Genomic DNA, 144,179 nt, shown 5'->3' on the forward strand with positions numbered 1-144,179 from the left:
AAGGTTAATTATATTGATTTCCATTTTATGTATATTGATGTCAATAACCACATTATTTTCATACGTATTTAGTGTCAAAATATTATTTATAAAGATTTGTTTCTAACACAGTTTACAGACAAGTAAAGGGTCCCAAATGAATTTAATAATATAAAAAGTAAACAATATTTTATGAGATTTTCATTCTATTTATTTTATCCCATAATTACGTGGAGCCTTGGGATTCGTTAAACATTCATTAAAACTGTGAGTAATCGCAAACATTTTTATTTTCAATATTTACTTCGACAAACACGGATAAAAAAGTAAATAACTCTCATCGTTTTCAAAAACCAACTCTATGTGTTTGGGAATAAGGGTTATTAAGGAATGTTCTGATGTATGTGGAAATGAAAGCTCTTTTCAGGGTTGAAAGAGGATAGCTGGTCAAGGATAATATGCTCTATATGCTTATCCTTCACGGTTCTGTAAATTTTATGGAGCAAGTAGGAATCTTCTTTTAATTTATGACGACTTATTACGTCATTATATGCAAGTCGTGCGTCTAGGTGAAGGAAGCATAGTAATAAAATATGAAAATTATTGAAAATATTCCCGAGGTTGATTTTAATTTGGAACAATATTCAGAAACAATTATTTTTAAAGCTTAATACATTATTGTAACAAGAATCACATAGTGTTATAGTATACTATATAATTGTGAAAGTTTGTTTGTTTGCCCGTCAATCACGCTGCAACCACTGAACCTATTTTGATGAAATTTAGTATACAGACAGAGTATGAGCTGATTGGGGTGATAGGATACTTTTAGGAAAGCTGGTAAAACCGCTGGCAGAAGCAATTTAAAAATAATGATGTAATTGCCCTTATTGTTTACAAGCCAAAGTCAAAGTATGTATTTCTAAGTAAAAAGGCTATTTCAAAAATACATAAAAATCAAAATATGTCAGTCCCTAGTGCAAATATCTGCTATAACTCTTTAGGGGAATATTATTATGAAGTACGTTTTGAGATAGGAGGAGATTAAAAAAGTAGGTATATATGCCTTTACGTACAACCTCGATAACAGAACAGTAGATGTAGATAAGTCCCAAAATAATGCCTTTGGGAACCCCCAGTGTTACATTATACATTGTAATCTATAGGATGAAATAATCAAACAAATATGTAAATTTTCATTATCTAATCGGGAGAGTATGTTATGTAGCATTTTTATATACATTCCAACTTCTATACTTATATATTATAGTATAAAATTACTAGGAAGTGTGATTAGTTCTTGTATTCATTCTTATTAAAACTGATTATCATAGTACATCTGACACAATTTTGTGTAGGTAATATGACGAATTCAGAATGCAAGTTAAAAACTTGAATTCTTTACAAATTTCACAATAAATCTCATCCCAGGATATTTTCTTATTTTATTAATTTTTAGGGACTTTTACACGCACGTGTATGCCAGTCCCATCATACCTTATACTAATACATAATCTTACTAAAACGTAACCTAGCAAACACAAATACTTTGGAGGCAGCCTCTCAGCCTCAGCCTCAGAATTAGGTGTAGATAAAAGATGGAAAAATGCACATACTAGCCAAAGTGAAACATCCCAGAAAACTAAATCATATATTAAAATGAACAGTATTAATATAAAAGTAATCTATGTCCCTAGACACATATTATATCAAAATAATGTCCAAAAGCTTAATTAAAATCAAAACCCACTACATCAACATACAGGATGTGTCGAACTTTGTATCCAAGTTATACAGGGTGTGGATAGTTGATTGATTTCTCGTAAACAGAGATTGGTATACATAAATGTTTCGTGTGTAAAACTGCTTATAGTTGATGAAGCTCAAACTCAAGTCGTAGCAACGGCTTGCAGTACAACACACTGCTACGCTTTAGGCGACAACTAAGCAGCTACGAAAGAATATTGTGGACCAACTCCGAATTAGAAATGTAGATGAAGGCTTAAGAAAAGGGCTACTTGATAAGAATGAAGTTGTATATTTATTTAATGAAATAGAGTTTCTAATCAATTAGTAATGCTTCCCAAGTGCAATGCAGCCGGAAATCTATAAATGGAAAACAAACAATAAAATAACAATTATGTATTCTATGATGATTCACAGTATGACTATAAATTCTAATTAAATAGAAGAACAAATTGATAATAAATAAAATGCAACTCGAAATGAAACATCAATAACAAGTGCAGTAATCAAAGTAGTTAATAAAAATAGACTAAAATGGAGCACATTCGTGTCCAGTATCCAACTGTGACTAAATAGGACAGATAAACTACAGAGTGCTTATCAACACAATTCTTTCCATCGTACTGCGAACGTGTCCGAACCGGTTAGTTCGTGTCAGAGAGGGACAGACACACTTCAACGAACGAAGGAAAGAGATGGCCAATCGATGCCCGAGTAAGACCACAACACAAACACGAGAAAGATAAACGAATATAGTATAGCTGGCTGCACGTTGCGTTTTCTGCGAAGGTCAGCGTTAATTTAATACGGACCCTGTTAGACCAGTATAAGGTTGGTTTTAGGGTGTTACAGGGAAATATATGATCCTCAGCTGGATAAAGTCTCGATTTTAAGGCCGTGCCCTCGAAAACAGCGGAGTTAAGTTCCTTGAAGTTGGGAGTTGGTTGCTTTTAATTTTACTTATTTTGTGGATTATTGAGTCATTTTAAACAGCAGGAACCAATTAAATACTAGTTTCGAAATATTTAGAACACTCAAAATTGACTAGACTACAACAAGAACACAGCAAATCAACCAAACCTTCCTTCTGCACATCGCTCAACACAAAATCAGTCAAATTTTCTCATCTTAATCCTGTACAAAATCTCTAACATTTTTAACCGATATACTTTTAAACCAGCTAATTTTCAAGCCAAATCCTAATATTGGTACTGGAGGCCAATTCTAAGGCCTCGCCTCTCTCGAGGCCGCCTGCTGACGTGAAGTGCTCGATTCGATTCTATCAGATGTTCGAGCAACGTTCGCTTGACTGCTAGTACCACTTTTTGTACAGCTTTTTTCCCCAGTAACAATGTAAACAAGAAAGGCTTCCTCGTTAATCTGAGGGTGAAAGAGGGTGTTAGAAGATTTAACTTGCAACTTTAGATTACAAGTCGTTCAAAGACAGGTAATATTGTAGTTATGATTGTTGGTGTACAACAAAAAAAGGGTCCGAAATGAAAAAAGATATTGCACTTGCCCGACTAGGCGGCTGTTGAATAGACCGTCCCAAACGTTTTGTGAACAGGTTTGAGCATGTTCGGGTTTGGTTAAAAAAAGTTGCAAGACTTTTCTATTTTTGTTTTCTTTGGGAATGTTCTCAATGTTTAGGTTTGCTATATAGATCAGTTTTTTTTTCTCTGCTGCAGTTTGGAATTATAATTGGTGTAAGCTACTATTTCCAATTCATAATACCCGTCACTAGGCGATATCATTTCTGTCAAAAGTGCATATAAATGACCATCTAATTTTTAGATTAAACGGTTAGCCATTCGGGAAGTAAAGCCAATTTTGTTTATTTTCTAGACTTACTTTTCTGAATGTTCCTAGCTTCGAGTCTAAACAGTTTCTACTGATGAGGTTATTTTCTCTGGTGCATACAGATCGAATTGCATTTCAGTTTCTGTATAGAGAATTGACAGTTTGGGTCTCGGTACCTGAGATTTGGTCTGTCTGTAAACTTTTGTTGAAGCAGCTTTATGCAAAGGGGCATTCTATTTAGCTTTACAAAAAAAAGACTACAAAAAATGTTCACAATTACTTACACGCCGGTTACATCATTAACTTAAGGTTTCAAACTGATAAGAAGATATTTAATGATTTTGATAATCATAACTATGCATGTAGTCAAACCGAAAAAAAATGTTATCAAAAAGTTTTTTTTTTTAATATTTATTGTGTCGACCTTCGGTCACTATCTCATCTCGTGGTAAGCGTTGATATGGCCTATGATGGAGCACGTCTACCTAAGAGTAACCTATTTACTCAGCCCTTCATATAGACTTCATAGACTTTGGTGAAGAATTCCATTCTTTAGCAGTTCACACAAGAAAGCTTGGATGGAAGCGCTTCGTGCAACTGGCCGATTGTTCTTATGGTATGATGATGGAAAAGACTAGAAGGAATCAAGTTGAGCAATTCACTGAAAAGTATCCTAGTAAAACCGAAAGGATTTTTCTTGCGTAGGGAGTAAAAAAAGAGATGAATAAAAAAGCCAAATTAACCTATTCTTGGTAAAGGAATCATTTCGACCGAGTTCTTGCAGCCCCTTATCATTAGAATGAGTTGTGCTTATGCCCAAGTCATTTAGAGGGATGATGTTAGATATAACGAATGTGTAACTCTTTCGGGGTAGCCGACGAATAGTGTCACGTCTGAATGAGGCCATAGAACGTAGCTTGCTCGACCAACTTAAACTTAAGTTTAACTTTCGAGATTAACTTAGAAACGTGGCTGCTTTTTTAATGGGTTCATTGTTTTGGTAGTTGTACTATGTTTAAACATTTAGAACATACTTTTCTTATTTAATATTTTCAAAATTTGTTGTGCTTTAGCATTTGCATTTTGTGTGTATTAACATAAATGCATGTTTTGTTACAGTGGCTCCTTGAGCCTAGTTTGTTAGTTGTGTTGTTAGTTCAACCTACAAATATTTATTTTTCTTTCTCTTGTTTTAATTTCTATGGAAATTAGTCAGTCTTCATCCATGTATATAAGGTTACCTATGCATATTCTTTAAACACTCCTTAAACGTTATTCTATATTTTTTCCTCGTTCTCTATTATGATTAGGTATATTCAGAGGTTAAAGTGACAACACTTTACCAACAGCCAGAAATACAGTCAGCATTTAGATATAGAGCATTATCACGTATTTACACACTAACAAAAGCTTACTCTAAAACGTACCTAATTAGGCATACAACTATTCGTCATTCAGGCATCATTTGACTGCCAAAGTTCAATCAAAGTGCATTGATAAACAAACGGGCAGTATGATTCATCATCAGATTTCGCTGACTTGGTAACACATTGACCAATCGCTTGGCCGACAATTATTAATGATTTCCGATGACATATGACATCATGTTGTCATAGGTTATTACTTATTACCTAGCCTGTGAAGTGTTGTGTTTCATTTCCTTTTCATTAAACCTACCTACTGCTTTATTCATCGTGTTTTTATTTAATTAGCACGTCTTGAGTAAATATTATGATAGGTAGATTTCATGATCATTTTGATTGATCACGCTAATATGTATAATAAATGTGAAAGTTTGTTTGTTTGGATGTTTGGCCGTTAATCACTCTAAAACTACTGAACGGATTTTGATGACATGTAGGGTATGAGTGACTTGGGTGATAGAATTTGCCTTTTTATACCACTGAAACGCGGGCGAAACCTTTGGCAAAAGCTAGTAAAGTAGCATATTAAGGTTTTAAGACATTGAAGCTGGATTAATTGAAGTTCCTACAGAAATTATTCATTTAAACGCATTTTATTATTAAAATTTAATTCTCAAATTGGGGCCAACAGTTAAGCTTCTACAAAACATTATCCATGTAATTTCTTGAACCAGTAACCAGATCCTATTTAAAGGAGAACTTGCATGTTATACTGCTTATGCTATTGAAAAGAAAACATTGCCATACACTACGATAGCTTTAAAAGCTAGTCTTAACCCCAATCATCCTTTGCTTAACTCAGGAATCATAAGACTACATAGACAGAACAATAATTTAAAAAAATCCTCCATCAACCTCCGTCCATAATAACTTGAACACATACAAAATCCGGCACACAAACACATCACCATAAGCTACAAATGACTCAAGTCCAATCAAAACGTAATGTACAAACAAATTGATTCATAATAATCACATTTCGATTACTTAGTGCGCACGCGATGCTTACTGGACGATCTGATGGCTTCCGATGTGACGTCACTGGCCTTGACACGTTGACTCACAGGTTAGGTCGTGTCGCATGTGGACGAAAGTAGTATGTTAGTGTTAGTATGTGTGTCGTTTTATTTATAATTATTGTATTGGAGTAATCTAGTGGTAATGGGGTAGCTATTATAATATGGGGTGTTACATTCTTGGCTCTTGTTAGGGTCTTTGTGATTGGGGCATTCATTTTTGGTCATTAAGGAAGTCTATAACCTCAGTGTCAAACACCGAGTTTAGTTTTTATTTCTCTAACCTGAAACTGAACTGGGAACAGTTAAACTAAACCTTCATTTACCTTTTTTTGAGTGGGCAAAATCATCCAATGCCTTCCCCCGTCTTGAATGAGGCGAGAGGGAGTGTCAGACTCTTACTGACTTAAAACCACCCTGTTCCTTCTCCTGCTTTAAGCCTGAGCCCCGATAATCTGTTAAGTATATTGTCCGCAGCCCCAAGACCTTCTTTCACCTGGGTTTGCAATCTGACACCCCTTGCTGCTAAGCAATAGCTATAGCTGCTAAGCTATACTGCAAAATCCAATAATCAAAAATCCAAAATATTATTTCACCACTCGATAATCGAATCTGCAGCTACAGCAGTGCAAGTATCAAGGTGACTATCAGCCATCAATAACTTCGAATCCCAAGATAAGCAAGCATCAGTAAAGACTGACAGACAACATTATTACGGTCCATAAATAAAAAAAGTTGGCAGGACAAACATACATATGTAGTTACGTTTATATAGTTATTGTATAAGTTAATTTGAAGGAGGAAGGGACAAGATTTAGTGCTGTCATCCAAACTTATATCTGTATCAATCATACGAATGGCTATGGATTTCATTGCTTCTTCATATAAACACGGAATTATTCATGTTTCTGTGACTGAGGTTATTGGCAGCGAAATTGAACCTTATAGCATTGAAATAAGAGACTAAAATATCGAGCTATGATTTTATAAATTAGGATCTTTACAAAGTGATACCTAACTTTTTATAAAGATTTTGAGAAGATGGTTCAGTGGTAATGCTCAGAAATTCAATGATATAAAATAGGCAAGTAAATTTTTTACTTGGACCTGTAATTGAACTTTCACAGGCAGTTAATAAAACCAAAATGTTTATTAAATATGCTTAAAACAAATTAAAATCAGTCATCAAACAGAATTTAATTTTGGATTATACCTTCAAAACGATTGAATTAAAAAAGAATGAATGCCTTAAAAATAACGTCACAATATTTCTCACTTACACCATGGATAGCAACCAGAAAACCACATAAAGTTACATTCTAACTCCGGAGTTGTTAGTATAACAACAATAATAAGGAAAATACAATTGAATACCTCTGTATTTATAATGTTACACGTGGAAGAGCTGCTTCAGTACGAACAGGCCCGTTCGACAGGAGTGATACTACGGCTTTGTAGGAAAATGGCGTGAGAAAACGCTTGTGTTGTGTTTCGCCAAGTGCGTGAGGTTACTTCAAGCTTAAACACCTTCTGTCTCCCTCTCAAAAGGTTAACGATCCCATTGTAACTTCTCTGGTGTGGTGGGTTGGCATATGTGGCACTGATGGCTTGTTTATTCAAATTAAAAAAAAACTAAATAAATAAACATAATCGGTAAATAAAGTAGTAATTTGACAGGTAATGAAACTAGTCTACGTGTTAATATCTATGTAATGGAATGTGTTACTTCAAAATAATAACAAAAAAAAAATCAACTAATTAATGTATTATATTTAAAATTCCAATAAGTTCACACCTATACCGTGGCTCCCGTAACCGATATGATGCGTGGAAACGCGAGGAAACCGCAACAAGAGCATCCAATATTCATACAGAGTTACGAATTAACGTATTCTATCAGGTACCTCATGGTTTTGTCGAAAATAATTCAAGCCATGGGTTTCAACCCCATTCTCTCACGTGGTCACACCATGATAATACGGGGTGCATCGGTGTCAAATGTGGGTGGCTATTTTTGTACTTGTAAATTTTTGATATTTTTCGAAAAAAAATAATTTTAGCACGATGTCTGAAATCATCTTTGGTGTATAGCAAACAATTTTACTCATGATAGGACTCATTAAATGTGTATACTATGTACATAATAATAAGTAAACTTATCGTCATCAAAAAGAAACTTATTGCTTTTACTAAGAAAAAGCTACAACCAATTTCATATTTTATTCCACATTTTTTTAATTTATGCTCTTTAAGCTAAAAGCTTTACCGAGCTTAGGTAGTGAAAAAAATAAATGGAACTACTAGAATATTTTTAAATCAATTTCAAAATCAATAAGTATTCACAAAAGAGTTCGTTGGGACCTCAAAATGGTAACTTATTTAGTCAAATTTGTTATAGAAAGTTGAAAAATGTTGTAATTCTAATAAAAGTTGCATCATTCGCGGTCATTTCTTAGAATTAAGTTACCAGTGTAAACTGAACTATATTTAATACGTCAACCTTTTGCAAAAAGGTATCAATTGTAAATGGTAGTTTAATTTAAGTGATCATGTGGTCAGTTATATTTAGTTGTGTTATTAGTAGTCTAGTTATAAATAGGTTATTACTTGTCATTTTTATATACAAATTAGTTTAAAGAATTAGTTAGTGTTAAAAATATTAACTGATATTTTAAATATCAATTTTATTGTTTATGTGAGTACTATCACCAAAGCATCATTATAATGTGCTTTGCCCACGTTTCCGTGGGATAAATAGCCTATGTATTATTCCAGATCATAGCCTATCCTATTTCCAAATTTCAACCCGATTCCTTTAGCCGTTTTGAAGTGACTGAGTAACAAACATACACATAACCTCATAAACTTTTGCATTTATAATATCAGTTAGATAGTCTTATTACATAACATTATATACTTAATTTCAAAAATAATTTTCACTTTAAAGTAATAATATTTTACGTCCTTTTAATGCTTTGAATAATGGTCACCGCACCCAGTAGGATGCGGGCAAGTAACCACACAGCAGATGGTAGTCGGGACAGAACCAAAGAAAATGTTCTAAAAGGACTTGAAGAGCACCATAAGGCGGACTTCTCTGCTTATACCACAACGCTAATAAGTATAATTATTGCTCTGATGTCCAGAAATGCAAATGGATTTATGATTGCAGGATGTTCGTTAAAGGAAGATGCAATTTATTTCCATTAGCTTAAAGTATAGTTTTCTTGACACCTTAAGTTTTAATACGAATCTATCCAATGGTTATTGATGATTTTATGCATAGAACGTATTTGACGGGAAAATCATACGTGGATTAAAAGGAAGGAAAGAAAGAAAATACATATACGTATTTCATTCGCAAAAACAAAATATATGACTAATGACTAATGACACACCCACTTTTAGACCAAACCATACGTGGAGTAATGACACACCCACTTTTTGAACAAAATTTCTAAAAAATGCAATGAATTTCAAAACACTGGTGTACATTTTGATCTATAAATCAAGTTTGTAAGCCGTGTAATGATTCCTAAGAAGATTAAAATCACCACCTCGACTCTTCCCGCGGGTATCACAGACCCAACTAAGGAATGACACATTGAACAGGGACTAGTGAACTGCGTTTTCTGTTAAATCAAAACATTTTAACTACTGTCCAATCCATCTGTATTGCCCGACCTGGGAATCAAACCTAATACCCTTGTCCATTAGTCACACTTGCGACCACTCGACCAACGAGGCAGCAATGGCAATAGGCTCACCCCGTATTACACGGGACTTATAACACAAATGGTGAAAAGTGGGTGTACATTGTGTAGCGGCATTACGTGCGGTTATGTGCACCTCTGCCTACCCCTTCGGTGATAAAAATGCGTGACGTTGTTATTACTATCCATGTACTATATACACACACACACTATGTATATAATATCTACTATGTAAAACAAATACAAATGAAATACTCCACAATACCCAGTGTATCTAGCAAAATAATAACGTTTCACGTGTAATATGATTACACAGTTTAATACGAAGGTACAATAGATTAAATGATTATTATAATTAGTGGCTTGCTTACCTAAGGTTAGGTCGCCCTTAGTCGAGCTAAATGAGATCTAGCCCTGAGAATACCTAGGTTGTCTAGGTATTTATATTAGGTAGGAATTATATCTGCTTCGTAGGTCTATTGGTAGCAACGTCAGACAGTGGAGCAAGGAGTTTGAATCCTGTGTTGAGCAATTTTTTTATTATGTCATGTAAACTGTTTGATAATTTTCAGAAATAGTCTGGATTTTTTTAATTTGGAAAGTGTTGTTATACATATTGTAAAAATGTGTGCACCTCTGCCTACCCATTTATGATCTAAAATGCGTGAAGTTATGTCCTATATGTAGTTATTATATGTAGTTGGCATGTCGTACATAAATTACACAAATTATATACCTACGCATAATATAATACAGTTTACTATTGCATAACATGTACATATTTACAGATGTCACACATTCAATAAAATATAATATTAATGTACTTGACCTATGTACTATATTTTTACGACTTTTTAATGTCTGCCTACCCCATTTAAATACTTAGCAACTTCTGTTTTATTTAATAGTAATAACAGCAATTATACAGATATCTAAAGAGTAGTTTATAAATAAATGCCCATATACTACAGCTAAGTAAATAATAGTAATGTTATTCCTGTAAGGCTACACGAATGTATTTTAAACTCAAAAGACATTTATGTGAATAAATAATAAGTAGTATAAATTAATTTACCGTGTAGCGTAAAATCTAAGTTAGTTTAATTTTGTATTCCCGTAGTAATAAATGTAAACATTGCCCCATTAGTTTGTGTTCGCGTATAAAAGTTTAATAAACATAAAGTTTAGTTGGAACAGTTGCCAACACAACTTCATACTTACGTAAAACTCCGAAATAAGTGTTCATACATCTAAAATTTGCATTTAAAACGGCCACCGTGGGCTGAGGGTTACGGTTAGCCGGGCACGGCTCGTAGCGACGACCGGTCGGACCGGTACAGCGGGAAGCGCGGAGGAAGCGTGCGCTTCCGCCGGCCGCCGGCGCGAGAGTGCGCCGCGGGGGGAGTGCGGGGCGCTTGCGCGGCGCGGGGCAGGGGCGAACAGCTGAGCGCGGGTATATTGACAGCACGTTGCCGCTCAGTCAGTAGGTTCTCTGTCACCGCGGAGTGCGAACGTAGCCGCATAAAGCCCACACCACTCGTCGCTCCCGATTGATTATGACACGATCGCCCCGCAGTGCTAACTGAACTGCGGTCGGGACACCGCTAAAATTATGACTTTTGGACTGTTCGCCGGCGACGAAGATAGTAGCAGATATCTCGTTCTAGAAGAGAAAGCTTTTAGGATAGTGTCCAGGTACTGGGAGGTCTCCGGAGTTTCGTCCGCCGAGAGGCTGCGGTTCGGGAACAAACAGAGGCTCCTTGTTGCCCCATTTGGACTGTTATAAATATTTTTTAAGAAACTTATGAATTTTTTTTGGACTCAAACAAATTAGTCTTTTAGTGTTTTTAAGTGCAATAGGTGAACTGTGTTTTTTTGTGTTAAGTTTTATTTGGGGTTTATTTTTTTGGATAAACAAAAATGGTGCCCCAACAAGTGTCGGATGTGAGGTCCCTGTCACCAACGTCGAGTGGAGTACCCGTGTTCGGGTCCCAGCTCGTCGACAAAAATTCATCAACCCCATACACGGATGCCACACAGGTAAGTCCACGACTTGAAACTTTTTACAAGTGCCTAAAGTGAAAAATAAAAGTTTTCAAAAGTTCAAACAAACTTAAAAACTGGAGCAAAATAATATTCAACGCGCGGAAAAACAATACTGATAGAATATACGTTAAATGAAATATAATAATTACCTACCAAAAAAATTAAAACGGAAAAATCGTTAAATCTAAAATAAAAATATTCGGAGGTACTAGGAAAAAAATATTAAAATCGAAATAAAATCAAAAACTAATCCACTGCGTCTTAAAAAAATACATAAAGTTAAAAAATAAAACCAACAAAATAAAAGCAAGTCATGAAAATCCGAATCAACAGAATCTTATCTAAAATTGTATCAATCAATAACAAAAATATTTACGCACGCACTAGGAAAAAATATTTACGAATCTACGACATTGCGCGAAAACATATCTAAATAAAACGCCACTAGAAAAACAAAAAATAACGCGTAATATAATTTTATCACTCAGAAAGTAGTCAACACATGGCAAAAGGATTGAACTCAAGTAAACAATAATAACATTACAAATCCTATACAAATAAATATTAAGGAAAAAATATAACTCAACCCACACGGAAAACAGAATAAGGCTAATTTTATAATTACATAAAACCTACCTACATTTTCATGAACCATTACCTCAACAGTTACTAATATACAATAAAATTAAACTTAATAAATCACATTTTACTATTCAAAACAGTGAAACCACACACGAGTAGGCATTCAGTTAAATTAATTAAATTTCTCGTAGGTCGCTGTGTGAAAATGCTAGTCCTTCAAACGGGCCATTTAACTCAAACAATTTGTAATTTCGGTGTGTGCTGCTTGAAAAGGGTTAGCCCCCTATTATCTGGGAGATAATCGTAATAAACATTCATTGGCTGACGCAGCCATTACCGAGACTCTGAAATTGAATTCGCTCACTAAACTGGTAACTAACGAGAAGTAATGATACACAGACATGCGATCCACCAGGCCACTGCAATAAAAAATCCCACGTGGACTTAAACACGGGTTTAGTAGGTATATCAAATTTTATAAATCTCGTCTTTAGTTTTTTTTTCGTGTCAAATTATACCCTCATATATTTTAGTGCAGTTTTAAAATGAGACGAAAAAAGCACTGGCCAGGTAAAATAAAACAGAAGAAGTAATAAATATTATAATTTAAAATATAAAATCATCATAAAAATAAAAGCGATCATAAAATGGGACTGGAAGTCCTAAGAATCTTCAGACTCTCACTCCTCATAACCAATTCGTAAATTATTGAGGTGATTACGATAAAAATTATTTTAAAATTAAAATCAAGTCGAATTTGAAAAATATGTGCAATATAGGTATAACTGAATAAAACATATATGAACAAGAAAATATAAACTGGGTTGTAAAACAAAACCTTGGAAATTAGTGTTGAAATTCTTAACGGCTAAATATTACAAAATCACATTTGAATCTATTATGAAAACCTTGGGAAGGCAAAATAAACCGTCCATCATATTTATGTGGATGCAATTGAGGTTTTAATATCGATCACCCGTAGAACTGAAACAGGAACGAATCGTCTAGTTGACAACATTAATTAGACAAGCGATGAACAACCAAAAAAATGTTATGAAATAATACGTTAGGTCACGTACAAGGATTTGCACAAAACCAAGACTGACGATAGAACGCTGCAATAAATTATGCGACCGTGAAACAAATGAGATGGACACTTAAACGTAAACGTTTCATAAAACTCAGTAGCCGGTAATGAATAAAATAAAGTATCGGACGCTCATGACGGTGATAAATCCGCTGCACACGCGGGTGACGCCGGCGATACGAAAAACACGGTCGGGAGCAACGACACCGAAACACTTTTATGAATTTTTCGCATTATCGCATTATAAACACCGGCTCACGCGATATCGTATGAAATGAAGCTATAGCAGTCAAAACAATCAATAAAATAAAAAGACATATGATATTAAGGCCATGCTGTATCCATGAAATGCGTCGAGCGGAGAGTGCATTAACATTTCAATGTCAACACGTAACAATGTATTTTTAGTCATCCGCTGGCCGAGCGAGTCTTTCTCGAGAGTTCATACACTCCGAGCCGACACTTTAACTCCCCGACCATGATAACCTCAGTTTGCGCAGCTCTCGTTACCAATCAGCTACAAGGAAATACAACGTATATACCTATGTATCGCTTGTAATATAAGGAAACGATTACCACTATCATTGCAATATTTAATTGTACTGATTGTCCGTAATTAGCAACATTTCTGTCATCACGACTTATTGAATGATGGAAAAAATTACGATTGTTTAGATTCTGTAATAGCGGCTGATATCATACGAGCTCGTCTGATCTATGACTAATTGCTCTTGGCAAAAAAGGGGTAGCCCATGAAGAATTAAGTTGTCTTTAAATCCGCAACCGAATGAAGCAAAAACCATATTCTTCATTTTTTTCGTTAGACAATAATTATGAAATCGATATGCTTTTATTGGCCAAAAAAGTGGACGTTAAAATTTAGCTTTTGGTTGTGTGCAAAAAAATGCAAAATTAACTAAGGGCGGAGCTTTGGATCATTATGTAGCGAGCGACCGACCGGACTGGCTGTTTTATTTTTTGTTAACGTTTTTTGTTGGACGTGAAGCTAAGAGTACGGCAACAGTTTTGTTCCACAAGGTTATCTATCGTACTTTTATTTAGTTGTTGCTATTCTCTAGAAACATTTAGAAAAAGTATTTCACCCAACTTGACTGCGTTTACACAGAATTTTATTTTCACACTACGAATAACGTGTCTATGAATCAGACAAATATCTTATCTACATACGTAGTTGTGTTAATGTCGCATACATTCAACGCATTTTATAGTAGCAGAGTTAAATTACACAGAAATATCTCTAAGGCACAAACTCCTATTCCAAAACACGTATCATGACTATTCTCAATATAATTCCCCGAGTCGGACTGCATCCCATTACCCCTTCATTACTGAAAGCATAAAACTCGCACAACTTTACTCCGCCAAGCACTAAAAAGCGATTAACGTAGTCATTTGCATTAACGCGAAATCTTTGAAACAATTTACATTGAGTTCGTAGAAAAAGTGTCGTACAAGTAGCAGGGCAACTTCGTGTCTCCTCACTATAATGTCGGCCTTACAACTGTAGCTCACGATATGCAGGCATTTCAAGAATTCTCCATGTTCGGTATGCCAAGTTCTACCCTAGAATAAGGGCTGATAACGTGATTTGTGGAGCCGAGAAATTTTTCAATTGAATTCGTTGTTTTGAAAAATGAGTTACTGTTTGAGTTCTTCCGGTATATTGTCTTTTCTTAGTATTAAGTGTCACGCTATTTCTCTAACTGAGCGTGTCGTTCTCCTTTCCGGGTGTACAACTTCAAATAGTTTTATAACAAGAAGCTATTAATTCTATATTGGGTTTATCCAACACATTGACGTTGCATACGATACTAAATGTTTTCAACGCACAATAAATCACTGCATGATATTATGGAAATATGTTCCTTCCTGTAATTCACAACGGACATTTATACCTTTCTGCAAATCAGAGCGTACCTCCCAAAATTTTAATTACCATAGTTTATACCGCATACAAAGCAGTGTTGGCAGCTGAAGCAAATCAACATTTGATTGTACTCCAGCCACTTGCAATTTGCAACTCGTGGGTGTTTTTAATAGCACCATTATTGTCGAGAGTTGCTCAAGAAAATTCTTAGTGTACTTGCCTTTTTGCAACAATAATTTGTATTTGTGTACTTATTTGGGGCGATTTAGAGTATCGCTTCCTTATGGAGCAGGATTAACGTGCTATCGTAAGGAGTAATACGAGTGAAATCATGGAACTTAATGGGTGCAGTGTGTAAGAGGGTAATACTGCTTATACCTCTATCGTTCAATTATACCTTAGTAGTCGAATGGTAGTATTTACTTTCATTTCAGTATTCATCGCTTTGGGTTTCAATTATAGTCTATTTTCGTTAGAATAACTTAGGAGGTGCTTTTCATTTATTCTCTTGGCAATTTTTCCTTTTTTAGGGTTAGAACTAAGTCTTTAAATAGATTCAGGTCATAACTAGAGTACTAGTCAGATTAATTTCCTAAAAATGTCTAGAGTCTATTAATTCGAAATGTAATGGCTAACAGGAATCAGAAATATCTGTAGAAAAATCTTGCCTGCCTGGAAATTGGAGAATACGGTGCTTAATTAACTTTTTTTCGAGTCATTCAGATTTTAACTAATTTAAAAATTAATTTGTTTTCTGTCCCTTTACTTCAGAATAGTACCTTTAGTTATTTACGGCCTTAAGAGAATTGTTAATGGTTTCATTTGAAATTTTCTTTTTTCTATTTTGCTGCGTACATAAGCGGATTGTGTGGTATTAAAATTTCTTTTATGTAGAATAACAAATAGTGTTTGAAGAGATGAAAAGAAATTAATTTTCTAAAAATAAGTCTCTTTTTGTTTTCCAATTTATGAAAGGAATGTAAACTAAAATAAATTAGTTTTGAGACCCGTGCGTTTAACTTTGCAATATTGTATTGAAATTAATATTTCATATAGGTATGTATTTGACGTAGTAATTGGTTTGTATTCATTAAAAACGTAACTAAAATAAATTTAAACATTTCATAAACTCAAAAACAACTAATCGATATCCCAATCAAATAGTTATACATTGAAAAAATATGTATAACAATAAAAGTGTACGGGCCATTTACGATACTGAGTCGCGTTATAAATTGTATTAAAAACCTCAAAACTAGATTCCTGGCGAAACTCCCACATGAAAGTCTGAAGACCAAATAGCCATAAATTCTTTGGGGCTGGGCTCGCGATGACGGCTACTGAATTCGGTGCAGAAACAAAACTGCTACACATATATCTTCGGTTCATTCCTCGCTGCTATTGTTTCTTTCCTACCAGCTTTTTGTAATTTTTCCACCCTATATAGCTTGGTCGGTTTTCAAAATTAACCAGTATGTTGTATGCCAAAAACGAAACAAATATACGCTTTCTCTTCGTATGTAGGTATTTGTAGTAATAAATCAGTTTTTAGACATTATGTGCTAGATTTAAACAATATAACAGAAAAAATACATGTGCTATCATCAAAAGAACACAACGTGCTTATTTAAAAACAGTATTATCTCTTGCAATTAATTTCGTCATAGATAAAAGTGCCGAAATTATCAGCGTTACGTCTACAATTATTTGAATGCGTCAGTCTCACATGTCTTACTTAAAAATGTTACAATATTCCATAACTTCTCCATTAATTTTATTCTTTCAAACATTCTTGGCGAGAATTCCAAACTCGGGCACGCCTATTCGGAACCCATAAATTACAACTGAAACATAACTCTAACCGAAATTTCATCACATTTACAACCCTGGTTAATCCAAACCGTTAAACCGAAAACATCGTACCCGGAACTTAAGCCTTAAATATTCAGCAGCCTTCAAAACGTTAAAACGGCGTCATTAAGCCGACGGAACTCTAAAAACGATAAACTTTACGACGAACCAAAGGACGACCCTCGAACCCAGACACTTTCGAAAAAAAGAAACTTGTACTGCGAACTTCATTTCCCCTTTATGATTCTTTTAATGTGTATGTGTGTGTATTATATGTGTAGCTTAGTCCTTCACTATAACCTTGGATTAAAATTATTTCAAATTCAAAATCAATCTAAAGTCAGATCCCAATCTAGAAAAACTCAGAATTCAATTACCCACCTAACTTCTTCATTCGAAACGTAATTAGCCTCGATGCGGTAGTTTTCCTAATCCAATCCAACTTCCTAGTTTCCCCAAATCATCTTGAAATTAGTTCCTAATCTTTATATAATCCCGAAAATGCTCGTGATATAACAATAACAGAACTATTGATCCCTACTCAGGTCGTAAGTAGTCGTTGGCTCCAAACTTTTTGTTCGTCTTTCTATTCACTTGCGAGCTCTAATCGCGTTACTCTATTAACCCGTGGACAGCCCCTTTATACAATTAGCTACTTATTGACTTGGAAAAATCCTACCCTCTTTTAATCTAGTTTTTTGAAAGTTTGCGACTTTTCCAGCACGTTGACACTGGGTACTTCCCTCTTTTTGGAAAGTTAGCATTGGCATCACTTGAGTGTTTTACTTTTAGAAAAGTATCTAACTCTAATTTCCTGTGCGTTAAACTTTTCGACTTAAAGCCTTTGGGTATTTCCGGAATGGAATTATACTTGTTACCTACTTTAGTTACTTTAAAAATAAGTATAAAACGTTAAACGAAAGGATTACCATTACCGAGAAACTCCTCTCAACGTAATTGCAATTCTAAAACGCAACGTTATTTCTATTAAAAGGCTTCTAAGTACAGCTTGAAGCACTCGTGAGCGAGCGGAATGAGCTTAGAGATCCATGCATACATTAAGATGGATTTAAGTCTAGTCTAAGTGAGGAAGACCCCTGAACTTATAGGTGCGATTGTCCAACCGTTGACCCTGACTCGTCTAGACAGACTCACTGCTCTGCTCTTGTATTACTTACGGTTTCCTGCTTCTAGAAAAGGAATGAATTTTGTATTGTATCGAATTCAGCTCGTACAAGTACAAGATGTATTCATTCGAAAGCAATAACTTTGATCTTACATCGTACTACATTTTCTGCAATAAAAATAGAATATATCAATACCAACCAGTAAAAAGTTGTAAAGCATTTGAAACCACAATAGTTACCTACAATTGCAATAGTAATGCTAGTTCAAACGTTCCGATTTGTACCGTCCGCGTCCCCTGTAAAAGTATTCAATGCCTCCATTTTCGTTTTTTACACGATGTGGGTACAAAATTTAAAACGACACAAGCAGTAAACGTCAGCAATAAAGTCTGCCTTAAGCAATCGCATTTCAGGCCCAAAAGTCGGGGAAAAAGGCAAAAAATTTCGTTCAAACATTTCAACTGCTGTCGTGGAACAAATCGCTCTTTGCAAGCTCAACGTTTGGCTTGAAATTTAAATAGCTTAAAAATAGCTTGAAAAAACAGCATCGGCTGGCGAGGCATTCGCATGATTTATGCCTTCTGTAGCGTGACTATGAGGAACGGCCGGCTAGTTCGGAGAATGCTGGCTAAATTAATCGCTTCGTATTTGGCCGTGTGAATTATCAAAATTCCTTCGGGTCTAACTGAAATAACGGGCGACTAGACTTTCATGAACGCCATTATTTATTGAGGGAAAATGCAAATGTATTTATCCAGCACGAGACTTTGGAAAAATATGTGTAAGCTTGGTTAGGCTCGTTGTAAATTTATTACCCAGTCTTCCAAGTTGGATAGGTATTAAATATAAATTCAAGTAGGCTTTGCTTTTGAGCTTGGTCCTATCAAGCGGTAAATAATAAATCAAAATATCCAATTTCATGGTAGATGCTAGCTCGAGTTTCAGGGTGTTTCTCTGGCTAGTAAAAGCAGTCGTCATCTTTCTGATTGCAGTCTGCAGTTCACCTCGTTTTACTTTAGCTACTAATGTACAATATTTGAAACGAAAACATCAGAGTGTTCGTGTTAACTACAACTAATGGTGATTAAATTACTTGTCCTAATTATGTGTTAGTTGATAACAAAAGAGCTGTTGCGTTAATGGTACTGATAATAATGATACTACACAGTTGGGATTACGTTCTAGATTTTAGGAGTGTCTGTTTTAGACCTCTGCTCAATAAGAAATTTTATAGAGTATATCATCCACTTTTTATGGTATAAGCCGGTAAACGAGCAGACAGATCACCTGATAAGCAGTCGCCATGGACACTCGAAACACCAGAGGCGTTACAAGTGCGTTGCCGACCTTTTGGAGGTTAGGAATTTAAGGGTTGTTGGGGAATCGGGATTAGGAAAATTGGGAACACATTTTTAGCAAAGAATTTAGCTGAAAATGTTTGGAATTCATGGGACGTCCCAAAAATGTATTTTATATGTAAGACATTTTATGTCAAATTGAATGGACGCACTCGTGAATTTCACTAACCATTTCACTCCTCAGCAAATTGTTACATGAATTCATAGTGGTTTAGAAGTTCCAAATTGCAGTAACTAGCGAAACTTAAAGATCAAGTACTACCTTCCCCTACTGAATAAATAGCGCAAAGTTTTCTTATAAAAACGGTACCTAACGATATTTAACGTCTTGCACTTTGCCGAACTAATCAGGAAGTGAGAGATATAATAATATCTTCTTGGAAACTTGGACGGTTCTTAAAAACAAGTTATAACATGATTACGGCTGATCGACAGTTTTGCGATGTTCCGGCAAATATTCGTTTGTAGGTTATTATGGCTCGTGTAATTATTTTGCTGATGCAGGAGCTTAGGAAGATACGAACTGGCTAATAGATAGTTGCCTTCCGCGAACTTAATTCGCTTACTCAGACTTCTAGAGAAATCTTTATCGGTTATTTGATTATCTACTAATAGGTACTTAAATGTAGCTGTTGGTTGTTTGTTAACCATCTAGTCAACCGTCACGTCGTGTTGACTTTTTTGATAATTCTCGACGGATTCATGCTGAGACGAGAGCAGATTGGTCTCCTGGCAACAAAGACGATTCTATCGACAGACACGTACAAACAGAACGTTGTACAATTAACTTGATGCTTATCACTAGTTACTCAACATGGCCGTGAACTTTGAACAATTTTTGGCTAGCTACTGATCCAAACGATAAGAAGTATGCTGTAATAATATTGAATTGGAATTTTAATGCAAAGTGATAAATACATTTGAATATATTAGTGTCTTCTATGTATGGATGCATAGATTTATATCGGCAGTTTTTTTAATTTTGATAAATTTGGACGCTAAGACATTAAGAGATGTACAGGATGATAAATATTTATGGTGATACAAAACGAGACGTTATTGTTATTATAGGTATAATTGCTTTGAAAATAGGGTATATAGGTACGAGTGGTGTAATAAACCCTGTATGATACTTAACCTAGTTGCACAAAGAATGTAGCAGAGCAGACAATTTAATATGGCTTACAGCAATTTTCACCTTAGTGTAATCAAGTGACATGTTAATAAAATATATTAGGTTCCTATGTTGACATGGTTTTCACAAGTTCTTGCTCTAATATTGAGTCGTTAAACTAATAACTGAGATGAACTCATAACTTTAGTTTTTGTACATGTTTTATTGGCAGTTTTTGTATAAGTTTCTATGAACTAATTAGCTGGTATTAAATAAACATTAGAGGTTATGCACACTGCTTGCGAAACACATGCAACTAACGACTTGTCACGTTGGTGTTACTTGCCACTATTAGTTATAGTCACTTTAGTAAATAAACTATCAATACTGTAATAATGTTGATTCGGATTAAAAGTATCTGTAAATAAATAAATGTTCTATTAATACTTCTATTTACTTAAATAAGGTGATTGCCTTATTGGTCGAGTGATCGCGGCTTATTTCGGTTTATCGAAAATTTCTCAGAAGTGACACAGAGTCTGGAATTGTGCCCAGTATAGGGCAATAGGCTCACACCCTATTTCATGGAACTTAAAACACAACGTGTACATTGTACAGAGGCATTACGAATCGCAATGTGCACCTCTGCTTATCCCTTCAGGGATAAAAGGTCATTTTACGATACGACGATGACTTAAATAACAGGCAGGCAACACTTGCAGCTATCACTCATATCACTACACTTAGTAACATATTTTGATAAATTCGCAATCTTTCTAGATCGTCGATAATTCACTCATGTTTATTTCGTATAATTCGACCCGGACAACATGAGATGACATCACAAAATTGAGATAAGCGAGAATCGAATCTGTATCTAAAAACATCCGCCGGGTGACGCGTCAGGAAGAGTTATGATCGCTCGCGTGTTATCTTAAGTGGTTTGTTTCACTAAATCTCAGGCTTAACCGTGCGGATGTGAGATTTAAGTTGTGTGGTAACTTAAACAAGTTAAGTGATAAATATAGTTTAATATGATCCTTATATCAGGTTCACGACGCAAACTCAAGTTTCAAAGTATATGCAGTTAGATAGTTTATCACTAATAAGATGGTAACTGAATCGGTAAATAACTATAAGTCTTTAAACTTCATATTATAATAGGTTAGTAACGGATCGCTAACAACCCTCACGACCCAAACGGAAAGAACCATAAACTAAGATGTTTATTAGACCCAAAACTGGTCTACCAGTTGTCACCCTACTCGGTTCCACCATCAAAACTACACGATCTACTGAACTAAATCAAGAACAACAAAAAAACTTGCACAAAAAACTGCAACCAAATCTCAAGGAAAAACCAACCTAACGAACATGTAACAGAGTTGAATGTACCTCGTGGTGGAAGCCGGCACAAGGAAGCTGAAGCAAAACTTGTATACAATTCTGTGGCCTTGAACTTAAAAATATTCGAGGCGAGCTGTTCAAATGTGACCGGTGTGCCTCGAGGCACTCCCGATATGGCTAGGGTGAGGTTCTCAGCGAACACAGTAATAATATTCCGTCGAGAATTACTGAGACGCTTTAATTCACTGCGTAAAGTGATTAAACGAAAGATGAAGCATTAACTTGAAGAAGTTCAGCAAAAAATGTGAAATGGAATGCTAAGTAGCCAGATATACTTAGCGTTATAATTAAATTAAGTATTCAAAATCTCATCTCCTTGCTAGCTGAGGATGACTTCATAGGATTTTACATCACACTTAAGTGTAGAAAATTTTACAAACTATAAACATTTTGTTTGTAATAACAATACCAAAAGCATTTTTAACTAGATTCCCAATAACGACGCGCTGGTACTTAATTACACATTCAAGTGCTAACACTGTTCTCTAATTGATGCCTCAGACATATATTTTACGATCGCTGTAACGAGCGGAGCAATTAAATATTTAACGTTAAATCCATTGTTAAAAACATGTAATCCTTGTGAATTAATTGAAATACCTACAGAGAACATTAATGTCAAAGGTAAGGGTGTGATGAAAAATGAGAGAGAAAATGAAATCGGATCGGACAGCTGTGTGAAAATTTACCCAATTTTCAAACCAGTTTTGATTACAGGGCACAGTAACAGGATAAAGGTTAATGAACTTAAAGCAAATTACATTAGCTTTGAATCTAATCATGTTCTTGGTACTATAGCGACAAAATGTTAAAAGATGTAAATCAACTTTCAATCTTATTCAAAAGCCACTCCATGTCTAGACTCGTCTAAGGCAGCCTTCTTCAAAGAACTGAAATATTTTATATCTCAAGATACAGGTGCAATTTTCCCAACTACATCCAAAAGTGTTTCGAATTAACTCCGGCTTCAGACAGATAGATTAGTCGGAAGTCAGACTCACCTTTCATCCTAAGGAACCCAAAAGGTCGCGACAAACCGAATCTACATTCAGACAATCTCCGAGATATGTAGATGAGATTCAATGCTGACGATTTATGAAGAAAGCTGAACGAAATATGGCAGCGAGTCGACCGTTTTCATTGAAACTTTTTTACAACCTCCCCTTTAGATGGCAGATAAAATTGCAAATAGACGGACGGAAAAGGGAATTTTATGTGAAGGTGACTTCACGCTTTTTATTTTTAAGGGGAGACGGAGCTGTAAAGACGGTTAGTGAAAACAAATTAAGCTTGAACGGTCGGATATTGCGACGTAGGTCTTGTTGTGAATGAAAAGGTTCAACTCAGATAACACCTCCTACTTTGCAAAAGATATCCTCTGAGGAGGTTGTATGAAGAGCTATTTTATTCGATTTCGAAATATACTGAATTATTTTTTTCTATTTGTTACACGTGCACTTACAAACCTTGATGAGTTGAAAGTCACAATTAGTGTCAATGCGTTATTTGAATCCATATTAGGAATAATCGTTTGGCATTCGACCTGCACGGAATGATAAACAGTAGCTGGTGCTACGCATGTTCTGTGTTAGCTTATGTACGAGTATGTTTACTTTAATATGATTATACACCAAGATCATTAGTCTCATTTAAAATCAGGCCGTTTTAAACGTAACCACTAGTATTATCTTCATTTCCGTAAAAGGAAAGCACAAAGCTAAAGTTGGATTTAGAAATAAATCTCTATCTTTAAATCAAGGGTATCAGAAACCGGTTTAAAACAAAAAAAGTCAAGCCAAGCTAAGAAGTGACTTGTTACAGCCATGTTCGCTAATACACGACCAATATTTGTTCTGGTGCCAACTCTCAGAGGATTGGACGGGCTCGGGACGCTCTAGTGAGCAAACAATGTTCTTTAGATGCATTCTGTTTCAGCGTTCGACTCGTCTCGAGGGGCAGGCGACTAATAGTGTTAGTTCGTAGTGCGTTTATGCTATATGCAATTTAGATGCACAAGTTTTCTCAGTTTGGGGCGGAATTTTAATTCGTTTGTCGCTATTGTTCTTTGTCACTACTCAAACTAAGTCTAGCAGTGTGTTTCAGTTCGATATCAAATTGTATTCCGTCTCAAAAAAACTACATCTGCAACAATTTATTTCCGTAGCTACCATTCATATTACAAATTCCCATAATATTTAATAGTACATTTATAAAAAGTGTAATCTAGTAAAAGTAAGTAATAATATCGCGGAGGCTATAAAAGCGCCATTATTAATACCAAACGGAGTAAAAACACACGCGGGATTCGGGCACTTGAGAGCACTTGGCAATGTAGCTGTTGCTACATAGTTTTTATTAAGCGCATGTGAGCGATAAATTCAAACATTTACTTCGGGTCGAAACTTCACTTTGTTTGGTGTAAATAAAAAGTTCCATATTAAAGTACATTGTACAGTCTGGACTTACATCTGCGGTTCAGGGCTGTTCGTTGATTTTGAAATATGATTTAAATGTGGCTTTGTTATTTTTAAAGTCGATAAGTGTTGCTTCATCAAGTTTGAGTGGCCTTTTGTTTTCGAATAGATTTATTTGTTTGGTACACTTCAAGTTGGTGCTCTTAACTATTAACTATTATTGCATACACGTGTTTATTTCTTTTCAATCAATTTATTTGTTATTCTAAACAAACAAATACATTTTTTCTGTTACATCAGTTTGATTGTTTGGCTTGTAATTGTAATTAATATTTTGCATTCATGTAAGGTTCTATTTTATCCCTGCTCCAACCCTAGACTTGATGGGGAGCATCTGGCAATGGTTTTACGACATGCAGCTGATGCATCGGGCCGCGTCAGACTGCCAGAGTTTCCTTGGGACGGCAGAGCACCGCCTCCCGGGACCTATGCACAAGTTTGGCGCAAAGAATTGTGTGATATGAATTCGGTATGTGGTGTAGTTTTGTGCAGTTCGTTTATTTGATTTTTCAATGCAACAGCACCACCGCGTGGCTAGAATATTAAATTGTTTGTACGTTCTGTGTTGACTTAATGATAATAACGAAGTTAATTAGATCAATTTGGCACGGTTAATTACAAAGACCCAAAAGAAGCAAATAGAGTTCGTGTTCTAATTCGAAAGCCGACCTTCCGTCACTGGTCTTACATCACAACAACTAATTTCATTTAGTCCCAATCTTAACAACTGAACTCAACTTTAATCCCTCACATACTTTTTCGTTTATTCTTTTTCGGCACCGAACTTGTTTGTTTCCAGCCTTTAAGCCACTTGATTCAACTTAGCTTACAAGTTTCTCATCCGTTTTTTCGTATCCAAGAATTTTCTTTTATTAAAACTCGCAGCTAAGTTTACTGAACATACTATTACGAATTTGGGACGGGGTCAGTGAATTGTGATCCAGCATCCCCGAATGGACCATTACCGCTACTTGCTGTAATTGCTTTGGGAATACCTCGAGATTCGTGTCAGATGTTTAGCGTTACATTTTAGGGACCCTGACCAGACATGTTTAGTGTAACAACGTTTTAGTCACCTGGATCTTTACCTCTGAGATCACATTTTGGTAAATGGCGCCGTCTTATTACTTATTTAGCAGACACAGAACGCCATTTTATTCGACCCCAACATGCCTCTTGCGTTATTTATTCATCGATACACTCATGTATATTTATTTGTACAAAATTGGAAAGACATTTACTTAGGTACATATACTACATGCGTCTTATTATCAGTCCTGCCAATTGATATGGAAATGTTACGTAATAAATATATTTACTTACCCACCCAAATACGTAAACAGAAATATATTACAGGATTGATTTCAATACGAATGTAAACAGATGCAAACTATAGATTTTGTGGTTTATCATTAAAGTTGAAGATTACCCTTGTAATGATAACAGTTGATTAAACTGACGCAATCAGAGGAAATAGTTTGCAAAATGTTGTATTACGGATTCCAATCACGTCGTAAGCCAGAAGTTAGCTGAAACGAGATCGGCTCAAAAGCGAAGATCTTATTGACTGTTCGGTTCGTACCGGCATCTATTGACTCGGTAATGTCTCCCATTTCCGAACCAGGTCTCGGAATAAGAAAAGTTGGTACAGGGGAAAAGAAAAGAGGCCTTTTCGTAGCGCACTAAACTTAATAGGTACCTTTGATCTTGCAACCGAAAGTTAGAATTAACTGGAACAAAGACACTGACCATCTGTTTAGGAGCCCAAAGAAGCAAGCAACTAATTTCAAGTTTAATGAGAAATTCGCTAGAAAGGAATAATTCAATTTTCTGTATTGTTAATTTGTGTGTTCGCTACAGCTTCCAGTTTGGGATTAGCAGGATTCCTGGCGACGGAGTGCTTCATCCAAACGCTTTGAACCATTGTTTGGATTGTGCTGATACAATTTCCATTAGAGCGTTGAATATAATGCGGCTTATTTTAAAACAACTTTCTATAATTAAATCCGCGAATGTTAATTGAATGGGATTTCTAATACAGTTTTATTTGATTGTGATTGTTGAAAGTTTTAATTGTTGTTTGATTATTTCCTTTTCAATATCAATTTAAGTTTTTATTAACTTTGGATCAATAATCTTGTGTCACAACAGATTGTGTGTAGAGCTTTGTTGAATATTTAAAGTAGGGACAATAACAATATTGAGTATCCATAATTTTATTCTTTCCAACGTACCCAATTACCCTCAGAATTTTTACGAGTTCTGACAAACACACACACACTCCCCATTACTGGTACCTTTTACATTTCACCCCTAGCCGACATGTAAACATTTCCATCGCGAGACATCCCAACATATACACATACGACTATGATTTCTTTATTACGTACCCTTTATCCTTTTGTCCGCCAACGCTCGTTGCCTCTCAAGATATTTCTCTCTCACTGCCTTCTGTATCTCGGAAGATAAGAATGTATTGAATTTTGAAACATAAGGTTTCCCTTTTTATCTCATACCCGAGATTCTTTTATATTTACAGACCAACAAACGTAAAGTGATTCGTCTGAGCACTCTATTATATAAATTGATATTTGTTCCTTTCAAAGTTGTGGATGTGTTTAATAGATTATTTTCTTTCAAAGGTTATAATGTTATTGCGTTTGCACTCTTTTGTTATAAAGGTGTTGCTTTATAGTTTAGTTTCTCGGCTTACTTCTTGGCTCTTAGTCCCTTTGTCAAATATTTTTCCGGCTATTATTTGATTGGAATCAGCCCCTGCAATCTATTTCTTGTATTACTTATGGGCTTGTCCAGATATATCAAATAGTAAATGTCTACCGTCCATAATGGATTGCCGTTGATAATTTGGTTCATCCTGCACACCGTTTTAGTAGTTTTTGTTTAAAGTTAATGTCATTACGACCACCATTCCTAGCACATTTTGCGTCGGCTTTAAGTAATTTTAGCGGGTCGGCGTTAAGTTATTGTGCTCGTTTATTTGTAGTTTGCCACTTTTTAGTGTCGGTAATGTTCTTGCCGCTTATTGCGTACATTTTGATATTTGATTAATGCCTTATACAGCATCGGTAAACTACTGCCGTGTAGGTCATTCCCTATAAGGCGAGAGACGCCCACAAATCTTAATGGAGACCAGATTACCGCTAAGATTCTAATGAGCGCTGCTAATGTTTCACTTAAACGCAACTCCACGCAGTCGTCTAACCATGAACCAGAAACGCATCAATGACATAAGATTACAAAAATGACATGTAATTAAATTACGTGTGTTTAACAAGCACGTAGGCAAGCCATGGTTCCCATGTGTATGGGAGATGGTAGGCCCGTTACTGTGGTGTGCTGTAGAATTATGGCTACGTGGAAAATTACTGTACTGTACAACCTGGCTTTTTATTCTCACCGTGTTTATGATATCCGCTTTTTGTTGTGCTATATCTATACTTATAATTACTGCTTGTTCTTTTTTCTTAGCTTATCGATTTCTTTGATGGCTTTCATTACACCACTTTATTATTTTCATTTCATATTGACCTAAAAGCAACAATTTATTGGGTACAATTTCTCTGGTAGATTTCCCAAAATCAGCCTACATTTACTAATGGTTTTGGATAGGCAATTTTATGGGCAATTCTTTAAAAGTTCATGGTAAGCCAGCCTGTCTATTGTAATCATTGTGACAGCTTGTCACGAGCCAGCCTACATATATGTAATTATAAACGCATTACCGTGCTTTACTGTTATAGTAAAACATCATGTTATGGTCTAATATCAAGGCGGAAATTTAAGTATTTTTTTGTGATTTGATAGAAGCTTATTGTTATGGTCATTATCATTATCAAGATACAGAATTTGCTGGACACAAGTCGTTTGAAAGTAAGAGAATTAAGGCGAGTTTTTATCACCGGCCTCACTTGCAAGCGACTGTTTTATTCAAGCAATAACATATTACTTGAATTTAAATAATGACAGCTCTGACATACGTGTAACTATAAGTATGATTGAAGCCTTATTAAAACTGCTGAGCATACAAAGTAACTCCAAATATGTAGTTGTCGTGGGAGTGTGTGTAGGTGTATCATCTCGTATTTTTGTTTAAAATGACCTCAAGTAAACCATTAATAAAATTATATTTACTCGCCATTTTACCTCCACTTATGACCTATGACGTCACCAGTCAGCTGGCTTTAAGAAAATTATTGATGGCCCTGGTGTATTTATAATGTTTTCCTCATAAACTAAAGGATTTTTAATTATAAAATTACATTAATGTTGGTAACAACTGCATGTATTATTGAGTGACACATCGCATTGTTGCCGCTCCTCGCCTGTGAAGTAACACCCGTCCGTTAGACTCTAAAGTAATTACGGTTCGGTTCATCTATAAAAATATATCGCCATGCGGGAATGGAACTTAAAAATAGTATCTGCAGAGGCGTACTTTCAGCTACTGCGCCATTAATTTTACATTGTCATAAGTAATTATCTATTAAATGAAGGTCACACAGTCGCTCCTTGAAGAGAAAATACTACGATTTACATGACGCGTAGAAAATAACACGTGCGAGCAACATCAACACATGCGGCGAACTATTAGACAAAACGCAAAATTACCGCAATTACCCGCTTTGACCGGTATATTCGCTTTCTAAATGTACACTTTGAGAAAATTACAGCGTTTTAGAGCTAGCTGTTTAGTGATTTTCCATTTTAATGAGTGATAACACGTGTGGACCATTTAAATTGTTATTGCGAACTGTAGAATAAAACAAATTACCTATTCGATTATTGACCATTTGTGAATTACTCGTGTGACCCCTTTGGAAATTACTTTTGTGACCCAATCGAAAAATTTCTCCGATGACCCGGTTTTGCAACAAATAGTGCAACATGTCAGCGTGCACATACACGCGCTAATTGCACCGATTATACGACAATATTATCTGACACTCACTATCGCTGCGTTAGTCATACTCGTACGTAGATAATGATTTCTGGAAATATCCCTGTTTAATAAGCAATTGAATGTAAATTGTTTTAATTCGGTACACTAGGTTACTGATACAGTTGGCCAATGTAGACACTATTAAGACGGTATTTATGTATAAGGAAATAGGAAGGTTTTCTAGACATGTTGCTGGCTAATTGCGGATGTGTTTTTCAACATATTTTTGTAAAAAACTAGTATTATTCTGTTTACATTTTGGCTCAGTCTAAGAGATCTTACTCGTCTATTTAATATTCTACGTCTTATTTTGTGTAGCTCCATAAAACTGATAACGAAATAAGCCAGCTGTCTCATACTTTATGTACTTGATCAAAATTTAAAGGTAGTAAATAAAGTTTATAAGTAGTTTCCATATAAATATCTATAATTGCAATCACCGAAGCAGTCCCGTCTTAATAAATCTCAGTGTTGGCACGAGCCGAACTCCTCGCCGCTCCAGATCACCATTCGGGGTTATTCTTCGCCAAGATAGCGAGTTATTGGTTCCTGATAGCATAAGTCAGGTTTATAGGATTTATACTAATGGTGTCTGCGTTTGCTTTGTGGTACTTTGAACACAATTATGGGTCAAAGTAGGTCCTTTATGATAAATGCATCGATTGTCTTAAAGTTAGAATGCATTTGTTATATTGTAGTGTTTCTGTTAGTTGTAGAAAAACATTCCATTCTTTATAAATCATTACTTACTGCTTAATGTTATATAATAAACAGTAAACACTCTTTACATTTTAACTTGAAGATCACACGCGATTAATTTGTACAGAAGCAATAACTATGTATTTAAACTAAAAATAAAACAGATCAGCTGTTCGTCACATGCAGCCCGCATGCACCAGTCAACTGCAAGACGTATGTTATCGTGATGTTCTCAAATGATGACTCGCTTGATATTGTGCACATGTGCATCTTGTGCCTGTGTATGTATACAAATGTGGGTAACATTAGCATTTAAATATCTATTAAGTAAATGTAAGAAGTCATTAACATTATAAGCGGTTTCGTGGTCAGACCGAAGTGATATGTCGATTGTGTATTTAAATGTACACTTCTACTTTTATTACTTTTGATTTTCCAATGCAAATTGTTATAATAAAATTTTCTGCCGGTGGAAATGTTGGCAGCCGTACCTGCCTCGGAGGTGTTTATCATAGTAATAGAGTAGTAAATCCATAACAACCGTAGCTGCGCAGTTACATCACAACACGCGCCGCACGCGCCGAGTTCACCGAATATTCGTTATCAATCAACTTCCCCGAGTCGATCGTCAACAATGTTTTGCACGCGGTACATTCCCATCTCACCGTACACTTACAAATTAAAACTATAATGATGATGACGTGTTACGTAACAACGTATTATCTACGGACAATATCACTGGAGGATAATGAGCGGAAATGTTAGTAATGTTTGTGTTTTGATCTACGGTCATTGACCTGGCCATGAGGAATTAAGTTTCATAACCATTTTTTTTTCTCTCGTTCTCGACAAATGATTAGCTTCCCGGTTAATTTCTAACCCTCAAATAGAGTTGGCTACGCTAATACGGCACAAAATCCGTAATAAGCGTAGCTACGCAGTTACATCATTACACGCGCGCCACTTGCGCAGGGCTTATTAATAAACAGCCACGTGTATGATATTGTGCGCTCCGTGGGCAGCTACCACTGTGATTAGCGATTAGCGGGGGAGACCACGGATAGGGGTGGCCAATTAAACCCATTTTAAGGTCAAGGAGATAAGAAATAAGAAGGGAGAAAAACCATACGCCGGTTACCAACTCACTTTTATCTCCCCTAATTTTTTTGTTGTATAAAATTAGTATCAGTGGTTTTTAAAAATCACTTTTGCTTCTGAGTCCTTAATTGTATTTTAAGTGTCCTATTAAGATTTTATAGTTGCCTATAAAACATTTAGCCGGCAGTTAGCAAACGTCCGAGTAAGTCTTAATTCTATTGCTAAATCTTGCTCTTATAACCAGCTCTATAATTTGAGACTGGTTTCATAAATGTTGTGTTAGGCACACAATTTTAAAGTTATGATTATTATTTGAAGTCTGAGTCATAATAGTTGGATAGTTATGGAAGGATTATTTAACTCTAAACTTTGATTTAAATTGTGGCTTAAGTAGTTCTGGGATTTTGAGAAATTGTTGTCTGGAAGTTTATTGGTATTAAATAAATGGCTTAAGTTTAGAAATCGCTTCCTCTTATGAGTGTGGGTGTAGCCTGACAATGCACTCGCCTCTATATCTCGTCCGTCTGTGATAGCAGGCTAGACTCGGTAATGTTATATAAAGTAAACATGCTAATATTTCGATTAAATATATTATTATGTATGTTCGCAGTGTTTGTACAACACTAGAAGTTATGGGACTTTAACGTAAATTATTAATTGTACGTCTTCAAACGAAAATAAACTACATCGTCAAAACGATTAATTATAATTCAGACATATTGTTATTAAATTCTGCTCTAAAACGTGAATTGTAAATGAAACAGTTTTTTATTTCTAGCAATTTATTTTACTTTTTCAGAAAATAAACATAATACACGTTGTAAAGTTAGTAACCTATTTATTGCCGACAGGGGTCGCTCATTGACCGCGCGTCTAACTTTCAAATAATATAAACTGACATTGATTTTAGAATTCCAATTTACGAAATCGAATTTGAAATTCGAAACCACTTAATAAGTTTCATCTGTCAAACTGAAATCTATGCTCTCGACTTCTGAAATTACAGCCAGTCAGTCAAAATTCTTGCTAAACACAGAACAATATATTTTAACAAATAAACAAATGTTTTGCTAAGGGTTAATAACATGGAATATCCATATTGGCAAACGCTTTGGCATATAAACAACCCACATCAATAGTATAAGTCATTGTAAGGTATATAAATAAACGTATACAATATAACCTCTCCGCAGTTAACTCTTTAAACAACCAATTTATATGTGACCTTACGTTGTTGACTAGAAAATAAATTAAATAACATTACTAGTTCCAGGGATCGTAAACACTTTGGACTAACGATTCGAGACGTTGTAATACTATGTGCCAAAGTCGGTTCCTTGTGAACACATTGCACTCATCGAGCTGTTTCATCGGCTCTTCAACGGATTTAAATTAGTTGGGTAAATAAAGCCGACGACACGTGTCGGGATTTCAGTTTCTCTCAAGTCAGGAATTTAGGGCTGTTTCGTCATCGATCTGGTGCGGGAGTGACTGAGTACTGCCTCGGCCGATGCAAGCTGTCATGTCTGACGGCCATCAATTGTCTGCTGACTTTTACGAACATTTACGGCATAGTTTCATCAGCTCGATATACTATATAGTCCCTATGTTCTTGTCTCGTAAAAGACGCCCACGAGATGAAATGGATAGTCTATTTTTGTCGGGGTTCCGTTCAATTTCCAGATTGACTGTTACATTTTGCACGGATGAATGATTAGCAGATTGACATCCAGCTGATGTATTGTGGCGTGGGGAGCAGCTGAGCGTTTAATGGAATTGAAATGATGAGAATTCGGTTAAATTCTTCACCTGTTTGTATAAACAATATATTATTATTAATAGAAGTACAAGCAGGTATTAGAATCGTTTTCTAAATAAACCATTTTCCTAAGGTAGACCTTGTATCGCGAGATCGAAACAAAAATTACAGCTATTTCTTTTTATAGTACACTTTCGCCATTAACTGCGTATCCGGCACGTTTAAGATCGACGCATTAACGTACTGACGGACGTAAACAATGTTATTATTAGTGATTTGTATCGCTGCACGCGATAACTCCTATGGGAATAGATATAACTGGCCGGGCACTGAACACACAACCACACGTGTGGACTTTTTATCTGTTTACTCGTTAGCGTAACACTACTTGCGCGTATGGGGAAAAGTATGTGGAATATTTTATAGGGGGAATGTTGGCATGTTATAAAAGTGGATACACAAAAAGTCGTAGGAAAAATAGCGAGTGTTTTGTGTGTGTATTAAACATGTTTTCATTCAAAATGAAGCAATTATGGTTCATATTTTACAGAATAATGATTCAATTCATTAAAACAGACTTGGTCCGCGTTGTAATCATGAATTTACTTTTGAATACGTAGTTAAGTTTGAAATTGGCACGATTAATAAAATAACATTTAAATATTAAAGAGTGTTCGCATAAAGCCCGCAACTTGTGGCAGTTTTACTAGTTTTTACCGCTTTTTTTACCGCCGCCATTATGTCATGTGTCAACTGCACCATCATAAAAGTATTCGTGTTGCCATGGAATAAATTAAACTATACACTTATGGTGCACGTACGAGCGGGGCGGTTACATTATTCTCCATCGATTGTGTAGAAAAGAAAGCAAATAATTATTACTTTACAATTATGTGTTGGACGTGAATTCTTATTACTTTTAATAAGAATTCACGTTACAAACGGTAACAAAAGGTTAACTATAGTTTTTTTGCGTGTATACTTAGATGGGTTGAGAAATGAAAATGAACAATACGTGATAATATTATGTATGCATCGTAAAAAATAAAATAGTTTTGGCAATAAACTTTGCTATAATATTAGACGGCATTAACCACACCACAGGCTTAACATAAAAACAATCCCATATTTCGTTGGTGGCAACACCATTATAAAAATTAAAAAAGAAACAGCGAATTCGACATTGGCGTCGCTCCTTGTACTGCACCTACATATTGAAATTATTGCTGACATTACCAGCACAATATATGCATTCGCGACACGAAGGTAGAAAGTTTGTAAACTTTTATGAATCGTAAATTCATGTTTTAATTGAGTAATAACGCTGTATATTTAGTAAATTCTTACTAAGTATACTTCGCTACGATAATAAGCCATGTTTAGCTGATTTAGGTGGAGATAAGTGGGTAATTTCAAGTGTAGGTGTGGCGGTTTCATTATTTTGCATGATCCGTCAATGATTCTTATATTTAGTAGCGCTGTAAATTTTATTTAGTGCAAATTTTCTTTTAGCTGGCTTATTTTTTATTTCTCTGCGTCGTAAGCGGTTTAACTAAGCAAATAAATTTTAATGGAGCAAAAGAAAGAAAATTGCCTTCAAGTATACGTTTTTGTATTCAACTATGATCATGATATATGAGTAAAGTACTCTGAATTACAAGCAACACAGTCCCTGAGAAAACAATTTCAATTTATTCCCACAAAATATGGGGACTTTTGAAATTAAGAAACTTAAAAAGTCTTCAGAAAGTTGTTAAATCTCCAGACGTTGGGACAAGGTGCTCCTCTCGAAGGTTTCACTTGTAATATCAAGGTGGGCTGAGGATAAAGTTTCGGTTCAACCAGCATTATAGGATCAGATAGTTAAAATGGCCGAGCTTCGGATCTTTCGTGAATTACTCATTGAAATTGAAGGAGTTTTTAACTTGAAGAGCTGTCAAATGACACAATTCTCAAAGAGCCACTTTATTTCCTTCAGTTCATTAAGATTTATTTTCGGATTAGAGTAGAATATTGTTAAATATTATGAGCAAAAATACATAAAGCACTTAGCAGACTGGTGCGGACTCGTGCTCGTAACTTGACCCCATAAACTATAAAGATCTTATGTTTACTGGCAGCGTATGTAGCAACGTACATTATATACAAGTTCAATTTGCGCATAAACGTAAAATCCTTCACATAAATGATCATAGTAACAACGGATACTAGCAAATTACCTACAATGCATCGTTTAGAGGTTACAATAATTCGCGCTCATACTAAAATTGAGCAGTTTGCTTTCAATCAAAGTCATATTCAAGCAGAATGCAACATCCTAAATAAATAGGATTATCCTTGAGTTATTATTGGTTGGAACCTATCAAGACATTAGCTCCAGTGATTAAATCAAGTGCTTGATATAGATCGACGGGTTACTATGTGATTACTGGTGTGATGTAAAGCATAAGCGTCGAGCGACTGCGTGCGATGCAACGTGACCTTCGGATCACGTGGATTGTTAGTTGAATTTAAAACAAATTGTGTCTACTTTGTAATGGAAAAGATATGTAGAGCGTGTCAGTCTCTTACTTTTACTGCAGTTGGACTGAAGGATTAAATTACTCAACTGTACCTGTGGACGAAAGACAAGTGTCAGCGATTCCGAGCGACTTAGCGTTAGCAAACGTTCTCATGCCCGCGCTCCTCGGTGCAAGACTAACTCAGCGTTTAAAGGCACGGTCCATATGGAAGTATATTCCGCAAAGAAAGAATCTATTGCCACATATGGTCACCATTATTGCAACATAAATCATGAAGACCTGACAACATTTGGTCATATATTTTCAGGCGGCTCTCGGTCCGTTTGATCTCACCAATCTCCTAAACATATCTATGCAGCAAAAACTAACTTACACAAGCAAAAATATATAAATGTCTTTTTTGGACAGCTTACAATACTTAAGGAGATAGCAATTGAGATTTCTCATGGGGATATTTCTTTATAGCATTTCGTATTTGGACATAAAAATGTCATCGCTAGTTTTGATCTAGAATCTTGTTTTTTGGTAACTTAGCGGTATATTTTTGCTACTAGTCTTTATATTCTTTTGAGAATAATAGCCTAGTTATTACATTATTATCTAGACTTTTATTTTTAAGACCTGGAATATAAAAGTGGGGCAGAACAAATAACTGGTTTTGTTCAAACTGTATAACTAGTTTGAGAAGTGTAAAGTGGATAAACCTTAAAAAACAGTTCAGTACCTATCTCGATAGAAATAGCATTGGGTCTATAACTGAGTCCTTAAGGGATAAGAGGCATGAGCACACAGCAAAAGTATTTATTCGTTGATAAGTGCAAGGTTGCAAGACCAAAGCAAATGTTTGTTTTAACAATATTTTCTAGCCACTTGGTGTCGACATCAAAATAAACAAGATTCTCTTTTATTGTATTAAGTTTTTATATTGTTTTCCAAGCTTATCTGAGTGGCGGAGAAAATGTAGTGTGTATAAAGTTGTTAGTCATCTAGATAATCTTCATTTACTTAGCAATATAATACAGGATTTTCATTAATGATTCTTTAATACTAGCTTTAGGTACACTCAAAACCATACTTCATTTAACTATCCTAAGATTCAATTCCAATTACATTAACACCAGCCTGTACAAGGTTCGAACTCCGTACAATTTCCGTTCCCCCAACTACAGAGGCAAGCTTCAAAAACATAAATCGAGATAAACTTTATGAGACTCATAATAAAGTTAAGTGGTGGTTTTCTTTGATAACATTAAGTAATAGGATTTCTTTGGGCCTCCCAATTTGTATTAGTTCTGCTTTATCTCAGTCCACATGAGGTTTCATAATAATAGATTCGTTTGTTTCTTTGCTCTCTGGATCGATATTTGGGTCAGATATTTTGCATCCTACGCAAGTTTCGCCATGTGAGCCACGTCAAAGGATTACTTTTATCGCTACATTATTTTGATGGACCTCTTGGGATTGCATGATACTATTTTCTCGATGCTTGAATGTATTGGCCGGATTCTGTTAGAGATATCAGAATTGAGTTCAACTAACGATACTGTGTCTTTAGTATTGACTTTATAATGCGATAAAGAGCCTATATTGACGTTATCGATATTGATAAGAAATTAATAATTAATGTTAACTTTCGAACTGTCAGTTCTATTTTAATTTAGTGTGTCAGTCCTATGGTTGTGTGGTTTCAATTGTCTTGCAAATAACATGTTGTAGGTCGCGGTGCCACCTGTCTCGATATTTTTGCAACTGTTGCCATCGCCATCTGTTGCACACGGAAACCAACAGTTGTCAATGCGCGATGTTTTTTGGTTGAACACTTGCACAAATAACTGCTTAATGAGGACTCATTTTTCCAAGTTATTTCCGTCCTCATTATGATTTTAGATTTATTTCCTTTTACGTTCAGTCCCAGTTCATTATAATTTTCTACACAATCCAAACAAGTACAGATATCTACGTGTTAAACAAGATACCCACTAGACCGTATGCTTATCAAACAAATCACATAAGTCGTTTTTATTCGTTCCTTCCAGAGAATACATAATACGTAGACAATGATCGCACATAAAACCCTAATTCAACTGAGATTCGAATCCCAGCCCACACTATAAAAAATCGTCAATAAAACCTGTATATCTATTCATTTTGGAATCACTATAAAATGAAAAAGAATCAATAGTTAAAAGACAAAAGAATTTAAAGACCAAACTGCATGGGACACTCATTCTTATGCAGTTTAAAATAGAGATGAGAATAGTTTTAACGAGCAAGATGTGGGCAAAGCGTAGCGCGGTAGCTTAAAAAATAATCATGAAAGAACGAAAAATGTTTTTAAAACGAAAACATAGTGGAGTAGATAAGAACGCGTTTTATTGTCCCGAAACATGGGGGCGGCGAAAAAAACTCACGATACAGGCTGTTTGTGTTCGAAAAAAAGGTTTCATTTGATAATAGCTGTCTACTTTGCGTTAGGCTTACTTACTTTAATACCTTTTAACTTGAAGATAATTACACTGCGAAGCGTGTCAGCAATTCATTTTTAACTAAGTGAAGTCCTTACTATAACTCTTCTAAATTACCCAAGTTTAACAAAAAATATAGTACAACTTTCAAAGTCTGAGCAGACAGTATTTAACGTTAATCCGCCAATAAAAAATAATGCCTAGACGCTCTCTACTCAGAAAAAACCGATACATTATACTAGACTTTCAGATATAAATCAAGATTTGACGTCTCGCAAATTATTTCCCAGAGTTTTTATACGAAAGTGAACCTGTGTTCCAATGTAAATAGTTTCATAATAAATACAGCACATTACTACTATCTGTAGTCAGACATGTAAAACAAGTGATTCGTATCAAATAAGATGATACATCAAAACGTCCTATAGCAGGGGCAGGGCTGCTTCGAATACGGCTACTTACTTTTGAAGACAAATTTTTGTATATGTATAGATCTGTCCAGATATGAGTTATGAATAAATGTCTTGTCTTTCCTGTATTTATTGTATGAACATAGCTTTGGATAATATTTCTACGTTTCTTTTGAACTGAATTCGATTAACATCAGTCATGCATTACGTCCATCTTTTATTTCTTTATCCTCTCTTTCTAAGATTATATTATACGCCTTTCCTTCAATAAATTATTCCACAATGTTTTCATCAAAATATCCATCAATATGTCAAAGATTATTTCCATTAGTTTTTTAGTCGCTATTGTTATTTCTTTTCCTCCCATTTCCTGCGTACACCCCTAACCAATTCCACTTTAGTAGCTATCGCGTCCTGACGTCCCTTCGGGCAGACAACCCTAAATCCACTACCTGTCCTCATCAATTATATTTTTTTATCGGCTGAGTATCTCCTAACATTGTCTAACATCTGCGTCAAGGCGTGATCGATGCGATTTAAATACCACTGCTGTTGCCAGGTAAGGACCCTTGATTGAAGGACGTTTTGTTCCTGAGCCGTCTTCCGAAATAATCTCTGATCATTGTCCGATTAAATGGACTGTTCCAATGTCCTCTAACCACACCTAGCGTGATCATGCCTCTAGCTAAGTTATTGCGCTAATGACTTTTAAAATCTTTTCATAGTGATTTTAAAGGGCCACAAGAGCAATGAACGTCCTGAGTTGTGTCTAACAATAATATACCACAGATTAATACCAGACAATCGGATAATACAATCCTAATCTAATGAAGAGCTTCGATTTAATTAAAGGCTAATAAACTATAACGCTGACCTTGTCAATAAATCACAAGATCTCGAACCGTAAACAAAACAAAAGTAATCAGATAATATACGAGGGTATTATTCTCGCCAAATATCCAGCCAGACCACTTCTTAAAACTGCACATCCACAAATCCAACAAACAAGCAGAATGCACATTAAAAGCACATTTATCGTCAAAACAAAAACTAAGATCGGAAACATTCGTCCATGAACAAAAAGAAAAAACGCGCCGTCCGGGCAATCTCGATCAAATTGTATAAGAGGATTAAAAGATTTATCGTACAAGACTGAAGGAAATTTTCGGGGAGGCACTCGGTTTTATATCGTTACATTTCTTCTCGTCTGGTTAGCGGTACGTGAGCCGGCATAACTTAACTGGGTGCTTAAAACATTCGTTTATTTGACATGTTTCATGTAAATGTATATTTGGTAATGCGGTTTCTGTCGCCGGGATGTTTCTCTTGTTACTAGGCTGAATGGAAATTTAAGAGACTTAAGACATAAGACATAACTGTAAAGATCTTTAATCTCTAAAGAGTTAGGTACATATTTGTCTTTATTCACCCAGAATTTTTGACGATACCTTTGTATTACATTTCATAAAAGCTGAAGATATTTTTTGTTCCCTTCAAATGAAGTGTTCATTAAGTAAAGTTACGATGTCTTTCTTCACTTAATATACATTACAGTTACATCTTCCTCCGAGACAATAGACAGATGATACTTTACATATTTCTCATTTACAATTCTGAATAATAATATTATTCATCGTTTTTATCGGTTTATCTGTTCTGACAGTTTTAGGTTTTGGTATTTCCGGGTCTTATGAAAAGGTAAATGATTGGGTTCGAGGGTTGACCCCGCTGCGGTTTTGCATCTGAATCACGGTGCAAAAAGACTGTGAATCATTTGACATCCTTATTATCCTTCATTTCGTAATTTGATTTTTGATTTTGAAACCACTTATAATGACGTTATGATTTCGTTTGTCATCCAAGGATAATATTTCTAATAATCTATTTTTCTTTTTACAGGTAAATAGCAACATTGTCGTTCGTGTAATGGTAAGACGAGGCAATACATAAGCGGGTAATGCAGTATTATATATTGGTTCCTTTACGGCCACTCAGCCTTCACCTGAAGAAGCTATTGCTTTTCTTAACAAAACTATAACAATAAATTTAGCTAACTTCGTTCCGGTACAACGTAGAACGTTTAACAGCTCGCCGTTTACGTTTACTCTGATATATACTTCATTAGCTTGATTTACAATAACGTTTAGATACGTTTTCAGTTTATAGTCTTGTTAGTAATTAGTTTTAGCTATGTTAGTTGTTGCTAAACAGATATTGCGTGAGATTTTCATAACAAGTCTGGTAATGAAATCGGTTAACATATACATAATTACATGTGATAGTATCGACATGTCTAATAAATATTCTCCGATTTCATTTTTACTTTTATTATTATACGACGATTCTGAATGTTTGCGCATCAGTGGGCGCTGTACACTTCGCTAATGCTTTGGTTCTACATAAAACAAATGAGTTTCAGGCCTATGAATATTAATTTATTCTAAGCCTGGATGTTTGTGGACGTGATTTTTATAATAACATCATGTTTGTGGACGTGCTTTACATATCAATCCCCGTCAATGATACTCACAGGGTCTGTATGAGCGAAAACATATTCACAATGTATTTTAAGTATTTCATTATGGCTTTTATCATTCAAATCAGATGATACTCTCGCGAAACACTTTCGAAATCTGCCTCTTCACGTTCAAGTTCTTTAAACCCCCTTTTTCTAGCATACGTCGGGAACAAAGTAATTAAAAACTTCCCTCAGTAGTTAGAAAGCACTTGAATGTTACCAGATTAATACGAGTATCGCGTGTGCTACCTGGTTTTATTTCAACTATTTCATATTATTTATGGCTCATAGTTGAATTTTGTATCAAAAATGCATGCCCATGTTCTATATATAACCTCGCGTGATATGTTTCTGTGTTTATTTTTGTCTGTGACAATCCAAATACATGTTATTGATTTGAGTTCTTCCTGTAAATTTTGTGGTTAAGCTTTGGAGTAACATGTGTTTCATTACACACTCACATTAGTAATGTTGTTGCTAACTAGTGCTTTATTACAAAAACTCATTCCACAATTATATTTGCCATCATTAAATTTCTTGGAACTCAATTCAAAGGGCAAGAGTTCACGCTCACCTAACGAGTACTAATCCAGCCTAACATTAAATATTATGGTTTCCTGCTTCTATCTTTTAAAGTGACATGTTAATTTGTCTGCAAGTAGCCACTTCCTCATTAACTGTTAGTTGCACGTTCGGGTTTAGCTGATCAGCTGTATTAGTCCGTTTGTCTATGTTGTTATATCGTGTGTTTACATCTACACTAGTGCTGTGACCTGGATTCACGTGATGTGAGAATTGAAGCTTATTGTATTTGAGATGATTTTATGTACCTACATCTATATCATAACATGAGTGTTATTTATTTTCTTTTCTTATTACGAAATAACACGATAAACATGAGCCCACGTAAGACATTGAATAATGATACGCCGCCCGAATTTGATTGTTTCTCACAGAACGGAGATATCACTTACTCTATTCTTAGTAACAAAAGTTATCAAAATATCTTCCTCGTGGATACACAAAATAATGAGCAATCTGACACCGAACAATCAATACACATCCTTTACATCCTTTTCTCTTCATAACTTTCTCATTGAAATTAATACAAACAGAATCAAAATCGGTTCAACAATTTTGCAGATCATGTTACTCATACAAACAGACTTCCTTTTGTGCTAGATACGTTGTGATGATGCGTATCACCGTTGCTCGTTTGATGTATAAATTGCGGTACTAATTAGTGGACGTAGTCAACTAGTCCTATGGAGTTGATTTAATTTTAGCCGGTTCAATTCCTGTTTGAATCGTGGTCTTAATAAGCTCTGTTTAGCGAGCGACGGATTATGGCGAATTCATAATAATGATGTTGCGTTCTGCACAATAGAATATTTGCATTTCGGAAATTAATTACGCTTTGGGATATTGCATGTTTAGACATTAAAGCTGACTGCAAACTTGTAATTACAAGCAGGGATATTTCCAACGCAATACTTACAGGATATTTATTAGGACACAGCAAAATTAATAATCGTCAAATGATTAAATTCAATAAATGCGAGTCACGGTAACAAACGTTGTCACTAAAACAATTGAACGAAAAACAACTTCAGAAACTTACAAAATGAAATAAAGGCCTCCTTTGTTTATTATTATGGAACCCCATTGTAATGGCCATTGGATTCCCATCGACTCTAACAAATTGAAACAAACTGAAAGTCGACTTCGGAAGTTAGAGAAACATCCTTCAAATTGGGACAGGATTAATTAATTCAGTGCAAGAAGTTGAATTAAATCATTGGAACCTTTAACTCAACAATTTTTGGACACTAGCCCTAAATGAAATTGTACAGTTATTAATTTGTTACGATTTCAAAACAAAAAGTGGATTTCGTTACTTCAAAGAGTTGGATTGTCTTGTACAAGTTATAATTTGATGGAATTGAGTGTAACTTGGAGAGCTGTTACATTGGAGCATCTTTGAAATTATTGTTAAAGTTTAGAGTGTTTTACTTGTGTAGTTATCTGCTGCTTGAGCCTGCTTACAAATTTTAAATGGGTTTTTGAATGTTTTTGATCTCAGCAACAACTTTGCGAGCACAGATCTTGAAGATTTGTTACTGGAGAACTTTTAATGCTCGGAAGCATACTACGTGCTCTTTTCATACATACATTCGAAATGTTAAAACGAGATAATATTTTTGTCATTACTGTGTGTTGTACATTAATACCCTATTTATTTATTTTGGGTAACGATAGAATGATTCAGTAAATACGCAAATCAATTCCTCAATATTCAAAATATGACGAACAAAAAACAACCATCGGAACCCTTTGGATCACATTTTTTCCCTCAAAAATTATGAAGTATAATGAACCAGCGGGAAGTAAGTTAGCATTAAGTATTCGCATTTCCATAGCTGTCTCTGTCGAAGCAGTTAAAATTTCACTTGGCTAAGCAAAATTTTCTGTCCGCTGCAAAAATCCTTCCCCTTTTAGGGAGAGGGGAGCGCCGAGCGAATTCTTGCATAAAATTTACATCGAGCGGTCCACACAAATTACCATTTCACTTCTTACTCTGATTAAATGTTGTAGAAAAAATATTGCTCTCTAAATGTAAGAGAAAATTCTTGGGTTTTCGACTCATTAAAATTGATGTTTTGTTTTTTTTTTCGTTTCGGCCCGCCTGCCGCTCGTTCCAGAGTGATTCCTTTCCAGTTTTGCATTTGACTTTTCGGGTACGAGTCTCTTTACATAATTCAATTTGTTTTCCTCCAAAATGATACGGCTTTTAAATTCGGTTCCCAAACCGCGTAGTTTCGTACGAAAAACAGCTGTAGCCTGACCGCAGGGAATTGCCGACGTAATGTCCTACAAAAAATCTGCCAGAACTTGGCAATGGCCGAGCGGGATTCGTCCAAAAAAGGTGTGTGTTACAGCATCTTTCACGCAAAAGGGTGAGAAAACAGCGGAGGCGAAGCAAAGATATTTGGCAGGCCTTTACAGGCTAATGATCCACTTGATTGCGGTTAAGTGTCGCTATAAAAATGTCTGGATGTTGCCAACTAGGGGAAAAAAACAGTTGCTCCTCTAAAGTGACTATTTTTCCTGGCAGCCTCCCGATATCATGAGACAATTGCCTTTGCGAACACTTTAAGTGGACGACAATTGATGTTTTCCCACTTCGCTTACACTAACTTAATTTTGTTGTGCTTTGTAAACTTTATTTATTTCACACGAACGCTCTGCGAGCTGGTTCGTGCAAGTGTAGGCAATGTTTTCCAATGAAAAGAAAACGAAAAGTGAAAACGTATAAAAATGGGGAAAACAGTAAATTATGTCAAACTAAGCATTACTAAGAACCTGTATTCATAAAAGCCTTACACAACAAGACGAAACCTTATCAACAAATATGTCCTTTCCGAATTCCCACAGACCCTAAATTGAGTTCGGAAGAAGGCTTCATTCAAACTTGTTGAACAATCCAAGTTATACCGCCAGAACATCAAAGATTGGAAAATAACTTGCATAAGTGGAAAATTTACTATGAAATCATCATGAAATCGAATGGTTTGATTGAATATTCTTCCGTAGACCGTTCTATTTCTCAGAACCTCTCCATCAATCATAAATCTGTTGCTATTATATGACAAGCAGTTACTGTGCCAAGTACGTGATATTTATTTTGATGAAAATGTGCTCAGGGAAATCCAGGTGTATTGGACAAAATTTGATGAGTAATTTTCTTTTAAACAAGGATGTAGCTTTCTATGTTAATTCACGTGAACAATGGACTACAAACCACATGCATAGAAGTGTTTGCGGTGGCGAGGAAAACTTTATCGAAAAATGTTTGAGTTAAAAATTAATTGATGGGTTTTCAAACAACGTTTTATATTTGTTTGTTTTTAGCTTTTCACTCCGTGCGCTCCTTACTTCTTCCAAACTTCCATTACTTTTTTTCTTGTCTCTAATAAAGCGATTCAAACATTACAGTTGCTCCAAGTGGATTAAAACATTCGGTTTCTTTCCCTACACTCGGTACAACATCCGAATCTTTGGAAATAGCTCTCAGCGGGTGAGCTCGTGAATCGATTTTGAATTCATAATTTAATCTGGTGGCGGTCGCGTAGCTCGGAAAATGTTTAATTTGTTCTCTCGATACAAGGGGACATACTGCTATTTCATTGACTTTGTGCCCTCAAATATTTTCACTGTTTCTATGCAGATTTGAAAATGAAATGATTTATTCGAGTCGGTTATACATCGTCAGTTGTTGAAGGATTGTGATTGATGAAACAACATGTGGACCGTAAGTTGCGGTTTCGTTTTACACTGAGTAATTGTTGTTCTTGGTAATCCTGTTTGTTTGTAAGCAAACTAAATCTATTAGTCAACGACTCTTTAGGCCTAGTACTAAATATACCACAAGTAACTAATGTTTTTGCCGAGCTTACCGCGGGTAAATGTTGGAGTAGGTACTAAAAAATGGAATTAGCGAAATATTCGTAACTCCAAAGTGAGTAATTCGTGAAGCGACTTTATTAAAAGTTGATGCAGTGTAGTCTAAAAGTAATATAATACTTTTGGCGTCGGTCGAATAAACGTTTCAATATTCGAGGGCTTCATTAATCACGGTAATTGACAGGAAGGGGGACGTGGACGGTGTCCGCCCCTCATCCCCCTACAGAGTTGTGGTTGTGCTTTTGTTTTGTGATAATGATAAAAAAATTGTTATAATTTTTGGAGGGGCGTCGTTTTCTGTTGTTAACTTTGATTCTGTAAAGGATTACGTAATTTGGGTGCTTAGCGAGTGTTAATTTGGAAGGTTGGCCAACAATGGGCCGCTGCTTGTAATGCAAATTAATTCTCTTGATTGATAGAACGGAATTAATGCGCTTATACAAAAAGATTTTTCACGAATTTATCAACACATTTACTGCATTCGTTGTACATTTTGTCGTAAACGTTATTCTAAAAACACAACGTTTATTCGTAGTTTACGTTTCCGAAGTTCTGTTTCGAGTTAGATAAGACGGAAAAGCATTTAAATAAAAGCTCTCGCCGACTGCAACCCCATCCCCAGCTACTTGGAAAGCCATTACGATGAACATCAGATTATTGAGACCGTTATTATCAACAGGAGTACACAACCTAATTCACGGAAATAAAATAGAAACAACGATGGGAACCCTGTTTAATGTTGCTCGACGATAACAATTTGATTGCCCGATTGTGTTCGAACATCGAATTATCTTGTACAACCAAATACAAAAAGGAATTAAGGAAACTTCTAAAAATAGAGGAAATCCTGCTATATCTCGCTATTTTAAGGTCGAATGCATAAAGGCTAGATGTGAACTGATTAACTAAAATGGAGGAAGTAACGCGGCCTTTGATTTCTGTTTGCCCTGCCAAGGACGAGTCGTAAAGATACGTGTTTGTACAGGCTAAGTAAATGTGGCTATACCAGATTAGGCTAGATAGTCCGTTAAGTCTTAAAGTGGAACATGGACTGGCACGAAAAGGCGTGTTCTTGATAACAAGACGAAATGACTTTCAGGGTTGAATTTCCTTAAATCTGCACCGTATAACAGCGCTATATTTTTTCATCTTGAATACCTACTCAATAGTCAATTTCCCTAAGCCTTCCCCAGTATTCGGCTGTCACATTTAATTTGGTCGAAATAGACTATTAATCATTTATGGAGTCATTAATCAGATATCAGGCTGATATCCTTTCTCATTCCTTCGAACGCTGAGGATTTACTTGACAAATTACTTTTTCGCTTTACTTGTTTCGGAAGGGTGGATTCGTTTTAAACTTTAGATGGAAGGGTATTTTTTTCTGATAATGCTGTTAGAGTCTGGAAACTCTTTTTTGTAGATTGTAAAGTCATTTTGGTAGAAAAGAGGTTGTTTTATAACAGAAAGCCTTCGTTCCATAGTTTGGAACCGAAACAAACGGGTGTACAAATTCAAGAGGCTGTAAATATTTTCAGTTGAAATAAAATCCCCGAGATTCGAACCAAGAATTGTAAATACGAACAAAACGAACTGGCAGCAACGAAACCTTAAATCATTGCTGAATTTCGCCAATTTCACCGAGTATGGCCTGGGTATGTTTACGTCAAACTTTACCGTAGTCATTTGGGCACGATTTTTATTAACTCCCGATGCCTGTAGAAAAGTTTTGTTGCTTTTTTTTCTCCTTTTTACGTTCGAAGCTTTTTATGGTTCTGCAGTTCGGTTTATCGTTTATTAAACTGTGTATAGATTGGATATTAAAGAAGGATTTCGTTCTCGTAAAAATTGAGACTCGGGAGATTTGAGAGATTTCGTTTTATTCGAGGCTCGAGTGGAAATCAATCGGAAATTCGATGTGTGATGATATTTAATTTGGACTTTTAGTGAGCTGACTTAGCTGGGAGCTTTATGGATTTTATAGGTCTCAGTTTTATATTTTCCGGAAAATTGATAATAAATTGTGCTCTATTTATTACTTCTTGTTTATAAGATTTCTACATACCGCATAGTAATACAAACATACCACACGTTACTCAATTATAATGAGTTAGTCGATGGAAAATGTGAAGAGTAACCGCCTCAGCAAACATAATTGAAATTATAAAGTTACCAACGATATCTGAATTGTGTAACGTTCATTATTCCACAGATTGCGTATACTATTGCAAAATATGTCACTGTATGAGGCTTTTAAGCACCCACGCGAGCTTGAGTATCAAGGAGATATTTCCATCACGCCATTATAACCTTTATTTTAACGAGCATAAGCTTTCAACTCGTTTGTAAATTTTGAAGCAGCTGTCAATAATTTATTACGCTTTTATGAAGGGTAATTTTTATCTCGGCGCCAGTAACATTGTCTAACTAATTGGATTCTTGTATAAATTTAATTGTATTATAGTTTTAATTAATTTAAATGTATTGGCGATTTAGATCTTAAAGCGGTTATTACGTAATGAAGAGGTAATTAAGATTTCGAAACGATATTCTAATAAATTAAGAGTCTTGTTTAAGACCCTTTTGATAGCTAGTAAGAAAATGTTCTATAGAAATAGATGAAACTTTTGATCAAATAATGGGTTGTTTCATAATCATTATGGTATATTAGTATTTTCTGCCATATTTCGCCATATATTTGAAGGTTGTCTCCAAATTAGTTTTTATGTGGTCAGACACAAATCAATCTGAAATTTATGCACGGATACCTGCAATACTTCTATATCATTTTGTTAATGAAATGGCATAAACATAGATATTGAACGTGTCTTGGTTTTTGTTAAATTAACATTTAATTTGGGACAATATTATTACACCTTGTTTAGAATATTGGGAATAATTAGTTATCTACATAATTGTAGTATATTCTGATGTTATTAAAATTAACCTCTTTATATATTAATTTGTATTCAAAGACCATTACTAACAAACCTAAACCCTGACTATTTACTATTATCCAACCACAAACACAATACCTCCCTTTTTATACAAAATAAACAACATTCAGAATTACTCCTAACACAATAATGCTCGATTTAACATTAAAACGAGAACGTTACAATTCCCTTTACTTACGAGCTGAGGTAAAAAACTTGAAGGTCAGCCTTCTTAGATCCTACGAGTCCGCGGTAATGACTGCGCGCGCGCACGTCACCGCAGCACGCAAATGTTCAACTGTATCAGTTTTGTAATAAGCACGAGGTTACTATTAGAAGTGATAACACTACGTTTTTGTTACATTTATTTTAGTTTAATTTTAACTTTATTTTATTTTAGGTTGTAGACGATTTCACGAGTTTCGTTAATTGCTGAAGGTTTCAGGCTAGGCCAATAAAATACCGTCGTATATTAAAATTAAAATCTTTTAGTAATGGCTAAAATTTAGCACCTAATAAACTAGGCCCTTTAGGAAACTAAGACATGACTTAAGATTGATTAGTGAACTTGCATAGACCATGAAGCGAATTCAAGAGGATATATCATAATGCGATTTCTCTTTAACATGTCCACGTCCCTCTCTATTTTCCAACATGCAGTTCCATACTACAAACACGTTGCCAATTTTTATGTCCCACTCTCTTAGCACTTATAACCTATGTATACCTTTTTAATTATCGCTAAACTATAATCTATGTACACATTTTTACTTATAATACCATTGGGCAGGGCCCATTTGTTTTGTCACAGTGCACAATCACATTATAGCATCTCCTCTTTAAACTTGCTTCATGGCATAAAGGCATAACAAGTTAAAATAATACATAAACACATAATCAAACCCCGAAACCATAACAAGACAATAATTATGTAACACACCAAAACCAAGCAATCAAATTAGATTTACTAATTGGCTAATTAACTATAATAGAGTTAACAGTATGGCATCCATGTAAACTGGACTGGATACATAATTGTATGAAATAATTAATTACTGTTCATTTCTATGTAAGACGGCTACTGCTTGCACTGATTTTACAAGTGGGGCAAGTTAGTTAGGTGTTATGTAAGTTTATTACATTTTTGGGAATAGACGAAATGGTAACTTATTGGCAGTCCCAGTCCTTAGCAATTGTTTTCGAAACAAAATCGTTACTAAGGATTAGTTTAAAGGAAAATTAAAGAAATGTCTCTGAGTACGGCTGTTAGACTTTTGAATGAACCCTTGAATGACCTTTAAAGTAGTGAATGATGAACATGAATATATTAATACATTAGAATTTCCATAGTAAATATGAAATTTTACAATCTCATACTGATTTTAATTATGATGTTCCACACTATCAGCATTCGTTAGCCCTTCATCTCCCATGCCATTACAATTGTAATAAAAAATAAGAACCGAAAACCGTTCTATCCACAAATAAGTACGTACCAATAAAACAGTTTTACTGCCGAATCAAATAACAGTGTATTAGAAAACCAACAAACAGAATAGATGTTTGTATCGCACTACTTTATCATTACCTTCCATGGTGTTCATAATAGGCGGTTGCCATGACGACGGAAAGCCTTCTCACGGCTCCCAATATCAGGGTAACGGCCAATAAAACTCAAGTACATTCGCTACACAAATTGGTAACTACGAGAATAAGTAAGCGCTTAAAAATAAATTGGATTTTTTTTTCAAGTGACTGCTTTAGTTTAGTGCGTGATTTCCAAAGTAGCTACGTTAGATTTAGGGATACATGTCCCCTGTGTGGTAAAAAATAATAACAACCACACAAAGTTATTCGTACATTTTTTTGGCAGTAAAATAGAAAGGCTTTTTGTGAGAGACAAAATACGATAGAAACCTTTTATCTTTGAATATTTTAAGTGATAAAAAATGTAGATATTGTTGCTGCTGAAATAAATTTGGAAAACAATTTGGTCAAAGATTGGAGTAGTCGGCTGTAAAGATATTTATTTCGTGTAGTCTACTTTTTGTGTCTGCGTGTTCGCGGGGCCAAATCTAGAATCTACTTTAATATTATAGCTACGTAAATAATCCAATGTTCCACTAGCGTTCACAAAAATAACAAAAGCGATATTAATATCAAAACAATCACGGACGTTGTACACTTATTTCGGAACTAAAAAACGCCCTAAATAACAACCTAACTAATTCATACATTTCATCGTGTCATGAGCCAAGCAAAATGAGTGTATCATTATAAAAATCTAAATGTTCCCGTTTCTTCAACACTTAAACCCCGACCGCTTGACAAGTTAATACTTGACATTGTAATTACAATTCACGCACCCATTGTTTTATAAAATTCTTAGCCGACTGTACAAAAAAGACGGCCGAATTGCATACACCTCGGGCGTTAAAGTAGCTTTTTAATTTGGTGGGGTTACACTACCAAAATTAGACTATGGCGGCCGAAACACGCGATGTAATTCTATTTGAGATTTTTATCTGTTCAATTGATGGTTATATAGTTACGAAATGAGCTTAAAAAATACGATAGTGTGGTGTTAGGGCGTGGGCCCAGTGACAGCGGGTCGGGTGAGGGTTAAGTAAATGTTCTGCGTTGATATTTACATTCTACGAGCGTTGTAGTGTTTATTTGGAGTTAAGAATACACTTTACGATAGCTGTATTTGTTTGGGCAAGATAGTGATTTAAAAAAAAGAAAACTTAGACTTGTGTTTATGACTTAAGTACACACTCTTGTAATAGTGAAGATTTTAAGATAAAGGATTTATCTCCATTAAAAAATTAAGATCATAAATTACGAAATACTTTTCACAATATATTTAGACAAATCGCTGTCGCGTATAAAAGCGCTGCCTCTTATCACCATGTCCTGGGCCCAACAGTAGTACAGTGCGTGATTTTGTTAATGAAGATCGTTGGAAAAACGTTGTATTTGGTAAAAATAACATGTAACAAGTGTGTAAAAATGTTACTACTGCTGTTATTATAACTGGTTGTTATGTTATTTTGGAATTATCACTTTAACAGTTAGAGATTGAGCTGTCAAACTTAGTGACGTATTACGTCTTTATTCTGCAACTGTACCTACTTTAGTTTAAAGGGTGTGTTTTTTTCTACTAATGCATGTCTAGTAGTCAAATTTATACTTAGTGTTAAAATGAAGAAGGTACATTTCAGGTTATCAGACAAAAGATTTTCGAAATATATCAGATTGAACATGAAATATTACTTCTATTGATTACCGTCGTGTTAGTACCATTAAATGAATTCATACAAAAAGTATTGCTCTATTTATCTCACATAGGAACAATTAATCTTTTTACTGTACGTAATATAATCCAAGCAGTTACACTAACTTCCTTCTTCTAACTAAAAAAAATTGTATCAAGGTGATTGGACGAGGAAGCGAACCTGCGATCCGGCCTTGTTGGGTGAAAGTCTGGCCTTTAAGCTATGGTGCTCCGTATACGATACTTATGTGTTACTTATGGTGGTGTATTAGAGTCAACGATCCTTTTAATGACGGTACATTTGACAATAGGTCTTAAATGCATAACGACAAGATTGCTTTTAGAATATCAATAGTGCTACTCTAGTTTAAAAAGAGGTCCCATATCAGGTCAACGTCCTATAAAAGTTCTAAAACCGCAACAAACTTCACCATACTCCTGAAAAACGAACTGAAATAAAATAGACTCCACAAATTGATAGAGCGGCCATTTCTCACAATACCCGGCCAATAACTACAGTATAAATTATAAAACCTACACCGACCACTGCCAAGCGATACGTAAAACTCGACTCGTTCGCTCGGAATGAACGATTAGTGAACGAACGAGATCATATTACCAACGAATACAGCTTCGGTCAGAAGATCCAGTGGGATTGATAAAATCTCTTAGTATGTGTATTGAATTTCTACTTAGTTGTTAAAAGGAATGGTAGTAGATATACTACCTTAATTCAATGTTGATGATCAGCTAAGGCTATAATTAAACTCCGACCGAATCGAACTAAAAATATAATACAGAAACTCAATCAAGAACCAAACAAAGAAAAAAACAATAAAATTATCTTCATTATAATTGAAAAATTCAAAATTAAGTAGCATTTCCATCTTTAAAGAGTTGCTTTGTAAAGGATTGTAAGTAATGGTACTTCTGCATCTGTCTGCGCTGACCGTCGTGTTACAAAGACCTTGGTCGGAGATCGGCTTGGATTGCTGGATGTCTTCGTAATCTTTCTCGCTGGAGATTAATTGTAGTACTTTGTGGTTTTCGAGTACGACCCGTGTACCGTACTGTGGAGGAGAAAGTTATGGCCGTTACTTAAATGTAACGCACACTGTTTGTAGTGTCGTCAAATGTAGAAAAAAAACTTTTTTAAATTTACCTTATCCCTTATCCTTTGTATCTTATCTTTTATTGCAAAAATCCTACAAAGAACGTCTGAATAGAAACAGATTTGAACTAACGATCGATCGCGAATTCAACCGTTAACGTACTCCAGCCTGTATTGTGCTCAGCTCTCCCATGAGTCTCCTTTCAGCAACTATTTTAAGGACAGAAACCTTATCTCGCTTCAATGAGCTATCAGATTTTCCCCTCGTTTTAATTCATTCTCTTTCATATTTAAATGTAAAAAAGTTCTAAGAAAAACGTATTAATAAACTCGAGAATTCGTTCGACTTCACTCACAGAGATGGAAAACATCGCACGAAATGATTTCACATGAAAATTGTGTACCTACATATTATTACCGAAGTTCAAATATCCAAAATACTTTTTCAAAGAGTTCGAACGGAATAAAAGTTTTCAATTCAACAAAAAAGTTGGGCTTATTGACGTAAATCGACTTTATCATAATAAATTTATTGCCCCGGGCATATTAAGGGCCTTTGTGGGGTGAAAACTCGCGTGGTAGGTCGTGGGATGTTTATGTATGTGTAAAATATGGAAATTTGGTTTGAGATTCATTTTTAGATTGATTCTTGCCCATGCTGATGTGTAACATTTTCGAAGGTATTGCAAACCGATTTTCGATTTCACGTTTTATTTTTAAACGAAACTTGCAAAACCTGTCTTTGTTTACCTCGTTACGTTGACAATAAAATTGAAAATAAAATCAATTAGGCGCCATGTCTGGACTTGTATTTTCGTAAATTATAAGCATATTTGTATAAAAAAGCTGTCAAAACTGCAATAAAGATATTATTGGGGATATATTTAAATGGTTATCGGATACTAACATGATTAAAATGAGCTCTTATTTTAAAAGTTTGCCGTATAAGGGTAAACGTGGGCAGTATTAATAATATCCATTATTTTACTTCGTAACGGTCTTCTAAAGACCGAATGTTAATGGCGGTATTATGTTGGCATTAATAGAAAAACCTCTTGATTGTGATTTATGTACCTCTTTAAGTATTAAGGTCACTTTTTGTCGAGAAAAAAAACAACGAACATTTTGTTGCAGCGAGCTGCTTTTATTTTATTTTATGACGATTAATCTTTTAGCTTATTTGTAACGATATTGTTTTTTTTTCTTTTTTGACAATTCATTAAGTAAACGTTAAAAAAAAACGTTTTGATATTGTAACAATGCACTTTAACCTTTTTTTAACAGCACAGAACACTCCCAATTTTCTACAAAAATAGGGTAGAAGTCCCATTTTCATCCAATCCTCTGAAAAATCTAAATAAAACTCATAATGAACGCAGTGGAGTGACTCCGTAAAAATATATTTAAGGCCATATACTTTTATCACACACCGACTCAAGGCTTTGACGCTTAAAACTTGCAAATGTTACACCCTTAACATTTTATGTGTATATTTTAAGTGATATTCTCATAAACATCCGTATATATTACGTCACTTTATAATGTAGTGATTTTTTATATTAAATGTTCTTATTTTAATAGTGACTGGTAATGGAATTGTAAATAGTTTTATTATAAATATTACGGATATGGATTACGAACTCCAAAATCTTTAACAGCTATTGCATAAGCTGTATAAACCCCGTACATTATATGTATATTTTATGGGAAAAAGTCCCTTACATTATTATGGCACGTAAAAGTTACAAAAATAGTTTTACACAAGTTTTTGATGCACAGATTTATGTAAAATTTACGAGCATTGCTTTTTAATGTTATGATGGGTAGACCATAAGTAATCTCATGTTTTAATGTCCATCTTCTAAATGTTTTATCTCGAAAACTTTGAAGTGTTGTTTGGAAAACTATATATGTATAATCTTCTTTACTATATTTATACCTTAAAGATATATATTTAAAGTATTATCATATTATTATATGTCGTCTTATTTGAGTATTAACTTTGATGTGGTTATCTCGGAATTATCAAACCGGTTGAAGTGATTTTTACATAAATGGAAAGCTTATGTCTTCCTGATTAACATCAAGATAAAGTATATAATTATACTTTACTCTACCTGGTACTTACATGGCACCGAGTGCTTTAACTCAACTGATTATTACTGCACTTATGAAGGTAATTGTGTAGTTTCGCTCAATGCTACAAATTAGTACATATTACCCTTTTTTATGTAATCGGCGAGATAGTTTTAATTCATTTATAATGCAGTGTTACTTAAAGGTGGTCTACCATTTATAAGATATAAAAAAACAAGGTATACAGCGTGTATAAACGAGCACCCCACTTCAAAAGCAAACTCAGCCATTCATAAAAAATATATATTTCACGTTACACACGAAATAAAACAGAGAAATCTATACAGGTAGGTACCTATATATAATGCTGAACAGAATCTTCATAATTTGAACTTTTTTACGAGTTGGGGGACATTCAATATAGGACTAAAGGTGGGCTCAGTGAAGCGCCGTTTTATAATAACGCTTATACACATTGGGGTATTACTGTAATTTGGGGTAACTCGCCTGGAAGGAGACCGGGGTATCGGGGTGGCCCTCTGGAACAAAAACTCGGAATTACGGAACGGATATTTAAGGGACGATGTTATTAAGTTTATTGTTGATGTATACGCTGAAATTGGATTAAATTAGCGCGCTTGTGATCGTAGGTAAAAGGATAATACTGACACTACACAGCTAATTACTTCCAACTCTTGAGAAAGTATTTACTTTAAAATTTAGTAGTAGTTTTTTAAATGCGGTTTTAAATCAATAATAACTATAATGCTATTATTTAACGACATACGACAATACATTGTTTAAGTGTACAGTTAAATTGTCTAAAATGTTTCCTCTACTCAGTAAGTAGGCAACTAGCTAAGGCTTAGTCACAATACTGTTATATGAGCTATACAAAAATATCATGGCCTCGCTTTGTATAATCTTTGCGTAAATACGACGGTCAGTTTATACTGGTTATGCATAGCTTGATGTGTCACCGCATATACGAGTATTCACCTCAAAAACAGAAACAGTATGAATGTAATCAATTCCTTTCCTGGTTTGTAATGAATGATAAAGGGACACGTGATGTGGCTAATCAAAACAAAGCAACAGACATCGGGGCGTGTAGCCATGTACACGACATAGGAAACGTATATTTTAACATATTTTTAATAAACATCGGTGATTATACAACACACGGAGTCGGTATGCTGATGTGATATTCCAAGTAGATCGGATGTATTCCTGAAGCTGGCCAGTTGTTTTACCCCTGGTTTGCTTCCAAAAAAGAGTGGAAGATAAGTGAAAAAATACATGTTCAAAAATGACACTTTATTTTTCAAATCACGGATTAACTACACCATGATTTTTTAAACTATCACATTTTTGTGATCATAAAATAAATCCATACGAACGTAAAATAAATTATGATAATCATCTAATTCGATTCTTTTAAACAAACAAACATAAAACGTGACTCCTATAGTATATCAATTACGAATATCATAAATACAGTCACGGGTAGCCATGTTTTATTCAACTTTTAAATCGTATTATAATTTTTTTTACAAAATCTAGGTGGTGTTTTAAAAATTTGGCCGGTCGTTCAACCTCGTTGTGGGAGAATTGTATAACAATGGGTCGTTTTCAAAAAAATCGGAATTTTTCGGTAAAAAAATAAACCGTTAATGATGATTTTAATCGTAGTTTTTTCTTTGCTTTCAGGTAAGGAGATGATACTTTGACGTCTTTGGATTAGATTATTGTATTGACGCTGGTAAGTACGAGGTGGTGCACAAATAAATCGTGAGGATTGGTCCACATTACATAGACAACAATTTTTATCTGAAACATTTACATAAAACATTCTAGTGGGTAATAAAAATCTTTTATTAGTTGCTGAATCACAAGTATTCACTCCCACAGATTACTATTGCTAATAAATCTGGCGAAAAAAACCTAAACATCGACAATCAGTCTCGTCGAATCGTGTCTAACGCGGCAGGGTGAATGGCCTCATTATCGGCCTCTCGTGAATAATATATGGGACGAATTTCGCGATTCCACCAATGATTGTCGTCAGCGTTGCGTCATTGTCACTCTCATTACAAAAACATAGGTATATACAGTAATGATTTAACTGATTATACAGGTCGTGTTTCGGGTCAGCCTATAGCGATTTGTTACTAATATTTAGACAGTTTTACAATGACAAATTCGAACATGTCTCGACTTGTTTCGATGACAACAAACTAGGGGTCATAATCGGACCTACCTGCAAAGAATACTAAGCAGCTTGCACATTTTCATTGCATTTTTTCCTTGATTTTTGTGAATCATGTGCTTATAAAAGTTGCAATGGATAATAAAAAAGTTTGTAGGTATAGTAGCCTGTATAATGCATAGGTAATGTATTTATTTTCTATTACCCAATTGGTTTAGAAATTCAAAGTTTATCAACCTAAACGGGAGCGCGCATTGAATATAAACAAATATAATAATACTACATTTGAATGCATCCAACGTTTCTTTTGCAAAAGTTATTTTTAACACGAACCTTTTCAAAATTAATATTCCGTGCATATGTTTTATGTGTGTGTTGACACGGTTTCGACTTGCCAGGCAAAGAAAACATCTCTTAAAAGTTTAACAATATATGACACCTATTGTATGAACTTTCACCGTTTCATATTTTTATTATTTCACTGTTCTAACATTTCATAGGTTGTACGTTTGAATTTAATTTTAAGGATCACTTTACTTAAAAAAAACCAATCGCTGATCACAAAATCCCAAATAATAAAAATTGTTATTGATAACTCTAAATTTTAGATTAATAAATTGATCACTCTAAAAAAAATTAGAGTGAATAATAACTCCTTTAATAAAACCAAAAATCATATTTATTATTATTAAAGATTAAATAGTATTTAAAATAGAAAATCGGTGTAAATTTAAGTTTTAGTCAAAGAATAAGTCGCGAAGTGAAGCGTTCTTGTCAATGTGGGGTCAAAGGCGAATAACCCGGGATCGGTTCAACGGCTTCAGTTTTTTATTTACTGCTTAAATTTTAGCCTTCATTTAAGAAGTTAATCATTAGTTTTTTATTTGCTAATTTAACGATGGGTTTTGTTTTAACTTTAATTGTTAACTTCTTGTACTGTACTGTAACTGATTTTAATTGAAATCTAGTTATGGGCTTAAGATATTGTTAAAAATCAAATCTTAAGAATATTTAATTAAGATTTTTTTATTTGTGCATGTTTGACTCTTGAATCAGACTTACTTATCAAAATTAATATTACAAATACGAAAAAAAAAATTGCTTAAATTATATTAAAGTTCATTATAAAAATATGCTCATATAAAAATCATAACCATACAAAGTACAGCTTAACCTAAGTAAAGAAACTAAAAATAAAGTAGTTTATAATCAGTCCTATCCCAAGGTATTTCAACATGTGATGTTGTTTGTATATCACTATCTAATCTAACGAGTTCACTAACCACCACAATCTATACGTATATAAATAAGTCATTACGATAACAACTTTTATTACCTTTGCCAAAAAATATAACGATAGTTATCTACTTCATTTTCTATTATAATTATAATAGAATAGATAATCAAAATAATCGATGTGATAATAGAATCTGTAAAAAAATACTTTCACTTAGAGATGTACTTTAGCCCTCATTAATTTGCTTATTATCTTTATATAACGTCATTAAAGATTTTTATCAAAATTTAATGATAAACAGTTTTCGTTTTAAGTAGATTCATTTCACCTTTTTAAATTTCATTGTAAAATTTATTTTCGCATATACTTAACTTGAATACTGAACTCTGGACTCAATAATAATAAAATTATAATATAATAATAAATGGTTATTCACAAATTACTATAACAATGAAAAATATTTTATTATTAAAATTGTTCTCGAGTTAAAATAGGTAGGTACTTAGTGTTTTTGAAATTTGAATTTTTATTACGAATAAAAAAAATAATTCTGTTTCGTAAGAAATATGTAGGTGTATGTAAATACTAGAATCAGGTTCAATGACCCCATTATCTTCGCAAGTATCGCGTACATTTTGCAGCTGTTACTCACATCGTGAATTTCTTCGTACATTTTATTAATTATAAATTATAAGTATTGATATAAGAATTACTTATACTTTATATTACTTATAGTATAAGAGTTTAATGACCTCATCCTAATTAATATAGGCGTTTATATATTAATTATTGAAATATTTATCACGATATTATATCGTACTATAGAGAACTTGGCAGTATACTCTGTAATTCTAAACATTTGTTACATTGTATCTCAAATATTTGTGTACACTATGAACGATAGATGGAGCCACGTGTCCGTACAATCGACTCGTGGAGAGTTTTCTTGCCAAATGTTTAGATATCGTAATTTATTAGCTAACGTATGTATTGACGTGGTTTGGTATAACTGTCATGTATTATTTAATAGTGAATAAGTTTTTTTTCCAAAATATATCAATAGTAAATAATACTAATTGGTTTATAAATATGATGATGTGAACTAAGAATAGTGTTTGCATAAATAAATAACAGGACAGGTTTACATTTCGCAATAAAATCAATTAAACGATTAGTTTTACGATGTCCAAGCGGGAGGTCTATAAACACAAGTGAAATGCATTTTACTACTACAAAACAAAAAACAAGATTTAAAACATATACTCATTAGAAGAAACCTATTTATTTATTTATCATTTAATAGTTTAACCACTTAAGGCTAATTAGTCCACGAAATTACACAGTCCATGTCGTTTCTGGAACATAATTACATCTATAGACCCTATACATGTTTCAACCTCTTGTTTTTATGGATTTATTATGGGTCGTATCTCAAGGTCTAGGCCCCATTTGTATAGGGTAAATTACCCATGTTTTATTACCCTTTTTTAAAATACTTTTATCACTGTATTATGAGTCTGTGTCAAGAATATGTCTCTTACATTTCTATATTAAATCTCTGACGCGAGGTTTTATTAAAAAATGTTATTTCTTTTTATGTGCCATACTGTTTATTTATGTTCTTTAATAAAACGCGATGTTCGCAAGTTTGTTATGTTGCAAATGTGTTTCTTATCTTGGGGTAAATATTTTTAAGTGCTTATAAAAAGCTGTTGCGCTTTTTATGTGAAGTGCATACGAATGTAGTTGCTATAATGTGTTGATACTTTGTGATAGATCTATCAAATTGATATCTGTAGATAAAGTGATGATATTGTAATGGCTCAATTTTTTTAATGCTCTTGATGTATAATTAACTTTATCTAAAAATATTAGGTTGAACATTTTGGTCGTAATATTAAGTTTAATCTAATCTAAGAAACCGAATTCTAATTTCCGTTACTAAGCCAAAAGCGAGCCGACGAGCTATTTATAGTTTGTTTCGAAGTGACCCACTTTAGAACATTTGTAGATAACCTAACAGGGTCCTAGACATTATCTTGATACGACATGTCTATCACTTTCCTGCGTCGACTGCTTGTCATTTACGATACCTATTATTATTTAAATGTTAATGCAGATATTTTATACTCTGTCTTTTTATGTGGGCGTCTGCACATTATAAATCTAAATATGAAACATCATTAGTAAGCCGCAGAAATCGTCGTAAAAAAGTGTTCAAAATCAGTCTGCGATATTAAAAAACATGGCTGGCCTTTGGTGGATTAAGGGTGATGTACATCCTGGTTTAATCTACGTTTATCGGCGACGGGCAGGCGGGCACAGTCAATACCGATCGACGGGTTAATCCGTCCGTCCTGCCCGTTATATTGTTTTAATAACTTGTGAATTTATGCCGTTTGCGCCTTTTGAACTTTTTCCGGGAATAGTGGCGGATTGTTTGGGTTTTACATGCTGCGGTATTATTTTAAGACCACCTATAATGGATATCGGAATTGTATTTTAATGTAGAAAAATGCTCTTAAAATGTTTTAATTTCAAGTCTTTTCCATATAGTCTACTGTCAAATATCCACAGAATATTACTAAGACAGTTCTTCGGCTCAATCCCTCTTGCTTCCCCTCCCCCTAATCTGTCAAAACATGATAATACCTCCTCAGCGCTCGGATCCCGTAATGAAACAAAAATAAAGTTGATTCAAAGCATTATTTCACTTTGGCAAAGAAAAATAAGTGTAAATTATTTGTGTACACAGTTCGCGTATAGATTGCGAGTGTTTTGGCAAATACTCTTAAGGCTCGGACAGACTCGAGGAAAAGTTGTGATTTTAACAACTTTTCTGCTTTGCTAAATGTCTTGTGTTTTTATTTAGGGCATTGTGGCTGGTTACGAGAAACTGCTGTATAATTTGTTTGAAATATGGGCCTAGCTTTTTTATTTATTACTTTTGAAGTTTACCTTTTACGAATAAAAGATGTTTTGAATGCGCCGTGAACATTTTTCTTGACACCAATTAGAATCGCTTTGTTTTGCATACAACCTGTAGGTAGGTACAACCTTTCGCAGGCTTGTTTACCAAAAAAGGTTAACCCGCCACTCGCTAACGCAACACAGTGTAATGTACGGTGGTGTTGTAAAGGTTAATGACCGTCGTTACAACGAGGTGGGGGGTTGAATCTGAGCACCGATGGGTTTTCCTCCTATGGGTATATATTATTTATCTTTCTAACTGTTGGGTAAGCACGTGGGGTGTAATGGGTTTAGTAAATGTACCGGAGATGATAGGGCGAAGATTTTTTCGTAGCGAAACGTTCTGGGGAAAATGTTATCAGGCTGAAAGTACTCTTAGAGGCACAAAACTTCAGCGAGCATTCTACACACATTCTTAGAACAAGTATTGTAATGGAGAGTAATCCAATTAGTCTGGCTACAAACATAAATCCGTCCAACCTATCGATCCCCTCTAATAGAATAATTGGAGCATTTAATAAACCAATCAGCCTTCCCAATTTGTAACCACAAACAACCCTAAAACCTTGAACATAGTTTCACCATGAAAATAATCCGAAACAAAATACCGAAACAAGCTACCTACTAACCCACGCGTTAATACAACTGACCCTACATTTTGTAGATAACGTACAAGCAGCTTAATTCCATGTTATCATTAGACGCACTCGCTCTCCGATAATGTCCTTCCCCAAAATAAACAGCTCCACACGACTCCTCTATCACATATGCAATAACGTTCAAATTTAGCACTTCGGGTGTCTATAAAAGTTGGTTGTTCAGTATCGAGGACACAATAGATTGACGGGTTGATCCTCTTTTGTGATAAATATCTATTGTTCTAGTGTCTTTTCTTTGATGGTTTATTGGTATCGGAATATTGATGAAACGACTTCCATTAACTTTGATTATTTCCAAAACCAAATTAGATTCTTTGTAGGAAGGAAATAGAAATGCATTTAAGTAATTGACCTTTTACAAAATATCAGTTATGAATAACTTCAGTTCGAAATGATCACAAATTCTCGGTGTTATCTACATTTCATCTTAAAAGATAAGAAATATAAAAGCGTCTTTTAAAAAGCTCTTAAATTATTGATACGGGAACGTTCATATTGCGTCGGAAATTGTCGCCTAAGATCGTGACCGGACAATCACGAAGCGAAAATTTATTTCGACATCCAACGAAATACGTCCGAATGCATTTTATGCCATTAACATTTAACAAGTAGCTGACGCTTTTTGAGCACTTCAGAATTAATTTAAATCTCGAAAAAATAACAGCTGTCGCATTTTTATTATTTTGTTCGTAAGACGTTTCTCTGCCAATCGCTTTTTCATTTTAATGAGTACAAAGCAACTATGAATTACATTTATAATTTGACAATTATACTTATAATTCACCACTTATAAAGTCCTCCTTAGCTTTATACAACACTCATTACAAAAACAGTTGAAACAACGATCAATCTTGCGCCGAAGGTCCGTACTAAATTGTCTTAACACGGACGATCCATTTGTAAGGATTTCGTTAAAAAAATGTTATTACTAATGACATGGAAGTAACCGACAAAACACTCGGACTAGACAGACAGAATATTGGCGAAGCAGAAAATATTAATGGAAGAATCATTGCGTTCACTAATGCCTTACAACGTTTATTTTATTTTCCCGTTTCACGTAATGGATTTAAAATTTCCCTCAAAAGTACTGTGTACTTTCCTTTACAGTGACTTTGAATTTAACTTACATTTTGTTTGTGAATGTTCTTAAATCTGACAAATTCATCTTACCTTTTAATATTATTTACTTGACTAGGTATCTGTGTGAAAAATTCCACTATAAGTATGAAGATGCTCGCTCAACTAGCCGACACAGTATAAATCTGGCCTCTAGTATCGATCTTTAATGCCACTTGGACTCCTGCCCACCCTATAAAATCACCCTTTTACCATAAAACAGAAAGCCATTAACGAACCCATCAAATTTCACTTATAAACTTTCATATAATTCAAAATACTTATTTGAAAATGTGTTATAATGTCATGGTGGAATGTTCATCTCGTTTCTCTCTTTATGTCAATAATGTTAAGTGTCGTCTTGAAGTATTGCCAGACGTATATAATTTTAGTTTTAGATGTCTAGACTAAAATTAAGTGTCGGGTATAGAAAAGATTTTAGTAAACACCACTTTCTAGTGATGGGATGAGTCGATAAGTGACGTGAAAAAGATATCGATATTTTCAAATATTTTTTTTTTATATTTTGTTTTTTATAAAAGCCAAAAACTAAACAGGTAATCAAAAACAAGTAGCAACTCATATAACACACATGCGATAAGCAGTTTCGTAAAGAAAAACTTTAAAAACTGCAATAGCTTGTACACTATCATAACTTTAGTTTATCATAGCGAAAGAAATCCACGAGAAATTGCACCCGCTACGAAGTGGGGTTGAAAACATTTTGCTCCGATATATCGAAACGGTAGCAAAAATTGGCACGGAATATATCGTAGTGCATATCTCGATCTCCAAAACCCGTATTTACGTTCGCAGGTAACAGAGGAAAGTTTTTAGGGTTTCTTACGAAATTGGAAAAGGACAATTTTGTTTTTGCTTACTCATAAACGAAGATGGGACTTGAAATGTTTATAGCGTTTTGTATTTTTATATTTCGTATACGTTTTCAAATACCTACCTATGTGAAAAATGATTTATCGATAACTTTTATTATTAATATCTCATCTCTTTACTTTTAAAGGAATTAATATTTTAACTTATTATTTGATGGACTCATTTCAGAGGAATAAATACATACATTTACAATTTAAATCAATACTTGGTAAATTTACTGAGACGTTATTTTATATTATGTTAACAGTGCGGAAATAAGCTGAACGAAAAAAATACGAATACGTTAGCTATTGTTATTCCCGATGTATAAAAAGTCGTTCCATATAATTTATAACCATTATATTTTTTCTCTGGAGAGTTAAAAGAGAAAATGATTGGATAAAAAGCTACGGAACCGCGGTGTAAATGTATATTATTTGTGGAATCGAACGCTGCACATCTGGCCGAGGTGTAGGTTTTTTATTAGGCTGTTATTTCTGCAATCGGAACCCACTACCCGTCCGTTACGTGTTTACACTCCGCAGGGAATTAAAATTTTGTTACTGCTTTCAATTTGAGCTTCAGTTTCAGAAAATAATGTTAATTGATTTTGTTTTTAGTTTACTGAAAAACAACATTAATAGATGTTGTGTTTGATTTGTTTTCTATGTTTCTATGTTATACGAAACTGTAGTAAAATGTAGCAATAAATAAAGCAGACGTAAATTAATTAAACGCATTTTGAAATTAGCATCATTATCGTAAACCTAGAACGAAATGGCGAACTAACAAAGTGATTAGGTTCAGACGTCCTCGTAAAAATGCCTATATTTTATCTGAAAGTCAGCGAGCAATTTCTTCGATACATTTCTTTTAATATCACGTAGCTATCTTTCAAAGGAGCAATACAAAAGCATTGTTAAGCCACACAGCCTTTTCGGTTGCCTTTAGGCCGATTTCATTTTACAAAGTAACTTTGAAAGGGCGGCTAGACAGCTGTCGTATTCCGTAATATTCTGGAGACTAGACAAGACGTGGAGCCAATGTTCGGGGCCAATGTTGGCGTACCAATATTTGCCGTAGCTATTTGCAACTTTGTGAAGAAAATCTCATGGCTTGTTAAATAAATTACATCACATTTTTCGTCTTATCGGTAAGAAGGGGTGGTCGTGGGTTGCTCCCTTATACACTGTACCCTCCAATCTGTCTATACCTACGGAGTTAAATTGGGACTCCTTAAACGGTATCTTAATTGAAATTCCAATATGATGAAACATGAGTAATTTTGCGAATTAAATTGCACCCTTTAGAATTTAAATTAAGAGTTACTTACTTATTAAGTAAAATGGATTATGATAAGCTATTTAAGGAATTTTGTTCACCTGGTAGCAAAAAGCTTTGCTGCAAAACTATTATGGAATATTGTTCAAAAGTTGGCTCCAACGTTGGCGGCCATCACGTCGCAGACACTCAGTGCACTGAGCTTTATTAAATTCTGTGGAGATTGTTTTTCTGACTGGCACCCTCAACTTGCAAGAGGGTTGAACTTCCTAACTTCATAGTTAACTTGTTATGATTAATGCTAACTAACTATGAATAGATTAGTTAGCGAAACGTTTGAGAATCGCCCCTTTTAGCGTGAGTTGCTGATTAAAGTTTCGCTTCGAAAAATATAAGTTTTTCAGACGAATTAAGATTTTACGGTTGGGTTGAAGAAAGGGGTGGTTCGGACAGTTTGCTTACGAAGTAATAGTTACTTTAAGATCTCAAGTGCCTTTTAGATATTTTTGCTGAAATTCTGAAGTTTCACTTATTCTTCGAAGTTATTTCTTCAATTGTTCAGGTCATTGGTCCATTGCCTCTGGGAGGGCGTCCCTCACCTCGTCTGCTGTAATTCTTCCTCTCGAGAGCAAATCGTGACGAAAACCAATAAATCCAATTATAACTTCAAAACTCAGTTCGACCGTGAATCGATCGACCGTTGACACAGCAAACTTTGCAGTTTGTTTATTTATTTTATACATTAAAACATTAAAAATAAAATGTCGTAAAAATTTTACGATTTACGTTGTAGTGATATCGCGAGCTGGGTCAATGAACTCCGTTGGTGTTATGATGACAAACACACGCATACCTGTGTCACACATAGACAACGCAATTACTCACACATTGAAATTATTGATAATAATAATATAGGAATGAATGTTGTACTTGTTTTGATACTGCGTGAAGCATTATAATCACGGCTATGTACATACTCTGTAAATAAAAATGTGCTAATTAAATTTGGGGTTACGATACAATGTGACTTTTTAGTTTTTGACACTGAAACTTGAATTTCAACGAGACATGATTAATTGCTATCACGTTCATTAATTTAATTATATTCGAACTTTCTAATAAAATGTTGTTTCCAAGATAAATGATCAATTCGTGCCAAGTGTAGTAGGAGCTCGTAGATCATTAAAGCATCGTCAGTTATTACAAAAGTTTTGGAAGAATTAGTTTACATTTGATCAAAATAAATAATTCGCTTATAAAATATTTTAAAGTATTTCCTTTCGCGTGTCTTAACACTGCCTATCGGTCACGATAACCTGTTATCTAATCACGCCACCTTTCACCTCCGAGTCAGTGGGTTTTAACGTCTTCTGACTTACCCTAATGACTACCATTTCCTTTAATTAAAATTGATTGCCCGCCATTCGACCTAAAACGTTGTGGTTTTTCTTCTAAATCGTCCGCAGAAACGTATAAACTTACATTTCCAACAAAAATACTATCACGAGATTATATAATAACATTCTCTTACTACGGCTTGTAAAAACGATCGGTTCAGAATAAATAAAGGGCTCATTCGTACAATAATCTTCAATAACATTAGTACGATCATCTCAAAAAATACATTACGTTGTACCCGAGAGGCAGGCTAACCGCAAAACAATTGAGTTACGCATATTACGTTAAAACAGCTTCGGTAACGAAATACTAGCTGGGTAATTGGCTGAAGGATAGCATTCAATCTTTGAGATACCGCAAGTATAATAGGCTCGGGTTACCGTCTCGATGTCTAATAGGAACAACCCATCAGACGTTGTTTCTGCACTGCAAGACTTAAGTTAAACTAGTGCGATTTGTTTACTGAAAATCGATTGATTTCGGGGTTGCTAGATTTGGCACAGACTTCATGCTAAAATAAATCTAGTTTGGACTAGTTTAGAGTTCATTATCGAAAAAAAACAATCAATCGAACCGTAACATCACCTCCAGTTACCATCTAAGATCGGTAAACATCGGAATTAAATTCCAGCCATACATCATTCGCCCCAATTCGTTAGTTGCAAATAAATTGCAAGCGAGGCGTCCGTGGTACCAAGCCCTCCATAGTCAAATTATTCACTCTCGCAATCCTACTAAAGCCAGCAGTCTCCGCCCAGAGCGGGCTGTTCGTGTAATATTAAATTATAGTGGGCCAAGTAAGACATTTCGAAATAGAAAATTGTTTCTATTCGTTGTTTGTGGACTGCGCTCTTAATTCAGATGAATGTGTTTATGTTGCTGTGGCTTTTGGCTCGAGTTTTTTTGGTGAAACTGCTTCAACTTTATTATTTTTGTTCTCGTAGTCACTACACTTCTATAATTAACTTCTCTTGCATTAGCATTCGCTATAAACTGTTTATCTTCACGCTAAGTATGCTCCAACTCAATAAATGTAAAGCACTTTAATTCTACAAATAATTTATTGTGCTTTAATTTGCAAAGCTCATAAAGCAAATCTCTTTAAGCATTTCATAAATAAGCACCTTCTTTTCCACGCAAAATAGAATTATTCTTGTTTAAAGAGAATTATCAAAGTCATTCGTAGAAAATCTAGCAGCTAATAAGCTTTCAGAGTTAAAACAAAAGGGAAACGTCTAGTACTTTGTACACTACATTTTTAATTCCTGATATAAAATTCTGTTTGCTTGCAGCTGCTTTAATGGCAGGGACACACAGACTGCAACTTCAGAATAATGCATGTCTGGCATACTGATAGCGTATTTATGGTATTAGTTATCGCCGTCTTCAACAGCTTACACAAGTGTATCTTCACTATATTTCATATTTCGCTATGTTTAGTTTTTGCCTTATCATTTTCCTTTCTTCGCCGTTGGTTTATTGGAGCAAAATAAGAAAGTCAACGTTTAAAAGCGGCACTTTTTCAAACAATATAATTCTTTGCAGTGGTACAGGCGAGTACAAGTTGACAGCAAACTGTTGCCTGCCTTTTATTTTTCGTATAGGCGCTCCTTGCCAAGTGTTCCAAGTTGTGGCTGTTTCGCGGCCCGCCAACTCAGCCGTATCGGCGGGACTTTTAAAACTCAACTCTGATACGTTTAATATAGTGTCTACTGCAGGCAAAACTTAAATAATGCCCATAGAAAACTTGTTTCGTGTAAGTTGTGGGGGTACGCCGCTCCCGGCTAACTTTCCTGTTTGCTTTCAACCGTACGTATTTTATTCTTTCCTCTTTTAAATGCGACGCTTTGCATGTCGGTTACCATCGTAGACGGACCGTGTTTTAAGAGCAAACCTTTTGGGACGTTTTCAAATAGAGGCGTATTGCCTCCGAACGTCGGATTGTTCTTTTAACGTGCGGCCCGCGGGGATCCGTGCCTGTCCATTGTTTACTTGTGAATATTGTAATGCTCGTAAACTCACACGAAAAATAGCCTCCCTAAAAGGCAATAAGCATAAACACAACTCTGTAAAGTTGGTTTGAAAAGAGCTTCGCGATATTCAAAACAGGACTAGGGGCCTTAATGTTATTCATGAATGTTAAAGCGTCGCGTTGTTCCCAAACATCGCTTATATTTGTAACTTACGAAACAATGACACTAACTTAAACTCTGGATGTAAAGACGGGTGTTATCTTGGTTTGATGGCTCACATAAACAACAGATACGGTTTATTGCTTCGCCGCAATTTCGTATTAAATTTCAAAGTTTTGAAGTCTCTGCGTTAATTAAAAGTGACGGTGTATTATAACAATATATATCACTTTGGTGGAGATACAATCTTAACTAGTCCAGATTCACTTAAATTCGGTGCTAACGAGATATTTCACAAGTCTAGTCTCTTATCTCGGAGCTACGAAACTTTGCAAGTTTAGGTTAACAAGTAACTGTTAAAGAAAGCCGAAGCAATTTATGTCTGGCGGGAGAAGGGCGAATTACTGAACTACCGGCGAAATAAAAGCTTAAGCGTGTTTGTTAGTTTAACGTGAAATGAAATGACGACCAGTGAACTAACCAAAGAGAATAAATTAAAAGTAAGAGCTCGGTCCGACTATTGTTATTTCACACACTTCATAAATGTGTGCTCAACGGACATAAGCCGCGTTTACGTTTAAAAATTGATGTTTCAGGGGTTTTATTTCACCTATCACGGACGATGGCTTCACTGAAATATGGAAACGTATAAAAACCTACTCTACTCTTGACTCAACTTGTTTAAGTTTTCAAATGTCCACACGATAATGTAAAACACCAAGATTACATGTTATATTCATTTCTATTGAAACACATCAGTAATTTTCAAACTCAATACGGTTTGGAAGAACCGCTCCATCATTTCCAATAAAGCGGACCCCAACCGATGCCAAAATTTTCGGCCAAAAACTCGAAACACCGTCAGAAAACATAACAAATATTTTAGGATCATCCAATTCGTTTCGTGAAACGTTCAATATCTGGAGCAGAGCATACGTATGGACGGACAGAAACGTGATAAATTCGTTGAGCAGGCGAGGGAATGACACGGTGATCCCCGCTCATATTTCACAATATCCAAGCGACGCTCGCGTTGTTTTAACACGGATAACTTTGTGTACGTCCACATGTTTTAGTTTGCCTCTTTGATTCGCTTCAGGCTGACGACCTTTAGTTTCACGAAATCGCAGCACATTCAAAAACATCGCGATGCCTTCTTCGCCGAAGAAATGGTCGCTTCCTCATGCTTTCGTTTCGATACGGTTGACCTTAGCCATTTTTAGGAAATAACCCTGGTATTTAAATTCCACTCAGCAAAGAAACGATTTATGTATATCATTAGGTTATAGCAATAATATACGTAGCTTCCGGCAAACATAATGCGAAGGTCATTTCCTATACTCCTTGGAAATGAATTACAATTCAAAACTTATACTAATCTAAAATCCTCACATATTTCAAAGGAACATAGTCCTAAGGTTCTCAAAACAAATTGGCTATTCAACTTGATATTTGCCAGAATTCCAACGGAGCCCGGACCCTTTGGGGACAATTTTGACAAATAGTTGGACTAATAAATTTTCATTGAAACCCCCGATAACTTTTGCGTCAGCCGTTGAAATTGGGACATTTCACTGAGTTACACTTAACTTAATTAAGAGTTCAATTAGTCTTGACTTAAGTATGATTATAACTTCTTAAGATGTTGTGAGTTCTCTTTGACTATATCTTAATATATATCAAAAGTCCCGCTAAATTTTGAATGTTTTAATGAAACTCCAAATCCTTTTGGTACACGCCGAGGCTGTGGGAAGTCACATTTAAAATGTTTGCTCCAGTTCCATTCATTACATGAACACCCTTTACAATCTCTGCTTTGCTCGGAGTACACGAAGAAAATTGATTAAAATACATTCGAGTATATCGATATACGCGTATCCACAGCTCCAGCGATCCAGATACGTAATTGTAATCTTTAGCACGTAATCTCCAAGCAATCATCAATTAATCAAATATTTTCATGCCCTCAATGCGTGCAACATGTCTGAATAAGTTCAAGGTACAATTAAAAATGTTTTGCATAATTAAAACTGTTTACCGGCTAATATATTCTTTTGCATGTTCGCGATCATATCACGGTGTGGTGTTATTTTTTCTTGGCCACATTACTCGCCCATTATTAGGAGATTGAATCTCGTAGCGTGCACATGAAGCATTTTTTTAGTTCACCTCATTTATACGTTACCTTGACGCAGTAATTAACGCAGTGAATTTCGAATGCAGTTTTAGAATTAACATTTATTTTGTTCGCTGCAAAAAGTTCAGATGTTGTATTTCATCAAATTCTTTTGATTTAAATTCCTGCTTTAATTTAGCTGAAGGTGTTTGACCCGCTGGCACTGTGTAGGTGCTCGTTCATCTTTGAAGCTGTGAATGGAAAATTAAGTCAGTATTTGAAGATAGGAATCTTCTAAATGCTGTGAAACTTCAGCCGTGTCATTTAATTAATTTGATGTATTCTTAAGAATTGCAGTGATAATATAATCAGCACCATAGAAATTGCAGGCTATCTGAAATTTGAATCAGATTTTAATTAACAAAATCTGAATGCGCGCGTTGAAACACACATCTTACCTGAATAAGAGTGTTAGCTGTTTATTCAGATGGCAGACCGAAATGCAGACATTCAGAGTCTAGAATATTTGCGAAGCCAGCGTTTTTGAATAGAACCGGTCGCACTACGTGTGTTCTATTTAGTATTTGTCGGTGGCAAATGTAATTTCGTTTCGCTAACCGTGTGTTTCGGAGTCTGTATTTATGAGATCATTCAGATTATACTGCACCTGCTCGATATCTGAGGTGGTATAAAAAATAATGGATACCTGTCTTCCGAACAGTTTTTCGATCACACTGAAATGCCAACGGCTATCCTGCGGGCACGCCCCCAACCAGCATCTGTATTCTCTGACCGTTTTTTAACATTTATCGCTAGGACTACAAAGTTTTTATGGGCTCCGTTATTTCATTCCATATTTCGAAGCTAAAATTTAGTACAAAATTCATAGTGACCGTTCAACAAAAAATAACTGCAGCAACAAACTCAATTAAAACATCAATTGAAAGTCAAACTATCCGCTTGAACTTTAATCCTCGATCATAAACTATGCAATTCGTTGGGAAGTAACTTTATTAAAGTTCCATATTAAGAGGTGCAGCGGTTTCGTTACTTGAAGTTTTTACTTTGGCAACTTGAAACATTGACAGGGTGGATTTACGAGAGTTCCCGCTTTTCGACGATAACCGAGATGAGCTGAGGAATTCCTTGTAAATATTTTGTAGCTTCTTGTTTTTATGGCGCAGTGTTAGAGGGCTTTCGTAATGGAATATTCCAGAAACTTGAGATACCGCCGATGGTGGACGGAGAGACTTGTTGTGAACATCAACTGGTGCGGTTGTTCACTTCGAAGAAAATTATTTTTCGCCGTAGCGATCAGGCAATCTGATACCGTGTAATTAAAAGCTTAGTAACTATAATCATAGTCCTCAATTCATAATAGTTTTATTCACTTAACACTGCATATATAATTAGTCCAAACGTTTTTTATAGACGTCTGAACACAGTCAATGTATAATTAGTTGCCAGGGAGCCTAGCATTAAGTTATGTGCTGCAATTAACTCGTTATATTTCGGAGCATTCTGGTATTCCGCCATGCTTTGAAGAATTTGCAGTTGGAGAATTGACAAAAACTGTTTCTAGATACTTATGGAAGAATATGAATGGATTAACAAAGTACCTATCTGAAGATGAACTAATCTATTGCTTAATTATTATGTTTCTTCTACTAGACCAACCAAATTTGTCTTTCTTTCTTTCCGTGTCCCTGTTCTGTCACAAATCCTCCATTCACGATGTCACCAAGCTAGATATCAAGTATCTATGATCACGAAGTAGCTATTTCATCTTACTCCGATTGAATTTATCTCATTTTATTGGCGTCCATTGTGGTTTAATGGTCTCCGTGACATTTCACATCATCAACATTTGTCACGACTATCTCAACCTTATCGCGGTGCGTTTTAATAGCGTGAAGATTTTGCGTGGTCTCAACCGTGCTTGAAAAGCGTGTCACAACTTTTTAGGGACAGTGTAAACTGACTTAGTTTATCTAGTCAGTGTAAAACAGTCCATTTAATTTCCTTTCTTAAAAATTCTAATTACGACAAGTTAAAAGCTAAGCAACGTTTGTCACAAGAAACTTTCATTTGATTGTAATTAACAAAGTTTGTTCATACGACTTACGTGTTTGTTGTGAAGTTCGCAGATTTATTATCTAATGTCAACCAACTTGTTTTAATATTAGATTTTGGATTTAATCTTGATTTTGTTTTAATTATTCTCCCCTAAGTTATGTAGGTTGGTGACAGCATTACTTTCATTAATAATGGCGTGCTTTAATATTGTGTGTTTGGCCTTTTAATTTAGACTATCTTCTTAAACCACTAATGAGTCAGTTAATGACTAAACAGTCGTCACTAGTCAATTATTATAATTTGTGGTATTGTTATCACCCTCAACATGAAAAACAAGTACGGTTGAAACATTAAAGTGAACTGTAGTTCTGACTACAAAATGTGAACGCATAATATTATTTGCTTTGTAAGCAATACGAAGTGTAATAAAACTCGTAGACTCGTCATTTGGTACTTATAACTTTTGCGAAGAACAAGTATTTACTAAGAGTTCAGACATTACAAAGTCGTAGCTTTATGAGGTAGAAAATTTCTTCCCCTTGTCCTATACTTGGTATGCTAATAACTGCATACATTACGCATGCAGTAACTAAAGTCTGTGCACTAGGTAAAGGTATGAGACTCAGTTTTATTGTATGACATTAAGATCTTAATGTCTTTGCTGAGCACGCATAGGTACACAAATATCTTTTTGGTTATTTTGTTGAAGCTATTTTTGTCAAGTGTCCATTAAGGTGTGAGTACTATTAGTGGTTTTGATGTTAGTGATCTGTTATTATCTATAGTGGCCACGTTAGTTGTAAGTAATGTTTATTCTGGGCATATTATTTACTGAGCTATTTGGATTTAGGTGTAAAATCATAAACAGACTAGATACTTATATAAGAATTTACTTAAAAGAGATATCAAAAACCTTATTTGAAATTACCCCTGTAGGTCCTGTCTTAAGAGTAGCTCGTATAATATAAGTTGAAGAAGCCTAAGTGCATGAAGTTGGTAAGCGCCGAGGTGTTATTCCAAAGAAGATGCTCGCATACGATAAAGCAAACACCAAGTTTGAATGCACTTCACTCCATGTTGTTTTTAGCGACCACGAAATTTTCCCCATCTTCGCAAAACTTAACTATGAATTTCTGAGATATGGCTCATGTTTTCCTTTCGTATGATTCTTGAGATTGAATCCCGATTTTTGTAATAATATTTTCACATGAACTGAGTAAAAATGTCTCCTATTTCCTCTTGGCAATACAAATTTGTGACATAATGGTACAACTTATACATTCTCATCACAGAAGCTTCCAAAATTAACACAATTGTAGAAATAACAAAACAATTCCAAAGTTTAGCCCTGTTGACTTTAAAATCCAATCATAGCCGTTGGAATCCCAAACCCCCGGCTATCATAACTCCAGAATGCGGCAGAACAGGGCGACATTAGTTCAGGACCGCATCCAGTTGTAAATTATATCGCAAATTGCATTAACACTGTTTACTTTGCATTCATATCGCGAGCAGATTTAAATTTCACAGCTGTTTCTGTCTTATAAGTCTTGTTGTTTTATAACTTCGTATTCTCTCAGAAGGTGACACGAGTTTAAAGGATTCTTTTTGTTGCTTATGTTTATTGCTTGCTTTTAATTTTTGTTGTGTAGCTTTGCTATCATTACTTACTATTATTTTATATTATTAATTTACATTTGAGTTTTAGTTACATTCATTTCAACGACTTTGTCAACCATACTAGCTTAAAAATGTAAATCTTCAATTATCTCACAATTGTCTTAAACTTGAAGAACAAAAACCAACGTATACATTTCTTTTTCACCCTCAAAGTCTAGACCAAAGCAAATTGCATTACAACTGTTTTATTTTACATTCATTTCATTCACGGAGTCTGGATGATTTAAGTTTTACTTGTCTACGAGACTCGTCGCTTGAGATATTAATGTTGTTGTGTGACACCTTGTTAAACTCTTTTAGCGGAACATTTCACATTTTATGCGAACGTTTTGTCTTGTTTACATTTAGCTTTGCGATTGTTCAGTCAAAGTTACGATACTGTATTAGATTATCATTATGTTTTTCCGGATAAAGAATGAAAGTGAACGAAGTAATCTCGTGGCTTAAATTGTCACATTACCCATCGTGTGGCAACACAAATATTTAATACGTCTTGAGACGATTTTCTCCTCCATCTACGCTGTAAAATAAATCAGCTGATATCACTACCCTCATAGTCGTATTAACGACTGTCCTAACCTACATTTGTGTGAATATTACTCCTACCTATATCATACAAAAATGGTTATTAAAGAGATAACTTACGAAAGGAAAGAGGCTTATATCTCTGATAGAGGATATGAGAGGTTGTATATTTTTATGAGCGTTTTTAATGAGAACATAGTCTGTCGTTTACTTATATTGTTGTATGTGGCTCCTGACGGGGGATGAAGCCATTTCTCCCCTCACATTATGTTAAAATATTTGAAAACACGAGCACTGCAGTTGTGTATCAGATTTCCATTGCACCTTTAGGCAGGTAATTGGACATTGCCTTCAAATTGGTGATTAATTCGCTGCTCATGTACTTGTGTTCGGTCCAGTTTTTTACTAACACAATTATATACAATGAGACAAAATCATGTCCGTGTGTACTCTGGTCACCTTGAGTTTACTGTCGAACTCGACAAAACTTATAATGATTTATATGACGGAAGATTCCGATATATTTATGCATATGCATTGTTGTGCAGCCATCCGTCCGCCGTGATTTGGTTTTTAACAATATAATTTGATCTCGGTAATGGTAGTTTCTAGATAACATTGTATGTAAAGTATTGTTAGGTAAGATAGAAATTTTAATAGGTTTTATAACATTTGAGAAACTGTGAGTATTTCATATGAAGAGAAAAATACTGATGTCCTATCTACATGTATTATTGATTAGGTAGAACCTCAAAATATTACACGACCTTAGATTAACGACACATAATTTAAATGACATAACGACTTCACGTTTGGTCCTAACAAGCCTATTTGGCCGTAAGGTCATTCATAGCCACAGTTTTGATCTACGCAAGTCAATGCAAGATTCAATAAACATTACGTGTTGGAGCATAAAAAGCAATCCATTGACATTCGGCGAGCGTTGCGGAGTAAAACGTGACGCGTTCACTAATGACATACAGATGATATACAGATGGTCGCAATTACGCATGTATTATGCCTATGTGTTCTGTAGCGCTGTGAGTAACGTGAGCAGCGTTAAACATATTTTTTTGTGACTTCACGAAGAATTATCACGGAACGTCATTATTTTTGATGCTGGTTACTGTTCCTATATTTTGTTTTGATAAGAATAGTTCTACTTGTGGTTTATGATAATGTGGCAATGCAACACATTAACAGTCCGGTCGCGATTTAATACATTTAAATAAACATTTTTTTTGCTAGGTAGGAATTTCTAAGGTAATAAAATCAATGCAATCGTTATTGTTGTGTCTACATAACTCTACATAATCTGTGATTATGTAAAACAGTGACATAGACTTTATACCTATAGACTGATCTGTTTATCTATCAGCTCGACTGACTGAAATTACATAATTTAATATAAAACTACAAACACTATAGTCACTTCGACAGTTAACCTATAATAGTGATATATGCCATCTTTAATCTTAGGTAGAATAAGTGTGGACTTGTTACAAAATCGATCTGTCGTATCTGTATACATTTTATAGTCTATGGCAGCCTTTAAAGCCAACAAGCAGTCGTTCGCTCTTCAGAATACATTAGACTCAGGAAATCACGACCCATACTAGGATCCAATTTATCTTCCAAAATCATAAATTTTGTATGTAATGATATTTCGCATCCGCCATTTTGGTATTTAAATAATATTTGTTACTTGTTACCGAGTAAACAAAATTTATATAGGTTGATATTATTTATGGATCTATTTTAAAGGTGTTTTTAGCATTTTTTTTTAGTTGAAACTTTTACATAAATTTTATCGACGTAACAACAGCAAACCAGGGCGTGTGAAACAGCTGATATGTTTTATCGGAACGACACAATTATCGAAATGACGATATCAATTACAAACGTCAATTCAATATAAAATGTAATTAATTTTACGACACATCACTAGACTGGCTTTCCTTTACTCTCCTATAAAATCAACAGCTAACACTTTACAGAAACCTTTTAAAATTATCTTTATTTACTAACTATAAAACTAACTTCAAGTTAATACTAGGTCAAATTAGAAACGGTCTTTAAACAGGAATTGAACCCGAACATGACAATTATCGATTATTAACCACTTAACCGATGTGAAACTTTATCATAAATGGACTGGTTTCTGTGAGGCTTTCGTTCTCAAGCCTCAAATGAAGGGATTATATTTTATTATAGGTTCTGTACTTAGATATTTTATTATTGAAACTAAGATTAACCTATCGTCTTATATAAACAAGCAAGCAACAAGAAAAAGTCTAAGAACTGGACTATAAACAATTAAATGTTAACATTCTTTTTACAAAGACAAAAAAAAAGAAAAAAAAAGCCACTAAAATGGCTTTAAAAAAACAAAACATAATTTACAAACACGTACACGGCCTGGAGGTCTTGTAAGACATTAATAATATCTAATATTATTATTTTTCCACTCTACATAGAGCCTCGGGCTCTACTCTACCTGTAATAAAGCTGTCGAGCCATTAAAACAGCGATATCAAAGGGCTCTATCGAAAAAAATCATTTAACACAAAATTATTCTGTCCTTCCGTATTGTGATTGGTTCAAATTGTAGGAGGCAGCGAGTTAAAAAAAAATTTGTACCTATATTTTTATGCCAAAAATATTGCACTTTGTCAATATCTCAGTGATATTCGCTACTTACTTATACCATGTCAATTTTTTTAAGTATTTTTACACACAAAACCATGCCGTTAGATTTATTCAAAACTTTTTGCTACACTTAACAGTAGCTCTTTTATAATTTATACCAAAAGTAATAACACCCATTATAAAACAAGTAGAAGACATATAAATTACATTTGCGCCTGTGGGCGAGTTTCGTAGTTGAATCGTTACATACAAACCGACAAGGTCGAGTACTATGTTTAATGGTATAAAATTTATAACTATCATAGTTAAATTTATTTATACCAGTCTTTATTATACGGTAAAGAATCTTGTATCGTCAGCAAAATGGAGACTTCGCATAATTATTTGAAAAAAAAACAACCCACTGTACATATATGGCATTTTCATGTATTTGATTGGCATATACATATAAAAATAATACTTCAAAGTCATTAATAGTAATAAAATATTCAGATGACGTCAAATGAAGTCTATTTATGTTCACTAATTTGAGGAATAAATGTCGAAGCACATCTCCTCAGCGGTTTGGTACAAGAATATCTCGGAATCACACTGGATTCTGTTTACACAAGCAAAGCAAATAATTGTAACATAAGGATCGTGGAACAGAACGTCAGTAAACATCAACATAACAACATTGCATAACACCTTTTAAGAGTACCCCAAGGGTTATACCTTGGTGCATACTGTTGCAAATGATTTAGACGAAACATCAACTTTTCACCCATTGTCTAACACCTTAAGCCGTGCGAAAACAGAAAATATTCAATAATCGTTTCTCCAACTTAGAATTGACACCTGAGACTCCCTTTATCGGCATTCACTCGCGACTTCTCTTCCAAATCAGTCGTATCTGCTAATACCAACATAAACAATATCATTATGAATCAGTTTGACATTTGCCAGTCAGCCGGCCTACTTGTGTAATCTTATCTGTCAGACGGCAGGATCCAAAGATATAAGGATATACACTTAATACATAATACGCACTAGCTGTGTGAAGAAAGTGTTCAATAAAAAGCATATATTTATCAAAAATATTCCCAATGTTGTGCGAGTTGTTTGTTGTTTGTGACGATTCCCAATTGTGATAATGAAGGTACGTGAAATAAATTCTTGATGAATTAATTTATTTGTGAAAATAAATATGTGTTTGTCGTGAAGTGATTTTTCTCAATATCTATTACTTTTTGAATAATTATTTTCAACAAAATTAAATTACGGTTTCATAAAGTCAGATGACACCATTACACGAAAATCTTAATCCTAGATTACCAGTGTTCCTTTTTTGAATTACGGTTGTACACAGTTTCGTTTTGTTGACATGTTGTCATCCAACGAGCTGCTACCGAGCGTGACAAGATACAAACTGCGACGTGTTATTGTAACGACAGCTACAATTTGTTCTTTTGACCTGTTTGACGTGACTCCAAGTCATTCCATCGTTATTGAACTTTTTGCTACGTTTTTTTATATACTTTTTTAAATACTCACATATATTTTAGTTCGCCTATCAAAACTAGGTATTGTCTAGTTTCAAGGTGATCTTAGATTATAATAAATAACAGCTGCTTATAAATCAGTGAGTCAGCTCATGCGGGTTTTCAATCCAGTGACGGGTAATAATCAGTTAGGGCTTGAAATGACGACCGGCTCGGCGGTTAATCGTGCAATTGTCATGTGAAGGCGAAACGTCAGTTAGTTAAGTCGATATTGAGCGTGGTTTAGCGATGTGCACTTCGATGGTTTAACTCGAGATTAAAGTGTCGTTTAATGAGGTGTAATCTGTCTTTGAAGTCCGAAGTTACAAAGAATATAATAACACTCTAAAGTGGTTTCATTTTCAATGGTACTTAAGTGTAATCAGGCAGTTTCGAATGAAGGTCTGAATGTACCAAATCAAATCTAATCTTGCGCAATAGTAGCAATGAGTAATGATACAAAATGCGCTCTCAGAACATTTCGCTGTACCACCTATCCATCAAGTTTCGTAACGAATCTTTATACTACGGTATTGTGTTTATATCAATCTCTGCTCTGTATTGTTCGCGTTAACGCTTGAATTTTACCCCAAGGTTAGCCAAAGGTTATTATGTAAAATGCCACGACATCGATTTACGACATTTTAAAATGTAAGCTTAGTTCTATCAAGGAGAGTGGTATAGTTCATTTTTACATCTTTAATATTTACTCACTCGAAATCAGAGTAAAGATTTTATAGAGGATGCGTAAAAAACGCTGATCTTTATTATTATTTATTGGCATAAAACCTCATACAAAACTAAATATATCATAACTCGATACTTGATACACGAGGTTCCAAAAATAACTCAAAACATTATCATACAAATGGATCTTGAATTTCAATCCGTGTCCGAAAAGGTAACCATTAAACGAGCGGACTGTAGGACTAAACACATAAACATCTTGGAATAAATAAGTATTTTTAGCCTTATCTTGATTTCACAATATACCTGCAAGTTTAAAAAATAATTTAAATTAAGTATTTAAAATTACAACAAGGAAGATGAAATTAATTACCACGTACATTAATCTGCTATAAACACATCGCGGATCGCGTGTTTCGTTGCCCCACTTAAATATCCATGAATTTATTGTTAAAAAATATAAAAAATCCGTACGTGATGTACGGTTCAACCTTGGCCCACAAGTTGCTTCAGTGTACGTACGGTTACTGAGAAACTACGTGGAAAAAATGGTGCTGGCTGGTACTATGCACTGGGTGACGGGTTCCGCATAAATAATTTATATTTTGTTGGAAATAAACTGCCTTTGATACTAGCAGAAAAGTTTTTAGAAATAATAGCTATATTTTTGTCAATGTTGAGTTATATACCTCACACGTAGGTATTTTGATTCGGTAGTACAAAATCTCGATTTCAAATCATAATCAACGACGTATAATATATCCCAAAACCATTTATTATTAAATTCGAAAAAAAAGAACAAAACCGAAATGATTCATGGGCAACAAGGAGCCAAAAAACAAATGACTGCGATCCAATTTAAGCCTTTTTATGAGTGAAGGAAAACCTTTTTTTATGTACAAAATGATTAAAGCAAAGTCAGAGAGGTCAGATAGTCATGCATTTAACACGTATTTAGCCGCATAACGCTAAAAAACTGCTCATTGTTATTGATAAAAGTCGAGCTCAGATCACGTACGAAATTATAAACCTTTATGCAATGCCCTTGTCTTTGACGTTTTTTGTTCTATCGTTACTCATTCGTTGGGACACCCTTTAGGTATATTAAAAAATGATTCATTTTCTAAAGGTACTTGAACTACGCAAGAATTTACGCTACTATGTCAATTCGCACTATTCAATTATTGCAAACTTTATGCCAACTCATTAAATGAAACATGCAGAGTGGTTTGGTAGACAGAAAATCGTTAATTTATAATTTATTGATCATTCGTCAGGTCTGTACGCCTGTTACAACAAGACAATAATAATTGTCTGTACTTGGTCATGCCAAATTAGAAGACAAACAAATATGGTGGCCTGCCTATTTATATAGTCTGTTTACACTACGGGCAAAGACTGGGTCACAGATGCGACACTGTTTTTAAAACCGATTTGTTGAACCACTAACACAAGAGTGTCAATAACTAATAACTACATATTCTGCCCGAATTATTTAACCTGTATAACTATTTAGATACCTAGGTCATGTAACTCGAAATAATATCGATTGCTATATAAATAAAGATATTTAAAATTAAGTAGAAAGAAGACTTTAAAAAAATCAAATGATATAAAAATATATTGGGTATCCATAGCCGGCGCTGATCGCTTACCATCAGTTACTGCGGCTGCTCGTTTCTTTACTATCCCTTAAAAAAAATACAAGTGTAATGGAATTAGGCACAAAATATAACGGTGTCATCACCATGTCATGTCTACTAATCCCCAACACACGCTAAGTGTCACAGCTACACACATTCGAGACGTGAAGCTCTTTATAGGTCAAAGTTTGTTAAAATTCACGTTGCGTACTCATATGAATAGAAGATTAAGGCTAAATGTGGGTCAGAATGGTTATTTTTGAAAAGGTTTTGACCGGCCGTGGAGTCGAGAAATGGTATTGTATGCGAAAGTACCCATGACTTTTTTAGAACATGGTATAGCATATAACATGTGTTATATTTAGATTTAAAGTGTTACGCTTATACTTTATTAAAGTATATTTATCTGGGTTCAGACTAAAAATATTAATATATAATGATATTTAAATCGATAGAGTACATAATCCTAATAGAGTATCATTTCCTGATTGTAAACTAATAGCCACAGCGTTTCAAATCAATTATTCTTATTGTACGAAGCGTGGAGCAACTCACGCGTCTACCGCGTAATCTATGGCTGCATTCAATATTAAAATTGTTAACCTGACTCATACAAATATCACAAAAGTATTATGAAGGATAATATTTTTTTAACATTTAAGTTATTCAGTCACTAGTCCTCAATTGGAAGGAAATTTGAGACAACTTGAACTAGTCCAGATTTTGATTAAAAATAGTATTTTGTCACAAAGGGTGCTTTCTATTTTAAACCTCTCAAAAGATTTCAAAGTAATGAAAAGAATACAAAGGATCGTTTTTTATTATTAAAATCGTTCAAATGGTTTTAATATACCTAGTGCTTCAAATATCACTACTTAAAAGAACCTCTTGTAATTTAAGATTTGTCCCCAGTGGGATAAAAGCACGAGGCTCTAGACAAAATATTTTATTCATAGTAATCACGATCTAAGATACTAAAAAAGATTCAGCTTTCGTTTTACTTATTTATTTCTGTACATTCAAAGCTTTTAAATAAAAAATAGTTTTCAGTATTTATTATTCCTATATTGGTGAACATTCGAGATTTTACGACTAACTTTTTTATAGGAATAGAACGCAAAAACACGAATTTACGATCGCCACTAAGCCGAAAAATATAAAATAAAGCCGAAAATTCTTTTATGCGGCTCCAAAGCCGGTTGTATAAAATAGTGACGGTATAAAGTAAATAAAATGCATCCCTGTTGCGTTGGGCGACAATCCTTCACTTATACGCAATTTATATTCGCTTGCTAGAGCCAGCATAATCCTGCCTTTTCTCTGCTGCCTGTTTAACATATATCGAGTCAACGCCGCCACTCTACGGCATATTTAAATTTAAAATCTATATTCTGACACACAATTTTTAACCTTAACAACTTTAAAAATAAATGTTTATTTATAAAAGTTGTTTGTTACTCGTGCCTACCGTTCTATTTTTAATTGGTATTATTATAAAGCACCTATACCAATGTTTAAGCTGTTATTAAAAATGTTCCAGTATAAAAAAATGATTTATTTTAAATACAACCTTGTTTTTTTTTTTGCGAACAATTAGAATTGTAAATGAATTAATCTGAATATTTTGATGAACTTCCTACTAATTGAGATTTGAAATATTTTGTTTAAATTGCTTTGCTTACAATATTTGTGTTTAATATTGTAATGAAGTATTTTAAGCGAATAATACGTAGAAGTAACGACAACCCCAATATAGAAAAAATGAGCCAATTTAGAAGAAATAAGTAAAATCAATCTTATTTGTTAAAACGTAACTGAAATGACTCCCAGTCACAAAAACACTCCAAAAGGCGTTTCCAATTACGAAATAGAAAATAAATCAAGAATTAATATGAACAGGAATTCTTCGGAAAATAAAATCAAACTTAATAACTTCCAATATGGCGCCAAATTCCAATCTGTATTCCTTGAACCAGTCAAATTGCTTCAGTAATAAGGGTCCGATTTTAATAAAAAAAGGAACTTTCATTTTGACTATTATCCACAAACAAAGTGCGGACATCATCTGGGCCCCTCTCGACAATGGGGGCCCATAATCGAACCTTCTTTGTTCCGCGTTAAAAGCCCCAAAAGTGTCCAACATCTTCATTAATATTCTCCGGAACTTCAGCCTGAAGCGTGCAGCCCTCGATGTAATCTCTTAATACTCATTTCATTAATTACTTTAATTAAGTGCATTTTTGTTTAAAACTAAATATACAAAACTAAAACTGTATATGATATCATTATTTCCCCGACAACACTAATCTCGCTAACTAATTTTGATGTATTAAATTATCACATTGAAACAAATTAAGCGATAATCATACAAAACACGAAATGAATTCACAAAATATTAAATATTAATTCACCGCTAATCTCTTTTAAGCGCGCATTTTCGTATTTCCCCTTTATAATTTGCCAGAATAAATTAATGTGCACAAATACTGTCAATAAATACTTATTACTACAAATAAATGGCTCGTTAAAATTAATAGATTAATAAAAATTCGTATTATATGCTCAAAACAAACTTTATATGGCGCAAACAGCTTACATGCGGGGATCGCGCATTAATTTTGGCATTTCGAAAGCATTTAGCTAGAGAAAATACCAATACGGCTTTTACGCTAAACAAATGCCAGTTTTCGCTTAAAATAGGTAGCAGTTTAACGTATATAGAATCATTTAAATATTGTAAGCGTTTAAAGACATTATGTAGTTATCTTAAGTAGTTTTATCTGATTGTCCATTAATTCCTTTTAAGCTCAAAGTTGATGGTAGAAAGACGATCGCCAATGGTAGTTTTGTAGTTCTACTGACAATTTAAGCGGTAGTTTTTTTGCATAATAGACTTTGAACTGAAGAGGTACTTTAGACTAAATAGAAATGACAGTAAGTGCGTAATTTTAGTAGACTTTAATGTTATCTTAATGCCGCCGACATTTAAATAAAGTACTCTACGCCCCTTCACTAGTTTGCATACAACTAACTAGATTTGTAATTATAGTCATTAATACTCATTAATAAGATTTACTTTTTGATTACATTATTAGCTATTTGTAAACTAATATTAATCCAATGACAATTTAATCTATCAATGAATTTAATATTTACATCCACCAATCGACATTAAACCTTAACACACTCTCGTAAATTTTAAATTCATTTAAACGGTACCACACAGTGTTACACTATCAAAAAGTCGTAGAAAAAACCGGTCGTATTTAAATAAATTCGTTTCCTCAAAGGAAGTATTTATTAATCATCTTCAAAATGTCGACCTTGTGAGTCGAAGGCTTTGCGAAAATTTGTGTTTGTAGGCAGCAGGAAGTGACCTTGTACCGATAGAGCCTATAAGAGTATAAATATTAGTTGCGTGTGTTCGTGTGTTTGTATGTTTGGGCACACGATTGGCCACAGTGGTCACGCTTCACCTCCATGGGGGTTTACAAACCATGTAATTAATCCTATGAATGTTATGTGTTAATATGTATTCATAATTATTATTAATGTTGTTGACGTGTAGAACAGTAGTGCGAGTGATTAGTATACGATTTTTTTTTCTATTTGATGGGTCCGCGTTGGGCCACTATGTCGCCTGCTACAATGGAGCGCGTCAAACATTTTTCAAAAATTAACTTTACTAATATACTAGAACTGATAAATATGTATGTAAACTAGTAAACAGTACACAAACTGAATAAATGAACACAAGAGAAGGGATAACAGTTACTCTACATCTAAAAATAACATAAAGACAGAATGTCTTAGCTAAGGTCACACTAAACTCTCGATTTGTGAGACATTGATATATAGAGCTGTGGTAGAGCAATCTCTATTTATCCAGGAAACTAACTGGCTGCCCTTGTAGAGTCGGCTCTACGCGCTCACAATAATAAGCGACTTATAAACATATGGTGTTGCCAACTTATACAGGATGTTCCGTATAATATTATTATATTTCATAGCAAGAATAAATGTTTGTTTATGTATGAGATTAATGGTTTGTTGTGATTATAAAATTGTGTGTCGTGATTTATGACAAAAATATGTCACTGTTCTCTACGTCATTTATACACTTTATAAACACAAAAATCCCCACTCAGTTGAAATACATTCCTGCCAGTAAAATTTACTAATATATAATTAAATGTTAAATAATAATAAGCAGAATTTCTAAAACCTGTGCCACACTATCGCCTTACAAGGCACAGTACTCACTCCACGTGACAAGCTCAAGTTTTGTAGCTCAGCTCTTACAAACAGTGATAAACATACAAAAAGGAAAAGTTGCTACACCTGGCCACACCTTGTCCTGAACACTAGGTAATATATTATACAGGGTGACTTTGAATTCGACGTATTCCTCTCGGGAGGTGATAGTACAACTAATTTCCTACAAAAATAGCCCTGAGGTCCTTGGGCGGAAAGTGGCTAGTTTCTGAGATATTCAACATTTTTGGTTTTGGTAAAAATATCCCGAATCGATTACAAAAACATCAATAAATAAAAAAAATACTTATACAGAAGAAAATACTTATACAGACTTAAATAGTTTATACAGAAGGAATTGGCCGTGTATCGTAATTCTTCTCCGAAACATATTTGAAGATAATTACGAAATAAAACGCATATTCAGCCCAAGAGTGAACGTCATAGGGATAAGGAAGTGTGTTCGGACATGTATTCGGCGTAGGGAAGATCATTTTGAACTAAATTTTGCAAATAAAGATGTTCTTCAAATTACCCTTTTCTCTTTACACTCTACTTATCATCAATTAATTCATTTGTTTTTGGGAATATTGCAAATAATTTTACGTTTCTGGGTAGCTAATAAACCAAGGAAGTTTTTCTAATAGTTTGTACGCTTAGTGTCTTATATTTTTTTCGTAATAAATCCAGTTATCTATTGACCAAATTAGTGAAACAAAACAAAATTTCATAGGAAATTACTTGCTATTTTAAAACAAATGATATTTCTGCCATTATTAGTATTTATAAATGATAACTGATGTATTGGCAACTGATTAAAACTAAAATAACTAAAATCCAACCAGTATTTTTTTATTTATTGATGTTTTTGTAATCGATTCGGGATATTTTTACCAAAACCAAAAATGTTGAATATCTCAGAAACTAGCCACTTTCCGCCCAAGGACCTCAGGGCTATTTTTGTAGGAAATTAGTTGTACTATCACCTCCCGAGAGGAATACGTCGAATTCAAAGTCACCCTGTATATCAGGAAGTCTAGGTATTGTACTAACATAAGATACTGTTTTATACTTACTTAGAGTGAATTGTTGAATATTTATACATAATTATTGTGCTCGTGTATATATGTAGCTTTATATAGATGGTTAGGCTCCTAATTGAGACTTGGAAGTGATATTTCTTCTTCAGTGCTTTTCCTCAAAAGTTCAGTATCAGTAGCTGCCTACCGTCTCCAAAAAACTAAACGTAAATCATAAACTATGACAAACCATTAAAAACTAGTTCACTTTAATATTGATTTACTAACAAGACATTGTTTGCAATCAAACATAAATTATGTTTTTCTAATAATCCAACTAAAGTTACCAATCAACCGAGAATTACAGGCTACGACTTGTAATCGAACCTATTCATTTGCTCAATTACCTCTCTATACTCACTATAATGATACTTTTTCCAAGTTTTATCGAAGGAATTTCAAATTTGCTGAAGTCTAATCGTTCAGCTGTCCTTTCTCGACAAACTTTATTATACCCTTGCGATTGTTTCCAAGAAACTGTTTGAATAGCAAACACAATAATCATTTTATTGATCATTGAGCAAATATTTTTTGTACACATCATACCCAATTACAAGAAATGATAAAACTACTCTACAAATAGTTGCCAACTACTGTCATCTTGATGAAGTATCGAAACCTAGACGTAGAAAATACAGAAGCTGTCGCGACATTTATTCTATGTTATATATGCACCGAACTATAAAAAGTGGGTACGGTCCCTGTCACTACGTATCGTACCGAGACAGACATGATTCATCAATGTCATTGAATGATTGGCTTCACTATATTTAACTGAAGTTCAACTATCGTGCATCCTTTAATATCACCAAGTATTCTTCAACAGAGTAAATATTACTCACAAAAAATCATTTAACTTCGGATCAATTCAACCGCAACCAAGAATCACTTGAAAAACTCCTTAATCCCCAAAATGGCGTCCACAAGCATTATTTCGTGCAGTCGAAAATCCTAAAACGAACACTAGCCGAACTTGAACCGTACGGAAACGTTGAAATAAAAAGCTGCCTAGCAACAGAATAGTCACGAACATTAGACACGTGATTAATCGAGTCACAGCCGTTGCAGCTCTGGCCTAAAACAGATTGTAGGTCTAAAAAACTCCGCTCAATAATAACTGCGTTTTCAACCTGGATAGCGGACCGCAAAAACTGCCTCCTTCGTTCACCTTGAAACTGTGTGGGTGTTCTCAACTTGATTTAGTTGCTATCGTACAAACCCTTTTTTTGTCTTGAATATAAATAAGTTTGGAAAAAAAACTTTTTGTCGAATCGCGTCTAACGAAAGTGGTTCAGCTTAGGGACGCGAGGTCGTATTATAACATGATTTGGCAAAAATCTGATTATGAAGAAGATTTTGTGCATAAGCATTGTTAATTTGTTGATATCTGGTAGTTTGCCTTGAGATACAGCTTTCTTGAGGTAACCTTCATCTTGTAATATTTGAGTCACTCACTGTGGTCACTTTTCTATTTGAAGAGACCTCTTCACTTCCTGAGCGTGTCATGTTTGTTTTCCAAAACCCTTGAAGTGACCCGGCCCGGCGTCATGTTGGTCCTTCACGTTCCTTCGTTTAACCTCGGCTACTAATCCGGACATATGACACTTTCCCTAAACTTGAACGCTTATCTCCAAGGAGAGACTGCCGGCTGCTGTCCTCAGATCACTTCCTACATGATTTGATAATAACTTCCTGCGTCCTTATACATCCTCATTAGTCAATGTATAAACAAATTACGGAAATGTTTATTGCACTTGAACGTTTTATAGATCCAGTCGGCGCTATCGTTTCAAATAGAATTTCAAATAGGGTCACTAGTGGCAGACGTTATCGCGAGCTATTTTTGGTTTAATTGCGCTGAATTTTGGCCGTGTTCAGCGTAGGTTTTAGTGCCTTATCAACAGATGTATAGTCGCGTGAGAACATAAATTAACGTACACCAAATCTGAGCGAATGCTAATTTAGTTCTGCGTTACAAAACTAAGTTACTCAAGTAATTTCTATCAAAGTAAACTCAACACGTTTCACTCGAACTAATCTGTTCAACTTTAGTAAACCACACAAACTCACACATCGTAACAATCGTGTAGTGTATTACAGATTTCGACTTGTTTGTAATAACAATAATTCCTATGATAACAATATCATTAATAGTAAGGACACTGAGTTAATGTTGCACCACCTTGCATACTAATTGGACCTGGCCCGGCTCTGCGAATCGGACATGCCTGAAATAATAATAGTGCTCCCACAATTAAACAGATAACGTTGATTTTCCACCTCGAACGCGAATTTACATTATAGTTGGGCACAAATTGCCTGTAAAATTTGAAAACGTGATCGCGACTAACAGCATTTTCTCTTTTGTTCACAGACAAAGAAGAACAACCCAAACCACATAAAGAGGCCGATGAACGCGTTCATGGTCTGGTCGCAGATAGAGCGCAGGAAAATATGCGAGCAGACACCAGACATGCACAACGCGGAAATATCCAAGAACCTCGGCCGCGTGTGGAAGACGCTCAACGACGAGGAGCGCCAGCCCTTCATCGATGAGGCGGAGAGGTTGAGGCAGTTGCACATGCGAGAGTACCCCGACTACAAGTACAGGCCCCGCAAGAAAACCGCCAAGTCGGACAGGTCCGGGCCTAAGACTGGAGGCGTGACCAAACCAAAGCGCAAGCAACGCGCAGACTCCAATAACAACAGGGGTGTTGCCAGGCGAAGACGACCAGTTCCATCGGTACCCAGTGTACCAGTGGAAACTCCCGCACCTCCTCCACTACCGGCTAGTCCAGCTGGCTCTCCAGACTCCCCTGAGTCAGCTTGCTTCTACGAAGACCACAATCGTCGCGAGCAGGCGGACTTAACAGATCTCTACTCCATCACCGACCTGCTGCCGCTCCCTGCAGACTGCGAAGTAGACCTGGAGGCCCTCACGACGGACATAGACTCGTTCGAGACCGCGTCCTCATCATCAGGGTCCCACTTTGAGTTCTCGTGCACGCCCGACGTGTCGGACATGCTCAGCGAGATTGGCGTGGCGGGCGACTGGGTCGACCACACGTTCTCATCGTATCTGACGTCGTCTTAGAGCGGTGTTCGGGTCGCCACGGCCGCTGCCGGCCGGTTCCACTGATCTCATGCGGTCGGCCAACGGGCCGCCCCACGGAGGCCGACGACGCGGCGACCGCTCGCCGCTCCGCCTAGAGAGTGCCTATCCAAAATGACGTGTCGACATTTGGATTTAATGTACAAAGTTATTTAATAAGGATCGAGGGTGAAAATTGTTTTGACAACCGACCTCACGGTCGCGTTCCTCTTCGGTTCGTACGGTTACTTTAATCGTTTAGTTTTAAAGTTTCATTTTCGATAACGGCGACGCTTCGTCTAGGAAGCGGCATCGGGTTTTATAAACGTAGGCTGTGAGTTGGTTCTTGTTTTGTCGTTTTGCTTTCGTTATTAAATTTATGGTTTCGACACATAATGGAGGTAATTTCCAAACGACACGTCTCAGACGCATCTCAGTAAATAAATCCGTCTGCTCTCCGTCGCCTGGTTAGTTAGCCATGGGCCAGTCAGGTCGCCCGCCCCAAGCTCGCATCGCGTTGTCGCGCCATATTCTTTGTACGTGTACATTACACGACTTGGCTTCTAGTGCATTCTAAAATCGTGAGTTTGCATTCTACGTCATACCTTCTTTATTATTTTATTAACAATTGTACTTTTAAGGGTCGTCTTTTTATTTTGAAACGTCTTAGATCGAAATATGTATCATTCTTCGAGTAATAGAAAAATAAGACTAGTTATAGTCGTTTGTCTTGCGTTCGTATATACCTACTGTACGTAAGTTCACTTTATACTTTGATGCACACGTAGATGATAGTTAAACATTATTATTTTACTATTGGAAGCTGATCGGTATGTCATTGGAAGAATTTCGGTGTGCGGGAGTAAGTGTTTGTCTGGGTTGGATGCGGTGGGCTCCTACCAATGTTTGTCATCGGAGCGAGTCACGCGTACTCATTCAATTCTGTCGCTGCTGTATGTATGTATACCATGTCTTCTTCGCTACGCGTCTCTCGCTTCCCTCTCGCCGGAGTCCGATGGTAGGGGCCCACTGTTCGATTTATATTAAATGTTTCGAGTCGGTCTGTAAGTTAGGATTCGTAAAATAAGGTTAATCTTTGTTCAGTGGTAAGGTATGAAATTATATTGTATAGTATGATGGCACCTATGGATCGATGTGAAGGGACACTTTCAATTCTCGTTTCGTTACTCTTCTCGCTACATTGACAACACAATAACGTCTATAGAAGATACATATCAATAATTGGAATGCGTTGTACCGCGGGACGGTGGGTTATAAAGAAATATTATATTGGATGGATCAACAAATTGTTAGTTTTCAACACAAAATGTTTTGCTAATTCAAACTCTGTGATTTACTTTATGGATTTTCTAAATTATAAGGTTCTAGTGGAGACTGATATCGCATAGATTAGTTTTAGCAGCGCTAGCTTCTCTAACTCTTTTATTTTTTGTTAATTTTTAATACTGGGCATAACATTTTATATTGTGGAAAAATACGTACATATTTTTGATATTTTGCATTGCTGTGGAATACGGATTTCGGACCTTTTACAAATTTTTCATGATTATAATACATAGTTAGTCAAAAATATTTCAGAATTAGATAGCAATAAAGATCGAGCGGATTACCTTATTTTAGGCTAAACAAATTAAAACCACTTTCGATCCCGCGTTCCACAGCAGAGCATAAGCTAAACAAATTGTATTTAAAGAAAAAAAAGAAAATGTTTGCTAAAAATCTGTCAATTCATTGAAAATCGTGTCAGTTAAGGGGTAATGTTTAAAGCGATGTTACCTCATTCATTATTAAGATAGATACCCTTCTACATAATAATATTATACCTGTTTTCAAATTGTAACAATATTTGTAGATACTTCTGTGTCCCTAAAGTATAAGGGATCCGTTGTGCTCTAATAGGTAAGAAAGAAAATGCTTTACCTATATTATATTCTTTATATAATATATTATATATGTAAAAAAGTTCATGTATTACTTAGTAAGTGTCTATGAAAACCCATTTAAATAAGGAAAAATGCATAAAAAGCGTTATCTATATCTGTCTTGTGTGTTGTAGGGCGATAATGTAAGAAAGGACGAAAAATAAATTTGTGCCTAATAAAAAAAAAACTTGAAAATTCTTGTAATACTTATTTTAGTGATGCTCAAACAAGTATTTTAAGCGTGTAGTGTTTAGACGCTGTTAATGGACAAATCTTGTATAAAAGATATTGTAAGATTATATTATTCGATGCCAGATTTGCATTTTGTTTATCATTTTGCTTCGTACATGTTTCATCTAATGGGATTCCTTATTTTTATCTGCAATTGCCGTAAACGAATTTTCGTGTCACCTTTCACAGATGTTGTTTTGAGATCTTTCAGAATATTTGATTTAGTTTACAATTCATTTTGTTCAAAAATATATTCAGTACTAAGCATTAAATAGTTTATTTCACGATTATCAAAAGAAAATGTTTTTCTCTGTCAGTTATCCATGGCAGTATCAACACAGAATGAGGAATTTCATTAGATATTTTGACTGCGCATCCAGTCCCTTCGTATTTTGAAGTTTGACAATAAAATGTCATTTGTTTCTGCTTTTTCATCCCTTAGTTTTTACTGCGGACTTCCTTATTGCGTTTGTTTACAATGTTGCTGTATTCGCCTTCATTTTCATCTGTTCCCGTGTATATAAAGGGGTTATAATCAATAAATCAACGATTGAAAGCAATATTTGTGTCTACATTAAGAGACATCACGCTCAAATTAGTATAATTCTCTTCTACTAATAAAAATTGTAAGTTTCCAAACCATAGACATAGCATAAGATATTCAAGTACCATTTTTAAATTGTAATCCAATATGTCATTGAACATTTTCCAATATAAAGCCGCTGTGCTTCGAATGAAAATTAATTTACGCATTTTTTACTTGTGTGTGATTGATACAAAGCAACAAATTTACTTTTTATTCGAAACGGGGCGACTCTCGTAATCCTGATCATTTCTAAAGTTGTTCATGTTTTAATTCTGCAAGCAAAGCCGCTGTACAAAACCTGTAAATATGATTTTTATTAGTGGGGAGTTGTCAAAACCCCAAGAGTATTTTATAATGCAACATCGAATTTAAAATGTTGTAAATTAGCGCTTCTCTTTCAATAATTATTGGAATTATCAGGGTTTAATAGTTTTTCATTTACGTATTTTAGATGTATAAATGTCCCTAAGATTATCATTGTCTTCCTTGGACAATGTTCTTCAAAATTCTTTGCTTAAGGCTTTCTCTCTTCGTAGCCTTAAAGTTCTTTTAATGAATACCATGGAAGTATATTTTAATCTCAGGTATGTAAGTAAGTATTGAAAAAAAAATGTTTATAATAATGAAGTCAAAATAAAGCGACACTGTGACAAAAAATTAGAGGGTATATAAACGTCTTAAGTAAAAATATCATAAAGGACGTAGTTGTTGTAGGATATATTATTATATGTAATTATATTATGTATACTTATGTATAAGTGCGTATGTCACGGCCATGTATAATGAACTATGTACATACATACTATACGATGTGGCTAGTGGTGAAATGTTTGATCGCGATTAATCTAGTTGGTTGTCGCAATGGCCTTGTACAGTGGCCGTGACACACGCAATAAACATTGTTGTGTATCAATTTATCGAGATCGCATGAATTAAGCTTAAAATCTCGCTTTGACGACTAGATGTATATAACCTGGCTGACGGACATGTTGCGAAGAAGTAATCCACTTGTATTATAAGAATTGGTTATTGTCTATAAATGCGATTAAAATGTTAGTGAATTCATTCACAGAACTGAAAAGTTGATATTCTCGTTACGTTGTTTAAAAAAATAATTGATCGTAATTATATCTCTGTATTATATGTATCTACGCTATTGTTGATTTATTATAAGCATATTCTATCTTAGTACCTCTCCTTCGGTTTCGAAACAAATGGGAAGGTTACAATTATATTCTAGGACTTTCTCTAGACCAGAACCAGGCCTTTGTAAATATATCTTGTACATAGCACCAAAATGGAGACGAAACAAATCTGGTTGATCCTCTTCGATATTGCGTCCACATTTGAAACTATAGAAAGCGAGCAAGTGCACAACCACGTTGTTTGTTTGCTCGGCCGAGATACCGCCACTGGTTGCAATCTAGAGTAGTGCGTCCTGTACCTGTTTGCTTCGAAATATTATATCAAGACACAACGAATCTTCTGTTCCCTTCTCATGTCCTCTCGCACTTCATTAATATTAAATATAAAGTAATTGGTGTCTGTAACACGATGTAAACGATATATTATCACCAGACAGTAGTACACATATATTCGTTGTTATAGTAGCGTGTGTCATTATTGGTAACTTTAATAATTATTGATAATTAACAAGAATTAAGAACAAAAATAACGAAAATTTTCGCACAACATGAATCAAGGAACTAACGTAAGAGTAAAGTGAATAGTTTTAAAACATAATGATTAAGGAAATGTTACTGTAAGACGCGAACTTTGTGTTAACACCTCTGTACACCCTGGGGATATGCCTGCTCTGTATACATATGTATGTATGTATTTTCCAAACAGTCGAGGTACCTGCGCCTGCGATTGTTCTGTCCTCAATCGTTGAAGGTTTCATGTTGATTTACTGTATATAATTACTTTGAACAAATTAGGAACAAAAAATGGTCCATTAAATTTTAACAAATAATATTAAGGTAGATGCATGTATACATTTGGGATATGTGCTTGGTGTACAATGCCAAACTTAATACGATGCTAGAAAGCAAGGCTTTAACAAATATCGCTAAGGATTGGACTGATGTTTTCATTTCCCAGCTTTCGCCATTGGACTTGTAAATACGTTGGCCATTATCCAGAGACATTCTAGTCTGGTTAGACGAACTTCCTCATCAATGGCCCCTGATACCTGATTATTAGTTTGTGTTATTCAATTTATACCAAAAAACTACGAAGCTCTTTCAACTCTGTTACCGATGGATCTCTTTGTATTGTAGCGATAAACGTTCGGCTTACCAAAAATTGGAAACTCTTGTTTTCAACGTTTTTTTGTAACATTGGTTTTAAAGATTGTACATATTAGATCAGTTTGGTTTATGTTTAAGTAATTCGCCCTCGACGGGTACATTTATTCATCTTTGTCCAATAATTTAGGATTTGTATTATGTTTAAGTTTTCATACAAGACATATGTTTAACATCGTTTTCCCCTCGTCCGTTGTATAAATTATTGTCACTGTATCTTTAGGTATATTATACATAAAATGTATGAGTAGTCTTTTAAATGATAAGTACGATTAATAATAATGTAGTTATTGATTAATACATAAGACAAACTGTGTAAATTTTGTATTTGTAATTTGTTTCAATGAACATATAATTATTATATATCGTAAAGTAAAACATCCAGTTTTTAAAAAATAACCCGATTTTTATTGAAGTCTTCCCTCAGCACCCTTAAAATATAGTGATACAAATCACTTTGGTACCAAAAATAATAACGAAATCCTATATTTCTGGAATTAATGAAATACAAACACAATGAAAACAAAAACTCATACACTAACACACATACACCTGAACACTGAAACATATTTTATTGATATAGAAAATGCAATTTACAATATACATAAATGAAAAAGATTTTCCAAAAATGGTCTCTTTTTGACTTGTTACTGCAATCAATTGGTACCTGAAAACAGAAACATAGTAAATAAGAGACAGTTCAACAAATATGAACCTGATGAAGTACTGGAGCCTGTTGCTTGCTGAGGAGGTGAACTTGATGATGTATAAGTATAAATTAATAAGAGTAAGTATACATAATATAGAAGAGAAAATAATGACTGATGATCCTCCTTCTAAACAAACAATACTATCATAGTACATAGCATTCAGACCCTCTATACTATGTTATTTATATTAATTAGCAATATTAGTAATGTATTAGAGTACACTCACAAATAAATGAAAGAAAAAAAATCAAAGATAGAAAGAAATATCTAAAGAGATACCACCTACTCGAATAACGATACTCGAAAAACATAAAAATAAAAGAGAATATTATATAAGAACAATAATTACAGAGAGTCACATAAATAAAGATAGAGAATCAGTATTTCAGCATAATGTTATCAATAAATAGCACTAGGTTAGTACCTCACTCCGAGAGACAGTGAACGACGATAGGCCGCCCTCAATTTATACCTAGTTCAAGATGTTAGGGCCCAAAGTAATCCCTGAGGTCACCTTACACGTCACTGGCTAAGATAGTGCGCCTCTGCGACCGAGGTCCACTTAGCTAAATATTACAAGATTATCAGAACACAGTAAATTGTCCCTTATGCAATTTCATTAAGGACCACCTCACAAATAAGGCCCCGTTGAGGGCCCTATCATCGTGTTATTCAAATTTATAGCTTTAATTTCGTATGCCACAGCGCATTAGACGGATCATTACTCATTTTTGATGACGTCATCATATTTGGAGCAATTTTGCAATGCCCTCAAAATTATAATGTTGAAATGTACGCAGATGGATTTAATTTTGACTTAATGGTTACACGTGATGGGTGTGCGAATGACCTGAGATGTGGTCGCGAGTGGAATGTGCTCGGAACAAATGTGGGGCTAATAGCACGGAACACCTAACACAAAAGGTTACAGATTAGGACACAGGTATTTCTAAAAATTAAACATATCCGGGGTGGACCGATATAAGCGCTGGCTTATTGGCTTATCTTTTTCCGGATAAATAAATCTTATTTATTTCGTCATACTTAGCTGATCATTAATTAAACTTATAAGACAGGTTGTTTTAGAAAAATCTTCATAATACCAACCAGTCATTTGATTCAATATTCATAAAAGAAAAAGTCAACTTGTTGTAACTCTTATCGTTTTGACTCAGTCCGTCAGACTCTGTTCGTTCTTCTCCAAATGATGAATGCATCAGCAGTAAAAATGGCAATTTAAGTATTGAGGTTACATCGAAAGGTGAAGAACTTACTCAATTTAAAATTAAATACAGGAAACCGAGACACAGGAGCATTATTTATTGTTTACAAGGAAGCTGATCCACCACAAAGAATATTGTTATCTTTTAAACAAGGTAAGCGGTAAGTTAATATGTTTACGAAGGTAAATTTTATTCAGGAAGAAACAATTTATTTGAATTGAAACGCATTATTGTTGGCGCCAATGCGATTTCTCTTCATGTGTGGGAAGAAAATTCTTTTTATAGACGTTATTATACCGCATCCTGATTTTGGTAGGCAAGAATCCATTTATAAATAATCACATTGGTTCACGTCTGAAAATATAATATAAACCACGAAATTAACGAAATTATTAAAGAAAACCATTTATTTCTATTGAACAGTCAACAATAAATACGAATAGGTACACATCCAACAAAAACAATTCACAGCAATGGAATGCCGAATAAAAAATAAAAAAGCAAACACGAAACAACACATCGAAATGTAATCGATCAATCAACTGAACCCACGGAAATCCATTGGAACCCGAAAGCCGGGCCACAATACATCAAAAGCATCCCTAAAACCAAAAATCACATTCCAACTAGCCGTAAACGTGGCAAAGAGAAAAAGTCGTGCTCCCCACCCCATTAGAAGCACTAAAACAACGAGCTCCGATTGTCGGGTAAATACAAATTGAAATCGGCTCAACCATACTTCGGCCGCAGCGTATTTTTTCATCACGTTCGATATCTAGCAGCGTTTGCCGTGAATGCTAAGGAGTGTTTGTTATTCAGAGCCCAGCGCACGCTTCTTATCTGTTACATTACAGAGCTAAATATTTTCCTCTTACCTACATATTAATTAACTTGATTGATGAAGCTCCCGTTTTACGATACGATGTACTTTTCGGCTCTAAAGTTGGACGAAAAGTGGGGTGTTGATCTTACCTCGCCTGCTTGATACGAATTCATTTAAATAATTTGTACTGTTGGATTTTTGTTTAAAGAGAAGGTCGTGAGGTGAAAATTAGAAAAAAAAATAAACGTAATGATGACAGGGTCTAGTTTAATATAAAGCCTATTTTTCTGTAACTCTCATGTTATGTAACAGCAATGATTGTCGTTTTCGATAGGATGATCAAAGTTAATACATTTCTAATTAAATAATCTTATTTACAACCACTACGTATACTGACGAAGAGGGATTATTTCAGCAACATTAAAAACAACATTGCTATTCCTTCCTATCTAGAAAAACAGCCAAAGGTTGTCTGAAGGAGATCGCCTTGTATGATAACAGCAAAAATGCAATTTATTTATATGCGAACACGTCTTCCTTTACATTGTATATAACATATCAAATTACATATAAATTTTCGTTCACAGATTGTATTGGTGATTTGAAGAGAAGTAGCTATTACTTCGATTCCAATCAACATGTAAAACCTTCCTGCGTATTGTAGGCGCCATCTAAATTTCTGCTCTTAATCAAATGAAGGTCTTTATCAACAACAACTGTTGATTAATTCAGCTGTATTAATGCAACATAGGGATCGGTCTGTACGGAATGAATGCTAAGTAGGTGGGTCCAAATTAATTTGGTGTGTTCTTGTAGAGGGCGTTTAAGCTGCTAGTGCTCATGAATATACATAAACAAATTGAACATTCGATTTCCCATATTAATGGTCGGCCTCGGATTTGGGATTAATCGTGGTGTGGACCAAATCAAGGGTGGTGGACAAAGATTTTGTTGTCTGTCTTTTTGGGCTCGTGGTTCAAACGATTTCGGAGAAAGGTGAAATTGTTTTTATTAATAGTTATATTTTTATAATAACTATCGTGAGACATACTAAATTAACTAAATATCACGGTTTAATTAGTAGAGCTTTTCCCCATTCATTTGCGTGAGTAAACCGTGATTTTTAGTTAAGCTATGGTTATGTCTAAGATTGTGACCTAAAAATATTAGACCTTTATTTTCCAATAAATATTAGACTTATCCAGACATTAAAATTATCTTAAGTTAAAGAAATACGTTACAATTAACTTAATAGAACCCAATAAAACCTTGACCAAAAGCAACATATCAATAACGCACATATACTAAACAACAAAAATCATACATTTATAATCTGAATGCACCTCTACAGGCCTGATAGGACGCCATTGTACAGACACAAGTTACATATCTCATATCAATGTTATCTTGAGCCTGACAAGAGAGTGTTTCATTCGCCAATCGGAATGGCAGACAATCTGTCGTCTATGATAAGATAGGGCCTTATCTAAGCTATTTTTAGTGTCACATACTCGTTTCCTTGAGGGTAAGCAGAGATAAACGTTTGACCTTTTGTTGAGGTATTCTTATTCTTAAGGTACGTTCGTTGTTTGTTAATCCTTATTAGTTAAGACTTGTGTTGGGTAAGTAATTATTTGGAATTTGAATTTCTTTGAATTAGTTTTGTGTGGTCATTTTTTGAAGATAGTTTTGGTTTGGATGTTTGGCATATTTATATAAGTTATGCTAGAAAGATATTGGATAAGACATTGCAAATTATACTTAAGTGTAAAACAAATGCCAATCAATCTACGCGCATTGAGCAAGCGCCTCAAACCTTCTCCATGTGAGAAGAGGTTTTGGTCAGCAGTGGTCATTAATAAGGCTGTTGTTGATGATGATGATGAAAATTAAATGTATTTAAGTATAATATTTTTCTACTAACATAATGTTAGGAACGATACATTGTTATTGAATAACAAAACGACTCGTCAATATGAAAATGACAAGACAAATCATTGTATTTAAATTTTCCTTCAGCTATTTTAACATGTTGACAAGACGAAACTTTTGACCTTTCCTACTTACCCGGTTTGTGTTGAAAACGAGTGTTTTCTCACCTCTGTAGGTCGTACTCAAGTTATTTATCGGTAACGACAAATACCACCTATTTTGTTGTTGTGATCATGAGCAGGTATTTATTTAAAATCTCGAGTTAAATAAATAACACATCTATTGTTTCTTTCTACAAAATGTGGTGGTGATCTGAGAACTTAAAAGGTTAGCTTATCATGCATGAGGGTTCGAATCATATCAATGACAAGTATCAATTTGGCTTTTCCGAGTTATATGTTTTTTCTAAAATTATTTATACACCACTGGCAAACAGTGAAGAAAAAAATGGTGAGGAAACCTAGCTTATGTTTTTTTTAATTATAAGTCTAAAATCGCTAACCCTCATTGAGCAAGCGTGGTGATTAATACTTCAAACCTTTTCCATGCGAAAAGAGACTTTTGGTTAGCAGTGACCACTTATAGACAGTTCTGTCTTGTCATAGGGTCAAAAATGATATAAACTGATTCTACTATTAAGTTTACAGTTCTGTTAGTACCAAAGATAAAATGTTTAATAATAAAACTTAAGTAAAATGAGTAAATATTTTAAGAGTGTATAGTTGTGTACACTGTTTGCCTCTTAAGGGTATAACAGCCGTGAAGATCCAATGTAAACATAGTGTCCTTGTTTCAGAAATTATCTCATCAATTTACACAGTAATTTAGCACTTATATCGCAGTGTTAAAGCGTTTTAGTATTTATTTTGCAATTTTATTGCACGATCAAGTACATTTAAGAGATTAACATCGAATGACCTTAGTTTAAGAACACTGAGACCTAAGTTTTTGCTAAAAATGTTAGGTTTTATTTCTAGAAAGTCTAACGATCCTAATTTTTAGAATATACTCCAACAGTAATGACAGCGTGGGATGAAAAGCAAGATTACTGTTTTAAGAATTAATAGTTACTTTTACAAGTTGAAATTAAAATTAAAGATGTTTTTGGTAGAGAGGTGGAATTTTCAAATTAGGGATGTACGTTTTTGTTTTTACGATAAGTGAAAATAAAATATCCTTTTTATGGGAGAAAATCATGCAATGACTTCTCTTGCCTGTGTCGTGTGTCTAGGAAGTGTCAAAGTCTTACTGACTAAAAACCACTCCGTTCCTACTCCTGCTTTTCGAGCCGGAGCCCCGGTAACTCATTAGGCAGTCTGCAGCTCCGGGAAATAAAATATACATACTGGTTTAATTTAATAATTGTTATTCTAAGTACATTTCACACAATAATATGATAATATGTATGCAATGGGACATTTGAAGAATCATATTTCACCTTCCCATAGAGACATTGTATCAACGTATATTTTAATACATTTGCCTTTATAAAAGAACCCTTATGCAGTCGCAATTAAAACCAAAATCGATAATTCAAAACAAGTCTCTAATTTAAATTGTTCAAATATTTATTTTTGTCAAGTCACGATATTTTCCATTGACATTTTGACGTCATATGTCGTGATGACGTCACGCGGTATCCTTACAAGTTGTCAATATACAATGTGACCTTATATATTAGGATATATAAATTTCCTTGCGTCAGGTCTAGACCGAGTAATAATACTTGATTAATTCAACGATGATCCGCTCTAAGCTATACCGGTAATATAATATTTGATAATAAATGAATAAATCAATGTCTTTCTGTCTGTTGGTTCCGGCTAATCTCTGAAATGGCTTTACCGATTTTGACGGGACTTTTATTGGCAGATAGCTGATTGACTTATGAGTAATCTGAAACAATATCAGTTGAAAGTTTATTACTGAAAGATTCTTGACCTGAATTTCATCAGATGCACAAGGATCGAGTATGTATAATATACTGAATTCACTTTTAACGTACATTAGGCTATATGAAAAATAGAGCGTGACTAAAAAAAAACAAATGATATATTATTAACTAGCTTCTGCCAGCGGCTTTGTCTGCGTTTCCATGGAATAGAAGGTATCCTATCACCCAAGTCAGCTTATACCCTGTCTGTATACCAAATTTCATCAAAATCCGTTCAGTAGTTTCAGCATGATTGACGGAGAAACAAACACATCACTACATAGTATAAAACAAAGTCGCTTTTTCTGTCATGTTGTATGTCCCTATGAACGCTTAAATCTTTAAAACTACGCAACGGATTTTGATGCGGTTTTTTTTAATAGATAGAGTAACTCATGAGGAAGGTTTTTATGTATAATACAGGTATAATATATCACCATTGCACCCATGCGAAGCTGGGGCGGGTCGCTAGTTTATTATATTGTGATAAAATTATTGATTGAGTTGTTAAAGCAACGACTGCTAAACGATTCGAAGTTATAAGTTTGAAATCGCCAACCCGCATTGAGCAAGCGTGGTGATTAATGCTCAAAACCTTTTTCATGCGAAAAGAGGTTTAAGCTAGCAGTGACTACTAATAGGCTGTTGATGTGTGATGTGATGCGTTCGATGTTATAAAGATCTAACCTATTGGTACACATCTGGCACAAATTCAAACTCAATATACTTACTAACAATTACTAAATAAATGTAAGTAAGTAAAGAAAAAATATTTAGGAGCTAGCATTAACATCCGTATAGCCCAATATACCTTTACTTAACAATCTCCAGCACTTTCCAAATAACACGATAAGCCCACTTATCAGCAATTACTGATAAGTGATAACGAATGCGTCTAATACATACATACTTATATATTTGCGCATATCGAATCTACTTTCTCTAAGCCCAGACGTGATGACGAAATTAAATGATAACACTAAAGACACACAAACAACTCGTTATCACTTATCAATCATCTGACCTTGGATCGAGGAAGCAGGCGATGAACCCAGTCATGATCTTGGCACGATGATGCAAGGAAAAATGGTGATTGATGATCAGATTATAAAGTACATTTTACATTGCTATTATTTCTCTTGTAGGTCGTTTTATGTATTACCTATATCAAGGACAAATGTATCTTAACCTTTATTTTTTCGTGTCAAAAGTCACGTTGTATTGTCAAGTCACATGATTGGAAATGCCTTTTACCTATCTGTTAATCGTCTGGCATGATTGTGTAAACTAATACAAATCGTAGTTCGTTTTGCAAAAAACGGTCTATTATGCATTAACTAGTGTAACTAAATAGACATGAATAATTGTACTAAAGTTTATTTATAACACTAGGTTCTGTCAGCGGCTTTACCCGCGTTTCCATAGCATAAAAAGTCACCCAAGTCAGCTCATATCGGTCTGTATACCAAATTCCATCAAAATCCGTTCAGTAGTTTCAGCGTGATTGATGGACAGACTTCCAAACATACAAACAAACAAAGTTTCACATTTATCATATTTGTTTTGAACAAGCTAATAGCTTCTTATTTCATCTTTTCATATCAACCATTAGATGTCCACAGCTTAACACAGTCCCTCCTCCAAAACAACTTCTAGATAATTATTAAATGATCCTAAGAGCCGCAGCTCTTAGGGTAAACCCGCTAGGTAGTTCGCAAACTACCTAGCGGGTTTACCGGGGCTCAGGCTCGAAAAGCAGGAGTAGGAACGGGGTGGTTTTTAGTCAGTAAGAGTCTGACACTCCCTCTCGCCTCGCATAAGGAGGTAAAGGTAAATTTAAATAATAATTAATTGGACTGTATTTACATTTGTCTGTTATTAATCAACCCATGATACCCTACGTGACCATAAACTTGTAGCCATATCTAGAATTAGTCAGTACGTGTCTTTGATACTCATTATATTATTAATATTTCATCAATCTACATTCACACCTGTTCATAATTTACCTGGTTTCCATATTTTATACATATTTCCTCATTTTTATTTTCCTTTGCACCTGCACTTTGTTCCTAATACCTAAAAAGAATTTTGTGAATCATATTGCGCTCATACGGTAGGAAAAACTAAATTTCTCATTGATATTACCTGCAAATGTAACTAAGTAATTAAAGTTTACAAAATTGAAAAACCCAAAACTTTACCGTACCTACGAAATCGAAATTTTGTTATTCAAACAAATACTATTTGCATGAATTATTCCCAAAATTACAACATTTGTATGACATCACCAAACCAAGACAATAGGGAAGATTACTTATTTTTATTTTAATGTCTGTCTTGTATATTAAACACGTATTTTTTACTTTCATACGGAAACAAATACTTTCGAAGATATATCGATTTGAAATATCGCGTGACATCACTTCTAGGTAAATTTCTCATCATCATAGAAATGATGTATTTGCTCCCACTCTTAAACTTTGATTCGTTTTATCTAAGTATTGTGATCTTATACGACAATATAAAAAAACGTGTCTTATATTTTTTCATTGCCTGACGGATTAAATAGATTCTTAATTTTCATACCCCTACATCATCGCTATTCTTTGATGGACCATGATCTACCTCTACATAAAAGTGCTTTGCCACAATAAATATAACCTTAATCTCATATAATTAAGACTGATTGCAATAACGAGCGAACTAAACTTGTACCTGTTTCCGTGCAAGCAAATAACATACTTCTAACATAGCTCATAGACCAAAGTAATTACTGTAGAACAAATTAGTTCTTAAAAATCATGCAAGGCGAACAAACTGACCTAGTGTGCGGTTATTATGTATTTAAGTAACATTGAAACGCACGATATACGAAGGGCGAGCAACCAGAAAACAGTTGCACCTCGCTGTGTATGTACTGACTCATTTTAGATAAAGTACAAGGTTATATGCCACTGCATAGCGTGTGGACTTCAGTGGAAAAATGTTATACATAATTTATTTTAATGAATAATATGTGTTTTTAAGTATATACTAGCTACTTCCGCGCGGTTTCACTCGCTCTGCTTAACTCCTATTGGTTATAGCGTGATTTATAGCCTTCCTCGATGCACTATCCAACACAAAAATAATTATTTATATTGGGCCAGTAATCCCGAAAATAAATTAGCACGTTAATTCACTAGATAAGTTAATGGAATGTGCTTATAAATTTCCAAAATTCCATTTCCAAAACGATAACTAAAAAATACGACTTATTCGTCAACTCGGCCGCAATAAACTCGACCGCGCGGTCGAGTTGGGAAGATTTAAATCTACCTATTATTTCATTGTGCATCTCGACCGTAGGAACATTCACTATGCGGTCGAGTCGACCCAGCTAATTTTTGTGATTTTTTTTTATTTGTCATCTCGACCGAGTACAAAATGTACATTTGAGTAGGAAATGTTTGTAAAGATTTATTTTGTTAGGCCGATTAAAATGCGTGCTGTGCTAACACAAACATCGTAGATGTTTCATTAGAATCACCATTTAGTTTTGTAAAATGTAGCATTTTAATCATGACCTTACATATATCCTGATTAGTTAAAATAGTTTTGTCTCTCTCTCTCTCTCGCAAATAGGATTGTTTATCGGTGGAAAGAAATGAACCTAATAATGAACTGAGCAATGCCTGATTAAAAAACATATTTTTTTCTGTCCTTAATTCTAATTTTAAGTTATTATATGTTATATAATATACCCATAGAAGAACAAAAATTTTATTAGAAACGAAACACTTTTGTATATCACTGTACAATAATGCCTCATATTTTGAATGTCGGTCGAGTTGACGAATAAAAGATACGAATAAATAACTTTATCAACTCGACCACGTGAATCGGCCGAGATGCATAATAAAAAAATAATTAATGTTTGAATTTCCCGACTCGACCGCGCGGACGAGTTTATTGCGGCCGAGTTGACGAATAAGTCAAAAATACATTCAGCATTCTTTGATAATAATGAATCATACCTTATATCCCTTCATATAATGCATAGTTTATCAATGTGAGCACACTGAAAATTATTTTTTATATACATAAGCAATTTTTTTTTCTCTTATTAAAAAAGAATACACAGTCTACTTAACCAAACAATTACCTCTACATTAACATTGTCTAAGTTAGAATTTTATTCCAACTCCAAACTTAGTTAGATCACCCGAGTTGCAGCACGCAACTAGTTGATTCACCAGACTTACTTCCTACATAATTTATAATTTCATGGAGTTTATGCCTCGATCGCTATATCTGGGTTAATTGTTTCGTACTATGATTCACGGACGCCCGCCATATTGGAATTTTTAATTGTGTATTTGCGTATCATTAGTGCATGATTCGTTTTAAAAGGGGTGCTGTTTTTTTTTTGTTTGTTTATTTGATTCCTAATGTGTTTTGGTGTCTGATATTTTTATTTTAATTGATGCAGAGTTGTCGCAAATAAGATTATTCTTATGAGGTTCTGGGTTTGATCTCTGGGTAAAAAACTACCTTTAATTTTCTTTACCAAATCCTTCTCTATTTTTTTGAGAGGGGAAAATCGTCTAGTACTTCTCCCAACTTAGGTGAGGCGAGAGGGAGTGTCAGACTCTTACTGACTAAAAAAAGCTGTAAACATGCGGTTTTCAAAAAAAAAAAACTGTTCAGCCAAGCGCAAGATATTCGTGCACAAACATACATACAGGTCAAACTAAGAACCTCCTTTATTGAAGTCGGTTAAAAATAGTTCACTTTGTTATTTCAATGGTAAATTATGTTACAATTAGAAATCCTGAAACTAACGGAAACTAAATAGGTACAGAGAAAGAAAAAAAAGTTGTAGTTTTGAATCTCCAACTACTTGACTGGTGAACAATAGATACTCTTCGTCATCAGCTAGTTTAGAGCTGAACATTAAGTTTTTTCCACGTCCCGTCAGAACACACCTTCCGCGTCTAAAAAAAGTAGTTACATTGACGTTAAAAGTATTACAAAATACAATACAATACCTGGTAATTGCATCAGTAGGTAATCAATGAAATTACGGTTACAACTAGGTGCACTTTATCAAGGACATTTTGATAAAAAAAAACCGTGTCGTTTTCCGTCTAGCTATATTATACTGTCTGTTTTATTAGAGCTGCGAAAACGAACCTTATTACTTTAGTACTAGGAAATAAAATTACATTTTCGTTAATTCTAACTTGGTTACGTTAAGCAAAAATAATAGCGTAGACTGATATTTGAAAAAGATTAATTTAAGTTAATAGGTTCGTGTGTATGTCTGTTATAGCTCTATACTCTGTAACAGCTTGACAGATTTGAGTGAGATTGCAAATGAATATAGCTTTTATGCAACCAATGCCCAAAACATGTAAAAAAAAACATTTTTTTTTTTCTTCTAATGGCAATCGAGTCTCCAATATTGTCGACTTTACAGCAAAACACAAACATCTAACACTAAATATAAATAAAGTAAATAATGTGAAAACCCAAACAAAACTAACATAGGTATATAATAATTCCAAAACATTGTGTGTATGTGATATTGTCGCATTGTGATACACTATCGGTGATTCTGAGGTCGTGTTGATAAGGCGGTCAATGAACTTCGATTATTTTTTTATCAACGTGTCACCTTGCTTGCTTGTGTATAATCTTATATTTTGATCGTGATACGTACATACATACGTCACGCATGTGATAGGTCGGAGATTTTAAATTTTTTACTTTCCATCATGACTCGGCTATAATATGTAATACTCCTTTAAAGATATTTTGTCTCAACTGTGACACTACAAAATAAGGATTTTGTTTACCAAAATGCACGGTGCACGTTCTGTACCATAAGTATTATAGCAAAATTAATATATCCTAACTACACTAAGTTGAATCATTTTCCTGCTATTATTGAGAGTTTAACTTGAGAGGGATTAAGTTGAACTTTGAAAAACTCTATAATGCTTCTCCTGATACAAATATTGAATTCATGAGACTTAGCCTAACTGTTTATTCAACCACAGGCCTAATTCAATTGCATTTTATGATAATTTAGTGGCATAGATGGGCTGTACCTATTGCAAAGGTAAATAAATATGTACTTAATAGTGTGAATGTATATTTGCAATATTACCTATACAGGTAAAAGAATATTCATATTAATGAGACAAAATTAAGAAAATAAGGAAAAAATGTGTCAAATTCGTCATTTTGGTTGTTTATTTTGTAAAGATTTTCTGTGAGAAAAAGACTGCTGACCTGTGGGGTAATTCTGTGTACATTGCCAGCTCTGTAATAACTATTGTGGCACCTGTATTAGCTTTAATTTTTAATAACTGTATTGATCGTGGTGTGTTTCCTGATCTCATGAAGAATAGTAAAATAACTCCGTTATTTAAATCGGGTAGTACTTCTGACCCCACTAACTTTAGACCTATTTCAGTACTACCTACATTCAGTAAAATTTTTGAAAAAATTATTCTAAATCAGATGCAAAGATTTTTTAATAGAAATAAATTATTGCATGGTAACCAGTTTGGATTTACAAGGGGTCGTTCAACAACTGATGCCGGTGTTGAACTTCTTAATCATATATGTGACGCGTGGCAGGTCTCAGGGGATGCATTGGGTGTTTTTTGTGACTTATCCAAGGCGTTCGATTGTGTCATTCATGAAACACTGATCAGGAAGCTATCCCATTATGGAGTGCGGGGCAACTCTCTGGACCTAATTATCTCTTACTTGAGTAATAGAATTCAGAGAGTTGAGATTAACGGGAAAATTTCTGCCGGGTCTGTTGTTAGGATGGGTGTTCCGCAGGGGTCAATTCTCGGTCCGTTTTTATTTCTTATTTATATTAATGACTTACCTTACCTTGTAAAGGATAACCATGGGATAGTACTGTTTGCTGATGATACCTCTTTATTATTTAAACTCAAACGTGGACAATTAGTCAGTGATCATGTAAATAGTGCTCTCTCAAAAATAGTACGCTGGTTTAGTGCCAATAACTTGCTACTTAATGAAACAAAAACTAAATGCATTAAATTCACAACACCAAATGTTAGGCATGTCAAAACCAGCGTGCTAATCAAGGGCGGGGAGTTGGACCCTGTAGATTCAGCTATCTTTTTAGGTATAACCCTAGACGCTAAGCTACAGTGGGCCCCACATATAGATAAGTTGTCGAAAAGGCTCAGCTCAGCAGCATATGCCGTTAAAAAAATTAGAAATTTAACTGATGTAAATACAGCGCGTCTAGTATACTTTAGTTATTTCCATAGTATCATGTCATATGGTATTCTCCTGTGGGGGAATGCTGCTGACATTCAGTCTGTCTTTGTGCTGCAGAAGCGAGCCATTCGATCAATTTATAATCTTAGTCCGAGGCATTCTCTCAGGGAACTATTTAAAGAAATTAATATAATGACTGTTGCCTCTCAATATATCTATGAAAATATAGTGTATGCTCATAAAAACATAAAGTTATTTAAAAAGTACAGTGATATACACAATATCAACACTAGAAATAAAAATAAATATGTTGTTCCTACTACTAGACTTAAGAAAATAAGCGGTTCGTTTAGATGTCAATGTATACGCTTTTACAATAAAGTTCCCAGCCATATTCAAAGTTTAAACCTAGGTAAATTTAAAAATGTTATTAAAGAAAAACTTTGTAGTAAAGCTTTTTATAAAATAAAAGACTACTTGGAGGATAGTCAGGCTTGGGAATGAACTGCTATAATGTCCACACAGGTCTTGCTGACATGTTTGTAACATATAGTTACATTTTTTATACAATTTGACATTAACTTAATTTGACATTGTTTTATATTTTTTTTCCTTTTATATTTTTATATTTCCTTTTAAAATTGTTAGTTTGAGGACCGTGTGAGACTTTTGCTAGTCATTTTATTTTTAGTAAATTATATTCTGACAGTTTGAGCATTTGTGTGGCCTACCCAAATGTTCTTTTGGTTGGTGTTGTTCGTCGGATCATTCAGCAACAGCCGTCAGCTGAGCTGATTGTAAACTGACACATGCGTGCTGCCATCTGAACAGGTCCGCTCAAACTGCTGTGGTTCTTTCCTCAAAAGACCACTACAGAATCAACTTGCACGGTTCTCCGACATCTTTAATTGATTTTGTCTGGACTTTAAAAGAGACTATGACCTCTGAGTTTGTTTCGGCATTTCTTCTCAGAGTAGTCGGATAGGAAATGCCGGCCTCATCTAGTTATTTAAGAGATTGACGTGTAAAAGTGTTATTTTATAACCTATTTGCAAAATAAATATCATTTATCATTTATTTATGTGTGACATAGTTTATTTGTGGTTTATATTGCGGTAGGTAAGCAGGGTAGTGGCGTGTCAGTGTGTACCTAAGTGAGTGATTAGTCAACTTTAAATATTATTGTGAAATTGTCCTTGAATAATCACTATGTATACAGATTCATACTAGTTATATAAACACTATGTATCTCAGACAAGTACATTCGATGTCATTTCGGAGGAAATTTTACATGTTTATCTTATGTGGTCATGGGTACAATGCCATTTTTAACCGATTTCAAAAAGAAGGTTCTCAGTTTGACCTGTATGTATATTTGTGCGCGATTATCTCGCGTTTGGTTGAACTGATTTTGGTGCGGTTTTTAGCATAGTACTTTTCAGACTTAAGAGAAGGTTTTAGATATATTACCTGGCTTAAAAAATGGAGGCGGTAAAGAAAATTGAAGGCGGTTCCCCTTTTTTAAAGTATTTCTTACCCATTTTGTATTGTATTGTATCATAGCTATTGTTATACATCATCGTCATCATCATCCTTTTCATTAGAGGGTAAGTAACAATATCACCTGTATATTGACAGAAAACAATATCATACGAATATGCCATGTTTTTTTTTTTCATTTATTCGAAAAAGAAAGTCAGAAAAGTCAATAAAAAGTAAACACGGTATGATTCGTTTATTAACTCGTCATCATTGTGTTATCTAAAATCACGTGTTTATCATGATCCTTGTGAAAACGACTGGCCTCTTGCATTATATTTGAAGCAGACATAACCAGACGCATATCGACGAAAGTCTTAAAAGTTTATTGACTGAAGTTAGGTACTTCCCCACACAAATTTTTAGTGGACTCACTTCAGCTTTTTGAAAATTCTCAGTAAGAGCACAATCGATCAGACGGATCACCTGACGGTAAGCAATCACCGCCGCCCTTGGACACTTAAAAATGCCAGAGGTGTTACAAGTGCGTTGCTGGCCTTTTGGGGATAAGAAGTTAAGGTTTGTTGGGGAATTGAGGATTGGTGATAACATAACTATAGTGAAATGTAGGCGTTATACATACATTGAAAATATTCTGCTTAAGTGAAAAAGTTTTACCTAAAGAATAAAATAAAATCATTCAGCAATTTGCTGACGCCATATAAAAACTCACGCCTTTAGTACATGGTGCTAGGCTGAAACCACTGAGTGCTAAAAAATATCCGGCTTGGCGCATGCAAGTACATATGTTGTACAAAATTGAATAAAGTATTTCATAATGAACCCTTTATGGCGTGCAATACTACCTATTTATAAAGCCATCGGAACCTAAAATATCCGTTTCAATATTTCAGGCAAAGGTTACCTGAAACCCATAAATAAGTCTGAAGGTAAACATAAGAGGTAAATATGAAAAATACATACGAACGTATAATGAAGGTTGGGCTTTTTGTTTTTGTATAAAAGTTATAAAACTGAAAATAGCCGTCATGTTAATGTGATGTGGGTAACTGCCACTCATACTAGGTGACAGGCTAACATTCACGAATGTATGTATTTCGAACAATGTTAGGTGCTCGTAAAAATACATAAATTTGATATTTTCTACTACTACTGAAATGGCACTGAAAAGCGTATCGTTCTTCCAACAGTCATAAACTAGTAAGGCTAGGCTATTAGGACTATTTTGTGGTTGCTGGTCAATTTGGGAACACCTCAAAATTTAAGGTAAAAAATTGGAATTTGACGTATAGTATCGTCACGCCTTTTATCCCAGAAGGGGTAGGCAGAGGTGCACATTACAGCACGTAATACCACTTTTTGTGTTATAAGTCTCATGTTATAGGGGGTGAGCCAGTACTGGGTACAAATCCAGACTCCGTGTTAATACTAATATTGGTATTTTATAGTACCTATAAATAAATAAACACATTTTTTATTTTTCTGTTAGACCATTATTAGTTTAAATCACAATCTTCTAATGCAACGTATTCGTTGTATAACTAATGTCATATTTATGAAATCAGGGACTCGTTATAATATTTAATTATATCTTCTTATATTTTGGCACTGTATTTACAAACCACTGACATGAGTGACGTGTGTGGTGTGACGCGTACTGCCATCATTACGAGTATAATATTTATTTTCAATTTAGTTATGTACCTTCTAATTATACAGCCCAACATTTGTAAACAGGAAAAAATTATATATTTCGAGATAATTTAATAATAAAAACATATTTTTCTTCTAAAGATTTCCCCTTAATATTTACTTGCTCCAATATACAAAACAAGGAACTTTATGATCTTCCTACCACGTTACTTATCGATATAATTGATTACTGATAAAACAATCATACCTAAGTAAAACTTACACATCTCAATTCTCAATCATACGCATCTGACAATAAGAACTATAGTTGCGTAATTAAATTAATATTGAATACATTTTACTAAGCAAAAACAGGTCGCAACATGTCCCAAACGATAGGAAGACGGACTTGCTATTTAAAAAAATGTTGTAATATTGTGTAAGTTATTCTTTTTGCGTATTAGTCAAGTATTTATTAGTCACACGCGTTATAACGGAACTACGCGTATTTAATCTTAAGTGTAATGTTCCGTAAACACTTTAAAATGATAATTTTAGTAGATATAGGTACTTCATGATCATCATTTTAGCCACAAGACGTCTACTGTTAAACACAGGCTTTCTCCAATGATGTCTAGGTCGACGGGCATGCACGCTGCATCCTGTGAGACCTTTGTTTTGACGGGAGAAATCTTCAAAAGTCGCCTAGCTTTTTGGGGGAAAAAACTAGGCGGCTAACACTGGTGGCCACCATCTGCACCTAAAGAAGGCAGGTCTTCTTAGTAGGCCAACGCCTAAGAACCTGCAACGACTAACAGCCGTACTCCAAAGTCATTTTACTGATACATCTAGAGCCGTCATTACTACTTCAGATAGTCCAAAACAATGACAATCATTCTAACCAATAAGTGAGGCCTAAGTCCTTTGACTGGGTGACCAGAGCATATGGCAGTTGCACCATGTAAACTATTGAAATTCAAATAAATTTGGTTGAGACTCACTTGTTATTATTATTAGCCATGGTTGTCCCACTGCAAGGCAAAGGCCTCCCTACCGTTCTTCCACTCGTCTCTTCAAAGAGCTTTCTGTGGCCAATCCTTTTCATAGAAGTTCATACAGTTGGGTCCAATTGCTTATCCTAATGTTTTTAGAAAAGAAAGAGAATTTAGTTACATGATGATCTAAAGGTTTTCAATAAATATTAATAATATGTAAGTACAGTTGGTGTAAAAATCTCTACGATATATTTTTTTATTAAGTAATAATTTTGGTCTCTGACTTGAACCAAGTGTCTGCTACTATGAATTTCCTATTATAGATAACTATGAAATAGGTTGAGGTATTGAGTGACAAACAAACGTGATCACATATTACTAATGACTTTGGACCGTCCCGTCGGTTAATCAATTCATGACAAATAAGTTTATTTCGCAATATCATGATTAGAAGTGTTGACAATCATGTTATTTCATATTACATGACGTTTTATTGACTGAGGCGAAATTATTGGAAAGTGAAATACATATATCGGACGTGGTGAAGGTCATTGATAAGGGGTCGATGACCGCGTCTAGGCGGTTATCAATTTTATCAGTATTTAAATGAATTTAGATGGCAACCTAGTTTGTCTGGCCGCGGCGGCAGAAGAGGTCATCGACTTACCTAAGGAATATTTCGATTTGATTGAATGAAGGAATTTTATTCAATAAATTGATAAGATTTATTGAATCGCAATACTGAATAGGTTAATTTACATTTAGGTACATATACTTCAGGTGACCAAAAGGCTGGCTACTTACTACCTTAGTCAAAGGTTAAGCAATGCCATTCCACATGGCAATGCTGCCAGTCTTCATCATCATCAACAGTATAATTGCCTAAAAGTAATGATTGTTATATGTATTTTATAGCAATAAGTACATCTCTAGCTAAAAAGCTACAGCAAATATTTATATACATAATAGTAAATAAACAAAGTTTTCCTCCATAGAACACCCGACACATACACACACACTCAACCCCACATGAATCTGACACGCAATAATCACCAGCAAATATATAAAGACAAATATCTTCGCTGGACCAACAAGCTAATGACCTTACAAATACGGTCCGTATCCCAAGGCAGACTTTACACTACTTACGTCAAACATACCTCCCCGTCCCAGTGACCTCCCTTCAATGAAAAGCTCATAAACATTGTTCCCAAAAGGTAATGTTATTTGTATTTAAAGGGTCCAGGAGGTACCGCAAACAAAAAGTAACCCTTACCTTTGGAAGTCGAAAAGTTTCGAAGAATTAAAGATTTCGCTGAAGTGAAGGATCTTTAGTTGGTTAAGGATTTTATTAGGTACAAAGAATAATAATAATAAACGATCGTTTCTGTTTACTTAGGTCTCGAGAATCAATTCTGGAAAAATAGTAATTTAATAATGAAAATACGACTTATAAAAATAATAATTGGTGAATTATACCTGCCTAGTGTCATTACTCTCAGGTTTATATACCATTAGCTTTCTATAAGGGGCTTTGCCCGCGTTCCCGTGGGATAAAAAAAGATATTTTATCAATCAAGTCACCTCATGCTCTGTCTGTAAACCAAATTTTATCAAAATCCGTTCAGTAGTTTCAGCGTGATTGACGGACTAACAAACAAACACACACAGTATCACATTTAAAATATTATAAGAGTTATAAGTCTTCCATTTTTTATCTACAGCATTCCTACGTTGTAATAAAAAAAGCCTTAACATACTTATTAATACATACAACATTCCCCATAACATCTATTCTTGACTCAGCTTCGCTCAACAAAATCTTTATCAAACAAACTAAACACAATGAGAGCCTGTAGTAAACCGAAGGAGTGACCCCAACCCTTTCGAAGGACATAGGAATGAATAAATAAGTAATGTCAATCAAGCTGGTGGTGGCCCCGGCTGCCTTCCGTGTGGGGAAGCAATAAACGGGCACTGGTGTCGCAACCACGTCACGTTCGACCCACCAATGACATTTGATAAGGAAAAGATAAACCTCCAGTAGGTTCAGACCACCTGCTGGTCGGAATGTGACGGAATGAAGATGTTCAACGATTTAATTTGATGTTACTACTACTGGGAAGGTAGAGGTTCAGTGGTACAAATGTTACGTGTTTTGTCTAAGGAGTTGTGTGTGGTATTTAGCCGAATAAGTAGTTAGTTTAGTAGTAGAAGTTTTAATTTTTTTTTGCCAGGTGTATGGAAATGGGCTTATTTCTATTAACTGAACTCACTATATACCCTCTGCTCTCCTTTGGAAATTAGGAGATATGACATTCTGTATTTATGTATAAAACATTTTTTTGACAGTTTACTTAATTTGTATTAATTTTGAAGCTAGTTTTTTAAACCAATAAATAGCCTATCACTAATAACAGAAATATTATTATTTTCACTGGTTTGAGACAATTTCAACATACTACTAAAAACTTGTCATATATGCAGGTAATGATGATAACAAAGCCTTTACTAGATTACTTTAAAGTTTCATGCAATGAAAATGAGCCACGGATCACCATAACATTCTAAGGTTAAAGCTGATGTTCAGGGTTGTACCTCGAGCAGTTATTATGATATTAATTCACATTTAGACAGGGTTAATAAAGCGATTGGTTGCACGCATACCATTAAACTATATTAAAATTGACTATCACTTACATAGATCACTTTTCATCGAAGTGTTTACGAGAAAATTACATTTTAATAGAGTCCAAACAAAACGATATTTGATCTAGAAATATTTTTAATATTCGTTAGATAAATAATAGTTCAGCTTCATGTTCAGTGAAGAATCAAACTTCAATATTACTATAATACATACAAGCACATACGCCATTGATGAAATTAAAAACAACAATCACTTAGGCGGGTTCCCAACGAAATATTTAGAACAATAGCAACTCCATGGTGTTTGATGACGCGTTACACGTTCGCCCTCCGTGTGACGCTCGCCTTATTCTCTATACAGGCTGCTCTTTATTGAAATATAATAAAATGTTGTTTTATAAACAAAAGTATAGATTTTTATAACTTATCTTTACTAAGATTAGATTACTAGTAAGTACTTTAAGAAAGAGAATGTTTATTTACTTTAGCTTTTTTTCTAAAGAGAAATCTCGACTGATAGATTTCCATATACCTACTTAATTCCAATATATCCCAATTCGAAATAAGTGTACTCTAGTATTCACTTTGTATTCCATCCTCAAAGGAATTATAGACGATAAAACTCTATCAAAATGTCAATTTCTTTTAAAAGATTTTCTAAGTAATAAATAAAAATGGTATCTAAAACATGGAACACGCCTCTGAGCCGTGGCTTTTAGTCAGGAAACTAATAAAATTCAATGCACGCTGCACGACCGTTCTATGATACATATTATAAAGTTTTTGCCATTTTTATATACTAATGGAGATGTTTACCATATTTTTAAATAATAATAATATATAAGGAAGCTGTGTGTGTTATTTTAATAGCATGATTTGCATGGCATTAATGTTGATTTGCACGCTAGTTTGTGTTTTAATAATTGGACTTTAGATTTATGTCAATGTTTTAGTGATTATGGAAATTTTCTTATGATGACTTAGTTTAGCTATACATTGATTGCTTAAGACCTCTCATTTTCTAATTTTTTTTCCATTTTTAAGCGAAGTTTATGTCTTTCTTCTCTTTTAAAAATCTTTGCCCCATACTAGGATTTTCTCTTGTGTTGCGGATTCATCTCAATACATACAAGTTCACATACACATGACACCTAGACCCCAAAGAACAATCTCTGGATTTTCATGCGGGAATCGAACCCGTGACACCAGTTGTCCAGCCAATGCGTTAACCATACAGTTATGTCATATTTGACTAAGTTATATTGCAAAATATTTTCTTCAAGCTTTACAGAAAATAAGCATTAACTAAAAAAAAAAACATTGTAACAAAATTTTCCATAAATAATTCTCAGCAAAACAAAAATAATACCGACGGAACAAAAGACTCCCCCTGTACACACTCGTCATATTTCTAAGTAATTTTCTTGAAAGGGAAGCTACGCTTATTTTGTTTATTCATTTGTAAAATAGATTTTTGTCGGGGCTCTCACGATCGCTGATTCTGTACTACCACTTTGGGACAATTGGTTTTCAATTGACGCTCTTTGTATGTGATTTCCACAAGCAGTAATGTGAATTAAAGATTAATGATATTCTCAAGCGCTGTTCGGGTAAAACGAAGTGTGATTGGTGGCTGCGTGGGTTTTATACTTAATGTAATTGTAATGTGTCTATTTTTGAATGTACGTTTCGATAAATTCTCAACTTTTATTTATCTCCCATTGCGGTAAAAATACGTAGAAGTATAAAAATAATTAATAATATTTTCCTTACTAACTATTGCCCGCGACTTCGTTCGCATAGTATAATGCCTTCTCATAGGAATTGGGGTTTTAATATTTTTCTAAAATAAAAGTACCCTAAGTTACTCCTTAGTACAGCTACCTGCCAATAAAAGTCCCATTAAAAATCGGCCCAGCCATTTTAAAGATTATCCGCAACAAACAGACAGACATAAAATGTAAAAAATGTGATTTGGGTGTATGTATCGTATATATAATTATATTCATATGCATGGAGTAAAAAGCGGTTATTTCAATATTACATATAGACTCTCCAATTTTATTTATTAATTTAGATAATTATAATTAGACATAACCTGTAAGTAAGATGCTAACCTAGCAAGAACTCCATGCAGATAGACAATAAATAGCAAAATTTAACGTCACCGCCCCGAACTGGCAATTTAATCAAAAATGTACGTCTCAACGAAACGCGAACATATAAAACCGTATATTATACGTTAATAAAACTCTTAACAGACGAAAGAATTACGCAATGAAGTTTAATTAAAAACGTTTTCCGCCATGTTAGGGTACCCACTTGATTAACTTGACGTTTCAACACGAATCGTAAAAACTCGACGGAAATGACGAACGCATCGGAGAAATTAGGGTGCAGATATACTGGGGGACTGAGGTCCTGTACAGAACGAATGGAGTGGAATGTATAAAGTTTCATTGCTCGAGTGGTTACTACTGGGACTGCTAAACTAGAGATTACGGCTTTGATGCCAATCCCCGGTATTGGCTCTAAGATGTGGAGAAAAACTGCTATTTGCATTATTTTAAACACCGTTTTTCTATAGATAGATAGCAATCCATTACACGAAAGTTTAAATTTTTAATCTAATATCGAAATATTTTTTCCAACCCGAGTATTAAACCTAGTACCTACTTCATACTCAAAAATTGTATCTCATTCTAGAAATTTTCCAAATATATTTTTCTAAGAAAAAATTCTACTCGACAAACAAAACTCCACAGGGTCGCTTTCCTCATCACAAAAAGAAAAATATAAATTTAAAACTTCAAAAATTTCTTAAAAAAATAACCATCCATCATTACCTCAAAAAGCCAGAAGACGTATAAGGTTCCCTTAGACCGGGATAAAACCCCCACTGTTATCGCGACTCCTTGATTCGTTGCCTTTTACGAGCGAACTTACCTTATCAAGTGTGTACACTCCCTAAATTTATATTAGGAACAGTGTCAAAACATTTTCTTGACGTTTTACGACATTTTTAAATGAGATACGGGGTTCCACTGGTGACTGGTGACACTAAACTTGGGTATTTCGTGTTCTAGTTTTAGTAAAGTCTCTTTGGTTAGTGATGCTGATAATATAAAATGCAATAAAAATGAGGCGAATGCAATAAGTAGAAAAACTTCATTAAAAGAAAAAAAAATCGGTGTACGTACATAGAAAAAAAAACCAACCGGCCGAATTGAGAACCTCCACATTTTTGGGAAGTTGGTTAAAAAATAAACACACCATGTACTTTCATTCTTGTATTTTCTTGTGAAAATTGCAACTACTACTACATCCAAACTACACTTGTACAAATACATTACATAGCGTGTATATATACAGACACACACATACACAGAACCCTTACAAAATAAATCAAAGTTCACTCACAACACAACACAACGCATTTTTAAACAAACACCTATTTCAGAGACCTAAAGTTTGAGTTGACAAATTAAGTTGCAACCTACTTACGACTTTATTAGCCGGATTATATACCTCATAGGGCTTGACAAAGTTTTTCTTGAAACACAGAAGCATAACACTGAGATTGCTCATCACTATTTTGCTGTTACACCAACCCTTAGTACGTTCAAAATACGGTTGAATTTTGAGTGTCCCAACTTTTGAGTAATGTTGTGAACTCTTGAAGTAATAAGCTTAATACTTGGTCTAAATAATGATAAAATGTTTTGTGCGTTGATTCCGTTATGGTGCACGGTATTCTCATTACTTTTTACATATTTCACTACGGTTGAGGCTTAGCAAAATTCGAGTTTGTAATGGAACTACCTTGTACGGTTTTGGAGAGGTCTTCAACGGAATTGAAGTGAGTTTCCTTGTTACTCGGTTTTCAGTTTAATAATAATATTTGTAGCGGTATTTTGGGTGAAATTGCCACGTGTTTTGAGAAATAGGTAGTATGGGTGTATTAAAAGATTTTTGATGCTGAGAATACTTTTCTAATCTGTCTGTTCTTAGGTATAAGACGCCCACTTCTCATGCATGAGATTAGGGGTTCGAAAACGACCAACGTCAAGTACCAATGTCACTTTTTCGAGTAATATGTAGGAACTTTCTAAAATTATCTAGACGCCACTGGCTAACGGCGAAGGAAAACATCGTGAGGATACCTGGGCTTATAATTTCTAATTATAAGTTTGAAATCGCCAAGCCAAACTGAGCAAGCGTGGTGATTACTGCTCAAACCTTCTCCATGTGAGAAGAGGCCTTTGGTCAGCAGTGGCTTGTAGGCTGTTGATGTGATACACACATGTCATTTGTAGTTGAAATAATTATTGTAAGCAGTGTCCATAATTATTGTGTAATATTAGTGTACTTTATTAGAGCGGAAAACCGTCCAATCCCGAAATACGAGTCTGACTCAGTTTGGGAATCGGGAAGTTACCTATGTAAAATTACACCAATGTTCAAATATGTTATTTTTATATTGCACGGATGTATATTTACTTTACTTTTTGAGAAATAAATATTTATTTATTATTAATTATTTCTATAAAATGGTTGACATATAAAATTCCCCTGAATATTACGTAACATCAACTTTATGAAATACATCGCTGTCCTACCAAGGTTTGTTAAGTACAGATTATAAAACCTTTTTACTAACCTCACATGACCCTGGCCTCTAATAAAAATCGTTCTATTTTTGAATAATATTGACAAACAAAATACGTACAGTGAGTCTATAATTTCACAATGGTGGTTTTACAGAAAATGATTTTACAAGTCTAATAAAATAAATATTTTTTATAATTTATAAAATAAATAATTTATTTTATTGTGAGCATTATAATGAAGTTTATTAATCTCTCTTTGCATTGATCTTTGGTGAGTTTTTTTTGAAAATTTATGTAAATAATATTTGTTGTAATTTGTCTTGTGTAAGTTCAGGATTTTTGTGTTTGATGGAGTAACAAAATATTATATTTAGACTATAATATTTAGCTATTGTGGTATACCTAGTATTAATTACAATCTCATGCTTGCATACTCGCTTCTATTTCAAACTATTTCAAGATGCTAATACACAATATATTTAAAATTTTGACAAAATGGTTGGATTATTTGCTTTCCTCGCACCGTCTTGATCGGTTATCGTCATTTTTGAGTCGTACAGTCATAAAATTAGTCCATAATTATAAACATTTAGGTACAAAACCAGGAAAGGTACAAACTATAGTTCTTCACCCGTTTTCTATTAATTATGTATGTATTAACAAAACGTAAAGACATCGTTTGATTTCATTATTTTTTTGAATAGGGTAAAAATATTTGGGTTTTTCACTCTTTGGTAAATAACGTACTTATATTATTTGTGTTGGTCTATGTCCTTTAGGGAGAGTTGGTTAGTAAAATATTAAATGAATAATCGTGTTTCGTTTAGTGAAAATTTTCTTAATTTGTCTTATCGTTTTTAGGCTTTATTATCTTTTGTTGAAAAACAGGATACAGTCCTTACCTACCTCTTAAATTGATGTGTTGTTTTATAAATAAGTATACATATCTATATTATTTATACATATATATGAAGTGTAAAAGAAAAAAAAAACATTAAATACTAGTAATAAAAGTTAACACAAAACTAAATCTAATTTATACGTTTTCGCACCTAAATTCTACAATTACAAATAAGCTTTCGACGTTCACGAGTCGGCGGGAGCTGGTTAGAAATAAATTGCTGGAAGCCGAAATCTATTATTATGTTAAAGAGGTAGCCAGAACGCTGCACTTTTTGCCTCCCCCTTGATATAAACATGCCGTGTCGCTTTTCATTGTCCTTTGTACAAGACCACAGGATAAAGATTATTGAGTTGCGTTGCAGTATGTCTAATTCTAATCGCTTTGATTTTTTAATGGTCAAAGGTATTTTTTTTTATTTTGTGAACGTTAATAGAATGTTATATGTATTAGGTATGTATATTTTCTATGTAAAAGTTTTCTATATGTATAATATTATATTTATTTTATTTGGGTAAAATCTTTGAGTAGATTATTCGAGTCGCTTTTCTATAAAAGTTACGTTTTTTTCAGTATACAAAGATATACATAATAGATGTTTGGTATACATATTTGTATTTATTCAAAACTTTATGTATATTACGAACATAGGCGGGCTTAATGTCAATGGCATTGTCTACCAGCTACTTTTTTCCTTTCATTTTATATTATTCTTTCAATTATTTATTTACACACACTGGTACATTACTACAAGAAATCTGCGATTAAAGTACTGCAGATTTAAAATATATGTTACTCTGTAACACCAGAAGAATTCTCGTTACAGTATTCGAGATAAAGTTAAAATATTATCGTACGGTATCGAGGCGGGATGCATCCAGCGCGAATAAATGTACTAATACATTTGGAGAACAACAGTTCAATTTCCCGACTGTAGATTTGGACGTATCGTCTCAGGGATGCGAGGAAATGCAACCAATTGTTTCTTTGATTTATCTCTTCGGAGAATTGAATAGTTTGAATTATTTGCCCAGAGGTGGGGATTGTTTTGAAATATCGTGATGTTTGTTTTATGATCTTGTGTATGTGTAGTTTTATAAAAGACAAAGTAGGAATAGTCGTTGATGATAACACTGCTATCCAAAAAAATCAAAAAATCTGCAGCAGGGATTTTGTGAATGGTTTCTGTTAATACTCATATTAGACGTTCACGCTGCATGCTTATTTATTTTTGATTCACTCTGGTTGTTGAGATAAACGGAACTAAGAAATAATTGAAAATTTCAAACATTATGGTTCATTGATTTGTTTTCACTTACGTTTGTTATCTTTTCACGGATTTATTTGCAACAACTTAACTTTATAGCTATCAGGCCCTGAAGTTATCAGTTATAAATCGGTTGTTTTGTGTTAAAGTGATTTTTTCCTTTCAAAAACATGAGTTTTCCACGTAAACCTTATTTAAACGATCCTAACAGTTTTTGCTTTATTTGTGGCAATTTTAGTTTACAAAAGTGTGGCGACACTCTGACAAGTGACAGATGACAGAAGTCGCACATAGACTATCGACGAGCAAAAATCAACGGATGACGTCATAGATATCCTGCATCGCACATACGAAGTTTACATGCGAATTAACACGGATAGAAAATCCCAACAAACAACAGTTGGGCAGAAAGCCCGCCAGGCTGATCACCTCGCCTGGTCGGAGGATCCTCCTTTTCTTAGGGAACTTTACTCGCTGTTCCCTAAAGTGGTGACCCCCGACGTGATTGAAACCAACCTTCACGGAGCAGATCAGCACCGTCATCCTCATCGCCATATCCCTCACCCATCACTTCTCCGCTGAGCGGTAATCAAGTCGCAGCCAACCAGCATCCTCAGCCTCATCAGGGACCACCACACGCTACATCGAAGATATGCAGCCTGGTTCTTCCCTACGGCCTCATCAGCGTCTAGGCACAGCACTCTGCACACGGTCTGAGGACGTCTTCCTCCCGTCAACGCAGACGCCAGCCACTACGCACCTACCCTCGCAGCATCAATTCCCCGACTCACCGTGGGACACTGCGAGCTTCACTACTCCGACTCACTGGAGTATCACCCTGCACCGCTCACCCGACTCACTGGGCATTCAGCGGCACAGTTCCGACTCACTGGAACTAGGGACATTCAACACTGGCTCTGGCACCGCTCATCTTAAGCATCGACAGCCGTCTCAACAGGATCGACCTCCGGTCTTGGGGGGAGTGATGTGGCGACACATTGACAAGTGACAAGTGACAGATGACAGAAGTCGCACATAGACTATCGACGAGCAAAATCAACGGATGACGTCATAGATATCCTGCATCGCACATACGAAGTTTACATGCGAATTAACACGGATAGAAAATCCCAACGAACAACAGTTGGGCAGAAAGCCCGCCAGGCTGATCACCTCGCCTGGTCGGAGGATCCTCCTTTTCTTAGGGAACTTTACTCGCTGTTCCCTAAAGTGGTGACCCCCGACGTGATTGAAACCAACCTTCACGGAGCAGATCAGCACCGTCATCCTCATCGCCATATCCCTCACCCATCACTTCTCCGCTGAGCGGTAATCAAGTCGCAGCCAACCAGCATCCTCTGCCTCATCAGGGACCACCACACGCTACATCGAAGATATGCAGCCTGGTTCTTCCCTACGGCCTCATCAGCGTCTAGGCACAGCACTCTGCACACGGTCTGAGGACGTCTTCCTCCCGTCAACGCAGACGCCAGCCACTACGCACCTACCCTCGCAGCATCAATTCCCCGACTCACCGTGGGACACTGCGAGCTTCACTACTCCGACTCACTGGAGTATCACCCTGCACCGCTCACCCGACTCACTGGGCATTCAGCGGCACAGTTCCGACTCACTGGAACTAGGGACATTCAACACTGGCTCTGGCACCGCTCATCTCAAGCATCGACAGCCGTCTCAACAGGATCGACCTCCGGTCTTGGGGGGGAGTGATGTGGCGACACTCTGACAAGTGACAGATGACAGAAGTCGCACATAGACTATCGACGAGCAAATCAACGGATGACGTCATAAATATCCTGCATCGCACATACGAAGTTTACATGCGAATTAACACGGATAGAAAATCCCAACGAACAACACCAGGGCAGAAAGCCCGCCAGGCATGATCACCTCGCCTGGTCGGAGGATCCTCCTTTTCTTAGGGAACTTTACTCTCCGTTCCCTAAAAAAGCAAAGAAAAGAGATCACAGAGTTTGTAAAAACAAAATTTTTTTTTGTTTGTTGATCCTTGAAAAGACATTGTCCTGACAAAGTAAATAAGAGAAAATCCCAAAGAAAATGATCTTTATTTATTTATTCTAGTTAAAGGTACCCCAAACTATTATTAATTTGTGTTTTTTTGTAAAGATAAACAATAAAAATAGATTTTAAATACATAATTTGGCCCATTTATTCAAGCATTTTATGGAAAATGTTAGAAGCGTTTATCTCAAAAACTGGAGTCAATTTGACCATTCTGGTATTTTTCCCGTTATCAGCACACTCGTCTTATACAAAATCGACTTCAAGTATGCCTTCCGCAAAATGAACGTATAGCAGTGTAATCTTCAAACTACTACCAGCCACCAATTGGCAGCAGTGGTAAACTAACTGCGATGACCAAGCAGTTTGACAAACGTGGGGATTACAGAAAGTTTATTCCTTTGTTGAATAAACTTTCATTTTATGTTCTAAATTGAAGATATTTCGGCTAATAATGGTATTGATTAGTAATTGTTTTCTCGCATTTTCTTCAAAGTAAAATTTTCATAATGTTGTATTTGGAAGTATATACATACTTGAAGTATCAAAAGTCTGCGTTGTTTAAGTATATAATTCTAGTTGAATTGATTTTGTTTAAATGTTTTCCGTATATTAGCGTTGTTAATTATTCAATACTATTGTGAAGCTTTTCACAGAATTCCTATATTTATTAGTGGTGTTTGTGCAATTTTAATATTATCTATCAATCACTTCATAGAAATGCTCGTTAACAATACTCCATTATTGATAGTTTTGTAGGGAAGGCAAATATTATGAATATTTATTATTTAATTTTTTACATAATCAATGCATATGTTAAACTTATGTATTTTTTAATGTGTATAGGAGCTTTGTATTGAGATAACTCGGTTTGCATATTTTACATGAAAATAGTCACAGTAACAACTAACAATATTCATACTTAGGATATTATCATACAAAATACACGATTCTTTTGTATTATAGACAAATATTCGATATCCCAACTACACGGAATGTACGATAAGAAAATAATTCCAAGGCAAATTCCAAACATTCATGCCTGAAAATTCAAATTTCAGCTTGAAAATTTTAATTCTTGAAACAATAGAATTCCTTTTCTACCCGGAGATACCCGGGCACCCCTAGCGATCCCTACCCGGTATTTAACCGGATATATCCGTGCGAATGTAACGTCTTGTGGCCGATATTAGAATGTCTGAGAACGTTTTAAAGATCAGTGTTGGAGGGTCCTGGTGCTCCTATAGTCGGTTGCTTACACACTGGCTTTGTGAGGGCAATTCTTATTTATTTTATTCTCCAACTTGCTACAAGATGCATATTGAGAAAATACAGTGTTCAACCGTGACTCGTTGTTATATAATATGTTTTCCTGTTAGTGTTTTTAGTTTATTTTGTTTTGTATGGGTACGAAGGTGCAAAACCTAATTTGATCGTGTCTGTATGACTAGATCGATGTATGAGTGATATGCCAACTAAGTATGATAATATGTACCTAATAGACAGTCTTTGTAGCAGTAGTAATAGTTAGTAGTAGTGGGAAGCGAAGTAATTTCTGACCATTCCCTATAAGTATGGACAAAGTCATAGGTTTATGTATGTATGTAATTTTACTTATTTATTAATTTGGAGGTAAACTTTATTAAGGTTCTTATCAAGTATTGCGACATTTTGATAATGGTAAAATAAATGTAAACCGGATAATATCGGAAAAGTAGACTTGTTATCAACTGATTTTGTATTATCACAACCAGACGTACATACATGTCATAAAAAATTGTCAAACTAACATTTTTGTTTTGCATCGAGACTATCTTCCACGATATATACGATGATCCCGGATAAAACCAGTAGCTGGTAATCCATACCCAGGCTGCACTCATCCCTTTAATAAAACCTTAATACATGAAACAGCAGACGCCATTTCCCACCGGTCCTACAAATTAAATCTAATCAAAAAACATCCATCTCATTTTATGACGGTTGTAAAACTGAAATCCGCGCTGTTGGAACTAAAAAGACGTAAAATGGCGGTCCGAATCAGCTGATATCCGGATTAGGATATGATGTTGGTGGCATCTGATGGAGAGGCCCATTTCTACAGATAATATAATACTATGCAGGCCAAGGCGTTTTTTTTTAACTTTTTCTTTTCTAAAAAAAATTAGGATTTTCTCCTGTGTCGTGGGTGCGTTTACAAACATACAGGTTCACATACTACACTTCACACTCGGACCCGAAACAACAATTTGTGGATCACACAAAGAGTTGCTCCGTGCGGGAATCGAACCCGCGACAGTCAGTTGCCCAGCCACCGCACCAACCGTGCAGTCAAGTCTTCTGTATTTTTGTATGCTTGATTTTTCTCAAATTGTTAATTTTATGTGTAGGTACTTGTCTTATTGTTAATTCTTTAGGTGTTGTTAATTTTAGTCATCAATTTGACTTATTCTGGGTTTTACCATTTCCAAACAGGAAAAATGTTTATTTCTTCATCGATCATTAACTGTCTCGTGATTCAGCGTCGGACGACTGCGTCACACAATAATTGGCACTTTTTCACCATAGGTAACTCTTTATTTATTTACTTTTTCTTTTTCTAAAGCACTTCTTTTGGGATACTTAGATTTACTGCCTATTTTACGTTTTATCTTATTACCTAACTAGTTTCCGCCCGCGGCTCCGTCCGCGCGGATGTCGGTCTTGGCGTGGAAGTTTTATTTCTCCATTTTGAGCAACTCTAACAATGATTTCTTATAAATATCTATTGGACCCAAATCCAAATAATACGGCGAGGCCCATAATAATTAAGGAGATCCCTCTATTGAGCTACTGCTGTTGAGCTCGCGTTCTGTAGATTATGCATAGAACAAAATGGACATCATGTTTGTTTAGTTAGTTTTTCAGAAATACGGGAGAACCCTACCTTGTCACTCGTTTAGATGATATGGGCTTAAGCGATGCGGTGTCGGGGCTAGAGCCGATCTTGCACTGAGACTCATTGCAATCCTGCAGCTACTCATACCCTGATATGTATTTCTTTGACATATTTCGTTATTCTATTATTACCAAGTAGATGAGATTACATACTAGGCTTTCTAGTTTTATATTCGGAGTTGAACAAACATACAAAAGTATTATAGTTCTATTTTTGTAAGACTCTACTTAATTAAGTAGTAATATGAGTAGAATGAGTTGATGAATCACAGTATCTCATGTCGCCGGTACTAGTCCGGCCTTTTTGGTGTTTTCGGTGTGACAGATTGAAAATATTTAGATTTAGTTATAATTTTAGAATCAGATCGTATTGTAGGTACCTAGTTTGAAGCAGAAATAGTAGTTTTGTTTATAGAATTCGTTATTTTTTCGGAAAAACCAAAAAGAATTCTGTTGTCATTATGGTTTTAAAGCGGTTTTTTATTTTTAGCGCTGGAATCTAGGTACTTGAACTAATATTAATCGAGACTTTTACAGTATACAACAACCTTCACTAGGTCACACTTTACACCTTGTTAACTTATTACAAATCAGAGCCGCTTACCAGAATTAATTGAAAAATATTTATCAGCTAACGTTTCGAATCATCGTATTATTTTATCCCTAGGGGATTTCCTACTAAATATATTGTTATATCTGTTTTGAAACCGCATGAGGGAATAACCGTGATATTTATTTATACTTTCAGTACAATTTAATGATTTGAAACATTTTACAAGGTTGAGTAACGTAGCGTGAAGTCTTTCGTTTTTTCAAATAAAATTTGGTTTCTCCGCCATTAGGCATCAAATAAGATTATAATGCCTATCTCTCTTTACAAAACTGTAACGAAAGAAAAGAAATAGTAGGTATTATAAGTAACATTAAAAAGAAAGAAGCAATTCTTTGGCACAGATGTGATAACAAAAAACACACACAAATACCTAAACAATAGAAAAAAAAAACAAATACATATATACTAAATCAATAAGGTAATAGGTACTTTTAAAACAAGAACACTACTTTGTCAGTTATTAGAGAATATTTCCCAATACCTTATTTTAAATTATCTGCGCCATTTCAATTGCAAGGTAAGACCTCCAGTTCCGGAGCTGCGGACAACGTAAAAGGTTACCGGGGCTCCGGCTCAAAGCAGGAGAAGGAACGGGGTGGTTTTTAGTCAGTAAGAGTCTGACACTCCCTCCCGCCTCACCCAAGGCGGGAGAAGTCATTGGATGATTTTCCCCCTGAAAAAAAAAAAAAAAAAAAAAAAAAAAAAAAAAAAAAAAAGGTAAGACCTCCAATAGTTTGCATCCCTCTGGAGCCAAACCCTAAGAATTTTTGCTTGGTCTGATCTCCCATCACAAGCACTCTTCCTGAGACTCAGACCCAGATAAGCACCATATTAATGAACCAACTTTCCTCTATTATATTCATTGAAAAAAGACTGTCATTTCGCTTTTTTATTATTTTTATACGACGAACTGAATTGAAAGCATTTCATGAAACTTCGTAACATGGCTGAAGTAACTGGCACGTTTGCTAATTAGCGCTTTTCAGGCAAAGTGGACCGTGTACGAGCGCGGGACTTTATTCATATGGGCCAGTTGAGGTTTTCATGAAGTTTTTTTTTTCAGGATGTAGGTATTGAGTAATGGCTACCAATTATGGTTGGCGACCAATTATTCATGGTTAAAGTTTTACTGTTAATTTGTTATTTACATTTTCTTATATACTGTTTTCCTTATCTCCGCTTTTCGAGAATACATTACCAGATATATCAGTACCGTATCAATTGTTTATACACGTGCCTATGTATTTATTATTTACCTCAAAACTCGAGCGTCGTAACGTTTATTTATTAATCGATACAAATATATTCTATATAAAGGAGGCAGGTGATATCCCTGTACTGATACATAACTTATTCTCAATGGTTATAGGTTTGTTGGCGTATTTTCCTCAAGTTTTACTCACAAAAAGTGTTTAATATTTAACAATATTCAGCCACAGTAAAAACACTTGTTTATATTACTTAATATACTTTTTGTTGGTAATTTTACCCTTGAATTTCTGACGTAGGGCTTATGAAATTAACATTTTAATCACTCGTATTTTCCGACATTTAATTACAAGTAAATTGGAGCGGATTTTTACTTTTTGTGAGTTATTTTCTTAATTTCCAAATTAGGTAGGTTTTTTTCAGTTTTGTTGAGATTGAGAGAATGTTCAACCCAAGCATGAACCCTCATCAAAGCACAAATATTGTTTTGCACAAAATTATATCTTCACTCAAATTGAACTGAATAATCTAAGAGACTTTACACCTCTTACTCTTACACGGCTACTTGAAAACACAATTTTCAATCCATAACCTCCATATCGGATGGAAAGCGCCAAATTATAAATTCCTCACAACGGCTGCCACGAACAGAACCAAACCCTATTCTATTGAATTGGAAAGCTGTCATTCCCGACGCGGACTGAAACACTCCAGTTCAATTGTTCCACGGTTTTTCTCAATGTTAGCTTCTTGAAGGCGTATTTCTCCATTTTCGCATGTAAAACAAAAATTTCCCGCATTTTCGTTTGGGTTCGCACCGAGTTGCTGGCGGTGACGGGATTTTGCTAGGGTGACTGCGCCTCAAGCAGTTCTTGGACTTTATTGTGATTAAAGAAACAAATGGTTGATTTCTAATCATGACATTTACGACTGAAATAAAAATATTTAATATCTCACACACTTGTGTTGCGTTACCTGCTATAAGCACCTCCAATTTTTATTGAACACACGTGGACGAATATTGCAACGAAAAGAATTTAGAACTTGTAAATGACTTTAAATTACGATCAGTAAATTTAAATCTTTATAGCCATAGGCAATCAGGCGCAAAAACAACTTTTTCGCCATTAAAAGTCACAATAAACAAAACTAAAAGTAAAAAAATACAAGAGTTTAACTATGTCATCCATTACGCACGCGATTAGAGAAACAACATAATTGTTAAAATGTTTTACAAGAAACACAACAAACTGATTCGAAATGCTACTATTAGGCTCGAAGCCAAGAATTTTCACTAGGCAGGCTGAACAATTTATTTTCTTCTCGTATTGTTTTATGAGTTATTAATAATGGTGAAACGACTCTATAATTATGGGTCGTTCCGTTAAAAGCTTAATGAATTTGCGAGATTTCTGTTTTTATTGCTCAAATTAAGTGTTATCCCACTTCCTTGAGAATAAAAGAAACGTGGCGTGTCTGAGATGTTGTTTCTTCGTGCTTTCGAAGGCAAATGATGGACATAAATTTTGTTGGTGATAGCTTGAAAATTGGGTTCTATTTTTACTGTATTGCAGTGGTAAATTGTTACTGTTTTAGAGCTTTATTTATAGTTTGTGTTAAAATTATTGGGATAGCGTGAATAAATCAACGGATACATTAAGCTAATTACCAAGATGCTTATGTTTGCGGTTGATTGATATTGTTTATGTAGTCGTGGTATGATAAAACGATATGTATTTTTAGACATATTAAGATTTTTCATCAAATCGCAGGCAATTTTCTTTAAAATACCGTTGTCACGTAAACTTATCCCGAATACTCGACAATTGTGGTGATCCTAGAATCGCCTGCGAATAGTTTCGCGTCTGTCAGCCGCGTTTGAAGGGGGATTTATTATTTTTATTATTGTTTCGCACAACGACTCAGGCTGCCTTATTTCTCTCCTTAAGTTATGACCGGCAAAAATAGAGAGAATTACCCGACGTACGGCGTTATTAAACCTTTTTACTTCATCCTTGGCTTTTGTTGTTCCTGTAGTGGCGGAATTTATAAAGAAAGGTGATAAAGCTCGGGATTTGACGCAATCGTGTTTATTTGGGTGAAGATTGCCGACTTGGGGTCGCATTTTGGCAAATTTTGGGAATAGTGAAGTGGTTTATTCGTTTATATGCGACGGTAAAGCGATTGTGCTGATCATTGAAATTGGCTGGTTCTTTTTGAGGTTTCTTTTTTACTTGGAATAAGGTGTTGTAAAATAACCGGGTTTTTAGTGTTCAGTTTTTAAATTGGCGTATTTTTTAAATGAAGTTAAAACCAAAGTTCTATATGTATAGTCAAAGTATGCAAACGAAGATATCTTCAAAAAAACTTATTCATAATCATTAGTTGATGATGATTGATGACTGCACGGTTGGTGCGGTGGCTGGGCAACTGGCTGCCGCGCAACGGGTAGCGGGTTCGATTCCCGCACGGAGCAACTCTTTGTGTGATCCACAAATTGTTGTTTCGGGTCTGGGTGTCATGTGTATGTGAACTTGTATGTTTGTAAACGCACCCACGACACAGGAGAAAATCCTAGTGTGGGGCAACGTTTAAAAAAAAATTAGTTGTTAACTGGAAAAGATCATAGACGTAACAGCCAGTTACCGTGACTCCGTAGTCGAACTCTTAACCCTCTAGACAAGTTGCTGGCCAAACTCGGCAGCGACTTTATTAAAATTCAAAGTAACTTGAAACTTATTATTAGCCTTTGTAATTTTAAAGTCTATTTCAAACTCCTTTTTTCACGAGATTGTAATGTTTCTAGTTGGACCGTGTTGGGTTTTTGAAATATTTTTCTTTTTAGGAAATTTAATTTTGATAGTGTTTTTACTAGATTCAAGCAACCTTTTGTAGATCGTCTTGTTTAAAAATGGAGACTCGTTTTACAGTCACATTCGAACACAAGCTTTGATTGCATATTTTAGGTACACTAATCATACAAATCAACATATTTTATCGTGTATTCAATTAACACACAACAACACAGTTTCTCTTTTACCAACAACATATTGTTTACATCCCATAGCTATAGACCGAAACCCTTTAAACCGTCTTCTTCCCCCAAAAATCCTATAAATGAACTTTTGTAAAAGATTTTAAAATTCTTTTCTTTCGCTAAAATCTAGCATTTGTCTCACATTTTATGAATACTCCATCGTTAAATTGCAAATAGTGGGTAAGCTGCTGTCGGACAGGAATCGAGTGGCTCAGCGCATACTTGTACCGGTCGAAGCAGACGAGGCTTGGAAAAAAGTGACAACCCTTATATTCTGTGTGGAGATCGGGTTCTGTATAGTGTTGCTATTGAGTAGGTAGTTTTAGTTGTAGCGTTCATTGTTATTATTATAAGTAGACAATCGAAAGGTATAAAAGGTTTAATTCAAAAACTATGTAAAGCATATTTATTTTGTTGTGGTTCGTAGGATTAGTAGTATATTAGTTATTCAACTAAAAATAAGCCGGTAATATTATTAAATTGTTGTTATTGGAAATCTCACAAATGCATTTCCTGATCCCGAATTTCTGAACCGTGATTAGTAGTTAAACTTACAATCAAGGGATATTTTAAGCTTGAGACTCGAAATTGTTTCCAGACGGTCCATTTGAATTTTATTATTTAAAATCCACGAGACAAAAATCAAAAGCAGCCTCCGTCAAATTAAATTGTGACTTACTGGTCCCTAAAAAATGGTCCGGTACATAATTGAAAATGCCTAAAATAACGGGCGTGCGCCGAGATACCTCTACAGTAGCAAAACGTTAACAATTTAGATAATTTTCTTTTAACAATATTGTCGTTGTGACAAAGGTTTTCATATTAGATTCCTTCTCAGAAGCATTCGAGGTTGTATCGATCAGATTTTCATCGATTTGAGTGAAGGTTGTGGCTTATGAATTTATTTTCAATTATAACGATTTGCATGTCAGTCTTTGATGGGTTTGGCGAATGTGGAATGGGTGTATAGCTGTTTTATTATTTGTTAAACGAGAACATTTAGATAAAAGTACTGATTTTTATTTACTATGAATACAACGAATATTAGACTCTAATGAGTATGCAGAAATATGTGGGTAAGCTGTTAAATTTTCAGACACGTTTTACTTTTAGCCAAATCCGAAATAGAAAAGCAACCTAAGCAGTGACCAGCTCACGCTTAGTAAGCTGAGCAGATCCACTCGGAATCAAATAGCTCAAAGACACTCAAATAGAAATAGCATCGCAAATATATTCGAGCCACGAAACAAGCGATCGTTCAGGGGACCATTCGTCGCGTAATTTTACTTTATGACGTCATTTCGCGTAATCCCGCTGCGAATTTTACGCGTCGTTTGCGCGAATCAGTCTCGAGTTCGTGTATTATAACGTAATGTTACGTGGGATTAATAATTTTCTGGTTTTCGGTGGTGATAAGTGGTGATTGCGTTTTATGTTCGTTTATTTATTTATTTGTGTTATTGATTGTTGATCGGTTGTTGGATAAAATGGTTCTTGTTTTTATGCCTGCTGTAAGAAAACTTCTTTAGATCGGTATCTAAAGAAGTTACAAAAATATTTTAAAGTCTTCAATAGGGGTTTACCGGGGCTCCGGTTCAAAAAGCAGGAGTAGGAACGGGGTGGTTTTTAGTCAGTAAGAGTCTGACACACCCTCTCGCCTCACCCAAGGCGAGAGAAGTCATTGGATCATTTTCTCCCCTTAAAAAAGGTCTTCTATAGACTAACAGGACGGTACATTACCCACTTTATTTTTCTCCCACCTTTCTCTATATCATACACAGATCTGTCACGTAGTGTACACGAAGATCTAAATATGAGAAGATGTTAAACAGTATGACAGCACAATAAACTCTCAGTGTAAACAGATTACAATAGTGGTATACATACATACTCTCACTGTCCTTCACAGTGGTTCAATGTACGATACTGAGGCGCTACCGTGAGGGGCAAGGTAGGAGAGGTAGCGGGTGATAGTGGAATTGATAACTTAGTTGCAAATGTTTCGATTAAAGGAACGATTTAAATCATGTTTTGTTTTTCTCATATGTGGCAACCAAATCAGTGAGTCAAATGGATGATTTACGTGTAATAAAAATCAATGATTGTTTCAAACATTTTTTGGTTTTCGATAAATCGTGTTTGCTGTGATATTTAGTACCTACTGTAGGTTTATTTGGACGGTAGAAATATCATAAAAGGTTCATTTACTGAAAAAAATATAAATTCAGTTAAATACTCTGCCATGCAATAAGCACGAGTCAATATACAGTTATACACTCATATTTTTAAATACCTTTCCACCTCTAAAATTATTCATCTCAATTTCAAATATAACATTTTAAAGCAATCAATATTTTCTTTCTATCGCAGTCGCTTACAACTTGTACCAAACGCGTAGATAGTTGCAGCGATACGAGTTATCTGGATCGGCTGCCAAGGTGCGCACTACTAGACAACCCGACGACGCACGATAACACTGTTTTTATTTCGGGAATCAAACATTGACATGGCGTTCCGACGACGTGACTTGTGAACACTGGGGCTGTTGTGCAGTAATTGTGCCACGCATGCCTAGTCTAATTGGAGATGAAATGATCTGATTGTGCATGACATGCTTAGATCAAACTTATGGTCGAATTATCATCATATCATTTTTGAAGTGTGGGAGGGCTATGCTTCGGCACGAATGGGCTGGCGCGACCGGAGTGATACCACGGGCTCACAGAAAACCGACGTGAATCAACGATTACATCTTCTCCAGTGTATAAGGTCCTATGTCTCCTAGATGGGGCAGAGGGCGCTCACAGAGGTCCTCCATTTCAATCTATCTTAAGCTTCCCCGCTTCATCTCGCTCCCCGTCATGCTTCGCTAGTAGGTATCTATACATATAATAAAATCGTAGAAAAGTGCTGTCTGTACATTGAAAATAAAAATAAAAAAAATAGCAGGGGTTATTGTTATGTCGATGTCGAACCCAAAAATGTAATTAACTTTTTTTTTGTCTGTTTGTCTGTTTGTCTGTTTGTCTGTTTGTCTGTTTGTCTGTTTGTCTGTTTGTCTGTTCGTCTGTGCGCGCTAATCTCAGAAACGGCTGATCCGAGTTGGATGCGGTTTTCACGAATATATTGTGGGATGCTTAAATTTACATTTAGTGTTTGTTTCATGTCAATCGGTTCATAAATAAAAAAGTTATGTCAAATTAAAGAATCACGTCGAACATTCTATGCTTATACCATTAATCTCCGCAACTATTTGACGGATTTGGTTGAAATTTGGTACAGATATAGTTTAGAACCTTAGAAAGGACATAGATATATTTTTATTTCAAAAATCAAAAAATAAAAATAAGAAATAAATTATTTATAAATAATTCTATGTCGATCGTTACACGACTTCGGTTCATGTTATTGTTTTAATTTATCGAAAAAAAGTAAATAAATAGTAAAAAGGTATGAAAAAAATAATATCAATATAATTAAACTTTTAGTACAAAGAAAATGCCCGAACGGAGTATAAATAAATAATCCAAGTTGTCTTTATCCTCGATAGATGGCGTTGGGATCGAAATAGATCGCGCTATGGTTTCGTTACATTCATTTGGTTGGGTATCGGCCGAGCGCTTCGGTACTATCGTAGAAAAAGTGTATTATCAGTCGTATGATTATTTGTCTGTAGTGGTCCTGCTGTTTCGTATATTCTAAATTGGTTTCGTTGTATTTGTCAATTAATAAGTTTATTTGTTGAGTTTTCCTGGTTTTTTGGTTAAACTATTTAACGTAGGTTTAGTTTGATATCGATTATTAGTAATTACTGTAGTTAGTTTTTTTAATAAAATTGTAAGTCTAATTTATAAATTAATTAGATTAGATTTAAGTCGTTTCTTTTAAATTATTTAGTTTAAGCTTGGTTATTATAGCATAGAGGATAGGTTGTAATATAGTTTCTTTTTTAATTGTTATAAATTCGTAATTCGTAGCTTTCTTTAGTTTTAAGTTAGTTTAAGTCCGTTTTTAAACTATTTTTTCAATGCCCTAAGTGAGTATACATCTATTAAATTCAAACGCAGAGCTCATTATGTTGATTTTTGAAGAGTTCCCTGGAATATCTTCCACATCTCATTTTTGAAGAGATCCCGCGAGATCGGGAACTATGTGGTTAAAACCAAAAATTTGCCGGAAGTCACTATTCCACGCGAACGAAGTCGCGGGCAAAAGCTAGTCTGGACTATGTTTTTATTTCCAAAAAAATCTCAGTAATAGCACGCAGTCTGCAATTATTACTTGGGACCTATTACACATGCTGAAAAGTGGGTGTACATTGTACAGTGGCATTACGTGCCGTAATGTGCAGGTGTACCTCTGCCTACCCCTTTAGGGATAAAAGGCGTGAAGTTGCGTTGCTTCTTCAGTATCCTTTTCAAAAAATTATTTATTGTTTATTGTTCTTTGTTCAAACTTTGTATCTTACTGGATAAAAACTGATTGCAATGTTCTGCCTGTTTTATTTTTCTCTAGATCTTCCCGTATCAAGCAATGATTGCCTCTAAGCTGATCCTTTGAGAAAGTTGTAGAAAATATACTTATTAGCTATTCTTGTTGAGGATCTTCAATGCTAGTAGATTGTGTTGCATTTTTTATATTTAATTTTCTGTCTAGACTAGTCTGAATAGTCATGGTGTTACAGTGATAGTTGCACTTATATTTTATTTATAAAGGCATCATTTGGATAATTTCTTTATCTATCTTTAGTCAGGACTGTCATTTCTGACGATGAAAACAATTTTATTTATTCTACGCACGTACGTTTATCCCCAAAGGGGTAGGTAGAGGTGCACATTATAGCATTGTATAATGTACATCCACTTTTTACTATCTGTGTTAAAAGTCCCATGTAATAGGGGATGAGCTTATAGCCTTATACCAGGCACATTTCCAGACTCCGTCCTACTATGAACAAATTTTCGGAAAACCGAAAAATGTTTAGCAATACTTTGCCCGGCCCGAAAATCGAACCCGAGACCCCTTGCCCGGCAGTCGCATTTGCGACCACTCGGCCAACGAGACAGTCAATTGAATCAAAAACAATTTACTATTACTAAAATCTTAATCAGTCTAAATCCATTACAAAACAGTGACCTCAATCTATAGTTTAGAAAAAGGTTTGAAACGGTCCCTTTGTCGCCCAACTATTCCTATTAGTTCCCTCAATTTCAATTTATAAGCTCATCTGTGCAAATTAAATAATTCAACGCAGTTTTGGAATCCGGGTCAGTTAATTGGCAAAGTGACCGCGTTGAGGGTCCAACCAAGGGACGTACAATTACTTGACAATGGATTCGAAGGACACCTGCTTCGATAAATAAATTGGATTGGTGTATGTAGAATTTATTGGTGAAGAGAGATTGGTATCGGATGTGTATTTGTAAGTGATATAATGTAGGTCTTTTGGTTAAGGATTCGTGGTTCTTAGGGGGATTTTCACCAGAGATATGCTATGTAGCTAGGCTAAGAAGATGTAATAGCTAAGCTGTGAAACTATGTATGTGGCCGTATGTAACAGTGCGAGTACAAAGTGTGCGAGGAAGATGCATAGCACGAGTATGCCATGTATCGATGCCGAAACAAACATAGAGGATAATGTGAGAGAAGCCATCTATAGCACTTAATTTTATATTTTATATATTCCATTAAGCTAATTTTCATCAATTATAGTTATAATTCGTATGTAATAAAGAATGAGTCTCATTGCATTGTACCTTAAAAATATCAAGCTAATCATGAATCTATTGAAATAATAATGTTGGGCAACCAACTGGAGTCTGTTTTGTTTAATATGAACATAGTCTTGAATTTGATCCACATTTTCATAAAATATTATGTTTCGACCTGTATAACGTTACAAGTTTTGGTCGAGTTTGGGAACTTCGGTTGTAATCAATTTTTATGGTACCTACATTCTTACGTCTCAAGGTAAATATGATTGGTATGAATGTGCTGACGAAACAATATTCAAAAAGTATTGAGCATTACTTTCAACGATCTTTATCAGTTTTGTGTGTCGTAACAACATATTAGGTTTTTTAACTGAACTTTTCAGATTGATAAAATGGTAGGAAAGATGTTGAAAGATCGTTATTACTACGCTGAAGGTTTTATGTGCTTTTTTTCAAGGGGGTTAATCATCCAATGACTTCTCCCGCCTTGGGCGAGGCGTGAGGAAGTGTCAGACTCTTACTGACTAAAAACCACCCCGTTTCTACTCCTACTTTTCGAGCCGAAGCCTGTGCTATGGCTTCATTTAGTCCAGAAATGCAATAGTATATATTTTTAGCCTATCCTATGCTTTTTTGTTCAAATGTTCCTTAAAATGAATGAATTCACCCCATAAAAACATTGCAAGTAAAAAAATACGTTTGGTAGTAACTCATAAATAGTGGGCCTAAAACGATAGACTACAAAGTGACCACTGTGGAGTGTATCGCCACAATATTTGTGTAGTTTCGTCTTAATCCCGGGGTCTGACGCGAACGATAAATATTTATTGCCACTAAACGTGAAAAGGTGCAAGTTAGAGGTGGTAGCGGGTTGGAAAATTTCTTGAGATTGTCGTAGGAAATATCGTAATGAACAAATATGAAAAATACAAAGACGACACAGTTAGACTAACTCGTATACTTTGGAACGAGCACCTAGCTTCACTGACAGACAGACTGACGGACAATTCAATTTGACGTTTCAAAAGTGCCTGATTTAGAATTAATTGAAATAAATGCTTTGACTTTGAATTTGACGTAACAATATTTTAAAGTTCAACAATGATATCTAACGTAATAATTTATCAATGGTATTTATTTTTGTTCATGTAAATTAAAGATACTTTTCTTCAGATTACGTACTAGCAGAAAATAAATACGGTAAAGTTCATAGCTTTAACCAAACGTGAAGATATAAAATCTATTTGTGCGGTACCCGTTGATTTGTCTGTAGATTGTACAGTAATTGTAAGACCCCTTCCACTGATGTTATCAGCATAATGGAGAACATTTGTTGAGCTTTGCAAGATGCCTGATTGACTAAGTTCTATTAATTGTGCTCGAGAATGGATCCACAATTGTTTGAGCCGCAACGTTTCTGATAATTGAATGTTTAATTTTAAATGGTGATGCTTTGTAGGCGATTACGCGTCTTTATATTCCAATGGGAATTGATTAAGTGTCTTGATTGAGATCCAGTAGAAATGAGTTTTCGATTTATTACTTAACGCTTAAACTTTACTTTACTTAAACTATTTCTTAGTAACGATTTTGTTACCAAAAAAACTCCTAAGAAACAGGTTAAGCAATCATTAAATGACCATGTACGGTGTTTAGTTTAGTTTATTATCTTCTTCATCGTCGTCATCGATAAATTGGTCTGAATCGTAAGATCATTCTAGCACGTATGCACTCGTCACGCTTTTGATTCTGACTACTCTATAAAGTACTGGAACAGCTTGTGTTCGGTTCTATTTCCATCAATTCAAATGTCATTACGTATGGAAAACATTAAATTGTCCGTTATCATCGTGTTAATCTCTCTGCTAAACTAAATATCCCTGTATATGGTGCTTCACCCCAATAGTTCAATGCAATTGAAATTGAACTCCCGACCTTTACCAGTCATTGCCTTAACCGCTGGGTTATTGTCACTTAAAATTATTAATATCCCATTAGTGGAAATTATTGGTGTAATTTAGACATTAATGTTTGTCCAGTTTGGTAATAACTTTTATTGTAATACTAGCTTCATATTCAATCTAACTTTTATACGTTACACGAAATTAGAAAATTGGTTCTTTAGTTGTTATGAAACTTTTTTCGTACGATGAACTTTGAAAATGTTTTCTTTTACTTTTAAACATTATACAGTAAACAGTAGCCAATTATCCAGAAGTTAACTAACTAAAAATGATGGGTTTTTTACGTAAATATATGGAGGAATCTACTAGTTTCGAATCACAGAAGGACTCTTCATCATGAACAGCGTGCGCAGACGCGGTGAAGTAGGCTGCGCGTGAGTGATCTTACGTAATCCGTGTTTTTTATTTAATTTAGTATGTTTCACGATAGTTATTACAAAAATATAGCCAGAATTTAAGGTATGCTTTTATGTTACATATTATTTTCATAAACAACACAAAAAATAATATTATCCATCAATCTCTTATCTAGCTGATATCAGTTCAATAATTACAGTTAGTCTAGTCTAAGATTAAAGTCTGACTTTGATATGTACTTTTGTTTATAAGTTCTGTAACCTTATTTTTGATTGATTTGCCAATATCTCTTTCGTTTTAAATATAATTTTAATAAGCTCTATACAAATAACTATCAGATTTGATTACATATAAGTATATACTGGTTTTCCACCAACGCTTTATCTGGTAATTTAGAAGTAATTTTCCGAGTATTTCTCGATCCACTAGGAATTGCAGCGTCACTCCTTTTATCCCTGAAGGGGTAGACAGAACCTGCACAGTATGACACGTAATGCCACTTTACGATGTAAGCCCAGTTTTCACTATTTATATTATAAGCTTCATGTAAAAGGCGGTGAGCCTAATACCATATTCTAGGAGATTTTTTTCGAAAAACCGAAAAAAGTCCAGTCACTCTTTTCACGATCTGGGACTCGAACCCGAGACTCCTTGCCCGGCAGTCGAACTTGCGACCAGCCCACTAGGAATGTCTATATAAAATATAGTCTGCACTTATTTCCTAAAAATGTTCCTGAGCTTTCCGATGGTAAAAGCATTTTCCAAGTCATAGTTTTGAAGCTTATAAAATCCTAGCAGAGGAACAATTCATTCTATAGCTAAAATTGTTTAACTCTATAGCTAAAATAAACATAAATATTGTAAAGATTCGAAGTATGGAATCGTTCAGAACATTAATTTCCGTTTTATTTTGGGGTTGTCGCCTATCAAAAACATCAAACCGCACACTGTCAAACGTTAAAATAAAATATGGAAAAGTCAAAACGAGATTTTCTGAATCTTTTCTATGAACAAATGTACAAATCTTTTTTAATCATCATTTCATAGAATAACAGAAAACGGATAATCGTAGCGACACACCGCTTCCTTCCAGCTCTTGTATTCAATTTCCATCTTTATTTTGTTACCATTCAAGTTTACATTTGAATGGTAAACCTGGATTAAGAATGGACGTGTTCTCAGAAAGATATCCCATACTTCGTTAATGTTGTAATGATATTATAGGATTATGGTTTCTTGTAAAATCTATTATAGTTTTATATTTCAGTTATTGTATGAAATTATAGAGATTTTATTAGAAGGGAATTCTTAGTAAATGCACGGTTTTATGTCTTAATCTCGATCTTAGATTGTGTTGTTACGTGGAATACAACTGGATTGGATTCTCATTTCATAACAACACATACATAACATGATGACAATATATTTTATAATATAAAAATAAGTCGGGTTATACCAAAGAAAATTTAGGAAAATAAGGAAAATCATTGGTAGCGAAACGGAGTTCGCCAGGTTTGCTAGATTTTTCTAAAAAATCTGCTACATCTACTTTAGATGGAGGTGTGTTGATTTTTAAAAATATATTTGAAAACCAAACTTATATAGCATACCATGTAACAATTCCCATTTGTGAGCATTATAACTGCCTAATCGACTGTTAAATGTCAATAAAGATGGTTGAAACACTACCTGTGCTAACTCGGTATATACCGGTATATACCGGTACGTTAGCTTGCATCCCGTCTCCCCCTGGTTCGTTTGTTTTTCTTCCCTGGAGTCCATTGTCGCAGGTGCCGATACCCACCCCTACAGGTGGATAGAAATACGGTTAAATATTTAATTTGAAACGGTTTTTCTTTGGAACCCGTTTTTCTTTTTCATTGACGTTTTCGATGTTCAAAAGTGAATTTGTTTCCCGTCTCGAAGAATATATTCTGGTCGCGTCGTGCTTTTTTTTTTAAATGTGTTTGTGGAGTTGTGTGGTTTACTCGTAGATGTTTATTTATTTTGGTTCGTGATATAAGGTAGAAAGTTCATTTGTACAAATACAAACAGTATTTTTTTATATATATTATATCTTAATTGTCTACAGCAATGTAACTTAAACCCTCAACATATAACGGTGTTATTTATGAACTGAACACACTGAAACAATCAACAAAATGTGGGTAAATACAAATTATGTATCATGTTAATAAAAACCTGAAAAATAGGAATAAATTAATTAAATTAAAAAATATAAGATTTTTGTTACAGTCATTAAATGGAAGGAAATCACCCTGTAAACAAACATTACCGGAGCGGGCACCGAACCAACGCTGGATGCAATTAGCAGGTACATTGAAATCGCATTATTGGAACTCGCGTAAAAAGGATCAACCTGTAGATTTTTTGCGCAGAAAAGTATTAAGGTAGTGAGTTCAGTCAGAGAGTAGTTTAAAGTTTACAGTCACTTGATGGTATCATATCTTCGTGATTTTATACAATAGTCATGGAAAATGCTACTTAATATAAAACTAACAGGCCCACGTGTGATTCCGGAAAATAATCTTTTTTTTTTATAATGTTGACGTGTTGAAATGTTTGTAGCCTAAAAGTAATTTTAATACTTTAATCTTTCTCTGTCTAAATCTCGTTCGGACACTTTCAGTTGTGTTTGTGTGTAAACGTAACAGACATAGCTAAAATCAATACACACTTATGAAAATTTTATTTAAAAAAACTATTATTTAATATAACTAACTAAAACCTAGGCTATTATAAAAAATATTAACTAGCATTAAAGTTTTGAAACTTTTTAGCCCAAAGTTCAATTAGCTTATACTGAAATTTGATTGCGAAGTTTCATCACGACGAAGTTTTAAGGGGCTTAGCAGTAAGTTCTTGAGGAGTCGCTCAGTATCGATTCTGGTGGACCTAGTTAGACCTGTAGACTGATAGATTTTTGGGGGGTAATGAAATTGATGGCTTCTTTTGGCTTTGTTTCTCATAAATAGGTAAATTATGATAGTTCCTATACCAAGTCAATAGGTATCCGGAGCTGCGGACTACCTAGCGGGTTTATCGGGTCTCTGGCTCGAAAAGCAGGAGTAGGAATGGGGTAGTTTTTTAGTTAGTAAGAGTTTGACACTCTCTCTCGCCTTGCAATAGGCAGGTAAGGAAGGAAGAACACTCAAAAGGCATTTTTGCTATGATTTAGACTACACGTACATAAATGAAACACAATTAAGTTATTCTATTGATAGAGAAATGATATTTACTAATGTTCACTTGGAAAGAAGTTACAAGGTTGCTTCAAATTATTCAAAAAGAAATATGTAGCGATGTTTCGTCGTCGAAGTCTGAAGGTCGATATCGGCAAAGGCATCAAGCCAAACATACCTCTCTAAATCAATTGCAAACAAACTGTCAATTGTACGCACCTCCCAATAAAGACCTAACTTCTTCCTGACGCGTTTAATATTCCACTTATACCTTAAATTGTCTCGTTTTCAAGATATATCTGTTACAGACCTACCTATATTGTACCCCGAGGACATACAACTGGCCCAGCACACAGCCAGTTATTTAGAAATCAACTTGCAACTGATTCACAACTTTATTCTTACTGCACAAAGTATCAGAATGCAACATGCGAAAATATCTTTCGGAAGCTTTTAGTTTTGCGCTGAAATTGCAACATTGTAACAATAAGCATAG

General features: G+C 34.7%; 1 protein-coding gene across 2 annotated transcripts; it reads left to right on the forward strand.

Moving 5' to 3' along the window:
- The first annotated feature begins 11,144 nt into the window (after nt 1-11,144).
- LOC118266381 (transcription factor sem-2) lies at nt 11,145-95,573 on the forward strand. Of its 2 annotated transcripts, none has more exons than XM_035579821.2 (2): nt 11,145-11,718; nt 89,389-95,573. In XM_035579821.2, exons 1-2 carry the CDS (start codon nt 11,599-11,601, stop codon nt 90,106-90,108), a joined length of 840 nt encoding a protein of 279 aa, XP_035435714.1. In that variant the 5' UTR covers nt 11,145-11,598; the 3' UTR covers nt 90,109-95,573. The 2 variants fall into 2 exon arrangements, with proteins under 2 accessions (XP_035435714.1, XP_035435715.1); XM_035579822.2 differs by lacking the exon at nt 11,145-11,718 and adding an exon at nt 78,775-78,969.
- Nucleotides 95,574-144,179: the final 48,606 nt, after the last annotated feature.

The sequence above is a fragment of the Spodoptera frugiperda genome, chromosome 7 (assembly GCF_023101765.2).
Source record: "Spodoptera frugiperda isolate SF20-4 chromosome 7, AGI-APGP_CSIRO_Sfru_2.0, whole genome shotgun sequence".
NCBI lineage: Eukaryota > Metazoa > Arthropoda > Insecta > Lepidoptera > Noctuidae > Spodoptera > Spodoptera frugiperda.

Excerpts from the sequence above, each read along its gene's own strand:
- LOC118266381 (XM_035579821.2), top strand. The coding sequence starts at position 11,599 with ATGGTGCCCCAACAAGTGTCGGATGTGAGGTCCCTGTCACCAACGTCG. Across the intron at positions 11,719-89,388 it reads CATACACGGATGCCACACAG|ACAAAGAAGAACAACCCAAA; the intron begins GTAAGTCCACGA and ends TTTTGTTCACAG.